The sequence below is a fragment of the Aethalodelphis obliquidens genome, unplaced genomic scaffold (genome assembly GCF_003676395.1).
Source record: "Aethalodelphis obliquidens isolate GAN/ISIS:26980383/991018 unplaced genomic scaffold, ASM367639v1 scaffold2, whole genome shotgun sequence".
NCBI lineage: Eukaryota > Metazoa > Chordata > Mammalia > Artiodactyla > Delphinidae > Aethalodelphis > Aethalodelphis obliquidens.
Window position 1 is genome coordinate 92,860,760 of NW_020837946.1, and position 136,188 is coordinate 92,996,947.

General features: G+C 37.8%; 2 protein-coding genes, 1 long non-coding RNA gene and 1 other non-coding gene across 6 annotated transcripts in view; 3 read left to right on the forward strand and 1 right to left on the reverse strand.

The window, feature by feature from the left end:
• The first annotated feature begins 10,766 nt into the window (after positions 1–10,766).
• Positions 10,767–78,177, forward strand: DARS1 (aspartyl-tRNA synthetase 1). 2 transcript variants are annotated; one of them, XM_027132090.1, is made up of 16 exons: positions 10,767–10,820; positions 13,017–13,074; positions 16,578–16,670; positions 28,198–28,300; positions 48,362–48,464; positions 51,925–52,005; positions 53,003–53,062; positions 54,578–54,689; positions 55,554–55,688; positions 57,806–57,953; positions 70,606–70,752; positions 72,285–72,327; positions 73,740–73,820; positions 75,221–75,332; positions 75,523–75,594; positions 77,515–78,177. In XM_027132090.1, the coding sequence occupies exons 2-16, from the start codon at positions 13,050–13,052 to the stop codon at positions 77,604–77,606; spliced, it is 1,407 nt and encodes a 468-aa protein (XP_026987891.1). In that variant the 5' UTR covers positions 10,767–10,820; positions 13,017–13,049; the 3' UTR covers positions 77,607–78,177. The 2 variants fall into 2 exon arrangements, with proteins under 2 accessions (XP_026987891.1, XP_026987880.1); XM_027132079.1 differs by having other exon boundaries at positions 10,792–11,010.
• A 15,910-nt stretch (positions 78,178–94,087) lies between these two features.
• TRNAG-UCC (transfer RNA glycine (anticodon UCC)) lies at positions 94,088–94,160 on the forward strand. Its single transcript has one exon. It is a non-coding gene; the product is annotated as a tRNA-Gly (tRNA).
• A 15,470-nt stretch (positions 94,161–109,630) lies between these two features.
• Positions 109,631–114,651, reverse strand: LOC113633706 (uncharacterized). 2 transcript variants are annotated; one of them, XR_003438304.1, is made up of 3 exons: positions 112,913–114,651; positions 112,423–112,532; positions 109,631–111,180 (listed from the first exon to the last, which is right to left on the reverse strand). It is a non-coding gene; the product is annotated as an uncharacterized LOC113633706 (long non-coding RNA). The 2 variants fall into 2 exon arrangements; XR_003438303.1 differs by having other exon boundaries at positions 109,631–111,185.
• A 428-nt stretch (positions 114,652–115,079) lies between these two features.
• Positions 115,080–136,188, forward strand: part of MCM6 (minichromosome maintenance complex component 6) — a 49,608-nt gene continuing 28,499 nt past the window's right edge. Inside the window, exons 1-8 of the mRNA XM_027078372.1 lie at positions 115,080–115,247; positions 124,966–125,112; positions 126,434–126,544; positions 127,438–127,687; positions 129,254–129,419; positions 129,706–129,851; positions 130,616–130,766; positions 135,259–135,400. Of these exons, the coding sequence (XP_026934173.1) occupies positions 115,141–115,247; positions 124,966–125,112; positions 126,434–126,544; positions 127,438–127,687; positions 129,254–129,419; positions 129,706–129,851; positions 130,616–130,766; positions 135,259–135,400 (1,220 nt within the window). The 5' untranslated portion in view covers positions 115,080–115,140. The remainder of the gene's footprint in view (positions 115,248–124,965; positions 125,113–126,433; positions 126,545–127,437; positions 127,688–129,253; positions 129,420–129,705; positions 129,852–130,615; positions 130,767–135,258; positions 135,401–136,188) is intronic.

The following is a 136,188-nucleotide window of genomic DNA, read 5'->3' on the forward strand; positions in this document are numbered from 1 at the left end:
AAAAAAGGGAGAAGACTCAAATCAATAGAATTAGAAATGAAAAAGAAGTAACAACTGACTGACACTTCAGAAATACAAAGGATCATGAGAGATTACTACAAGCAAATATATGCCAATAAAATGGACAACCTGGAAGAAATGGACAAATTCTTAGAAAAGCACAACCTTCCAGGACTGAACCAGGAAGAAATAGAAAATATGAACAGACCAATCACAAGCACTGAAATTGAAACTGTGATTAAAAATCTTCCAACAAACGAAAGCCCAGGACCAGATGGCCTCACAGGCGAATTCTATCAAACATTTACAGAAGAGCTAACACCTATCCTTCTCAAACTCTTCCAAAATATAGCAGAGGGAGGAACACTCCCAAACTCATTCTATAAGGCCACCATCACCCTGATGTCACCAAAACCAGACAAAGATGTCACAAAGAAAGAAAACTACAGGCCAATATCACTGATGAACATAGATGCAAAAATCCTCAACAAAATACTAGCAAACAGAATCCGACAGCACATTAAAAGGATCATACACCATGATCAAGTGGGGTTTACCCCAGGAATGCAAGGATTCTTCAATATATGCAAATCAATCAATGTGATACACCATATTAACAAATTGAAGGGTAAAAACCATATGATAATCTCAATAGATGCAGAAAAAGCTTTTGACAAAATTCAAAACCCATTTATGATAAAAGCTCTCCAGAAAGTAGGCATAGAGGGAACCTACCTCAACATAATAAAAGCCATATATGACAAACCCACAGCCAACATCGTTCTCAATGGTGAAAAACTGAAACCATTTCCTCTCAGATCAGGAACAAGACAAGGATGTCCACTCTCGCCACTATTATTCAACATAGCTTTGGAAGTCCTAGCCACGGCAATCAGAGAACAAAAAGAAATAAAAGGAATACAAATTGGAAAAGAAGAAGTAAAACCTCATGTGAGAGAAACACCATTATCCTCATTTTCTGGAGAAAACTGAGAATTAGAGATGTTAAATGACTTTCCTCAAATCACACAACTGGTGTAGTGGACACTATTGCCTGTACTATTACTACTATGATCTGTTCCTACTCACAACACTTCTGACACCAAATGTATAGGTTTGCCATACCAAGCAACTTCCTGAAGACATCAGTTGGGTGTCCTGCAATTCAATTCAATTCTGACACTATCTGGAGTTAGCACAAGTTAAGGGCTCAGTTCCACAAGGCTGCCCCCTACTTCAGATACCAGTTGTAAGTAGTGGGTTCCCAGGTTACCCACACTTCTGTCTCACGGCTACAAATCAGTGGTTCCTATGACCCCCTCTTCAGTTTTTGTTTTTGAAATTACCCTTCACATTTTATATATTTTTAAGTTTATTATTATTTTGGCTGCACTGGTCTTCGTTGCTGCATGCAGGCTTTTTTTTTTTTTACCTCTAGTTGCGGTGAGCAGGGGCTACTCTTCGTTGCGGTGCGTGGGCTTCTCACTGCGGTGGCTTCTCTTGTTGTGGAGCACGGGCTCTAGGCATGTGGGCTTCAGTAGTTGTGGCACGTGAGCTCAGTAGTTGTGCCTCTCGGGCTCTAGAGCGCAGGCTCAGTACCTGTGGTGCACAGGCTTAGCTGCTCTGCAGCATGTGGGATCTTCCCAGACCAGGGCTTGAACCCATGTCCCCTGCGCTGGCAGGCGAATTCCTAACCACTGCGCCACCAGGGAAGCCCACCTCCTCCCCAGTTCTGATAATTTGCTGTAATGGCTCACAGAACTCAGGGAAGCATTTTACTTACTATTACTGTTTTATTACAGAGGATATTATAAAGGATCCAATTGAACAGAACCGGATGAAGCAGTCCAGAGGGCAAGGTCCAGAAGGATCCTGAGCACAGGTGCTTCTGTCCCCATGGAGTTGGGTTGCACCACCCTCCTGGCACATGGATGTGTTCACCAACCCTGAAGCTATCCAGACCCCTTCATTTAGGATTTTTATGGAGGTTCCATTAGTAGGCATGATTGATTAAATCACTGGCAGTTTGTGATTAATTCAATCCCCAGACCCTCTCCCCTCCCCAGAGGTCCGGGATGGGGGGTGAAAGTGAGGCTGGAAGTTCCAACCCTCTAATCATCTTGTTGGTTCCCCTGGCAACCAGCCCCCATCCTGGAACTACCTAGGGGCTTTCAGCCACCAATCACCTCATTAACATACACTCAGGTGTGGTTGAAAGGGGCTTGCTATGAATAACAAAAGACACTCCTATCACCTCTATCACTCAGGAAATTCCAAGGATATTAGTAGTTCTGTGCCAGGAACCAAAAATGAAGATCAAATACATATTTCTTACTCTGTCACAATATGACAGCTGTCTACTCAGCATGCATTCTCCATTTCCTCCTTTCTAACAGAATCTGATTTTGTTTAGTATCCATCTCTCTCCCATCTATCCATGTGCTTCCACGGAGGCAACACTCCCAATCCAACCCAGTAACTGGTTCAGGCATGTAATCTAATTTTGGCCAATTAGATGTGAAGGAAAGTTTCATGCAGGGATTTTGAGGAAAGGTTTCCGTGTTTAAGAGAGTACGAAATCCGATGCTGTCATGACTGGATGTGATGCCTGAATTAGCTGCAGCCATCCTGCCACCAGGCTAAGGATGAGACCTGCAGAACTGAGAAAAAGAAAGAACTGCTCAGTCCTTGATGACATTGCTGAGTGGCTGGATCAACCAAACCTGAGCTCTCCCTTCCTCTAAACTCTGTACTATATGAGCAATATGTTCCTTACCGTTGGAAACAGCCTGAGTCAGGTTTCTCTTCCTTGCAGCTAAAGGCATCCTATCTGATTCAGGTGGGAAAGAGGGGTGCTAAGATTTGAATTACATGTAGTCATGAGAGAAGTAATAGCAGAAAGAAGGACAGCAAGGCTGGAGCCAGAATAAATTTGCAATACAAGAACTCAAAAAGCTTGGCAATTCACAAAAGGACAAATATTGCATGATTCCACTTATATGAAACACCTAAAATATTAATAGTTAAAATCATGAAAACAGAGACTAGCAAGATGGTTTCCAGGGAATTGGGGAAGGGGAAATGGTGAGTTGTTTGCTGATGAGCATAGAGTTTCAGTTTTACAAGATGAAAAAGTTCTACAGATCCATTATGCAACAATGTGAATATAGTTAACACTACTGAACAGTACACTTTCAAAAGGTTTAGAGGGTAAATTTTACATTATGTGGTTTTTTAATCACAATTTTTAAAAACAGCTTAGCAAACTGGAGTCATTTAGGCCACACTTCAGAGGCCCTGAAGACATTACTCTGTTGTATAGAACACTGGCATTGTTCCTCTTTCCTTAAATCCCACTGGCTGTTTCCATGCCTAGAATGCTCTTTCCCCAGATAATGTTCATGGCCACATCTCTCATTGCCTTCAAATCTTCAAATGTCACTTTCTCAATGAAGCCTACCATGACCACCATATTTAATATTGCAACCCACCGCATCCTCCCACCCCTCAGCACTCCCATTTCCCTTACCTTCTCTACTTTTTCTTTCTTTTTTAAAAAAAATTTATTATTTATTTATTTATTTTTGGCTGTGTTAGGTCTTCATTGCTGCACACAGGCTTTCTCTAGTTGCGGCGAGCGGGGGCTGCTCTTCGTTGTGGTGCGTGGGCTTCTCATTGCAGTGGCTTCTCATTGTGGAGTATGGGTTCTAGGTGCACGGGTTTCAGTAGTTGTGGCATGCAGGCTCAGTAGTTGTGGCTCGTGGGCTCTAGGCTCAGTAGTTGCGGCACACAGGCTTAGTTGCTCTGCAGCATGTGGTATCTTCCCGGGTCAGGGCTCAAACCCATGTTCACTGCATAGGCAGGGAGATTCTTAACCACTGTGCCACCAGGGAAGCTCCTCCTTCTTTCTTATTATCACTTTCTAACATGTTATAGAACTTACTTTTTATAATTATTTTTTATTGTCTGCCTCTCTCCTCTAAAAGGTAAGATCTACAAAACCTGGGATCTTTATATTACTTTGTTCCCTGATGTATTCCCAAATGCCTAGACTAATGCCTAGCACATAGTTGGCACTCAACAACTATTTGTTGAGAGAACGAATGAACATTAGTCATCGGCTAAAAGTGTTATATGCATTGAGTTTATAAAATAAAATGTGAAAAATGACTTCTGTGCTAAGATGGCAGATCCAGTTCTGCTCCTGCCCCTAGTCCTACAGAAACTAGAATCAAAAGGATAGGAAGACAGAAGGGGAAACCATGCCCCCAAAATTCAGGAAGCTGGAGAGCAGACAGAGCAGTGGTAACCAACTTTGCAGATGTGAAAAGCTGAATCCTAAGGTAGTAGTCAGGATAGCTGAGAATCAACCTAATTTATATCAAAGAAACCTCAGAAGACTCAGGACAAGCAGCACCAACTACCTCTGCAAATGTAGGTGGGGAGGAGAAGTTACAATAAGGAAAACTACATGAGAAGTATGATTCCTATATCCCTCCTAACTCCACTCTTTTGGCAACAGTTCTCTTCCACTCTGACATGATGTATTCTCTAGAGAGGGTGAAAGAGTAGGTCCTTGGACTTTAGGAACTGGGTGCTGCACCAAAACTAGGGGGATTCAGTGACCACATGCATGTCGAATGCTGAATATTCCCAGAACATTGGCAGACCTTTACTCTTCAGGCAGGAGATTAGAAGAGTTTTATCCTGAACAATCTGACCAGAGAGGGGGAAAGATCTAAAGATACTGACACCTAGGGTCACCGATTAAATGGCCCAACCAGATCATTACACAGTAAAACCTGAAAATGGCAAACCCCAGTCAAATGCTCAGAGCTTCTAATTAGCTTTTTAGTCCCCACTTTTAACATGAACTGACAATCAAAGATTCACCCATAAACAAATGAGTGAATGAATGGACGGATGTTACAACATCACAATATACAGGACATACAAATTAAAATAAATAAGGATTCACCAGACAGCTAACGTGGGTCTCTAACATGGAAGATAGAGACCAAAAACAAACAAAAAGCAATTTGTAAGACATGGGCTATGCAGAGAGAATACTTTAAAACTTACCCCCCAAAATCACCTTATTAATATGCTCAGAAAGATGAGATATTGCATTCAGGTAAAAAGATCAGGATTCTATTCTTTTAAAACAATTTCAGAGAACAAAATGGTACTTGGGGAAATTATATACATGATGGCAGAAATGAGAAAATCTCAACTGAAAGATTAGAAGATAAAGCTGAAGAAAGCTCCCCAAAAGCAGTTCAAAAAGGCAAGGAGATGGAAAATGGAGAAAAATGATAAGAAAATAAGATGACCAGCTCAAAAAGGTCAATATTTGAATAATAAGAAGTCAAGAAAGAGAGCAGAGAGGAAACGAAAGGGAGAGAATCATCAAAGAAAATTTTCAAGAAAATGCCCCAGAACTAAGTAAGTGACTGTTCAGATTGAAAAGCCTGCTGAGTGTCCAGCACAATGTTGAACTTAGACCCACAGGATGGTACACATTGTGAAATTCCAGAGAATTAGGAACAAAGCAAAGGACCAGTGGTAATTTACATAGCAGATATCCTGCAAACTTCTTTTTCCCAGGGGAAAAAGCATCACATACAAAGGATTAGGAATCACAGTGGTGCTTGAAACCTTTTAACAGCAACACCTAGAATGGGTCCATGGGTCCCATGGTCATTTTCCTGGTCCCTAAATGCATAGTTTGGAATGGACACATTTGGTAGCTGGCAGAAGCCCACACTGGTTCCTGACAACACAGGAACACACAAGACAAGCAAGGCCAAGTTCAAACCCTGACGGATTTGCTCAGTAAAGGTATGACAACCACTTTTATATTTAAACAGTTTGCTACTTACTTACAGTAAAAAGAATAGCCAAAGGTGCCACCCCAGCTTGGTCCTTGTCCTACACACCAAAAAAGGATAACACTGAAACAAAAGGGACCAGATGATTGCAACGTGACTCACGGGACACCCTGTTGCTGAGGAGGCTGGACTTCAGCTATGGAGTTTTACACTGTGTAGCTCTACTGGTGAGAGGCGGGTGGCTGAAAGTCCCATACTTGATCAGACAGCCTCCCAGAGGAGACAGGGAAGCCAGTGGGAGACGGCTTCTCATCCCCTTGTTATAGGAGGATCACAAGGTGTTTTTCCAAGACAGATTAGCTGCACTTCAAATCAGCCCTTGCCTATGTGGCTTATTTGGATACCTGCAAGGAGGTCAGGTGACAAGGCAGAACTGTTCCCTTACACCTCCTTGGCCTGTGGGTTAAGGGTATCATATTGCAGAAAGCTAATAGGAAAACTCTTCAGTCTGCTTCCCCTGTCCCCAGCCAGGACAGTAAATCATAGAGTATCACATCCCCAGGGGGAATGGCAGTCTCTGAGTGCAACCCTTGAAGACCTGATAGCTGATAGTCCCCATCATATTCCTGTTTTCACCAGTCTGGCTCTGGCAAAAAGCAGACCAATCCAGGAGGTTGACAGTTGACTACTGCAAATTCAACCAAGTCGCAGCTTTAGTTGCAGTTGTATCTTCACTAGAGCAGATTCACAAGACCTTATGATATGTGGCCACTGATCTGGCAAATTTTTTGCTCCCATCACTATCAGGAAGGAGAGCCAGAAGCAAGAGTATTGCCCCAGGGCTATGTCCTAAATAAGAATAATCTATCAAGGTAAGGGGATCAAGGTAAGGAAGAAATTCACATAGAGGCTTCACGGGCAATGGAAAGATGGAAAGTTAAGATTCCTACCCTAGCTAAGGGACACTATATGGGAGTTTTACTCAAATTTCTGACCATCAGTTCATATATTAGGACTATACCTAATGGAGGGAATAAAAGCTTTAAACAAAATCCTAAAATGGAACAGCTTCATAGACCTCCTTCTATGTTGGAATCTCATGAGTATGATAGAATGTTTCCTTGATCACAAAGGTTCAGCGCTGCTCCCTGAGGAGTGAGTAAATTATCCTGCCCTGTTGAACTCAAGAATGGCCATGTGACTTGTGTGGCCAATGAAATAGAAGTAGAATGTGAAATATGTCACCTTCAGGCAGCCACTTTAAGAGCTAGGTTCTCTTTCACCTGTCTCTGTGATCACGGAAGCATGTGTCAAGACGGAGCATCTATCAACCTAGATCCCTAAGTGACTACAGGAGCACAGCCCCTTTGCTAACCTACTACAGACATAACATGAGCAATAAATAGGTTTTGTTTTAAGTTGCTGAGATTTGGGCGTCAGTCTGTTAGTAACTAACACAGCATGTCTAAGCAATCCTGACCAGATAAGAGGAGGCTCTCCCTTAGAGTCTGCTTATCTGCCCAAAGCCCAGATCTTCTTGGCCTTTGCAGTGGACATTTGTAGTTGCCTTTCCAGGATCCATTTCCCTGTCCCATAGCTTCTGACAGTGGTTTCCACATGATTCCAGTAAAGCTAACTCTGTCCCAGGCTCCAGGGGAAATTCTACCTAGGCTAAACCAATCAGAACATTCCATTTCCCTGACCATAAGGATTAGGTCAGTAGTGGACACATGCCCTTAACTGGCCCATTCAAAGTGAGTCTTAGGGCTCTTTCTGGGAATGCACATACTTACCAATATTACAACGATTTTCACATTTCTTTATCATTAGTTACACACTGTCTAAGTGGAATATGTATTATTGAGAACCAGGATCCTAATTTATCTTTTTATTGCCAGAACCTGGCATAATGGTTGGCACAAAGTAGATGCTTATAAATAATCATTGATCAATTAAAAGGGGAATAAAATTTACTCCTTTTCTTTAAACTTCACTCCTCAAATTTCAGGGCCACCTATCTATCTGCATAGCCACATTCAACTATTTGCATCTCTGTCCTTTCCTCCATCCTGATTTAAGAATAAATGATATGCCCAATGTTGGTCTTTCAAAAACCTACAGGTAAAAATTTCCTTCTCATTTGCCTGGGATATGTATGGCATTTGTATGGCAGATCTCTTCTGGGCTCCCTTCTGCTGAGCAGTGTCAGCACCAAAATCCCCACACTGACTGAAGTAACTGTCTGCCTCTTTGTGACTGTACCATACCGGCCACGTGCTACTGCAGAAGTCTCAGTTCCATTACCAGTTCATGGGTTCTTCCTAAATGGGTCCTTAAAATGCCCAGAAATAATACCAAATACCAAACAACCTCCAGGACAATTCTAACCTTTCCCGTTCTCCTCAAATCACCGATCTTCCTTTTCTCCCTCCCCTCGAACCCCTAACCCCAACATTCATAACTTAGCCTCCTCCAGGGAAAACAGAAGTCATCACATGGGAGTTCTCTCATATTCCTAAAAACAAGTATCTACAATATCCTATCCTCACCTCCAGTTGTGATAGAGGAAGCGTCCCTCCTCCCCTTGTCCCAACTCCTGTTTTGAATCCTAACTCTCCCTTATAAAAAAAAACTTACACCATCTCTCAATCCTTCTCTCTCGCATATTCATCTACTTTTTCATGAATCCTTCCCATTAGTTTTTTTTTTTTAAGATTTTTTTGATGTGGACCATTTTTAAAGTCTTTATTGAATTTGTTACGATATTGCTTCTGTTTTACGTTTTGTTTTTTGTTTTTGTTTTTTTTTTTTTGGCCCCGAGGCATGTGGGATCCTAGCTCCCTGACCAGGGATTGAAGCCACACCCCCTGCATTGGAAGGAGAGGTCTTAACCACTGCACCTCCAGGGAAGTTCCCCCATTAGTTGTTTTGTTTTGTTTTGTTTTGTGCGGTACGCAGGCCTCTCACTGTTGTGGCCTCTCCCGTTGCGGAGCACAGGCTCCGGACGCGCAGGCTCAGTGGCCATGGCTCACGGGCCCAGCCGCTCCGCGGCATGTGGGATCTTCCCGGACCGGGACACGAAGCAGTGTCCCCTGATTTGGGAGGCGGACTCTCAACCACTGCGCCACCAGGGAAGCCCCGCCCCCCCCCCATTAATTTTAAATGCACTCAAGTCTTCTCTTACAAAAAGCTTCACTTGACTTATTCCCCATTAGCTACAACCTATATTATTCCTTCCCCTCTCATCCAATCTTCTCATTATCTCCTGAAGAGAGGAAAAGCATTGAGGTATAGTGGTTAAGAACATGGATCCTGGCACCACACTACCTGATCTGAAACACATTGTTTAATGGCTCTGCGACCATGGGCAAGTTACTTCACCTCCCTCTGCCTCAATTTCCCCATATGCAAAAAGATTATAATATCATCTCTCTGGTGTAAGCATTAAATGAGTTAGTATTGATATATGTGAAACACCGACAACAGTGCTTGGCACAGTAAGCACTATATAAAGGTTTGCTATATTCCTTTTACTTTTATTTCTTCACTTTCACTCACTTTTCAGCCCATTCTGATCCCATCACTTCACCATGAAGTGTTTACTAAGAACACCAATGACGTCTATGTTGCTAAATCCAACTATTTTTCAGTCATCATCTTACTTAAGGTCTAGGCAGCAGTTGACAATGTTAACACTCTCTTCTTAGAACATTCTCTTTCCTAGTCCAGGGCTTCAACTACCACCTACCCGCCAGTGTCTTGCCCATCTTTATCTGGAACCCAGACCTCTCTTCTATGCTCCAGATCCCACAAAGCCAGAGGTCACCTGGATATTCTCCCCTTGAAGGTCTCAAGGGCATCTCATATGCACTACATCCAAAACTGAGCCATGGCCTTTCTCTCCCTAACTCCCTCTGGCTTAAATATTCTTTAGGCCCCTCTTCATTTGGCTGACCCCTACTCCTACTTTAGGGTTTAGATGAAGCATCACTTCCTCAGAGAAGCCTGAGGTGAATGCCCTAAAAGAAACTTTCATAGCACTTGGTACCTCTACTTCATACCTGCAATTAGATGATAAGCTACACAAGTACAGGGACCATGCCTGTCTTCTCACTATTCTATCCCAGGACCTGAATGCAGTAGCCTCCAGAGCCCTTTCATTTGCACTAGGCTCTATCTGCACTCCTGAACAAGTATAAAGTGTGCCACTTTGTGCCAGGCTAAGACTACTAGTATAGTTAAAACTTGACAAAGTGCAAAGAAGCATAGCAGAGGAAATAGTATTTAACCAAGCCCCCAAATTACTTTTAGTTGCAATAAGAGGCTCATGGATGGCAATTTTTTTTTAAGCCTAACTTGGGGAGATTCATCCATTGGACAACCAACATTTTGCATCGCCTCTAACTGTGCAACAGGTCCAGGCAATCAGAGCAATTATGTGTGGGTTTCCGCCATTGTGTTTACACCTATCACTTGGGTACCAGTACCCAAACCTACCTTAGCAAGCCAACTGCCTATAACTCAGCACTCCTGTGTCCCAGTACATAGCAGCTTTTTGCGACGAGGTCTGCCATGAGTCCAGGCAGCTACACTGTCACTGGGGAGTCTTGAAGGCGGAGAAGTTCAAGGGAGGAAAAGTCGAGTTCTGAGCATGGGTGGATGTTTTAGTGAACAAGCCGCTCTTAAAGCACGGAGAAGTAAATAATAGGGCTGAAAGACAACACAGTAGACTTCGCAGGTATGACAGGGCTGAAAAGTGAAGGCTTACAAGGGCGCGCCTCCTGGTACCGTGGGACCCGTTGCCTCAGAGTCAATCCCGCGAGACTATAATTCCCGGGGATTCCCTCTTAACTCCAGGCAAACACCCGTAGGGGCGGGGAAAGAAGAGAGACGTCGGCGCGCAGCCGTCCGCTTTACAGCACTCCGGGATCTCGAGAGAACTGCGGTTCTCGCGATCTTTCCGGAGCCGACCCTCCACAAGGATTTCGAGTGCGTGTGCCGAAACGGGAGGGCAGGGAGGGTTCTGACTCTGCGGGAGGGAGAATCCCCTTTGGCCTGCTCTACGGAAGCCTGCGAGGGAGGGCGGCGTTCGCTGCGTAGTCCAGTTGCCCAGATGCCCAGCGCCAGCGCCTGCCGCAAGAGTCAGGAGAAGCCGCGGGAGATCATGGACGCGGCGGAAGTGGGTTTCCTCCTTCCTTGGGCCTGGGAGGACAGACCCCTGGGCCAGACCGCGCTGAGGGAGGGAGTATGGTGAGCGGGGCCCTAGCCTCTGGATCCCTGTCAGCACTTTGCGTGCAGGCCGCGAGCCTGGGATCCGGGCGCCCAGAGCCCTCACCGGGCCTCCAGGGCCCTTGTCCGAGCAGCGTGGCCAGACCCACTCCGGATCGCATTTCTCACTGGGGCCCCTGGGAGACCTGGCCTGCAGGAAGCGTGTCCCGGGACTGGGGGATGGCGGGGGGGCGCCGTAAAGTACCAACTGCCCCGGAAGTAGGAGCGGCGGGGTGACATTTAACCTCCCTGAGTTAGGCACGTCCTTCGAGTAATCCATCTCTTCCCCGGAAATTTTTAATGTCCACTAGTAATCGATTTTTGCTCTGCCCTCGTGTTGCTAATGTTTTTCAAGTAATGACAGTACTTCGTAAAACGATCTGCCAGCATGTTTTAATGACCATTTTCCATGTGACAGCTTTAAAGAACACTTGTCATTTTTATTTTCTTTCTTCCCCTAAGTAACCCAAGTAAGGTAGGTAGGAAAGTTTGCAGAGAATGCGTTTGAAGTCTTTGAGATGATGTGACCCAAAATCATCTATGTAATTCATAATACCCTGCGGTCCTTCAGTGCTTTTCGGAAGTGAAAGTTTGAAACCATTCTACAAGTTATGTGTGCTCTTAGTGAAATTGGGATCCCTACCTGGCTCCTTATTTTTCTTTTGAGGAAATAAGAATTTGTGATAAACTGCGTAAGGCCATTTTAAGAACATTAGATGGAATAAGGGATGCTGAAATGTGAACAGTACTAATAAGCGATCCCCTTTTTTCTGTTCACCTGCTGTAACCTATTTATGCTGCCCTCCTGCTACATTGTGTGACTGTATCTTTCTGTTAGGGCTGGAGTTATCTTCGTCTTTAAGGTGTATTTTTTTTATTTCGCAAAAAAATGAAAAAACTTCATTAAACACCTTAACATGTTGTCTGGTTTGTTTTGGTATAAACACAAAATCTAATATCTTCCAAATCTAAAGGAGAGGATTCCAACAAATAGCTGTAGTGACAGAAACTAATTGTTTCATCCACATCCTAAGTTACCTTGTAAATTTTAAGGAAACCATTTTTGTGTATTCTTGATCTGATTAGTTATATAAACCACCTTTGCAGATAGTGTAGGTCTATGTATAAGGTAGACATTGTGGCAGAGTTATATAACTTTATAGCTAGAAGGATCTTAAGAGATCATTTTCTAGATAAAGTAAGATTAAAATAAAAGGCCACTTACCAATTTAATAAGTATAGTTTGTTAATAACAATCTGGACTCTAGGTCTCCTTTCTCCTGTTCCTGACTTAAAATCTGTAACAAGAATTTTGGTGTCATACTGTCAGTGTTGAACCACTTAAACCTGAAATCATGAAGATGGTTTTTAGAAACAGGAAGCTGGTGAATTTTTTTGATGATGTTTTACAAAAGGAAAGTTGTAGTTAGCTTATATCCAGCATCTCTGATTTCTAAAAACTGGACATCTGGTACTCAGAAAGCCTACCCCTAAATGTTTGTTCTCTTTGAACATCTCTTCCTGTAATAGGAAGTTAATAAAACTGTGGTACCTCATCCTTCTCCCTTCACAGAGGAAATTTATAACTCTGCTTTGAAGTAGTTTATAATCTCCTTTTTGAAGAAAGTAGTTAAGATGTGTTGTACATGTGTGTAAATTTTATTTGAGAGTGCTATTTTGTATGGTATATCGATCCAGGAGTGGTGATCTCCAAAACAAATTAACCAGAAGCTGGGTCTGTGGAGTGCATATGTAAATGATATGACAGATTTCCACACTTTAAAACTACTACTCTGAATTGATAAAATGGTCCTGAAAGTTTAAATGAATTCATCTATTTCTGTTATTTGTATTTCTGTGTTTACTATGCTATTAGTGTTTAAATAAAAAGTCATAATGTAAAAATGTTTTTTGTAGGATTATGCAAAAGAAAGATATGGAGTATCTTCAATGATACAATCACAAGAAAAACCAGGTTAGTAGTTACATGATAAAAAAAGTTTTTTTTTCTTTTTAATTCCAGGAAAGTTCTTTATGAAGTTTTAAGTAAGGTTGACATAACTGAAGGCATAGTTCTGAAAAGCTTAAATGCCAAGCATATGCCATAACCCTGCACAGACATTGTCAATTTAGGGTCCCTAATCTCGATAAGGAAGAAAATATCTTAAATCAGTATATTTTATTTTATTTTATTTATTTATTTTTAGTATATTTTAAATGGTAAATTATATTACAAAGGTATTCCTAGGTAGTCATGTAAAAGATTTGACTCTGGCCTAGGAGATAAAAGATAGATAGTAGCTGCCTTCATATGCAACCTTTTTTGCACGCTTTGTGAAGCTACCTCCTTTACTTTCCTCCTTGACTTTATTATATTTCTTTGAAATTGACTTGTTAATTGTTTCTCTCAGACCTGTAGGTTTTCTATTTGTAAACATTTGTCTTCCTTTTGTTTCTATTTTATATATGCGATTTCAACAAAGTTATCCTACTCAACTATTTAACAATCATTTTTCTTTTGTTAGACACCCCAAATTATGTCTTTCAAACTTTGGTACAACTGCAGACCTTTAAGCTCTGGCCCATTGGAAGCACTAAGTACTTCTAATTTAGATGCCTGCCTGTGAATTTGATGCTTTGAAAATAATATACCCCAAGTCAAATTTAATTGTTATTTTTGGATTTAATTTATTGCGTGATCACAAAACCACTTTTCCTTCCCAACTTTGTTGGAAAAGTGTGCAGTGAAAGGGCAAAATAGGTTGCTAAGAATAAACCATTTCGAAAGATAAAGATAGTGAAGTAAAGTAATTGAGTATAAAATGGGATACAAGCAATATAGTATAGGAGAGGACTACCCCTGCCAGAACAAGCAGGAAGGGTCATATGAGACTCTTTTTCGGCTTAACTGTCTTCCTGAACTGGACTTCCTTGATCTCTAATGCAAAAAAATCTTATTGGAATTTGTCTCTTACATAAGCCCCAGTCACCCTTTGCCATGATTACTATTCCTATTTAGCTAGCAAATCCAGACTACTTAGAGTCTTCCAGTTACAAGCTCTCCCCACCAAAAGGAGGATATACTACCTACGTAATCTGATTACATTAACTAACAGTAAAATTCTGTGCTTAGTTTTACCTCTGTTAAAATCATAATACATTGTTCAACATAAAGTTTTCTTTCCTGTCTGCTTCCATTTCTCCACATTCTTTCATTCTAATACCAGTGACTTAACCATGGAGGAGGTAGTAGTTTTTCAAACTGAAACCCTACTGCCACTGATCTTTGCCTCGGCCAGTCATACTGGTGGGAGTGTGACATGCGCCTCAGGTATGTGTGGATATGTTAAAGATTGAGAACCCCTATGCTAATTAATTGGAATGACACATGAAAGAAGGGCCATTACTCTTTCTTTTCCAAAGTACTATTAAAATTACCATAATCATGCCACTTATTTATAAGTCTATTCTTTTAGACTTATGTTTTTCTGTTTTGTTTGGTTTTGAGTTTTGATTGCCTAGTAAGTCGTTTGCTTTTTCAATCTTGGCATTTTCAGATCTGTCTTTTAAAATTGCTTTGTCTGTCTTTTCTCTTTCACACTTGGTTTTGTCTGAGTTTACACAGCAGACATGGAAGTTGGCTTAACTCATAAGGTCCATGGACAGAGTTTTGCAGAAATCCTCTTGTGATGCCTAATGCTTCAAAATTTCTCATTCACTCTCTTTGCTTTTGGTGATGAAATCTATGGTATTCTCCTGTAAATCAGGGTCTCTCTAAGCTACATCTTTACTTCAAGAGACAAATTATAAATACATTTAGACAAAGTAGGTAAAATATATTTATAATTTGATTTCATTATAATATCCCCCACAAAGGTATTTTTAGTATTATAGTAACTAGGATTTACTACATGTCATACTGACAAATTTGGTTACAATTAGGCACCATAACCCTTGAGAATAGTGGTCTTTTATCATTCATGATGTTGTAGTATCATTTCTATTAAAATATTTAAAATTAATACTTATATCTTTTTCTTTAATATTCAAATTATTGCATATTTAGAACAATAATAGAATAATTTCTGGATCATTTTGGGATCATGATTGCCTTGTATCACTATCTTCACATCGTAGTTTTTCACAGTTTTCCTGTTTGAGGGATGCTAGATAGATGTAGTACTTTGTTATTAGCATTGGGGGGCATAATTGTTGGGGTTCACCGATAGCCAGAAGGGGAATTTATTGGTTCACATACCTGTAGGAAACAAAGTGTGAGATGGCATAAGGCATGATAGGATTTAGAGGTTTGAGCATTATCTGTGGGGCTTTCTGTCTACTTCTTGGCTTTGCATCCATTAGGCTGTTGACCTCATTCTCTCATCCTGCAAATTCAGGTAGTAGGAAAGATGGTGGCTGCAGCCCTGGGCTTACACCATCTCAGCTCAGCGACCCCAGGGAAGACAGGTTCATTCCCATTATCTGTATATTAAGTACCAGAGAAGGACTTTGATTAGCTCAGTTTGAGTAACATGCCCTTCTCTGGATGAGTCAGTGTGTCCTGGGGAATGAGGTACTATGACTGTCCAGGCCTGGCAGAGAATTCCCCCATGTGGCTAGCTGACTTACATACTATGGCAGGCAAGCAAAAATACCATGTCCACTTAGGCACAGGCAGTTCAACACAGGCTGTATTTGGCTTTATAAGTCATTGAAGTGTTCAGGAGATTTGCATTTTGAAATTATCTCTTTGACTCCAATGTAGACTGAATTAGGGGGTCAGGGGATTGCCAGTTAGAAGGCTTTTGCTAATTTGAAAATATATGTGCACCCTTATGTTCACTGCAGCATTATTTACAATAGCCAAAATATGAAAACAACCTAGGTGCCTATCAACAGATTAATAGATATAGAAGATGTGGTCTATATATTTAATGGGTACTACTCAGCCATAAAAAAAAAGATGAAATCTTGCCATTCGCAACAACATGGATGGACCTTAAGGGTATAATGCTAAGTGAAATAAGTCAGACAGAGAAAGACAAATACTGTATGATTTCACTCATATTTGGAATGTAAAAGTAAGTAAATAAATAAATGAACAAACTAAACCAAACAACAAACACATAGATAAAGAGCAGAGTAGTGGTTACCAGAGGGGAAGGAGCATGGGGGGAGGGTGAAATGGGTAACAGGGTCAACTGTATTGTAATGGATGGAAAGTAAACTTTTGGTGGTGAGCATGCTGTAATGTGTATAGATGTTGAAATACAATGTTATAAACATGAAACTTACGTGATGTTATAAACCAATGTTATAAACCAATTAAAAAAAAAGCAAAAGAAAAAAGTGTTGCTAGATATTGAGAATCATTTAAGATAATACCAAGTACTATGCTAGCTATCAAATCAAAATAATTTTGATCTTGATCTCTTTGTAAATTCTGAATTACAAGATTGTTTCATTTATTTGCTGCAGATCGAGTTTTGGTTCGAATTAGTGACTTGACAGTACAAAAAGCTGATGAAGTTGTTTGGGTGCGTGCAAGGGTTCATACAAGCAGAGCTAAAGGTAAGATTGATTAAATGATTACAGCTTTTTTGGTAATCATTGAATTTTTTGTTTTGCAGATTTCTCACAGATCAAAGTAAATCTTTAAAAACAAAACAAAAACACCTGTTTTCCTTCTTAAATCACTATAAACTATTAGTCCATGGTTAGTTAATTTTAGGTTCTTATAAGACATCCTTAAAAACAATTTAGCCTTAAAACTCAGATGAAATCTAAGACTCTAAGGTACTTTTCTAGCACCTCTCAAAAGTTTAATTTTTTGAAGTAAAGAGTGTTTTTTCAGAAGTTTTTCATTTGTTAATATTCTTACATTTGTAATATTTAGATAGGGAGAGAGTTAGGAGAAAGATAAGGCTAAGACTGGGTTGTCTAGTACTCACTGGCTACATTTAGCTATTTAAATTAAAATTAAAATTCTATATCTCAGTCACCAGCTGTATTTTGACTGCTGGTGGCTCCTGTATTGGACAGAAAGGACAAATACAACATTTTTTTTTTTTTTTTTTTTTTTTGGCAGTATGCGGGCCTCTCACTGCTGTGGCCTCTCCCATTGCGGAGGCTCCGGACGCGCAGGCCCAGCGGCCATGGCTTACAGGCCCAGCCGCTCCGCAGCATGTGGGATCCTCCCGGACCAGGGCACGAACCCATGTCCCCTGCATCAGCAGGCGGACCCTCAACCACTGCGCCACCAGGGAAGCCCACAAAATATTTTTATCATTGTAGAAAGTTCTCTTGGACAGTACTAAGAATTTAGCATTAACAACAAAGGAGAAATATTAGGGGAGTTTAGACAAACCTCAGTTCCTTATGGAAAATTGTCCTAGCCTAGTGTTCCAAATTGTCTGAAAGTATTAGTGACACTTATATTGGTTTATAACTTTATACTTTTCACACAGTTTTTCACACTCGATCACCCGCACAAATTTGTGAAGTAGGCAGAATAGGCACTGTTATTCCACTTTATAAATGAGGAGACTAAGGCTCAGAATGATAAAGCTCCTTGCCCAAACTCTCATAGTAATTGGTGGAATATGAAAAGAATTCAGAAGCTTTTTAGGACACCTTCTGTCTCCCTAGCAGAGTTAATTACTTCTGTACTATTTACTGCATTCTGTGGTACAGCATTTCTTACTCTGTGTTTTAAAATATTTATTATAGAATTAATACAGGCCCATTATTTTTTAAATTCCAACATTTTATACATATATATCTTACTCTCTCAGGATCACTACTATTAAGAGTTTATCGGGAATTCCCTGGCAGTCCAGTGGTTAGGACTCGGCACTTTCCTTTTTCTTCTTTCTTTTTCTTTTTCTTTTTCTTCTTCTTCCCTTCCTTCCTTCCTTCCTCCCTCCCTCCCTCCCTCCCTTCCTTCCTTTCTTTTCTTTCTTTCTTTCACGCATGCTATGCCAGTTCTTAGTTGCAGCACGTGGGATCTTTGTTGCTGTGCGGGATCTTTTAGTTGCAGCATGTGGGATCTAGTTCCCTGACCAGGGATTGAAACTGGGCCCTCTGCATTGGGAGTGCAGAGTCTTAACCACTGGACCACTGGGGAAGTCCCAGGACTCTGCACTTTCACTGCCAAGGGCCCAGGTTCAATCCCTGGTCAGGGAACTAAAATCCCACAAGCCACATGGGGTGGCAAAAAAAAAAAAAAAGAGTTTATCTATTCTTCCAGTATCCTCCCCCAAATAGATGAATACTGTTGGACTTTGAGAAGAATGCTAGTTGATTTGCCTTCCTGAAAGGTTGGGCCATTTATTTGACCAATAGATAATCACATTGTACTGTAATCCTTCATTTACTTGTCTTTCTCCCATTGGATTAGGAACCTTTGTTCTCCAAACTGGCACCTTGTTTCCTAAACATAGTTATTTAGCAAATTAAAAGATAGAATGCTCTCCAAACTGGCACCTTGTTTCCTAAACATAATTATTTAGCAAATTAAAAGATAGAATGCACGCTACATGTAAGCCTGAACCAAAAATACTTCCCTTCACACTCATCCAAAAAATGGAACAGTTTGAATATGAGTAAGGACAACTGCAGTGAGTTGAGACACAACAGATATGTTTAAATCCCTAAGTTTATAATAATGCTAAGGCAAACAAACAGAAAACCTAGTTGGTCATCAATGGAACAAGCTCATTATTTTCAAATCTGGTAAATACTAAAGTGGAAGTATCATTTCTGTATGAATTGTATATCACTGGCTAACCAAATGGTAGATACGGGGAAGTGTCTCTTTAGAGAAGTGTCCAGCTAATAAAATGAAGAATATTGGAACATCATCATTTTGCCCCCAGTGAATTATCTAGACATTGATCATCAGTGATTGCTAACGACATAATAGAGAGACAACCAGAAATATTTTATGTCTATTTATGAAAGAACACAATACCACCCAATGAAGTAGTCTTGCCCAAAGAATTGTTCCTGAATCTCATTAAGCCTTTAGCAATAACCAGCAATTTACAAGACAAAGGAACATGTTAAATGACAATGGAGGTGCAATCAGCACAGTCTAGTAGTAAACTACTAGGCAAAAACGACCTGGTCTCTTCAAGAAATAAATTGAAAGGGAAGGGGGTACCTATGGATTAAAACAGATTTAAGATGTCTCTCAACCAATCACTTATTTGGATCCTAATTTAAATCTACAGTAAAAAAAAAAAGACACTGAGACTTGGATATTTGAACATTGACTGGATATTTGGTGTTAAAAAATTTTTTTTTCAGTTGAAATAATAGTACTGTTGTAACATTATTTTTAAAAAGATCTTCTCTCTTAGGGATCCTTACTGAATTATGTATGGATGAAATAATAGAGGGTTTGCAGGGGTTTGCTTCAAAATAGTACAGGAATTGAGGGATAAGTGGATTGGGGCAGAAGTTGAGGAATGAGTGGATTGGAGCAAAGCTGAAACAAGAATGGCCATGAATTGATAACTGTTGAGGTACGTGAGGATTGTAGGTAGGTGTTGATATCATTTACAAATAACGATCATTTTGTCCTTTTCTTTCAAATGTTTATCTTATTTCTTGTTTCTCTGCAATAATCAGTGGATTCTCCAGTATTGCAGGGATTCTCACAATGAGGAATTTTTTAAACAGTGGAGATATAAATTCCTGCTGAGTTATTTCATGACTTTAGGTGTTCTGCATAAAATGTCATTACAAAACAATGCCAAAGTTTAAAAAGTAGGTCAAAAGAAGTTTTCTTCTAGTCCAAGTTTTCTGTTATCAGAAGCAGGTATTAAATTTTATCAGACCTTTTCCAGAAATTATTTCCCTCAAAATATCATGCTGGAAAAAAAAAATCATGCTGAATATATTTATACAGAGATTCATTATACGATTCTCTTTGCTTTTGTGTTTGTTTGAAATTTTCCACATAATAAAAAATTTAAAATACAGTTGATCTTCATTATTCACGGATTGTATATTTGCAAATTCACCTACTTGCTAACATGTATTTGTAACCCCAAAATCAGTACTTGCAGTGATTTCACTGTCATTCACAGACATGCCAGACATTCGCATGAGCAGAGTGGTAAGAAATTTGAGTCTCCCAGTGCACACATTTTCAGCTGAGATTAAAAACAGTGAAGCTCTGCCTTGTATCAGCTCTCATAAACAAGTGTCCTTTTCACAGTCTATTTAATGCCACGTTCTTCACAGCCTTGTGCTTTTTGTTGGTGATCTGACTGTTTAAAATGGCCCCCAAGCATAGTGCTGAAGTGTTTTCTAGTGTTCCTAAATGCAAGAGAGTCATAATATGCATTATGGAGAAAATACTAGTTGTTAGCTAAGTTTTGTCCAAGCATGAGTTATAGTGCTGTTGGCTGTGAGTTCTATGTTAATGAATCAACTATATATATTTTAAATAAGGTGTCTTTAAACAGAAATACATACAGAACAAATTTGTGTATTGATGGACTGATGAAAATATTATAACCAGACATTCACAGAAACCTCACCCTATATTTCCCCTAGGAGCAATGGCTCAATATTTGCTAATTTATTGTTCTGGTGACTTTATAAAACATAACTACCACAAATAGCAAGAATCAACTGTATGTAATTCTAGTGATTTACAATAATGGATTTCTTAACATTGAACCATTTTTGGATTCTTGGAATAAACTGAATTTGGTAAAGGTGTGGGTAGTATTCTTTTAGCTAAGTTTCAATAATATGTTTTTTTTGGAATTTTGCATTAATCTGGTTTTCATAATTTTTACTTGGAAAATTCTACTTTGTTTTTAAGTTTGTATGTATGTGTATGTGTGTTTAAGTTGTAAGTTACCCAAGTAATACAAAGTATTTTCACATGAATTTTTCAGAGTACAGAAATTATATTCCTTTTTCTTCTCTACTGCCTATCTTTGTCCCAGCCTTTTCTATTAATTCTTAATAATTTGTTCATTGTCTTTCCAAAAATCTTTCTTTTTAATGCACATATGTGCACGCACACACACACACACACACACACACACACACAAATACATAAAGGTTCTTTGTTTTGTGTGTGTTTTGTCTTATTTTATGTAGATGATACCGTATTTTTACATGTTACTCTGCAACTTTTTTTATTTTCAATTAGCAGTGTTTCTTGGAGATACTTCCATGATATTAGTTATAGATCTACATAAGGCAGTGTTTCTGTAGGATAGATATCTAGAAGTGAAATTGCTGGGTTGAAGGGTGGGCATATGCATATTAAAATTTTCCAGTACCAGATTACCCTCCAAAAAAGCTATACTCAATGATACTCCCACAAGTATGTGACAGTACCACTTTCTCCACATTCTTGCCAGTAATGATTGTCAATGTTTTTTATTTCTGCCAAAGAAGATTATCTGAAAAAATGAATAAAATCTTTGAGTTTGCAGAACACTGATTGCTGCTACTCCCTTCTTCCTTACATGGAAAAAATTATACCAATAAATATGACTTATTTGGAATCATTCATGTGTTCTAACTCCAGAAGTAGTATCACATTAAAATTGGACTTGGACAGACAACCTATGCTGGCAATTTCAAGTAAAGCAAAGTTCTGAAAAAACCATGAATAAGGAAATGAAAGTGTCAAAATCATAGTGTCAAAAGTATGACAACTAGAATCCTGTTAAGCAAAAAAAACAAAACCTAGTCTGTTTATATAACAAATATCTGTATATTTCTCCTCAAATTAAGGGCAGTGTTTTACACATTTTTAAAGATTAAAAATCAGATTTCTTACAATAGGTTTATGCTTCACACCCATAAAATCAAGAGTTTTATATAGGAGCAAGGAGAAATTTTTAACTCTTAATGATACCTTAACATTAGTTTCTTTCGATTGTGAAAGCTTATGAGCATATTGAAAAAGTAATTGAAATATCTACGGTTCCTTTCAAATTTTATACATACTACATGGAAGTCATTGGCACAAGATAATTCTATTTCAATACTATTCTTCCTAAAAACTTAACATATACTTCCAAAATAGCTACTTTATTTAGGTAGTCAGATAGTTTAGGATTTTTAATACCAAAGGTCAGAACATCAACTTATAGCCATACAAGAATATTTCAGGGAAAATAACAAATGGAAACTACTTTAAAACATTTAGGTCTTTGCTGTTTATTCCATAACTGATTAACATAAGCGATGAAGGAAAATGTTAATCTTGGTTATTAGGAAGTGAAGGTACATTATCTAAATAATAAATTCAGGAGCTTAGCAAGCTAAAAGACAGTAGGAAGAGATGAAAACATAAGATTGCCTCACATCTTTGATAACTAGTTCTCCCACCAAGGCTTACTTCCTTACTGAGCCATCACCAAAATGGAGATGAGAGTAAACTTTTTTGTTCTGGCAACCTACCATGTTTGTTCTTCAGCTTAGAAATAAAGATTGCACCTGGTGCTGTAAAGGAAGGTTTCTAACTTTACATTTTTCTAAAACAGACCTCTTGCGTAAATTTAAGAAATAAACTGCCTCTTTAAAAACGACTCAAAATGCAACACAAATTTTTAACTGCTAAGGATTTAAATTTAAGATACCTAAAAGCAGTGAATTCATTCAGCTGTTTTGAACATGGAGTTTCATTTCTTTTCTATAAACTCTCTCCTGATTGGGGAGTTCCATGAAGAAAGATGAATAATACGTAGCAGATGATTAACATGTCTTATAAAGTTCCTTTACTAACTTAAGCAGTGAGAACTCTTTGTTAAACTGAGAAATTACATAATTGCTTCTTAGAATAAAAAACAATATATGGCTATAGTAAAAATTAACTTCCTATATATAGAAAGATATAAAATGAAAAATAGAGCTACATTATGATCCAGCAATCCCACTCCTGGACATATATCCAGAAAAGATGAAAACTAATTCGCAAAGATACATGCACCCCGATGTTCATAGCAGTACTGTTTACAGTAGCCAAGACATGGAAGCAACGTAAGTGTCCATTAGCAGATGAATGGATAAAGAAGATGTGCCAATACATATATATATATCAATACATACACACACACACACACACACACACACACACACAATGAAATAGTACTCAGCCATAAAAAAAGAATAAAGTATTGCCATTTGCAGCAACATGGATGGGCCTAAAGATTATCATACTAAGTGAAGTCAGACAGAGAAAGGCAAATATTATATCACTTATATGTGGAATCTAAAAAAAAATACAAATGAATTTATTTACAAAACAGAAACAGACTCACAGACATAGAAAACAAACTTAACAGTTACTAAAGGGGAAATGAGAGGAGGGATAAATTAGGAGCATGGGATTAACAGATACACACTACTATATATAAAATAAACAACAACAATTTACTGTATAGCACAGGAAACAATAGTCAATATCTTATATATAACCTATAATGGAAAATAATCTGAAAATACATACATATAACTGAATCAGTTTGCTGTACACCTGAAATTAATACAGTGTTGTAAATCAACTATGCTTCAATTTAAAAAAAAGGACAAATGGAAGTCTCACAAATCTAGCTCCTCTGTCAGATCACAATCTGTTTCCCCCCAAAATAGCCACTGTTGTTTCTTGTGTATACTTTTAGGAAAAAGTGCATTTACAAATATGAGCATATCCTTTGTTTTTTAAATTTACATAAAAGGGATCTCTCTCTCTCTCTCTCTCTCTCTCTCTCTCTCTCTCTCTCTCACTCTCACACACACACACACACACACACATTGCCCCTTGTTATCACTCACCAATGTCTGTAAGAAAATGCCTTGCAAGACATTGAATTGCAGTGTATCACTGACCAGAGACAAAGAACAATTTTGTTTACTAACACCTTTCAGGAACTTGGTGTCAAAAATACTTGATAAGAGGTAGTCTGAGTGGACAGCTCTGTTTACCAGGAAACCAGTACTAATTTTTTAAGTCTTTTAAAAGTCTTTCTGAGTGTACCATCGAGGTTCTAGTATTTATTTATTTATTTATTCTTAATAAATTTATTTATTTTTGGCTGCGTTGGATCTTCATTGCTGCGCACAGGCTTTCTCTAGTTGTGGTGAGCGGGGGCTACTCACTGCGGTGGCTTCTCTTGTTACGGAGCACCGGCTCTAGGTGCACGGGCTCTAGAGCACAGGTTCAGTAGTTGTGGCATACGGGCTTAGTTGCTCCACGGTATTTTCCCGGACCAGGGCTCGAACCCATGTCCCCTGCATTGGCAGGCGGATTCTTAATCACTGTGCCACCAGGGAAATCTCAAGGTTCTAGTATTTAGAAGTGCTTTGAACACGGAAAACTTGGGACCATAGCACTAGAGTTCACATCTGTTGCAGTACTGAAGACTACATAAATAGAGAGTAATAATAGAACCTCAGTTCTTTTATTTAAATAGTTCTTTTGTGAACATCTTTGTCACTAAGACTTTCCATACTTAATTTCCTTAACATATATTCTAAGAAATGTATTTCTTGAATCAGAGAACATTTTAAGCCCATTTTTAATGCCCACTGCCAAATTGATCTCTGAAAGCATTGTACAAGTTTACCTTGTTATCAACAAGTTATGAAGGAACGGTTTTCACTTAATTCTTCCAAGCATTGTATGATATTGTATATTTTTAAATCTTTACTAGTATGAGCGGTATAATGTGTCATCATCATTGTTTGCTTCAACTTGCATTACTTTTGTTTCCAGTAATATTTTTCTCCTTATGTTTACTTACTAGGTTTTTTTCTTTTTCTTTTAGAGTATTTGTTCTAGTCCATTACGCATTTATCTATTGGGATCTCAGTGTTCTTTACTCATACATCTTTAAGATCTTTATGTATTAAAGATATTAACTCATATAGGTTATGTGTCATTCAGCAATTATATATATTTTTCCCAGAGTGGTTTTTTTGCTCTACTTAGAAAGTCCTCCCCTTTTCTATTGTACAGTTTGATATTCAGTTCCAGTTTTTACTCAGTTTTTTAGTTTATCTCCTGAATGCCATCTAGAATTAAAATCTCTTTGCTCTAATAGGGTCTGTTCTCACTTCTTATGCTGCATTAATCTGGCTGTTTCTGTACATTTTTACTTACTGTAGGTTTATAATATAATATGCTGAGGTCTCACCTCTCCACCCTTTTCCTCCCATCTATTGGCTTTTTTAAAAAATAAGGTTTAATTTTTAGAATTACATACAATAAACACATTAAACATTAAAAGAGAACAGTGAACATTCTTTACTTTACCCATAACCATTGATTTCATGATTTCTTTTCCCTAGCAGGCATGTCAGGTCTTAGGAGTGCATTTGCTTCTATGTTTAGCCTCTTGAACTTCCCAGGTTCTACTCACTGCTTGTGTTGAATCTGGAACATGGCCACGATTTTCCTTCAACCCTTACGTTTCTTTTGTACCTACCTCTTTGTATTGTTCTCTTAAAAAATAGTTTTTCTGATTTGGAAAGTAGTACATGGTTATTGTAGAATGTTCAGAAAATATGAAGAACAGAATAATTCCCTGTGATTTCCCCATCCATTAGTAGCCACATTTTGGTGTTTTTCTTCCTATACCATCAACTTCACATTTTGATGGTTTTTTCTTACACAGTCAATTTTAATATCTTTCTTATAAAAAGTTATGATTGTACTCTTTGTATGGCTTTATCACTATTTTCACATAATAGTCTATCATGAGTGTCACAAATATTTACTTTGTGTTCCCAGCACCCACCATAGTTTTTGGACATAGTAATTCAGCTGTGAAACAGAAATGGTCATCAGTCTTCAGATAAGTAGGTGGCAGTGGCAGTGGTCCTATTAGTAATAGTAATAACGATTAATATTAATTAATAACATTAATTCACAGTTAACATTAATTGGGTATCTGTCACAACTCTAAACTTATTACTTATATAATCTTCAAGATTATAAATGAAAACTCAAGAAAACTCCATGAGTAATATACTGTTATTTTCTCCCATTTTGCAGATGAAGAACTGAGACATAATTAGTTTAATATTTTCCAGTAGGCCCCTTCATAGGAAATGATAGGATATGATCCTATGTCTTTTGGTTAAAAAGATTTTACTCTTTACCAAACCCTTACACTAAATGTCACCGCTTAGTGCTGACCTAAAGATATTTTCCTGTGCTCACCCTTTATAAGTACTATAGAGCCCTCCATTCTCTCTCAAGTTCTTTGTGTAGCACTGGAGTTCATCACAAGATTGCTTTGTAGTGCAGCCAGGTCAGTGCTTCCTCTGTCTGCACTATTAGAGCAGCTAAAGTACTTACTAAATCATGCACGTTACCTTCCATTTCATGCTAACATTCTGTTCTAAGTGGGCTAATATCTGGCTGTGGTTTCAGTAGTTCTTGGGATAATGTCATTTGATTCATTTGCAGATTTCTCTATCCATTCAGCATCTTAAAATCCCTTTGAACTTGTTCAGTTCATGTAACTTTCTTTTTTAAGATTTTACTTAGCGACTGGATCATACTCCAAAGGAAAGGGAAAATAAAATCTATTTAGTGGTAAAAATATGTCAATCATATATGACTTGGAAGTCCATAGATTGTGTATGTCTTGGCACTCTGCAACCTTTTTTTAACCTCACAGTTGCTCTCAGATTTGCATTTCAAAACTGTATGTTGAAAGTATTAACTATAAGTTTGCTTACGTTTTTGCTTTTTTTTGGTGGGACCAGGGGAGGCAAAGCTAATTCTCAGTGTAAAAATAATTCTCAGTTTAAACAACAAAACCTTTTGACGTTTTGAAAGACAATCTGATGAAAAAAGTGGTCTGGAAAAGATTTAACGTGTTTTATGAGGAAGTAGTTTCCTAAAACTTGATCAGAGACTTTTAAAAAGGATATACTTTGGAGAAAAGACCTGTCACAAAGATGGTGAGTGACTGGATCTGTTATGAATATTATTTTTCAAAAGGTTAAGAATAAGGAATGACAGTTGCTTATGAAAGGAGGGGGAGTCAAGAGGCCCAGTATTATGTAGAAATTAAACTAGTTATAGGGCATAAAGAGAATGATCTTTTATAGACAAAGTAAACTACTTGGAGTAGGGCTTCCCTGGTGGTGCAGTGGTTAAGAATCCGCCTGCCAGTGCAGGGGACACGGGTTCGAGCCCTGATCTGGGAAGATCCCACATGCTGCGGAGCAGCTAAGCCTGTGTGCCACAACTACTGAGCCTGCGCTCTAGAGCCCACAAGCCACAACTACTGAGCCCGTGTGCCACAACTACTGAAGTCCGCGTGCCTAGAGCCCATGCTGCACAACAAGAGAAGCCACTAAAATGAGAAGCCCGCGCACCGCAACAAAGAGTAGTCCCCGCTTGCTGCAACTAGAGAAAGCCCCTGCGCAGCAACGAAGACCCAACACAGCCAAAAACATAAAAATTTTTTTAAAATTAAAAAAAAAAACCTACTTGGAGTAAAAAAAAAAAAGTGGAACTATTATAAAGGATGAAGAATTAGGAAGACGATAAAGGAAAAATGAGAAAAATAGAACAGGAAATAAGCTAGCCTGTTATTCTAAATGCTCTTTGAAATGTACTTTGATAGGAAATAAAATGAACCACCCCCGTAGAATGTTTATGTTCTTGTGACTAAGCACTTTATTACTACTTTTATGGTTGCATCATTGAGGCTCTTATGATGGTTAGCATAGTACCTTTGCCTGTAGAGTATACTAGCTATTGAATGAATGTTGAAAGTGATCTGAAGTTACTTGAAATTTGTTTAGTAAGTCCCTACAATGACAAAATAATTTTCTTGGTTGATAATATTTTTTGAAATTGGTGCTTTGCCTACACCCTCATAACAAGCATTTTAAAAGCGTAGGAGAAACTTGGGTTTCTTTAAAGCTTGTTAACTGAGTATGGGAATTTTGGCTGTCAAAGCCAGATACCTATGTGTATGTCCCTGTTGGGGATGTAGATTTGGGCCCAATTATAAAGTAGAGAAGCATTTTTCTTCTTTGTAAAACCTGAAGTAGCATGTCCTTAATACCCTTATGTACTTTCTGTCTTCTTCAGGGAAGCAGTGCTTCTTAGTCCTACGTCAGCAGCAGTTTAATGTCCAGGCTCTTGCAGCCGTGGGAGACCACGCAAGCAAGCAGATGGTTAAATTTGCTGCCAAGTAAGTAAGCAATTATATCCTGTTGTCAGAATAAACAGTGGTGGGAACCGGGGCTCCCAGGGCTTTGGACCATTTTCATGCATTAACATCAACGCTTCCTTTGTTTAAAAATGTAGTTATTTAAATTGTCAGTTCAGTGTTGCTGAATACATTAAAGTTATAAAAGAGAAAATATGGAGCACAGACTTGAAATTCATTTGGAACTGCTGAAGCAGCACTCTATACAGACAAGTCACATTTACTTTCAAGTAGAGTTACAAAAAGCCTGGCAGCGTCAACACTGCAAAGCAACTTTATTTTGTTGTGTGTGTTGAGCTTCATTTCCTCCCTCCCTCCCCTAGTTTGAGATTTGCATGTTAAGCAACAAGTTTTCTTACTAAATAATAGAAGTGTTTAAAATAAAAGAATGTGATTTTGCAAATGATTCCATCCTGAAGAAGTAAAACAAATGCGCTAACATGTTACAGCTTTTAACTTTGACACCAAAAAGGTTTAAAAAAAAAAAAAGTAAAGTTTGCTTTTTTCCCCCCATAAAAGTATTATTGTCTGGCTCAGGGTTCCTATAGAAGCTTATTGTTTTGTTCAATTTACAAGGGGCAGGATACAGAGATAGTGTAGTGGTTGTGCCTGCTGGAGCTCTAAAGTTATAAGAGTTGGTGATGTGGCTAGTTATATTTGCATGTTTTTCTCAATTTAATTGAAATTTTATTTCCATGATGATCAAAGAAGACTCAGAAAAATGGAAAATTTTAAGTAGTAGAGTACTTCATAGGCATAAATATTTTTTAAAAGAAATTCAGTTGAGTAAATGTTACATTTTTTCTATTGATTTTTTTTTAACATCTTTATTGGAGTATAATTGCTTTACAATGATGTGTTAGTTTCATGCTGTATCACAAAGTGAATCAGCTATACATATACATATATCCCTGTATCTCCTCCCTCTTGCATCTCCCTCCCACCCTCCCTATTTTCTATTGATTTTTATCTCTGTTATTTATATATATATATGCTTTCAAAGATGAGTTAATATAGATAGAATTATCAATTTTAGAACTAGAAGGAGAGTAAAAACTCATCTAATTTAATATCTTAATTTATGGTTGGGCCTTCCCTGACTCCCTCAGCACAGTGGTTTACATATAATGGATGCTTAGCAACTGGTTTTGGTTAACAGATTTATTTATCCAATTTAGTTTTATTGTATCATAGCAATACCTGCCCTCTGGTTTAAAGACTCCAGTGCCATGAATTACATCAATTTACTGATGTGCTCAGAGGTCTCAGTACCATTAGCCCTACCTCTCCCTATCTCCCAGTCCTGCTGCCCAGAGACTGTCACTTTCATTTCTTCTACCTGTATCATTTGGTGATTAGGTTTGCTGTTTTAATACCTAGTCCTTAAGGGTATATGCTTGTGGGGTGCATTTGTCACCTAGCCTTTTCAGGTCAATCTGTATCCTATGAAGTGGGACATAGTAAATGTGGTCCCTAGAAATAAACTTTGTCTACACAGAGAGCCCCTGAAAACCACAGACATATATGCTAAATTATATTCAATATACTGGAAAATACTGAGGAAAAGTCAACTTCGAGTCAACAAACTTTATGGCTTCTGTCTTTTATATATTAAATTGGTTCTGAAAACTAATATATGAAGCTGATAGTTCATATAGAATATATTTTTTTGTTCAACTGCATTATAACCTCCGTATTACATTCTTAAAGGATTATCGTCTGAAAGTCTTTTGGAAATCCCATTTACCCTTAATCACTAAGAGGCATTCTACTATCAAGAGAACAGTCAATTCATTTGATATCTCTAGAGGCAGACACGTTAAAGTAGTCCACAAATAGTTATTTCTTATTTTGGATCTTCTCAGAAACTCCTGGGACTTGACTGACAGCAGTTGACCATATCAGATGTCAACCAAAGCTTACCAGCTGGAAAAGATACTTGCGCACAGAACTTAGTTCACTAATGCCCTTATAATATATGTTAAAGAATGGCTTTTATCTAAAAGGGATAGTGTATGCATGATCTTTTTTTTAGAATAAGGGAAGAATTTAGATAATTTAACCTGGATTTCATAATCTTGAAGTGGATGCAACTCAATCAAGATCTAGATCTGATTTTAATCTCTTTGTTTTGTTTTTGTTTTGGCTGCGTTACTTGGCGTGTGGGATCTTAGCTCCCCAACGAGGGATTGAACCCAGGCCCCGGCAGTGAAAGAGCCAATTCCTAACCACTGGACTGCCAGGGGATTCCTGAGATCTGATTTTAATCTTAATTCAGGTTTAACAATTAAGTTGTGACTTTGATTTCTTTTTTAAAGCAAAGAACAATGTAGCTATTTTTAGTTCATTTAAAAAACTGGACTTTATATAATTAGTAATGTGTGGGAAAAGATGGTTTCATAATAGAGCTGTTGCATATTATAAAGCCTTTGACTGGTTATATACAGGCGAATGGACCCAGTGTGTGTGTGTGGCGGGTGGGGGGGGGTACGCGGGCCTCTCACTGTTGTGGCCTCTCCCGTTGCAGAGCACAGGCTCCGGACGCGCAGGCTCAGCGGCCATGGCTCACGGGCCCAGCTGCTCCGCGGCATGTGGGATCCTCCCGGACCGGGGCACAAACCCGTGTCCCCTGCATCGGCAGGCGGACTCTGAACCACTGCGCCACCAAGGAAGCCCCCAAAATGGACCCAATTTTATACAATAGGTTTAACATGTAGAACTTAAGTTACAATTATTTAACTTTTGGCACTACTCATATGTTAAGGTATCTGTCCTGAGTTATTAACAATAAATGTATAATAGTTTTTGCTACCTTGTGAAAAAGGAAAATTCTCATGACTCCCTATGGTGAAAAATGATGAGTTTTTAATTTTTGTGGCTGGTTGATAAGATAATTTTCTTAGGAACATGATTTGTTGCTCCTGGTATGTCAGTCAGCTTGTCTTTATGTGATTTTGCTCTACTTCTAGGTAGTTCAGAAATCCTGATCTTCCTTGGTAACAAGTCTAAAGCACATGTCCTTTCTGTTAGAAAGGCAGTAGTATGATCTTATATTCAAAGTACCAATTTTTAAAGAAGAAAATCAAGAGCAGAAAAATTTTACTTTGAAAATTACCTGCTCTATTTATAAATAATAATAAATCAAGTGAAATTGTAGTATAAATTCTAAAGAACTTTCAGAACTTTTAGGAAAAAGATGTGTTTGTTTTTTTCTTCATCCTTCAAAATCCTTTTCTTAAAAAGTCCATACTTGGGCTTCCCTGGTGGCGCAGTGGTTGAGAGTCCACCTGCCGATGCAGGGGACACAGGTTCGGGACACGGGTTCATACCCCGGTCTGGGAAGATCCCACATGCCGTGGAGCGGCTGGGCCCGTGAGCCATGGACGCTGAGCCTGTGCGTCCAGAGCCTGTGCTCTGCAATGGGAGAGGCCACAACAGTGAGAGGCCCGCGTACCGCAAAAAAAAAAAAAAAAAGTCCATACTTGCCAGAAGTTTCTTTCTAAGTGCTATTTTTATCTAAAATCTTTAATGGCTTCCTATTTCCAACCATGTTCAATATTAATTCTACCTGCTGGTTCCCCCTGTTATTTCCCACTATTTCTCAATATACATGCTTCAGATTGGACAATCTCTCCATGTCTACAATGACCTCTTTTCTAATTTTACTTCTTATTTTAAAGGCTTTAGTTTTACTCATTAAATCCTCATTCTTTGTCACTTAGCTTATTATTAAGCCCATGTTCTTCATGATCCTCACTGATTGGTTTCTCTTTTCATTTCTCTGGGGTCCACAAATGTGTTCTTGGGAGATTGGAAGTTTTCTATATTTTTTTAAATTTTAGTGTACATTTTGGTGATTATCTTAAAGTTCCATAAGGATACTATGCCATATCATTTTATAGGCTAACTTACAGCAGAGAACTGCTGTGTAAATTGTATTCATGCCAACTGAAGCCGATGATATCCATGTTCTGTACAAATGAAGATTTCACTGTAGTTTGAATAGTGACATGCTGACAAGTTGGGTTACTAGGTGGTACTTGGTAGTTAAGAAGTATTATGAACTTTAAAAGCCTGTGCCGCTCAAGCACATTTATTGAATCCTATTTTCATCTATATAGGGGCAGCATATAAATAATAGTACAATAGTTTCCATATAAGGAAAAATGTTTCTATTTCCAGTTCTAGTATTTATCAGATTAGATACCCATTTGATTCAAATTTCAATTAACAATACTACATTATTAACTTTCACTGGAATAAGATAGTTTTATAAAATTATCAGCTGGTATTTTATTTAAATTGTCATTCTTGGTTGCTCTTTGCAGAACTTTGGTTAATTATGAGGCCAAATTATCCTGAGTCAACTTCAAAGTTAATGTTTTATGGAATTATGAGCAAGCATTCTTCATATTGGTAGTATTAAAATAAAAATACAGAAAATTAAATCTAGAACTGGATATGAGACTACAGCTTTATACAGTAAACCAAATGTCAGCAATTTTGTTTTAACAAACCTTAAATTAATATTGTTAATTTGAATTTTGTTGTTTTTAATATTTGTTTCAATTTTCTTTAAAAATTCGCTTTGAGGAGAGTTCCCTGGCTGTCCATAGGTTAGGACTCCACACTTTTACTGCCGTGAGCCCGGGTTCTATCCCTGGTCTGGGAACTAAGATCCCACAAGGTGAGCAGCATGGCCCAGGAAAAAAAAAAAGACTGTAAAAATTCGCTTTGATTTCAAGTTAAGGGCTATAACCATAAGGCATTTATTTCTACTAGTTTTATACTTGTAGGTATTTAAGTAACATGATAAAACTAATTTAAGTGTTTACTGAGGGTCCCTGACATTGCCAAGAGAGGCCACTGATCTATGCCATATTTAGTTGTGCTTAATTCTTACCAAGCTTATTTTGAACTTAAAATTCTTGGGGTTTTGGTGAAGAAAACTGGGTTCACAAAATAAGTCATCATAGAACTACTAGGATGATTTAAACCTTTAACTTCTACAACGTGCCAATGGGCAATGGAATGTAAGAGTGGCCCAGAGACTCAGCTCCTCACTGACTAGGCACATGACTTCATAAATTGTTTACTGTATGTGAGTCTTTCTTCATTCTTTACAGCTAAGACCCTTCTTTGAACATTTTTATTTCTACTTGCCTGGGAAATATTAAAGCCTGAGATTAGGTGTGGCACTAATTCACTGTAATTGAAAGAAGTTACTTGACATATAAACCAAGTTTGTGCCTGTCTCGGAATTGGAATACAGATTTTTATTGTGAAAAGGTGGTTTATTATTTCAAAAAATATTTACACAATTGATGTTTTACGGGTGCTGTTTTGATTTAACTGGCAAATATATGGTTTCTCATGTTTGGGCATTTTGAGTTCTTTGCCTCAATGAATTGTTAGTTTATATCATCAAAGCATTTTATGTTGGTACGTTACTTGAAAAACTAGTATGTAGCAACTTTATAGCCTGTCCTCTTTTCAACTAATCTTTTATTATACCTTGCCCAGGATTTTAAAATTATTAATTTGAATATGGGTAGCTATGTAGATCTGTGGAGCTCATTTCTCATTGAGTACAGTAATATTCAACAGATTATTTCTGACAACCAGAAACCTAATAAATTTGTTGCCAGTTTTGCTGAAAACTTTTAATACTCAAGTTTCTGTGTTTAAATTTTAATAGTTTTTGTTGCTATTAGAATATGTAAATATGAGAAAGAAAAGCTTAGAATATGTCTTTTTCACCATTATTCATTTTTGAGGGGGAGAGGAGAAGGGGGTAAATAAGAGTCAAATGGAAATCATTTTGAAATATATGAGCTATTGACTGCCTAAAATTATAATTTTGGTCATCACCTAGCTTTCACCAACTCTCAAGTTTATCTGTACTATTAATAATAACAGTCAGCATATATCAATATAGAATAGGATTTCTTACATATTTTAGGCCTTTATTGTGACAATCTAGTATAAAAAAGCACTTTGAGGGGCTTAAAACTGTGGTGCCTAAAACAATGTAAAATAAAAGGTAAAAACACTATTCATACAAAGCGTATGCTGCTAACCTCCCATCATTATCTTGTGTATATTGAGTAGATTATATAAATTATGATGGGGTACTCTTCAGTGACCTTATATTTTTTAAATGAAAGGCCATGGAAAAAAGCTCCCCCATACACACCTACACTTGGACTTTTATTGCATGTGAAATAATTATTTTTAATATTTAAGAAACTTAATCTACAATTAAAATTTAGTATGATGATTGCCCTTACTTTATCTTGCCAAGCTTTCCAGTATCTACCATGAATTTTTATATTTATGGGGTGCACCCCAGTAAAGGTTCAGTGCAGTGGTCACCAGTAGCTTCCCTATCTCATGTACAGGGGAAATAACAGATTTGATTGTAACAGTAGCAGCAATAATAGCTAACTATTACTGTATACTAAGTATGGAGCTGCAGAGTGCCATACTTGCATTTTCCCCCTTGGTCCTCATAGCAGTACTGTGAGGTGTGGATACCATTTTGTCTTTTTTTTTTTTTCTTGTCTATTCATTTTTTACAGATAAGAACGTTGATACTTAAAATACTAAGGTCTCTTTGACTCTAGGCTCATGCTTCTGTGTCATCCTGCCTCTCTAAGATTACATAAGGATATTAGTTCAAAGCCCTCCACATTATATGTAGCTCACTTAGAATACAACCTTAATGTCATTGAAATACGTTGGTGACTGGAAAAGGGAAACCCTGTTGCTTTTTGCCTCAAAAATATCTTTTCTAGAGTGTGCAGTTTATTCTGGTATATATCCTCAAGGAGTAGATAGCTATTTTTTTTCTTGAGGGTGATAATGACTTTTAAATACTGTCCCCAAGTTTTTGAGAACGAAAACTGGTGAAAAATAATAATTTTGGTTTTAAAAAGTATAGCTGATAATAAAGTAATAAAAAAAGATTTTTGTGTTGTCATAAATTGATGCTAAAAACAGTTCCAAAGAAGGAATGAAATGTTTTTCTAACCATCAGTAATGCTAATGAGCTTGTCTCCTCTAGCATAAAGCAGTAGTTGCCTTCCTAAGGAATCACCCCATTGTTAAAAAGCATGCAATAAAAACAGTGGGGTGGGGGGAAGGTAGTTAGAAAGTAGAGTTTCATGTTTGCAAAGACAGTTATTTTTCTTGAATAATTTTAATATAAAAATATTTGATAGCTATAATTATAAATATGAAACCTAAAGCTCACTAGGCAAGTTTACATCTTCTTTTGCTTAATCTGTTGCCTTTTCCTTATCATCATCAGCACTGCCACACAGTGCATCTTATACATATTCTTATCGCTCTTGCTGTGAGAAGTAAAACACAAAGTCACTCAACAAAGCAGCTGTGTGGTGTATGCAAGTGATGTGGAAATAAGACCACACTCAGAATTTAAAATAGGAATTTATCCTTTACCAAGATTCTGGACTCAGGAAGGAAATGAAAGAGCTTGGCTGTATGGATAACTGATACTGTTCCTTAACATATCACGCTCTTTGTAACACTTGTACAAACTAAACTTCTGTCTGCTAGAATTGCTCTGTTGTCAGCAAAGGAGGAGATCTTAGACATTGAGGTATGGGTGTCCTTTTGGGTTAACTTTTTGTAGAGTGGTGCTAATATTCAGTCAGTTCTGTTATTGTAATAAATGCATTCCTAAAAAAATACTGTGCTATGCAAAAGTATGAAATAAAAACCTTAAGGTTTGTGCAGAAAATAGGTAAATAGCACAACAGTCAAAAAGTTCAGGGACTTAACTGGCGGTCCAGTGGTTAAGACTCTGCACTCCCAATTCAGGTGACATGGGTTTGATCCCTGGTCGGGGACCTAAGATCCCACGTGCCACACTGTGCAGCCAAAAATAAAAACAACCTTCATCAGTGACATAGTTTTATAAAAAGAACCTAATTTTATTAAAAACATAGAATAGTTTTATACATATTGAATGGTGGAGAAATACATGAATACAATAAATCTCTCACTTTATCTTTACAAAGACATACTGTTTCTGAGTGGAAGTGGGTATCAGAAGAGTTGCAGCTTGGAAATTATTATCAAGTGGTACAAGGAAGGCTGTCTGAAATTGGAAGGAAAGTTGGACCACCAGATGGGGATGGGTGTGGCTTGTAACGCAGGTAGATGTTTGAGGGGTGTGTGTTTTATGTATTCCTGTGTGGCTAAGTTCACCTGAGTACAGTTGTCTGCATTGGCCTAGTGTTTCTCACAGGTGAAATCTGGTATAGGCAAACACAAAATTCTCATTATGCTCAGATTGATACCTAATATATCAATTGTGTTGGAATTAATTCACATTTTCAGAACAAGTGTTAAAGCAAAACTATACTCTTAAAAGAGATAATAATGCTTGTGCAGTGAGTGGGTCCAAATATAGGAGTCTTATCTGTTTGCTGACTGCTTATGTGTGGAGGTGAGGAAAAGAAAGAGGTGGAAAATGACTTCAGAGTTTCTAGTTCGAGAAACTCTGTGGAAAAGACACCATCAATCTGGAGTAAATTCCCAGGATGGGCTGGGACTAAACACAATTCACTCTCTGGAGCTGGATGGGCTCAGCTTCCCTTAGAGCACTTGGCCAGGGAAAGTGTGGATACTGAACAGGGGTGGGGTTCTGTTAGCAATGAAGAAGGGGAGAGGGATTTGGATAGACAGCTGTAGTATCTCCTAAACTTGCTTACTATTTTGAGTAAATTGGAGAGAAGTTCCAACCTTTTGAGTTCATGAAAAGCCCAAAGATTGAAATACGTTGTTTTACTGAAACCATTTTATTTTTCTGGCTGATAGGATTCTGCTCCTCCTCTTCCGAGTCATCCTCTCATTCTAAATGTTCACAAGTGACTATATGGAACAAGTTGGCCTTAAAACTCCTTACTTTTCCTCCCCTGTCTTCACCATTGCTTCACTTTGACAGCTCACTCCTGTGGCCACAGCTTGGATTTTGCCCCTTAGAATTTCATTTTAAACTCCAGTAGCCATTCTCTCTAACCATAATTTCCACCTTTCTACCTCTAATGCCTCCTAATCTTCTGTTGGACCTCATCAAGGCTTGTATTTTTTTATCAATCTCCCCATTTTCTCCTTGTTTTGTCTGTCCCCTTTTGACCTCACACAACACCAGTTCCATTCCTACAACTACTCTCACTGAATCCTTATCCACTGTTCTCTGTCTCTTTGTTTCTTTTGCCCTGCAGATGCCCTACTAACTCCCTGCCCCATATACTCTTGATCCCATAATCTAACACCAAGCTTAAAGAGTGTATTGTGTATTTGTGGCAGCACAGTTGATTTTTATTCCTCAGCTGGGACCAGTAGAATATATTCCACTTTTGTAATGAAAATAGAGGTTTATAGGCCACCTCTTTTCATTGTTTCACTGAACTCTTCAGGATCTCATTCCTCTTTATCCCTTAGTTTCTGAGTATAATTATAATAAGAAAATAAAAATTTGGAAAATTCTGTGAGTTTCATTGCTTAATATATTATCAGCCTTCTATTATGATTAAAAGCAGCATATGGGGGCTTCCCTGGTGGCGCAGTGGTTGAGAGTCCGCCTGCTGTTGCAGGGGACACGGGTTCGTGCCCCGGTCCGGGAGGATCCCACATGCCGCGGAGCAGCTGGGCCTGTGAGCCATGGCCGCTGAGCCTGCGCGTCTGGAGCCTGTGCTCCGCAATGGGAGAGGCCACAACAGTGAGAGGCCCGCGTACAGCAAAAAAAAAAAAAAAAAAAAAAACCAGCATATGAACAGCAACATATAAATGCTAGTGGCTTCTATTACTTATTAAATAAAGCAAAAATTCTTACTTATAGATGTTTTTAGCTTACTTTAGAAATTTGAGGATCAGTGAAACATGAGATAATTCAAATGAATATTTAGTAACACATTCACTTTGGGAGGCTAGCAGTTTAGTTAGTAAGCCAACTAACCATTCTGCTAGAATCTTTGGTTTAGGAAACAGCATAGCTAGAAATACGTTCATGAGGAAAAGGCCATTTCTAATCCTCATTTAATTTTCATACTGTCTTAGATCTTTTTTTATATTAAATGCTTGTCATTATCTTTAGTGCTAGGGGAGTGCCTAAGGACTGTTTATTTATTCTCAAGGTATTTCCGTCTTGAAGGGCAACCCAAAGAGGCTGGACATTTAAAACATGTGAACTCCTACACAAAAAAGTGGGAGAAATAATGGTATTTATATGTTAATTCCATGAGGCCCTACATTTAACTCTATTCCCTCTGGCCATATACCAGGTGGAAAAAAGCAAGGACTCCACTATTAAAAATATCAAATCAGATAGTTCCAGCTGGGGTTTCCTAATCATTTAAGAGGCAAACTATGAGGTCACTTTTAATATCTTAAATAGATAACTATCTTAGCATTTACTTTAGATATTAAATCTGAGGTGTTTATCTTTCCCTTACTGACTAGATTGTACCACTAGCAGTTTCTAGCTTTTTAGTATTTTCCTTAAGAGCTACATTAAAGCTTAATATGGGGTCAGTTTTCCCAAAATTATCTTTCCTAGGAATATCCAATTCATCAAAATACTAATCCGAAAAGTTGACTCACTAATTGGATTTAAGTGCCACAGGACTCTTCAACACATTATTTTAATCAGTTTGTTGGAAAGATCAATTTTCTTATGGTTAAATGCATACAGAAATGAAACAACTAAATGAGTTACATGGGAAGGTTGGCACATCTCATTCCCTAGAGATCTTTAAGAACGGATTCTTAATTGTGTTCTCTGAAATGGTTTGACGTCTTTAAATGAAATTTGTCTGGAAGCAGGAAGATGGGATACCTATCCAGGCCAGTGTTTCTGAATCCCCATCTTATGTTGACATTAATGTTCTAATGTTTAGTAGCTGGTGTTTGAGCTGAGGCAAGAAGTCATCCCTTTTTTCCTTTTAAAATTATTGTTTATTTAGTGCCATTTAAAAATAATGAGCAGAGTAGTTTGTGTTAGTTATGGTTGAGCCTTGAAAAGACAAGTGTTTTTTTTTTTTTTTGCAGTACACGGGCCTCTAACTGTTGTGGCCTCTCCCATTATGGAGCACAGGCTCTGGACGCACAGGCTCAGCGTCCATGGCTCACGGGCCTACTCGCTCCACGGCATGTGGGATCTTCCCGGACCCGGGCACGAACCCATGTCCCCTGCATCGGCAGGTGGACATCTCAACCACTGCGCCACCAGGGAAGCCCAAGACAAGTTTTTTTAAAGGTGGCCCTGTAGGCCTTTTTGTATTGACTGCTATTAAGGACTATAGTGAATGTAAACTGTATTCACTATAGTGAATGTAAACGCAGGTTTTTAAGTTTAAAATTAAAGTGTTGTAAAAGGCTACAGTTCGTTTGAAGTGCAGGTGTTAAAAACTGAATTTTGCTATTTGTGCTTATGTAACATCTCCCACTCCTAGCATAGCGATGTTCGGATTCTGAATAAAAGGCTTACTCAGGCTGTAATATTTGTATATGTATGTATTTTATTTTGTTTTTCTTCATATTAGTCATTGTGGTTAGGTTATTTATTGGTCCTTGTGAGTCACAAGTATGTTTCTCATTCTCTAATGAGTCACCTAGCTACATACAAGTTTATTTTCTTTCCTTTCTAGATCTTTCACCTGAAAATAACTATTTTACTTACTTGGTAGGTTAAATTTTCAGTTTATACGTTAATTTTTAGAACTGTAAATATCAAAATAATACTCAGAAGAAGGTTCATTGATTTAGAAAACTTTTATTAGCACCTGCTCCAGTCTAGACACTCTGCTAGGCTCGGGTATTCAGTGACTCTGTATATCACATAAGGAACTTAATTTGGGGACAGGACAAAAATAAACAACTGCATGCAGAGGCATGTTACAGGTCCTATGATGGAAGTATATATATATATCATCCACAGTTGAGGCCCAGAGGGTGGTGGGCATTTGGGTACCCCTTGAGCATCATGTGGATAAGTTGGTGAACATAGGCAAGGTTATTATATTGTTCTGGATTGCAGCTCTTTGAACAACTGTACCTAGATAGTTTATACCTCTTTGTTGGAATGAGGTACTTATCTATTGGATCAGAAACAGAACTATATTGGCCCTGTCCAGTTCAACATTTGTATTGAAAACTTTGATAAATATGTGCTTTAAAAGTAGGTCTAGGGGGCTTCCCTGGTGACGCAGTGGTTGAGAGTCTGCCTGCCGATGCAGGGGACACGGGTTCGTGCCCCGGTCCGGGAAGATCCCACATGCCGCGGAGCAGCTAGGCCCGTGAGCCATGGCCGCTGAGCCTGCGCGTCCGGAGCCTGTGCTCCGCAACGGGAGAGGCCACAAGAGTGAGAGGCCCACGTACCGCAAAAAAAAAAAAAAAAGTAGGTCTAAAATCTGGTGTCGAAAGTTCCTAGTTTATGGGATTAATTCTTCTAAGCTAAATATAACTTTAAGTAATAACTTTATTCTCTTTTATACAAAGATTCTGATGTATATATGTTGAGGCTGGCAACAACAGAACATCAAGATACAGCAGCGTTACCGGAGAAGGCAGTATGATTCTTGGGCATTTTGAAAACTATTTGTGAAGGGCCTGTTATTTTCAGTTTCTTTCACATAAGCTATAAAGGAATCTGGCAGCTCATGAGCTTCTAAAAATGAGAATGCATTATTTCAAAGTGAGCTGATGTTGCATTCTGGAGTATTTAAAATTTGGTGCTAATTTGTGAGTCTGTAACAGAACTGTCGAGTGCAGTAATCAGTACATGATCTTACTAGCTGTGTGATCTTGGGCTAATTACTTGACCTTTCAGAGTCTCAGTTTTTTCAACTATAAATTGTTAGTAGCACCTACCTTCACACAGGAACTGGAACATAAAAGGAAATTGCCAAAGTGACATGGGAATAATAATACTTTAGGTATTGTATCTATTAAGATCAATTTCGTTTGAGCTGTAAAAATAAAACTGCTTCTTCAACCTTAAATACGGAGAACATGAACAAAACTAATGTAGTAGAATGACACAAAATTTATGATGCATTCCATATTTTTTGCAAATGAGAAAAAATGTGGAGGAGTATGGTAAACAGTGATTATAGGAAGAGGGGGTTGGGTATATGATGGGGAACTTAAAATTTTAAATTTACACGTTATTTAACATTGGAATTGTTAATAAAAAAGTATATTCTTTTACAATAAAAAATAAGTTTTTGAAATAATGTTTAGAAAACACTGTTTAAAAAATAACTTAAAAATATAAGAACAAACCTTGCCATTTTCCATCCCTCACTGGTGAGGGGTAGTGTGAATTGGGGGTGATTATTCTTTGTTCTCCAAGAGGACTTGTCAGAGTCAGAACCTCCCACTGGGACCCAGTGACAAAAAAATAGATGAAGTACTTCTTTCCCAGATCTGTTTCTCCACCATTTGTATGCAAGATGGTGACCTCTTTGACTAGAGTCCCATACTGTTAAATTCCTTTTCACCTATAAATCAGCTACCTGCACCAACGGCCTTTTCTCAGTCATTGTGATTCTTATGCCCTATCCCAGTGTTCTCCAAAGTGTGATTTGCTCAAGATTACCCACTGAAGGAAAGAAAATAATTAAACTTGTTTCTTTCCTTTCCTTCCTTTCTTTTTGATCTAAAAATGTAAGCAAAAATTTGAGTTTTTCTAATAGTTAATTTATAGATAAACACTGGGCCTATCACTTGGATTGCATCTCAGAAGGTCACATGTCACCTATAGCATGTGAGGCCTCTGAAGGAAGACTGCAGGATTCCAGTAACACAAAGGAGCTAACACTGGTACCCCAACTCTCTGGTTCACTTTCAGCATATTGTAGCCAATTGAAGTTTACTGTGCCTGGCTAACTGGTTTGGGGGGATTATATTTATTAAAATAACAGACTGACCCTCAGAAAATGGACAAAGGATTTCTATCAAGAGACTATAGAATGAAGATAAAACTTAAAACATACGCACAACAAGAAAATGTTAACACTGTCACTTACAGTGTGGGATCTTTGTATCAGCCATATTATGAAGTGGTGGTGGTGGTGGTGGTGGTGGTGGTGTTTTAATGATAATCCAATCAGATCTGACAAGATTTCAGTACTCCCCTAGCTAGATAGAAATTATAAGGAAAACTGTGTGAAGTATGGATTTGCTATTGCTAATTATGGATCATTATTGCTAATTATGAATCTCTCCCCAAGTTTATATTTGCCTAAAGCTAATATTTACATGTATATAATTTTAAAATAAATAAAATATATACATATTGAGGTGCATACTCCCCATTTTTTTTTACTGGTAAAGTAAATCAAATTATCAAAAATGTTTGTATGGCTTCCCTGGTGGCGCAGTGGTTGAGAGTCTGCCTGCCGATGCAGGGGACATGGGTTCGTGCCCCGGTCCAGGAAGATCCCACATGCCGCGGAGCGGCTGGGCCCGTGAGCCATGGCCGCTGAGCCTGTGCGTCCGGAGCCTGTGCTCCGCAACGGGAGAGGCCACAACAGTGAGAGGCCCGCGTACCGCAGAAAAAAAAGGTGATTAAATAAAAAAAAAAGAAAAAAAAATGTTTGTAGATAGCTGCTCAACCCTATAGTTGATATATTAACTGTCTATAGCTAAGCTGCTCAACCCTATAGTTGATACATTAACTATCTATAGCTGTCATTATTAAGTGTATATATGAGGTTAATGTCTGTCTATTAACCCTATAATTTATATATTTAAGTATTCTCTCCTTTTTGAAACATGTTACTTCCTTGGACCTCTAATGCCATTCATTTAGTTTTTTGGGTTTTTTTTTAAGTCTCTTCTTCTCTCCCACCTAGAGTTCTGTCATGATCTTCAGCATTTCTGAAGGATAGTAAACAATAGGTATAAGTGAGATTTGCCCCCCAAAAACTGATTTGTGTGACAAAACCAAGAAGTAATTCCAGATAAGTTGTTTTAAGATTGTTTTAGGCAGTGCTGATTTTGAAATGTGTTTATAACCCCTACGTCCTTACCTTGAGTAGTCAATTTGAAGAGGCCAGTATTGGATAAATTCTGCTGTATTTGATAAGAAATGGATAAATTCTGCTGTATTTGATGAGAAATCAACCCTAATGTTTCATAGTCAAATTTTGTGTATCTGTTTTTTTTAAATCTCTTTACAATGCATAATACCCACTGTAGGTTTGCAGTGTGTATGTGATGATATACCACATTAAAGAATAAGGCAGTACGCAGTAGTGCATTACTTTAGACTGTGAAGCTTACTTCCTTCAAGTACTGAAACTATTTTGACAACTTTAACAGAATCTTTGAAGCCTGTTTTTTTACATTCTTCCTTTTTCTTAATGGCACAAGGCCACTATTGTGAACGTCTGTTACTGTGCTAGATTATAATGTGTTGTTTGCCACTTTCATGTTTTTGTTTGTTTTGCTTTGTTTTTTAATATATATTCTTCAGCAGTCAGCTGTTACTTAATATAACAGTTGTGCCTACTTCTAATAGTTCCAACAAACTTTTGTTTAGTTTGTCGCTTCTTATGTAATATAGACATGAAAACTTACAATCAAGATTGATAGAACTACAGATAACAGAAGTATCCCTGTGGTCATTAGGGAGGCCCTAAATAGTAAACCGTATGGCACTCATGTTGGCAAGATGGTATTTTATTCCTTCAGATAACTGAGTACTGTTTGTTTTTTTCCCCAAGTGGCGTGGGGTTTTTTGTTGTTTTTTTTTAATTTATTTTATTTATTTTGGGCTGTGTTGGGTCTTCATTTCTGTGCGAGGGCTTTCTCTAGTTGCGGCGAGCGGGGGCCACTCTTCATTGCCATGCGCGGGCCTCTCACTGTCGCGGCCTCTCTTGTTATGGAGCACAGGCTCCAGACGGGCAGGCTCAGAGGTTGTGGCTCACGGGCCTAGTTGCTCCGCGGCATGTGGGATCTTCCCAGACCAGGGCTCGAACCCATGTCCCCTGCATTGGCAGGCATATTCTCAACCACTGCGCCACCAGGGAAGCCCCAAGTTGCGTGTTTTATAATTGCTTCAGTAATTCATACATTATATCATTTGTTTAAAAATTGAAAAAGCCCACAAACTTGATAGCCCACTCAAAATATTTTTATAATATACTTTATATAAAGAATGGTGATTTTTACATTTTTTTTCCTAAAGGCAGTTTACGTTCAAAGTAAACAAATGAAATTGAACGGTTGACAGTTCCTAATAGATGACATAAACTCTTTTGTGCTTATTAAGGCATTTTTAATATCAAGGCTCTACTAATTTTATTTGTAGAGTGGTTCCTTATATGCAGGGGGTAAAAGTGTGTTTGGAAAATGGAAGAGGTATTAAAAAAACGCTGTGACAGTGTGTTTTGGGAGGTGTTGGTAATAATAAAAATAGCTGACTCAGCTCTTGAAAAGCTATGTTTAATTTACTTCATCCATTTCTCCTACTATAAAGTAGTTCCCAGGAAGCTCCCAGGAGCTTCCACCATGGATTTTTTTTTTTCCTGCCATATGGTCTATAAAAACCGAAGGCTTTTAGTTGCCTGTTATACATAACAAGACATAGTGACATATTTGTTTCAAAATGTAAAACAGACTTTAATAGGATCTTTTTATGGCAGCAGTCAAGCTGTAGTCTATACACAATATAGTATTAAGCCATCTTAACACACAGTGTCAGTTAAAATCATGTTAGACTTTTTCTGCAACGTGGAATTTTATCCTTCTATTGGCAGTTAGCTTATTCAAGTATTCCAATACCTCTTGTATTGAGTCTAATTATACACACACGTATACACATAAAGACCGCATAATCTTTTACTGGTTTTAACTAACAAGTTCTAGTCTGACCCTTTTTCATAAATTTGACTCTTTTTAATTTTGTCTTAATGTTTTTTCTTCTGAATTCATTCACATCAACAATAGAGATAGATAGATATAGATGAGGATATAGAGATAGAGATATTAGAACTAAATTATTTTACCAAGATCTAAGTCTGCTATTCTATTAATAGTATATAGCTGCTAGAAATAATATGGAAAAATACTGAGATTGGAAGGGCAAAAAAATTAATTATAGGAATCTTCTATATCTAGTTAAAGCCTACCTTCTTTCTGATTTATGCAGTAGAGCAATTTGTGATAGCAGAAGTTTAGCTTTGGCCCTAGCTTAGAAATATGTCAGGTTTTCAGAAGTTCTTTTGTCAGTTGTTTAGTACTGGAAACAATGTTTAAACTAGTGGTAGTTTTCTAGTCTAGCTGATGAAGTATTTTAGCACATAATATTGAATTAATGAACTAAAGGTAGTCTTAGTTTCAAGTTTCAGGTTCTGGATAAAAGGCGTCATCTGGTTACTTTTGAGAGAGGAAGAAAAGAAAATTTTGTTTTCTTTGATTGGACTGTTAGCTAGCCTTGGGCAATGGATTTGACCACATTCCAGCTTCTTTTTGGAAGGACACTCGCTTAGTGCTCAATCCTTAAGAGTAGATGTGTTTAACGTGAAGTTGGCTTCAAGAAAACTTCCTGATAATGGAAGGCCTCTTACTAGCGAGTCCAAGGGGGTGAGATAAGAGAACCAAGTGAGTCAGGGACATAGCTGGACTGTCTCAGGGTGGGGCTCTAGTAGGGGCAGGTCAGATTACTCCATGAAGCAATACACTGATCAGTAAGGAAGAGAAAACCTTCCTCATAGAAACATGTGAGATAAGCAGCAGAATTCTCACAAGATCTGAATTATATACTCAGGTATTAAGCTTACCCATGCAAACAGATGAAGCAATGGTAGGTGGCAGTCATACTGAAGAAAGATTCCCAGTATTAGAAGGCCCTTTTATTAATAAACTGAAGCAATGGTAGGTGGCAGTCATACTGAAGAAAGATTCAGCGACCCCAGATTCCCAGTATTAGAAGGCCCTTTTATCAATAAACTGAAGCCTCTTGATCCCCTCATGTCTCAGAGGAGTCTTATTTTAGTTCACCAACCACCTCTTTTACCATAATAAATTTTGAGTTTCTACAGTACACAAGATTTTTAGCTAGATATTAGGTGATAGGTTTAGTGCAGAAGATTTATGAGTGCAAGAGGTATGTGTACTGATGATTTTTTTTTTTTAAGGTAGTTGGTAACAGACATTTTAGAACTCCAGGCAGTGTAGCAAAGTGAAAATTTTTCTGTCTTAGTTCACCATTTTTTCACCTATTATCTTCATTATGATCCTTTTCCAACCCAAATGTTTGTTGAAATGGATTGTAGTATTCTCCTGTGTAAAATAAGTATTGTTAGATTTCTGGAATCTTGTCAAATCGCACCACAACTACTAAGGACCCAGTTCCTTTTCAGAATGAATAGACTTTTTCTTTGGAAAGTTATATCTTGTTGTTGCTTTGCTTTGTTTAGATTCTGGTCATCCATCTTGCAGAATTTTAAGTAGGGACTTGAGCCATGAGACCATAACACAAAAGTTAACTGGGCCTTATGACAGCAGGTAAACAGGGAGTCCAGGACAGATTTTCCTAATCCATTTTTGCCCTTTCTGTTACGTCAGCTGCCGCAGGAAGTCCACTCTCTCCCAGTTGTCACTTTGGCATTTTTCTTCCTTCCTTCCCTTTTCAACTCACTTCTACAGCTCCAGTTACCACCTGAGAGGTTTTTTTTTAGTAAATTTATTTATTTATTTGTTTATTTATGGCTGCGTTGGGTCTTCGTTGTGGTGTGCGGGCTTCTCATTGCGGTGGCTTCTCTTGTTGCAGAGCCCAGGCTCTAGGCGCATGAGCTTCATTAGTCGTGGCACGCAGGCTCAGTATTTGTGGCACACGGGCTTAGTTGCTCTGTGGCATGTGGGACTTCCCGGACCAGGGCTCCAACCCGTGTCCCCTGCATTGGCAGGTGGATTCTTAACCACTGTGCCACCAGGGAAGCCCCTGCGAGTTTTAATTAATAGTTTTACATGGGGAATTGCCTTTGGCCTATTGAGCTGCCATCATACCGACATCACTCTCCAAGATCTGAAAGTTAAATCTTATCCTTTTCCACAAATGTACTATGACACAAATAATAAATTATCTCAGAATTTGAGTGTCTGGTGTTCAAAATTCAAGTTTGTTATAGAATTAAACTGGTCAGGAGATGCATTTATTTTATTCTTAGTATATATTAAGCTTCATATAGATATTCTTAACTAGAATTGCACAATCCAATAGGCTATCTGTCACAAATCCAATGACAGTGTGTACTCAGAAACTACAGGCAATGAGGATTTAATCGCAGCACCCTAATGTCCTCTTATTACCTTGAAATCTTTTCAGTTGACCTTCTGTTATTTAATTCCATTACATACCAGTAATTGCATTTACTGAAGCCAGTGTTTCTCCTTATAGGAAATGCTGATCTTAGTAAATTTCAACTATAGGCAGGGAAATGTTCTTTAATAAATAATTGAGGACTTCCCTGGTGGTCCAGCAGTTAAGACTCCAAGCTCCCAATGCAGGGGGCCTGGGCTCGTTCCCTGGTCAGGGAACTAGATCCCGCATGCATGCTGCAACTAAGAGTCTACATGCCACAACTAAGATCCCACACATGGCAACAAAGGTCCTGCGTGCTGCAACTAAGACCCGGCGCAGCCAAATAAAATAAATAAATATTAAAATTAAAATAAAATTAAAAAATAAATAAATAATAAAATAAAATAAATAATTGAAAGACTTTTTCACAGTTCAGTGCTGGTCCTGTTACCTCTGATGTCTAGAGTATTTTATACATGGTAACTAAATTATGGAATCTGGAAAATCATCTCCTCAAGAAATCTCACAAGGTGTGCTACATAGTAGCTTATTGTAAATAGGTTAAAGAGACTGGCTTTATCTCAAGTGGCTTACTATGTTAAAGAAGAGTTTAATATATTCAGCTTCACTGTTGCAACACCAAATGAATTCTGACACCTCTGATGAGATGATTAAAGTTGGACATTTTTTTCTTTCGACAGCATTAACAAAGAGAGCATCATAGATGTGGAAGGTGTTGTGAGAAAAGTGAATCAGAAAATTGGAAGCTGTACGCAGCAAGATGTAGAGTTACATGTTCAAAAGGTAATTTTTTTCAAAATATAAAATTGTATACAGAAATAGATGAACTAGTTCTTATCACTAGTCACATCAAGTCTATATGTTCTTTTTTTTAAATTAATTTTTGGCTGCATTGGGTCTTTGTTGCTGTGCGCAGGCTTTCTCTAGTTGCGGTGAGCAGGGGCTATTCTTCGTTGTGGTACACGGGCTTCTCATTGCGGGGGCTTCTCTTGTTGTGGAACACGGGCTCTAGTCTAGGCGTGCAGGCTTCAGTAGTTGTGGCACGTGGGCTCAGTAGTTGTGGTTTGCGGGCTCTAGAGCGCAGGCTCAGTAGTTGTGGCACACGGGCTTAGTTGCTCCGTGGCATGTGGGATCTTCTGGGATCAGGGCTCGAACCTGTGTCCCCTGCATTGGCAGGAGGATTCTTAATCACTGTACCACCAGGGAAATCCCTATATGTTCTTAATAATTAGAGTTGATGTAAAATATTGAGATTTATAAATTGATTACTGACTCAGTTAGCTTTTGTTATATAACAAACCACCTCAATTCTTAACGACTTAAAACAACAAAAACATTTATTTGCTCATGATTCTGTGCAGTTTGGGAATGAGGGTCAGCCTATCTGGGATGGCTCATCTGCACCACATGACATTGCCTGGGGTCACTGATATTTCTGGGACATCTCCCCGTGGCCTCTCCTCATCCAGCAGGCTTGCCCAGGCTTGTTGACATGGTACATCTACCATAGTCACATACAGAAAAGTATAAAACACATCTAAAAAGCTTTGTTCACTATTATGAACCTATTTTGCTGTGAACTTTCTTTTAATGATGTACTTCTGAAGGTTGATTAGTTATACTATTAATCATTATATTTCCTTATAATCATTGTATTTCTAATATTTTATAGTATAAAGAAGTCAAGAGACAATACTATATTGGACTTACATTCCAGCAATAACTTTTTCGTACAAGATTTATCCCACATCATTTTCTTAGACATAGAAACTAAAAATGCTCACCATCATTGACCTTTAAAATCTTATAAGTGAACTCACATGTATTTAATACTATTGAAATAATCCTGCAATTTTGAACCTGCAGTCTCAGATCCAGGTCTAGTTTATATCTACAATATTCATCATTGAATTTCTCTTACAGAGTAGTCCTTTCCCACCCTTACTCCTGTGTGTGTGTGTGTGTGTGTGTGTTTAGGCACGCGCGTGAGCGAGCACACATATATGGGATAGAACAAACAGACAGATGCAGAAAGACAGATTCATCCATACACAGTAATTTGGGAGTAAGGTTGTATTTAATTGAAATTGACTGTCTTGGAACTCTTCAAGACTTAGAAAATCTTGTATTTTTTACTAACCTAACTTGCCAAATTACTTTGTTCTCTTTGTGTAAGTCTTATTTCAAACTAACCCCACCATGAAGTCTGCAACGTAATAAAGGCAAACTGACCTAAAGGTGTGCTGACCAAAAAAACAAACCCTATCTTCGAATAACATGTTTTTCAACACTTGAATAAATAAGATTTTAGTGAGTAGAGCAAGTAAATGTATTTTTTTTTTTTTAGATGTTAGGGGTAGGAGTTTATTAATTAATTAATTTATTTTTGCTGTGTTGGGTCTTCAATTCTGTGCAAGGGCTTTCTCTAGTTGTGGCAAGCGGGGGCCACTCTTCATCGCGGTGCGTGGGCCTCTCACTATCGCGGCCTCTCTTGTTGTGGAGCACAGGCTCCAGACGCAAAGGCTCAGTAGTTGTGGCTCACGGGCCTAGTTGCTCCGCGGCATGTGGGGTCTTCCCAGACCAGGGCTCGAACCCGTGTCCCCTGCATTAGCAGGCAGATTCTCAACCACTGCGCCACCAGGGAAGCCCAAGTAAATGTATTTTTAAAATATTCTAATTATCTAGTCTTTGGTTCAACCTTAATAAATGTTAAATATAAAGCCTAAAGAGCTTACCCACAAATTTTGCCTGAATAAAAATAATTATAAAGTATCTCACAAAGCATAAAATATTGTATACTAAATAGAATTTTATAATAAGCAGTGACTCTTTTATCATTTATTCAGCCAGCAGTTACTGAGTGTATACTTTGTGCCAAGCACTATGTGAAGTTCTGGGGATGAAAGCGCTCACGACCTAATGAAGGAGATGATGAATTTCCAGTAGTTAGAAAAATGAAAGAGGTAGCTGTCCAGTTCTCCAACTTTTCATTGGAGATCAAGTTTCTGTTAACTCATCAAAGGGAAGCATGACAACTTAGGTATAGGGGGTGGTGACAAATAATTCTGTTTTAATGCTATGAAGAGGACTGGAGTATCCTTCTGACACCTTTTCTTCACGTGTCTGAGCTGAATGCTAAATGTGATTTACCAGCTGGAAGAATATAATTTCCTTTCTGGAATTAACTAAATAAGGTCTCTTTCCCTCTTGTGCTTTAGCAGGTTTTCCAGGCATAGTTGGGAATAACTAATAGGGTAACATGTTTTTTTAAGAGTGGCTAAAAAAACCCAAGCTCATTCTTTATGACCTAACTGCTTTTTTTTTTTTTTTTTTTTTTTTTTTGGTTCGCGGGCCTCTCACTGTTGTGGCCTCTCCCGTTGCGGAGCACAGGCTCCGGACGCGGAGGCTCAGCGGCCATGGCTCACGGGCCCAGCCGCTTCGCGGCATGTGGGATCCTCCCGAACCGGGGCACGAACCTGTGTCCCCTGCATCGGCAGGCGGACTCTCAACCACTGCGCCACCAGGAAAGCCCCCTAACTGCTTTTTAGCACTAAAATGTACAGTTAGTGTGAGTTAGGGATTTTAACACCATAAAGGAACACTTTCTACAGCAGCTCCCAGCCAGGAGAGCAGCAGGAAATGAGCTATAACATACTTGATGAAAGAAAGCATTGAGGGATATTTAGAAAACGAATGAGTAAAGGAAAGAGAGGTACAGCAGAATTGAGCTGACTTTGGTCCTAGTGGTAGAAATGGCCAGATGCTGTTAACAATTATAATAACTTATTTGTTAATGGCTCTTTCAAACGAGCAAAGTGTTTTTTTATTCATTATTCCATTTGATTCTTACCGCAGACCTTATTTTACAGAAGACTGTTGAAGCGCTAGGTAAAGTGATTTGCCTAACAGCAGCTTTTATGTGACAAAGAGAGGCCTTAAGCCAGACCCCTCGACTCCAGTTATTACTTATTTAAGACATTGGTGTGCACCTTAGAGTTTACAAAGTATTTGTACCTATGTTATCTCATTTGACTATTCCAGCAACCCAGGGATGTACACAAGAAATATTATCCCCATTTTATAGGTGAAAAAACATGTACCATCTTTGATTTTAGCAAGTAGTTTCAGTTAAAGATGTATGCAAACATTGTTTCTCATGTTAAGTCAACTGTAGATTTTTTTTAAACACAAGATAACAGGTTTTGTGTGTTTTTTGATATTTTTGGTAATCTCTCACTTTCAGATTTATGTGATCAGTTCAGCTGAACCCCGCCTGCCCCTGCAGCTGGACGATGCCGTTCGTCCTGAGGTGGAAGGAGAAGAGGTGAAAATTATACTTTTGAAATAATGTGTTTCCTCTGTATGTTTAGTTTGCAAAACATTGAAAACTTGATGTGCTACTTTTGTAGGAAGGGTACCTATGAATTGATTTGAGCTTCATTTTTATTTAAACGTACTCTTACATTAACAATTCTCAAACTTTTTGGTCTCAGGATTCCTTTACATTCTTAAAAATAATTGACCCCACAAGCTTTTGTTTTTATAGGTATACCTATCAATATTTACAGTATTAGAAGTTAAAACAAAATTTTTAATATTTATGACATTATTAAAAATAATATAATTAGATTATGTGTTTGTGTATTCCTATATAAATAATAAAAACAGCAGTAACATTTTATGAAAAGTATTTTCAAAAACAAAAAATAATTTAGTGTCAAGAGTGACATTGTGTCACATATCTACATTGTTGGTAATATCTGGCTCAATACACAACAATTAGATTTTCATATCTGCCTCTACATTCATTCTGTTGTGATAGCACACATCATGAAGCCTTTGGAAAATTTCTCAGTATAGTCAGGAAAAAATGAGAGTGAAAAGGTATTATTATGAAAAATAAGTGTGACTTAACAGACTCCCTGAAAGTGTATGGGGTACCTTCACTGGTGCCCTGAACATACTATGTCAGCTTTTATCTGTTCCTTCACTCTTCAACTAGCAGGCAAAATCCAGGGATCAATGAAGGTGCCGGTTGTTAATTATTCTGATATCCCAATAATGAGTCAAGGGGTTTGGGGGCAGGAGGTGGAAAAAAAGCATTAACCTCAATTCATTCTCATTTCTCTTCTTTCCAGCTCTTCCTTTTAACAATAACTTCTCTCTGGCTCCACTTCTTGTATCTTGGATCTTTGATTTGGGGGTATAACATGAACACACGTGAACACACCTATTCTTACTTAAAAATTAACGTGGCTTCTGCAAGTGTTGTTTGTGTCCTTAAAAAAATTAGTAAAATCTGTTTTTTCATCTTTTTTTAGGAAGGAAGAGCTACTGTTAACCAAGATACAAGATTAGACAACAGAGTCATTGATCTTAGGGTATGCCTTATTTGTTTATTTAGTGACATGATTGTGCTGACATGAAGGTGGGCAAGGATACCATACCTGACTCAGGTTTATAGAAAAAATCGGCATTTGCCTGTATGTAATATGATAATACAAGAAGTAATTTACCTTTCTGACTGACCCTTCCCCTAAAAAGAATTGTAGGCAACAAGGAGAGTTGAGTAATAGTTCACAAGATACTGACTTGCTTCATGTTAAAATGACAAAGGAACATGAAGCTAATAAATGATCTTGCTTCCAGGTAGTACCTGTTTCAAACAAGGTAGTCAGCAAGTGAAAACATAACCATTAATATCACTACAAAATTGTGAAAGAAGTTATGTGTACATTTTAGAACGACCAGGTGGAGATTAGTAGTTAATGCCTCAACTCTTTGAATTTGATCTGAGCACAGAGTTAATAATAATAACAAAGAAGTAGTTGGCCCTGGAGGTTTATATAGTAATCTCATAGGTCTTCTGTTTCCCTTTCTGGTTTGGTAACAAGTGAAAGAGTTCAGTGGTTTCATCATTGTAGTAAAACCAGTATCATCTCTCTTTCTTAATGTTTGACCATATCATCTCCTTTACTTAAATAATCTACCTAAAACTTAAATGCTTTGTCACATTGAGTTCTTTCCAACCTTTCTGCCCTTATTGTACGCTCAATGTTTCACCTGATTATTTGCTTTTTGTCTGCTTTTACCTTTTCCATTTTAATTTATAGTATATAGAAAAGGCTAGCAATAATCAAGTCCTTTTGGTACTGCCTAGAAACCTCAGGTTTTTCATAATTTTGGCCACAGTACTTAGACATCCTACTGTATTTGCTATTTGCTCACACAAGTTATTGGTTGTGCCTCTAGAATTTGGCCTGAAGAGTATTTTTCTTTGACCCACATTTTTTTTAAAATTTAAATTCATTGCCATCATTGAAAAACGGAGGGTTTTCGCATTAAATCTAGATGGCTTTTCTCAAAAAGTTGGAGGTGAACCCATCAATACTGGACCCATGTAGCAAAATTAGCTAGTACTCTATATTGAGCATTCTGTTCTCTACCGTGCCCTGCACCACCCAGGAAGTACCATTCATTCATTCCATTTGTTATTTGTCTGGCCCTTGTAAGCATTCACCTTTTTAACCCCTACTTTGACTTTACATTTTGGGAAGCCTTCTATACATAAGTAGCTTGAAATCTTTTACACACCTTAGATTATGTCTAAACTACTATCTAATTTAACTCCAAACCAGTTTTTTTAATAGACTCTCAGTTTAGCAAAGTCAAGAGTTGGAGAGGTTGGAAATAAAGGGCAAAATTTGCATTCTCCTTCTATAATATGAAAAATTCCAAGATATATCCTTATATTGATTGTCATGTAACCTAACTTTTCTCTCATATAGTGAATTGTTTTCTCTCTGAACTTTCCAGGCAGGTGACCTGATTAGAAAATGCTCCATCTCAGTTAATGTGTCAAATTGATTTAATTAGGTTTTTTTATTGTCTTATAGACATCAACTAGTCAGGCAGTCTTCCGTTTCCAGTCTGGCATCTGCCATCTTTTCCGAGAAACTTTAATTAACAAGGGTTTTGTGGAGATCCAAACTCCTAAAATCATCTCAGGTATGCTTTAAGATATTTCTCTTAGTTTTTTAAAATAAATTGCTTTCCCCCAAGTTGATTCATATTAGGTTTTGGTTTTGGTTTTTTAATTTGAGACTCCCAAGTGTCCCTTGAGGTTTATCGCCATGAGACTATTTTGAAGACTATGCTATATAGCAGCAATCACACATCACTAACACCAGTAATACTAAATCCCCTTATTTCAGGAGTCATTATGTGATAATGATTATAAAATGAGGCAATAACACATGAAGCAGTATTTTTATTAATGTAAGGTACACCAGAAACTACTTCCCTTATGTAGGTTTCTTTCTAATTGGTATTGCAGTTGTTTTTTGTATAAACTACATTGTAAAATTACTAAATACTACAGATGGGAAAATCTCATTAATTCTCATTCTTACATGAGAAACTTATATTAATCATTCTTAATCATTTAACCTTTTTAGAGTTACTTAAATAACAAGAAAAAGTATGTTATAATTTAATTATAAATTAAAAATTGAACATTGCATTATTGATAATTAGAAAATTATTAAGAATATCATATCTTTTTTTGTTTAAAAAAATTTTTTTACAACTCCAGATTAGCTTTAATAGATTTGAAATTGATGCAGAAAGAGAGCATATATATCCAAAGAAGTAAAATGGAGATATAGCCAAAGAAGTAAGTCTGTCCTAAATATAAACTGTTTAGAATCAGGTATAAGACATATATAGATTATGGTTTCTCTGCAATTCTTGATTTTCCAGTTTTTTTGTTTTGTTTTGTTTTAGTGAAGTACTTGAATCAGAAGTATAAACTTTTTACTGGAAGTTTGCGTTGATAAGCTTATGGTTAATTATAACGTGTTTGCATTTCAGCTGCCAGTGAAGGAGGAGCCAATGTATTTACTGTGTCATATTTTAAAAATAATGCATACCTGGCTCAGTCTCCACAGCTGTACAAGCAAATGTGTATTTGTGCTGATTTTGAGAAGGTTTTCTGTATTGGACCAGGTAAGGTTTTTGGCAGTTACGGTTTTCTCAAAATTCATTAATTGTACCATAGTAATGGTTTTAGAAACACATTTTACATAAAAACATTTTGAAAGCTTAAATCCTTTTATATGCTGACTACATAAACACTAGACTTTGAGGTAAAAATGACAAGGTACTTAGGTAGACATTCTAAATAATATATTTTGTTGTCCTTGATAGCTCCTTTACTACTGTTGTAAGTTTACAAATGTGCCACTGTTTATTTCACTACCAATTTTATTGCAAAGCTGTTCTGTTTTACTATTACTGTTTATACTGTTCTTAGTATTGATAATATGCTAAAGTCCATTAGAAATTACTACAAATGTCTGATATTTAATAGATTATATTAACATGTTTTTTAAGATATAGTTGTTACAAGTCAAACATGGACACATAATCATGTGGCAGATTCTTTTTTTTAATTAATTAATTTATTTATTGGCTGCATTGGGTCTTTGTTGCTACGTGCGGGCTTTCTCTAGTTGCGGCAAAGGGGGGCTACTCTTCATTGAAGTGCGTGGGCTTCTCATTGCGGTGGCTTCTTTTGTTGTAGAGCACAGGCTGTAGGTGTGTGGGCTTCAGTAGTTGTGGCTCGCGGGCTCTAGAACGCAGGCTCAGTAGTTGTGGCACATGGGCTTAGTTGCTCCGCGGCATGTGGGACTTTCCCAGACTAGGGCTTGAACTCGTGTCCCCTGTATTGGCAGGCAGATTCTTAACCACTGTGCCACCAGGGAAGTCCGGCAAACTCTTTTATGAAGCTAATTATAAGCAAAAACTAGCTTTACCTCATTCTTTAAAACTTACCAAATTACTTTATATATGTAAGTTTTTTGATAGCTTAATAAAAATTAAATACCTGCTAATAGAGAAACTGAGATCATTAAGTTTCTTAATTTTCTGAATTCATTAAACAATTATATGTTGAACACCTGCTGCATATACAGCCTTGCTCTAGGTTCCATGTACATAAGAGAAGAATCAACCAGCACTTCTCAAATGTTAATGTGCACATGAATCACCTGGGGACCTTGTTAAAATGCAGATTCTTACCAGTAGGTCTGTGGTGAGGCTTGAGATTCTGCATTTCTCACAAGCTTCCAGGTACTGCTGATGCTGATGATTTGCAGACAGACCATGCTTTGAGTGACAAGGGAATAAACATTGTCCCTGCTTCCAAGACAGAATGAGACATGCATGCATAGAGCACTCACAGGGAGTAATCAAGTGATTTTCACAGCAAAAAATCAGATTGTGCTGTACAATCAGCAGATTGGCGTTAATTATATAGTGTAGATAGTGTAAAAAAAGGGAGAAGATGGAATTTGCTAGAGTCACCGTAAAAGAGAATTCATACTGAAGTAGGTTCTAAGGACTGAGTGGGAGATATAGACAATGGAGATGACATTCTAGTCAGAGGAAGCAGGATGAGTAAAGTGCATGGGAGAAAATAAAAATAAGACTAGTTAATATTAAGAAATGGGAAATACAGGGTAGGACTAAATTATGAAAGCATAAAGGTTTTAGACATTTTGTCATTTTATGTCTTATTACAGTAGTCATTTGGGAACCATTTGTTAAGTTACTGAGGAAGGATGTGTTATAGGAATATCAGTCTTGCAGTGGTATGAAAAATGGAGCAGAGCTAGAGTCAGGAAGACTGGAAAGGAGGAAAGTGCAGTGAGGATAATAAGAACTGGACTGAGGTAATGGCTAGAGTGTGTATAATGTTACTTCATTTGCACAGATTTCATTTAGCTTGAGTCCAGTTTTAATAACATTGAGAACTCACTATATTGAATCTATTTTAATTATTGAGAAGGCACTTCAGGACCTTGCATTCCCTTGGGATTTTCACTAGCCTCATTTATTAATTTACATTTGTTACAGCTTTTACGTGACTGTAGGAATTTGTAATGATCTTGCCGTCCATGAGAATGCTGAAACAGATGTCTTATCAAAGATTTTTCCAACCCTATAATGATAATGAAAATAGTGCCATTGGAGTACTAGTAAATAGGATTTGATATTTGAATCCCAATTTCTCCAGAATTTTAAACAACATGTACTATGCATTTCTTTTATTAATGTTACAGTATTCAGAGCTGAAGACTCTAATACCCACAGACATCTAACTGAATTTGTTGGCTTGGATATTGAAATGGCTTTTAATTACCATTACCATGAAGTTGTGGAAGAAATTGCTGACACTTTAGTACAAATATTCAAAGGACTTCAAGAAAGGTAAAAAATATATATTTTATAACCTTAGATGGGTATAATTTTCAAATTAGTTTAAGTTCTTCAAAATAAAGCAATTCTGAAATATGTAAACTAAGTTTTTATTGGGAACAGGAAAAAAAAGACTTGCCAGTTGGTTGATCAGTTAATTAGTGGCAAAATCCACACTCGAAATAGTAACTTCTGAATCCTAGCCAATTGGGACTACAGCTAGTTAACCTAATCTTCGTGGAGAAGTTTACCAGATCGTGAATTGCCTAACTATATTTGTTTTTTCCTCTATATTGACATCCTGAATTTCTCAGAAATAGAGCATATGTTACTTTTATAGCAGTTTATTATTTGGGAGGTAGTGTGGGGTTCAGAGCTTGGATTCAGCTAGATCCAGGTTGTGGGATCAAATCCCAACTCTGCTATTATCTGTGTGGGCATTGTGCAAGTTAACTCTGTGCCTCAGTTTCCTCTGCTGTTTTAAGTGACGATAATATTACTACTTAACTCAGAGGCCAAGAGTCCCTTTAGTCTTTCAGTTTCTGATCTTTACTGAATCTGTGTAAATTAAGCCTGTGTCAGGAATGTTAATTCTTAGATGAATTAATATTTACAATGAGTGCTCAGTAGAGATTAGAAACTAGTATACTGAAGGGACTTTCAGCTTATTTGGGCCTGGTGAATTGACACATTTATAGAAAATTATTACGCATGTTCTGGGTGTTCAGAAAATTGAATTGTGTAAAACGTTCACTTCAGGTACACCCTCTAAACTGGCAGAATAGTTTCTCGCTCAAAAGGACATTGAAAGTTGTTTACTTGTGATGTTTACAATAGAGAAAATAAGAAAAGAAGATGGAAAGCAAGTTAACTGGGATCAAGAGAGTCTTTTCTTTTTTTTTTCTTTTTGCCATACTTGTGACAGTACTGCCAGTATTAAGTTGGATATAACAGATTTATCTAGCACTTTGATAGCTGACAAAGGACTATATTTGAAATTTCTATTTGAAGGCCATTGATTTAACTATTAGTTGATGTATTTGGATATGCTTCATTAATACTTAAAGAGTTCAAAAATATTTTGAAACTTTTTTACACCATTGCAAGTCTAATGAGTAATTTCAAGAACATAGAAATTAATCATTGATCTTATAAAAATACTGTAGCATAGCACCAGTATTTTCCAGGCATTCTATTCATTGCGTTGTACCTTTGATGAATAGTTAATTGTAGACAGCCTTTTTTTTTCCCTAATGACATTTATTGTTTTCTTCCTGATTTTATTAATACAAGCAATACATATTTATTGCAGACAGCTAGAAATAAAGGCATAAAGTAAAGATTAACAGTCACCCATAATCCCACCCCCCAGAGATAACCATCATTAACATTTTGATGCATTTTTAAAAATTGAGGTGTAATTGACCTACATCACTGTGTTAGTTCCAGTGCACAACACAGTGATTCCATATTTCTGTACATTACAAAATGATCACCATGATATGTCTAGTTACTATCTGTCACCATACAAAGCTTTTACAATATAATTGACTATATTCCTCATGCTGTAGATTTTATCCCCATGACTTTTTTTTGGGAACTGGAAGTTTATTCTTCTTAATCCCCCTTACCTATTCCAGTCATCCCCCAAACCCCCTTCTTCCACTGTGGTCTGCTAGTTCTCTGTGGTGTCTGTTTCTGTTTTGTTATGTTTCTTAATTTCTTTTGTTTTTTAGATTCCCCTTATAAATGAAATCATATGGTATTTGTCTTTGTCTGACTTACTTCGTTTAGCATAATACCCTCTAGATTCATCCACGTTGTCACAGATGACAAGATTTCATTCCTTTTATGGCTAAGTAATATCCCACTGTGTATATATACACTACATCTTCTTTATTCATCTGTCAGTGGACACTTAGGTTGCTTCCATATCTTGGCTATTGTAATCATAATGCTGGAGTAAACATAGGGGTGTATATATATTTTTGAATTGGTGTTTTTATTTCTTCAGAAAAATATCCAGAATTGGAACTGCTGGATCGTACCTATTTCTGATTTTTTGAGTAACCTCTGTACTGTTCTCTATAATGGCTGTATCAATTTACATTCCTACCAACAGTACACAAGGGTTCCCTTTCCTCGACATTCTCACCAAAACTTATTATTTGTTGTCTTTTTGATAATAGTCATTCTGACAGGTGTGAGGTGATATCTCGTTGCGGTTTCGATTTGTATTTCCCTGATGATTAGCAACATTGAGCATCTTTCCATGTGTCTGTTGCCCATCTGTGTGTCTTCTTTGGAAAAATGTCTACTCAGATACTCTGCCCATGTTTAAATTGGGTTTTTTGGTTTTTTGATGTTGAGTTGTATGAGTAATTTGTATATTTTGGATATCAACCCCTTATCAGATATATCATTTGCAAATATCTTCTCCCATTCAGTGGGCAGCATTTCCATTTTGTTAATAGTTTCCTTCACTGTGCAAAAGCTTTTTAGTTTTATGTAGTCCCATTTGTTTATTTTTGCTTTTGTTTCCCTTGCCTGAGGAGACAGATCCAAAAAAATATTGCTAAGGCCAATGTCATTGAACGTACTGCCTATGTTTTCTTCTAGGACTTTTATGGCTTCAGGTCTTACATTTAGGTCTTCAATGCATTTTGAGTTTATTTTTGTATATGGTGTGAGAAAGTCCAGTTTAATTCTTTGACAAGTAGGTATCCAGTTTTCCCACCACAATTTATTGAAGAGGCTGTCTTTTCCCCATTGTATATGCTTGCCTCCTTTGTTGTAGATTAATTGACCATATAAGTGTGGGTTAATTTCTGAGCTCTCTGTTGTCTTCCATTGGTCTGTCTGTTTTTGTACCAGTACCATACTGTTTTGATGATGGTAGCTTTGTAGTATAGTTTGAGTCAGGAAGCATGATACCTCCAGCTTTGTTCTTCATTCAAGGTTGTTTTGGCTGTTCAGGTCTTTTCAGTTTCCATGCAACTTTTAGAGTTATTTGTTCTAGTTCTGTGGAAAAAATGCCACTTTTATTTTGCTAGGGATTGCATTGAATCTGTAGATTGCCTAGAGTAGTATGGTCATTTTAACAATATCAATTCCTCCAATCCATGAACATGGTATATATTTCCATTTGTTTGTATCATCTTCACTTTCTCTCATCAGCGTCTTATAATGTTCTGAGTACAGGTCTTTTACCTCCTTGGTTAGATTTATTCCTAGATATTTTAATCTTTGTAATGCAATTGTAAATGGGATTGTTTTCTTAATTCCTCTTTCTGATAGTTAAATATTATTGTATAGAAACACAACAGATTTCTGTATATTAATTTTGTACCCTGCAACTTTACTGAATTCATTGGTGAGTTCTAATAGTTTTCTGGAGGCGTCTTTAGGATTTTCTATGTATAGTATCATGTCATCTGAACCGGTGGCAGTTTTACTTCTGTCTTTCCAATTTGGATTCCTTTTATACCTTTTTCTTGTCTGATTGCTGTGGCTAGGACTTCCAATTCTGTGTTGAATTAAAGTGGCGAGAGTGGGCACCTTTATCTTGTTCCTGATCTTGGAGAAAATACTTTTAGCTTTTCACCATTGAATATGATATTAGCTTTGGGCTTGTCATTATGGCCTTATGTTGAGGTATGTTCCCTCTGTACACACTTTGTTGAGAGTTTTTATCATAAATGGATATTGAATTTTGTCAGAAGGTTTTCTGTATCTGTTGAGATGATAATATGATTTTTATTCCTCAATTTGTTGGTGTGGTGTATCACATTGATTGATTTGTGGATGTTGAACCATCTTTGCATTCCTGGGATAAATCCCACTTGATCGTGATGTATGATCCTTTTCATGTATTGTTGGCTTCAGTTTGCTAGTTTTTAAGGATTTTTGCATCTATGTTTATCAGGGATATGGGCGTATGATTTTCTTTTTTTGTCTGGTTTTGGTGTCAGTGTGATGCTTGTCTTATATAATGAGTTCGGAAGTGTTTCTTCCTCTGGAATTTTTTATGAATAGGTTGAGAAATATATGTGTTAATTCTTCTTTAAATGTTTGATAGAATTCACCTGTGAAGCCATCTGGTCTTGGACTTTTGTTTGTTGGGAGTTTTTTTTATTACTGATTCAATATCATCATAGTCAGTTGGTCCATTCATGTTTTATGTTTCTTCCTGATTCAGTCTTGGGAGATTTTATAGGAGATTTTATAGGATCTCTAGGAGTTTGTCCATTTCTTCTAGGTTGTTCATTTTATTGGCATATAGCTATTCATAGTAATCTCTTACGATCCTTTGTATTTCTGTGGTGTCGATTGTAACTTCTTTTTCATTTCTGATGATATTGATTTGGGTTCTCTTTTTTTCTTGATGAGTCTGGCTAAAGTTTTAGCAATTTTATCTTTTCAAAGAACCGTCTCTTAATTTCATTGATCTTTCCTTTTTTTTTTAAGTCTCTAATTCATTTGTTTTTCACTCTGATCATTATTACTTTTTTCCATATAGTAACCTTGGGTTTTGCTTGTTTCTAATTTCTTCATGTGTAAGTTTAGCTTGTTTGAGATTTTTCTTATTTCCTGAGGTAGGCTTGTATCGCTATAAACTTCCCTCTTAGAACTACTTTGGCTGCATTCTGTAGATTTTGGATTGATGTGTTTTCATTTTCATTTGTCTCCAGGTATTTCTTTATTTCCTCCTTCATATCTTCTGTAACCCATTGGTTGTTGAGAACCATATTGTTTAGCCTCTATGTATTAGTGGGTTTTGCAGGTTTTTTTCTTGTAGTTGATTTCTAGTCTCATTGCATGTGATCGGAAAAAATGCTTGATAGGAATTTAATCTTAAATTTACTGAGACTTGTTTTGTGGCCTACCATGTGATCTATCCTGGAGAATGTTCCATGTGTACTTGAAAATAATGTGCATTCTGCTACTTTTGGATGGAATGTTCTATATATATATACATCTGTTATCAAGTCCATTTGGTCTAATGTGTCATTTTAAAGCCAGTGTTTCCTTACTGATTTTCTGTCTGGGTGATCTGTCTAGTGATGTAAGTGGGGTGTTAAAGTCCCCTACTGTTTTGTGTTATTGTCAATTTCTCCCTCATGTTTGTTAATACTTGCTTTATGTATTTAGGTGCTCCTATGTTGGATGCATATATATTTATAATTGTTAGATCTTCTTGTTGGATTGATCCCTTTATCATTATGTAATATTCTTCTCATTTCCATTTGCATGGAATACTTTTTTCCATCCCCTCACTTTCAGTCTGAGTGTATCTTTAGATGTGAAGTGAGTCTTGGAAGCAGCATATTTGTGGGTCTTGTTTTTTTATCCACTCAGCCACTCTGTGTCTTTCGATTGGAGCATTTAGTCCATTTACATTCAAAGTAATTATTGATAGGTATGTTCTTACTGCCTTTTTGTGACTTGCTTTCGGGTTGTTTTTGTATTTCTATTTTGTTCTTTCTTCTTTTTGCTTTCTTCTTCCCTGTGATTTGATGACTATCTTTAGTGTTAATATGAATTCCTTTCTCTTTTGTGTGTGTGTATCTGTTATGGATTTTTGGCTTATGGTTACCATGAGGTTTATATATAGCAACCTGTGTACATACATTATTATTTTAAGTTGATGATCTCTCAAGTTCAAATGCATTTCAACAACCCTGTGTTTTTACTCTCCTCCCCCACATTTAATGTTTTTGACATATTTTATGTCTTTTTATTTTGTGTATTTCTTAACTACTTATTGTGGATATAGATGATTTTACTACTTTTGTCTTTTAACCTTCCTGCTAGCCTTATATGTGGTTGATCTACTACCTCTACCATATATTTGCCTTTACCAATGAGAATTTTTCTTTGTAATTTTCCTATTTCTAGTTGTGGCCTTTTGATTGTTTGTTTTTGGCTGCTCTGCGCAGCTTGCAGTACCTTACTTCCGTGACCAGGGATTGAACCCGGGCCCCCACAGTGGAAGTGTGGAGTCTTAACCATTGGACCGCCAGAGAATTCCCTAGTTGTGGCCTTTCTTTCCCCATTTGAGAAGTCCCTTTAACATTTCTTACAAAGCCAGTTTCGTGGTGCTGAACTCTTAGCTTTTGCTTGTCTGTAAAACACTTTATCTTTCCTTTAAATTTGAATGATAGCCTCCCTTGCCAGATAGAGTATTCTTGATTGTAGGTTTATTAACTTCAATTACTTTAAATATATGGTTCCATTCCCTTCTGGCCTACAAAGTTTCTGCTGAAAAGTCAGCTGACAGTTTTATAGGAGTGCCTTTGTATGTATCTAGTTACTTTTCCCTTGATGCTTTTAATATTCTCTATCTTTAATTTTTGCCTAATTACACTGTGACTTGGTGTGGACCTCTTTGGGTTGATCTTATTTGGGACTCTCTGTACTTCGTGGACCTGGATATCTGTTTCCTTTCCAAGGTTACGGAAGTTTTCTGCTATTGTGTCTTCAAATGCATTCTCTGCCACTTTTTTCTCCTTCTGGGACCCCTATAATGTGAATGTTAGTCTGCTTGATGTTGTCCCAGAGGTCACTTAAACTGTCCTCATTTTTTTTTAATTCTTTCTTTTTTTCTGTTCAACTTGAGTGGTTTAGACTACTTTGTCTTCCAGTTCACTAAATTGTTCCTCTGTATCAACTAATCTACTGTTGATTCCTTCTAGTGTATTTATTTGTTACTATATTCTTCATCTCTGTTTGGTTCTTCTTTATATTTAATAACTGTTAAACTTCTCATTGTGTTTATCCATTCTTCTCTCAAGTGAATTGAGCATCTTTATGACCATTACCTTGATTTTTTTTTTTTTTTTTTGTCACGCTGCATGGCTTATGAGATCTTAGCTCCCCAACCAGGGATTGAACCCAGGCCCCCGCAGTCAAAGCACCAAGTCCTAACCATTGGACCACCACCAGGGAATTCCCTACCTTGAACTCTTTATTGGGTAAATTGCTTATCTCCACTTCACTTAGCTCTTCTTCTGGGGTTTTATCTTGTTCCTTTGTTTTGAAAATATTCCAGTGTCACCTTATTTTGCCTGATTCTCTGTTTTTATTTCTATGTATTAGGTAGGTCGATTATGTTTCCTGATCTTGGAGAAGTGGCCCTATGTAGGAGACATCGTATAGGGCCCAGCAACACACTCACCCCTGTTCACCAGAGCGATATGCTCTAGGGGGTGCCTGCGGTATGAGCTGTGTAGGCCCTTCTGTTATGGCAGGGCTGACTTCTGTGGGCATGCTGGTAGGCTTGGCTGGCCCCCAGCCCAGTTGGTTGCCAAGCGCTACCTAGTGCAGAGCCTGCTGGTTACTGGTGGGCAGCACAGGTCCCAGGACTGGTGCTGGCCCACTATTTGGCAGGGCCCAATCCTGGGCCCTCTTGTGGGCAGGGCCAGATCCTAGGGTGGCTGGGGGCTTGGGAGGAAAGGGGTCTACAGCTACTACTGGCCTGCTGGTAGATGGGGCTTTATCCTTGTGTGGTTGGCTGCTTGGCCTGGGGCTTCCCAGGACTAGTGCTGACTGGCTGGTGGCCGGGCCTGGTCCATGCGCTAACAGGCTAGAGGGAGGATTCCAAAATGGCGCTTGCCAGCACCAGTGTCCTCACGATAGAATGAGCTCCCAAAAAAGGCTGCTGCTAACATCTGTGTCCCCAGGGTGAGTCCCAGTTGCCTTCTGCTTGTTTAGGAGGCTCTCCAAGATCAGCAAGTGGGTCTGACCCTGTCTCCTTTCATATTACCACTTCTGCCCCAGGTCTCAGAGCATGTGAGATTTTACATGCACCCTTTAAGTGGATTTTCTGTTTCCCATGGGGGCTTCAGTTCTCCCAAATGCAAGCCTTCAAAGCCAGACATTCTAGCGGGCTTGTCTTCCTGGTGCAGGATCCCCAGCCTGGGGAGCCCGATATAGGACTCAGACCTCTCACTCCTTGGGGGGAATTTCTGCAGTTGTGATTATCCTCCTATTTGTTGGTTGCCTACATTGGGAGTATGGTTGTGGACTATGCCACATCTCTGCCCTTCCTACCCATCTCTTTGTGGTTCCTTCTTTATATCTTTGGTTGTAGAAGATCTCTTCTGCTAGTCTTCTGGTTGTTCTCATCAATAGTCACTCTGTAAATAGTTATTTTGGTGTGCCCATGGGAGGAGGTGAATTCAAGGTCTTCCTACTCTACGATCTTGGCCAGTCCTCCCAGCCTTTTCTTTTAACCTTTGTTCTCTGAAACATTTCAATAGAGTTTATTTTAAGCAACTTTTCATTCAGATAGTCAACAGAACAACAGATGTTTCCCTATAAAACAAAACATCTTTTGAAACTATAATGAAGGAATAGAGCTTTTCTCATTTTCTTTTTACATTTATAATTCAAGGAGGTTTGTGAAACTCATTTATTTTAGGTATTGACATCTTCGCTACTTAATATTGGAATATGAAATTTCCACTTTGGTTTTTGTAACAACAGACCAAGCATGAATTGGGCCCTTGGGATTAAAATCAAATCTCTACTTACAAATTAGAGATTCAGACACCATTATCACTGGGCTTTCTCAGTAGACTTAACATGGCAACTTGGAAATAAAAGTCTTCTTTCTGTCTTCTATATAGCATTTAGGAATTTTAAGTTTCTATGTCAGTTGTAAACTGGGTTATCTGGCTTTTGTCCTATCCCTCTCCTGTTTATCATTAGTACTTATCTCTCACAGAAGAATATACAAATGTATTTTAACACATCATTGACTCGGATTTTTGCAGAAACGAACGCCTGTGGCCAGCGATTTGTTATGTAAGTGAATATTGAAACACCCACGTTTGAGTAAATATCAACTTTTTTTGCACTTAATGTATTTTTTTAATAAATTTATTTATTTATTTGTTTATTTTTGGCTGAGTTGGATCTTTGTTGCTGCACGCGGGCTTCCTCTAGTTGCAGCAAGCAGGGGCTACTCCTCGTTGTGGTGCACAGGCTTCTCACTGCAGTGGCTTCTCTTGTTGCGGAACATAGGCTCTAGGCGTGCGGGCTTCAGTAGCTGTGGCTTGCAGGCTCAGTAGTTGTGGCACACGGGCTTAGTTGCTCCACAGCGTGTGGGATCTTCCCGGACCAGGGTTCAAACCCGTGTCCCCTGCATTGGTAGGCAGATTCTTAACCACTCTACCACCAGGGAAGCCCTGCACTTAATGTATTTATTTGAAACTTTGTACATGTCTTACTAAAGCATTCTAATATTTCATTAGAGTGTGATAGGCAGTATAGCAGTCAACTCTGTGCAGGGGAACAGAACATGTATTACAAATGTACTGTGTTTCACTGCACTTTCCCCTGGAAGAGCAGTCTCTACACTTTCTGGCGGCATTTTTTTTTTTAGTCCTGTGGGTATTATTTCCTCTAGAATATGTGCTTTTACCTGATAGTCAACAAGGTGGATTTTTGTGGGGGGCTCTTTTAGAAATGCCACAGAAAGACCAGGTACAGGACTGCCACTATATTCACCAGAATGGTCACTTACCCATTCTCTAGCTACTGCTAGCAAAAATTGCTTGTAAGTCATTTTATTCTGTGCATTAATGCTACAGTTAATTTTAAATGCATTGAATAAACCACAATTACTCAAATAGAAACCCACTTTCTTATACCATTTTTGAGTTTTCCAGAGGATATTGAAGTTTGCCAGATACTGACCAGATTGATCAACTCCTTTAATATATTTATTATACTCTAATATTCAGGTGGGCTTAGTTATCTAATGGCCAGTCCTCCTGTCTTCCTTTCCTGTAGATGCTGTGTAGGCATCATGAATAGTTGTCACTGTGTGGACTAGCCTCTTGTCTTTCCGTAAGAAGAATCACTTCTCCCGTCCGTAAGAATGTCATTTCTCCCCCTGTGGATTTTTAGATTTCTCCTTTAATTGGTGTGGTAGACCACGATTCTCTCTTACAATCCCACAAACTCTGGTTTTATTTTTCAACAATATTTCAGATGTGGACACACTGTTTTAATAATTGTCTTGGTAAACATGGTGCCATGAACCAAGGTGATTGTAGGACCGATAATAGTTTCTTGCAGTTTCTTTCCTTCACCCATGTAAATCGCAAGGTTGCATATATATCCAGTTTCACTTTTGCTAACCATCCTGACCAAAGTTCCATATTTTGTAAGTTTTCCGTGATTATAGGTTTTGAATCTGAGTCATCCTATCCACTTTATCATTGCCTCCTCAAGTGATAGCTCTTGTTTGGGTATATAGATCAATTGAAATTTTGGTAGAAAATGATCCAAAAAAGTTTTAACTTTTGAAATTCTGTCTGCAGGAAGTAGACTTTCTGAGTTACTGTTAAAGTGAAGAAATGTCATTATTTGTTCGAACCTTCTTCTTGTCATAATCTTTGGAAAGATAGGTGTTTCAAGTAAGGGATCAGTCGACCAATATTCTTTCCAGTGTGACTTTCTTATTTGTCCCATCAAAATTATTAATCCAAGAAACTTCATCATGTCACTATTGGTTACATGTGTCCATTTTAAAGCCTTATCATACTTTTTATATGATTTTTCATTCTGTGTACGATACAAGTTTGTTTGAGAAGCAACCAGCTTGAAAAAGTTACCAAAAATTAATTCTGTTATTTCATTAACACTTTGTGTGTTGTTACATTAATAGTTACATCTAACACATCTGTAAAATGTTACAATTTTCATGAAATGTTGTCTTCAATCCACTCTTCTGTAGAAGCAAAGGAGCATTCTCTAGCACCTTGAGTTTCATTTTCATTTTCCTTACTAGGATCAATCACTAAGGTTTTTTGTCTTTTTGTTGGTCTGATATTCACGTCTAAATCAGAACTACATTCTGAAGAACTGTCGTCTTCTGAGACACTAGTATATATGTCGCTCGGATAGTCAGAAAAAGTATCTGCATAAAATTCACTGAAAAATTCTTCTTCACTCAAAATTTTGTGATGTATCATTTTTGAAAATTTTATGGTAATAAACTTGCATTTATAATATACACAAGGTTGGAACAAAAACCTAATGGAGCAAAATGTGAATGATAATGACAATCATAAGCTGTCCTTGATCAATTTTAAGCTCTAACAACTTCTCACGGTGATGTTAATTGTATCACTCTCTAAAAACATATTGATACGTCTCTGGTCAATGACATATGGGTAACAAAAGACGTATTAATACATCTCCGGTCAATAATGTGTTAAAATATTGATATTCATATTTTTGTATTACCATTGATTAACATGAATAGGGGTTAATATCCAAAGCAAAGCAATTTAAAAATTAATTATTGGGGACATCTTAACCCTACTTATATCAAGATTTGAATAAATCAATGGCTAAAGTTTATTACTTCCATTAAAACTTTAAGACTAATCAGGAAGTAGTAGTGTTTTTATTTCTACTGTTTTCATAGAATGTAAACATACTTTTTTCAATTCTGTTAATCATGGAAAATTCTAGATCTCTTACAAAAGTAGATAGACTAGCCTAATGAAACCCCATATACTCATCACCCAATTCAACCATTGTCAGTCCATGGCCAATTTCGTTATACCCATTTCCCCCCTGCCCTCTTATTTTGAAGCAAACCTCAGCTATCATTTCATCCATAAATACTTTAGTAAAAATATACCTTTTCAATCTTAGCATCTTCCACAGCAGCAGTTTAGTGCAGTGAACATTTGTCTTGTGCCTCTTGTTTAGAAGGTAGACAATAAACATACTATAGTGATTATTAAAATGAGAAAGAAATAGGCACTCTCCTAAACAAACTTATGGTATAGTGGGAATGGGGGAAGATAAGTGTTCATTAATTTGGTCTTCCTTGATGATAACAAGTGTTATTAAAGTATTAAAAAGTCAGATTTTTTAATTCCTCATAAAATGGGTATTTTATGTTTCTAACAATGTGAGCTGATATGAATTATAAAAGTTTTTTATCCTTTAATGCCACTGTGATGACAAATGAGATTGAGAAATGGTGCTAAATATTTTTTAAGTATTTAAATTTCCTTATTTAACTTAATTTCTTGATAAGTTTTTTTCTGGTACATACACTGTTTCAAAGCATGATTTTATGTGACATGAACAGATATTCAATACCTATCAGATATTTTTTCTTAGCTGCTGTTTCTACTACTGAAGAGCCTAAAAGTCCCTGAGGCAATTTCTATACTGAGGCTGATTTTACATGAAAGAGCTTTGCTCTAAAAGCATTTCCTTTTGAGTTGTCTCTGAATTCAAAATTGTTATCAGTGGAACCGTGGAACTAATAGTATATAGGCTCTTGGGTCCATGTCACCTGCCCGCTTGACTACAGGCTCCCGGGACAGCTAGGAGATCTGTGGCAATGAGCAGGTTCAGCTGGAAAGGGCATGTTTCTACCCCAGAACCTGTTCAAGTTGTCCTTTCCTTATCACTGCACATATAATAACTCCAATGAAATGTTAAAAATGTTGCTTCTTTAAGAAAAAAATGTGTATTGAGTGTATGGAAGAAAAAAAGCTGTATGTTCCTTATTTCACCAGTATTGGTTAAAAAATTTTTTTACATTTATGTATTGCCACAGTGACCTCATGTGGGGAAAACATTTATTTCACACATTTTTATTAACTCTTAATCATTGTACAAATAGGTTTCAAACTGAAATTCAGACGGTGAATAAACAGTTCCCATGTGAGCCATTCAAATTTTTGGAGCCAACTTTAAGACTGGAGTATTGTGAAGCATTAGCTATGCTTAGGGAAGCTGGAATTGAAATGGGAGATGAAGAAGATCTAAGGTTTGTTTGTCTTTGTGATTTTTAAAACTTTAGTAATTAGATTTAAGATACAAAAGAATAAATATATTGATGAATGATGGTTTTTTCACCCAGTTGATAAACTTCAGTTTTATTAATTTTGATATATAGTATCATGCTTGTTTTGTTCAATGTGTGATCTGAAATAAAATGTTATGTTTAGGGCTTCCCTGGTGGCGTAGTGGTTGAGAGTCCACCTGCCGATGCAGGGGACACGGGTTCGTGCCCTGGTCTGGGAAGATCCCACATGCCGCGGAGCAGCTGGGCCCGTGACCCATGGCCACTGAGCCTGCGCGTCCGCAGCCTGTGCTCCGCAATGGGAGAGGCCACAACAGTGAGAGGCCCGCGTACAGCAAAAAAAAAAAAAAAAAAAAAAAAAAAAAGTTATGTTTAATGTGGTTTGCCTAAGCTTCAGTATTTTTGTTTATAAACACCATTTTTGTGCATTTTTCCCCCTGCTTCATATTTGTAATGCTTTAAAGAAAATATAGGGCCTTTTGCCTGTGATTTTATCATCTAATATGTGAACTCTCTTTCTAAATCAGTGGTGTTAGAAGGTATAGACAACAGCCTAAATCTGTCCCCATACAGGATTAGGGTATGAAACTTTTAAAGATCTCTAAAAGTTATACAAGTCCCTGATCTTTGATATAACTGTATTGTATTATCTAAATTCAGATCAAACAATTTATAATTTTGAAATTAATTATATAGTTTAATAAAGATTAGAGATTTCTGTCTACTTATGTTTTATTCAAGGGTTCTTAAGTTAAAATATATAAGCCAACACAATAATTCATATCAATACAGGAAGGGAGGGTTTTTTTAAAAACATATTTCACCCAAAACCCTTCATTTACCTTTATTTGTTTAACAAATATATATGTGTTTGTGTGTACACATATGTATATATATTGTTTTAATCATCCTGTACATTGCTAGATGACATTTTAAGGAAAACCATAAATCCTATAATTACTTTAAGTTGGATAATATTTTTGTAAGTATTTTGGAAATTTTTCTTAAATAGGATAGAACTTAAAGTAGCAAAGTCCTGGCTATAGAAATGTAATTGGTTTATATATATACGTTGTTACATTTTACTTGGAAATACTGATTTTTGTTTTGTAAATGTTTGATAAAGAGTAAAAAAGGAGAGACCATTTTGAAGTAGAACCATTTAATGGCAAGAGAAGCCTATGTTGGTATGGTAAACTTTCATTATCTGTAATTGTAGGAAACTACTTCATCCATGCTATTTGTGAATCAGTGAATTGCTAAATTCTATTTGTTTAAATATTATTGAGCAGCACCTACTAACTGTACCAGGTGCACTCATAACTGGTTTCCAGTAGTAGTTGCCTTTTTAAAAAGGAGCAGAATAGACAACTATGTATTTTGGCTAAATTTTTTATCCTTTGAGAACTTCAAATAGAAGGGGTTCCTTATTAACTTAAAACTCTTTTAAGTTGCTGTTTGATCTTCAAACATCTGATTTCCTGTTTCTTTTTCAGTACACCAAATGAAAAACTGTTGGGTCGTTTGGTAAAGGAAAAGGTAAGGACTCTTGTACATGCTGGATTTCTTTTTATAAATTTGAAACATACCCTGGAACTAGAGAACAGTTGCAAGGGGGGCTAATCTTCCTAGAATGGTAATATTCCAGAATAAATAAAAACCAAGGGGGATAATATATTTTTTTTAATTCTTAGGAAAATAAAAAGTACTCAGACAGGCTTTGCCCAAATGGTATGATTAGCTCAGTATTTGATTTTTGTATAAGTTGTACTGAGGTACCTCTAAAGTGATGTCTAGGTCTGATTGTCAGATTAGTTAGAGAGGACCTCAAGATGATTTTAAATTATTTAGAAATGGTCTTCCCTGACTACCCTTGCTAATTCATGGGACTAGAGGGTGAATGAATTTCCTTTATGCCTCTTACATGAAAGCTACTTTCCCATCTCATTTTCTAAAATTCCAAAGAAGAGAAAAACTAAACTTAGTGTGATATTTAAAGAAATTAAGAAAATTGTGTAATTGAATAAAAACAGTCCTTGAGCTCCTCCTGCTGGTTGCACTCAAAACTGTTCAACTGACTGGGGAACTAGCCTGTTTGTGAAACTGCATAGTACTGAGTTTATACCTTTAAAATGATGTTTCAGTAGGGCCATTTCTAACTTGTCAGCTCTGTTGACATTCTCTCTATGCTCCAGTTTTAGGAAAAATGTTTAACATCAAAACAGTTGAAACGTGACTGGTTTCTGTTTAACTAAATGTAGGTCACATATTCTTTCTAACAAAAGTATCATAATTTCATGTTAATGTTATTTATTTCAGTTGTAGTTTTCATCTAAGAAAACTACCAAATTAGTATCTAAAATATTAGATATCTAAGTGAAAATTTAAATTACTGGGGGGAATAATCAAGGTTTTTTTAAGATGAATATAGTAAAAGACGTCAGTTTTTTTTTTTTTTTTTAACATCTTTAAGACGTCAGTTTTTAATTTATAGATTTAATGTAGTTTTTGTAAAACCCAATGAGATTTGGGATAATATAACAAAAATAGTTATAAAATGCATCTGAAAAACTAAATGAGCTAGAATTGCAATGCAAAAAAATGAAAATCAAAGAAGTTTATCACAGCATAATTTTCAATGGAGGAGAAATTGTAAAGATACTACATGTCCAAAAAAAGAAAACGAAAAATACATATTTGAACTATAATCGAATAGTCAACAACTCCTAAAAATTAAGTATATTGGAAGAATTTATAACATGGCAAAATACTGTAGGATACAGGTGTTACTTGAAAGAAGCAGAATAGTTACTGTATATAGAGTGTAATTACAGTAATTTTGAAGAACAAAACATGTATAAAAAAAGACAGTTAATTGAAATGGTAGCCTTCTTTTTACTTTAATTAAACTTCTTAAAAATCTGTTTTAATCATATTTATTCTTTTTATAGTATGATACAGATTTTTATATTCTTGATAAATATCCATTGGCTGTAAGACCTTTCTATACCATGCCTGACCCAAGAAATCCTGTAAGTAATTGATTTTAAATAACCTGTTTGGGGGAAGAGGGAAAACTTTATTGTCACTGTGTCAAGTTGTACAATGGGGATAATGGTTTTCATTAGTAACTTACAGTTTTGATGGACACGTTTTTATATGTATTGCTACTAGTTTCTGTCAGTCAGGTCAAAATGATACTGTGAAATTTGAATATTCTAGAAAATTAGTCCACAGAACTGTATTAAAAATAATTTTCATGTGTTTCTTTTTTTAATTTATTATTATTATTTTTGTGGGGGGCTGTGTTGGGCCTTCTTTGCTGTGTGCAGGCTTTTCTCTAGTTGCAGCGAGCAGGGGTTACTCTTTGTGGCATTGCATGGGCTTCTCATTGTGGTGGCTTCTCTTGTTGCAGAACACGGGCTCTAGGCGTGTGGGCTTCAGTAGTTGTGGTGCAGGTGCTCAGTAGTTGTGGCACACAGGCTTAGTTGCTCTGCGGCATGTGGGATATTCCCGGACCAGGGCTCGAACCCGTGTCCCCTGCATTGACAGGCAGATTCTTAACCACTGTGCCACCAGGGAAGTTCCTCATGTCATTTTTAAAGATATATGAGGAAGTAACACTATATGAACAACAAATACTATTAATAGATTTGAAGACTTTACCAAATCATTTTATTATTGACCTTGAACTAAGAATTCACATTCTATCCTGGTAGTTAATCTAAATAATGTCTTTTGGCTTTTCATTGTTTTTCCTCTGCACTGGTTCCCCAACTTTAGTGGGCATCAGAACCACTTGGAGGGCTTTTAAACCACAGATTGGTGGGCCCCATCACCAGACTTTCTGATTAGTTGGTCTGGGGTGGAGCTTGATAATTGGTATTTCTGATAAGGTAATACTGAAGCTACCAGTCCAGGAATCACACTTTGAGAACCATTGGTTTATTGAAAGACAAGGAAAGAAGTTAAAACCTGATAAGGAATAGTTTGAGCTATGGTAAATTGATGTTCAATTTACTTTCCTTAAAATAATGGCGTTTTAAAAGTTAAAAAGACTAACACCTGTTGATAATTTGAAGTTCCAAAAGTGATCTCAAAATCATATCACACTTAAAAAATTTCAGATGATAAAGTGAAATAAGAATCAGCACTACTTCTTGAAAGAAGATATAATGTTCTGATTTGTTGTTGGAAGGTGTGGGAGAAGGGGAACATGAAATCTGATAGAGGCAAGGAAGAACTTATTATTCAACCCTCACTAGTTTAATCCTGTTTTAGAGAAACAAATCATGTTTATTGGAGCAGGTTCCATCATTAATTGTAGGAAAAAAATGGACTTGCTCTTCATGCAACAAAGGGTGTTTTTCCACATATGTGTGATAGGGTGATAGCCACTTGAGTGGTATTTTTTTATTTGTTTTTCCTGCAGAAACTGTCCAACTCTTATGATATGTTCATGAGAGGAGAAGAAATACTGTCAGGAGCTCAAAGAATACATGATCCTCAGCTGCTAACAGAGAGAGCCTTACATCATGGAATTGGTAAACAACTTAAATATATTGAGGAGGGCCATGTATATTCTGAAAACAATAAATTTTAAAACTCTTTAAAGAATTTTCAGAAACAGTCATTTGTTTTAATCTTCATTGTACAGTAATTGCTTTTGCAATTTTTTTAAGCTAAATAAGATGATAAATTATGTGGGTTTTTTTTTTTATGTTTGTTTTGTAGATTTGGAGAAAATTAAGGCATACATTGATTCCTTCCGCTTTGGAGCCCCTCCTCATGCTGGTGGAGGCATTGGTAATATTTCTTTGTATTATGACAATATTTCCAACCCAGATTTCATTTGTCAAAGTGTTCATTCAGTTCTAACGAAATTTCTTCAGCATTAGACTCCAAAAAGTAAATTCTGTATATTGTTATTGCTTACAAATAAGTTCACAAGTGCTAAGTGTAATACAAATTTGAATATAAGAATTTTTTAAGTGAGTTACGACTAAATGAAAATTTGATTTTGAGTATCCTCTTTTCTTTCTGTACCCATGAGTTCATTCAGGTTAGCCCAGATTAAAGCTCTCCCTCAGGTTAGTTCAGATTGCTGCTAAATGTTTTTGTTGAAATGTAACATTTCATTGGCTTTTAGAACCACTTCTAGAGTATATGTAAGATGCTGCTCTGTGATTGAAAATGAGTAAATATTTAACTTACTCAACTTTTGGATGTACGTATCAAAAACTCTTAAGTTTTCTATTGTTTGCTTTGGGGGTTTTGGTAAACAGGTAATATACTTACAAAAATTTCAAATTCAAAGCATATAGAAGAGTGTACATTCACCTCCCTACAGAAAACTATTGTTTCTAGTTTCCTCTTTGCCTTTGCAAAGATAATCTTTAATATGCAAAGCTACATGCACTTTTTAAAATACATTTTTTATACAAATTATAGTATACTATATAAACCATTCAATACCTTGCATTTTTCACTTACTATATTTTGTAAGTTGTTCCTTATCAATACTTGAGCTTTTTCATTCATTTTTAATCACTACATAGAATCCATTGAAAGGGTGCATGGTAATCTTGTTAACCAGCTTCCTATTGATAGAAATATAGGGTATTACCAGCCTTTTGTTATTACAAACAATGCTACATTGAATATATACATAGTTTAAATATCAATGGGAAATTTATGGCTATTTTCTCTTAGAATATTGAATGATGCGCATTTTGCATGATATTTTACAGACTTTTGTAACTGACTATGTAAATTTTCATCGTACTTGTGAAGAAAGACACTTGAATGGTTATCAAAATACTACCTATTTTTGTTAATTAATATTTGAGTGGAAGATGGGATATGGTGATTTCTTTTTTTTTTTTGATTAGTGTTAGGTTACTATAATACAAGTTTCAAATTTACGTCTGCAGATGTTTTTGAGTAAGGAATAGAAATATAAGTATTAATTCTTTTATTTATATTACCTTTAGATGTTAAATGTATTAAACTTAAAAGTTGTTGATATATAAAAGTATTCTTTGACCTTGCCTTCTTTGTGGGATGTATTAGCCTGCTACAATTCAGTGAACTAGATATATCATATTGCACACAAAAAGTTTCATTTGCTAGTTTTGCTGTGTTTCCCAGGTGATACTTGTTCTTAATTCTTGTCAGTAATATAGTATTTAAGTCACATGTCAAAATCAGACTCTTCTGCATTCAAAACATTTAGTACAATAATGTATTATAGAGTCTTTTATGCTAGGAACCATCATGTTTCATGTGTATTGAATTATAATAAATTTCTGGTAACTTCTGTTAAATTAAATTTCCGTGAACAAGTTTATGACTTTCGTCTTACAGTGATGGCCTGGACTACATAATTAAAATCTGGTCTCATTTGAAAACATAATAATAGGCTTATAAAATATTTTTTGTTTGTTTAGATCATAAATTTTGGATATTTACGTAGATTTTTGTAGTTCACATTTCACAGAATGCATACAGCTTAAGAATATCTCATTTAGTCCTTCCCACATACAGCATCTGTTTCTGAATCAGACCCAAAATATTCCATTTTAAACTCAAAATAATAGAAGTCATTTTTCTTCCTAAGAAGGAAAAGCATTTTGTTGATCAGTGATATTATTTTGGTAGTTTTCAATAGGTAAGACCCTGGGAGATTTTCAGAAAATGAATTAATGATTATTTTGTTTTCTCCAGGGTTGGAACGAGTGACTATGCTGTTTTTGGGCTTGCACAATGTTCGTCAGACCTCAATGTTTCCCCGTGACCCCAAACGACTTACTCCTTAAGGAAACTGTTGCTTTTTATTCTTTCCAGTACCTGCTATTAATCAGGCTGTACCTTAGGTACTTAAAATATGCAATAAAATAAATGTCTTATCCAAAGTGCCACAATTACTTTTGGACTAATTCAGTATAGGTTACTTTAAAAGAGAAGATTTTTATAACTTTGGACATGCTTCAGTAGGAAATGGTTGAACATTTTAATGAAAAATTCATATTGTTATGTTAAAGGTTCATATATTGCATTACTACAATAAATGTTAACAGCAATTTTAAGCAGTTAATATTGTGTAAATTTTCTTTTCTATATTGCAGTGGCTACAATATTAATGTCTTACATTTTCAATATTTGGTCTTATTTTTTTAAATTCTGACGTTGAGGTAAGAATTTTAGGGGAGTATCTGAGATTTTAATGAATGTATAATTGGCATATCATGGAAAATTAGGCAGAAAATATCAATTCTTAAAAATTGTGCTCAGAAATGTAAAGCAGGTGAGAATACTGGTTAGAAAATATACAATATAATACATTGTTAAATAATCTAAACCTGAATTTCAATAAAATTTTAAAGCTAATTATAGTTGTTTCTGTGTAACTTCATGGCAGTGTGATTTTATAACTGGTTCTTGGCATTTATAATTTGGGAGAAGAAAAAAAATAGACATCCCGTTTATGTAAATGATTAAAAGCAAATGAAAACTGATATATGCATAACATGTATTAATCAAGAGGTAAATTCAGATGGGTGTAAGGATACAGTTCTTAAAGCTGAAAGCTTGGGTTGCTTTAATAGTTTATTTCACATAGATTAAAAAATACTGCAGAGGGGCTTCCCTGGTGGCGCAGTGGTTGATAGTCCGCCTGCCAATGCAGGGGACACGGGTTCGTGCCCCGGTCTGGGAAGATCCCACATGCTGCGGAGCGGCTAGGCCCGTGAGCCATGGCCGCTGAGCCTGCGTGTCCGGAGCCTGTGCTCCGCAACGGGAGAGGCCACAACAGTGAGGGGCCTGCATACCGCAAAAAAAAAATTTTTTTTTTTAAATATTGCAGAATTTTGTTTTTGTTTTTAACTGGTACTGGCATTTCGTGAATGTCACTAAAATGCACTCCCACTTCCCTCCCCAAATGAAATTTCTGTTTAAGAATTACAGTTAGAAACACTTTTCCTCTAGAGTTTTAAATATGTTGATGCTGATGTTAATTTTATGGTGAACCACACATAATGGTGAGGAACAAAATAATGTAATGCAGATATTTCCTACAGGAAAAGGAAAAATAATACAGAAAAAAGTAAGAGGTTCAGAAAGGTAGAACATTACCCTTGGATCATAAATATCTGCCCATTATTTTTTTTATTTTTAAAATTTATTTATTTATTTATTTATTTATTTATGGCTGTGTTGGGTCTTCGTTTCTGTGCGAGGGCTTTCTCTAGTTGCGGCAAGCAGGGGCCACTCTTCATCGCAGTGCACGGGCCTCTCACTATCGCGGCCTTTCTTGTTGCGGAGCACAGGCTCCAGACGTGCAGGCTCAGTAATTGTGGCTCACGGGCCTAGTTGCTCTGCGGCATGTGGGATCTTCCCAGACCAGGGCTCGAACCCATGTCCCCTGCATTGGCAGGCAGACTGTCAACCACTGTGCCACCAGGGCAGCTGCCCATTATTTTTTAAAGTTAATTTATTTCACCATCTAGATTATGAGCTCTTTGAGAGTAGAGACTCAATTTTTATATCTTTCTTTCATAACCTACCAAAGTATCTTGAGTTTGGTAGGCACCCCAGAAGTGTTTAATACATTTAAGCTACACCAAGAATAAAATGAACTATACCTATTTTTTCTGTATTGCATAATCCCCAAGCCCCAAAATAGTATAATAATAACAGCCCTAGAGCTAGTCTTCTCAAGTTCATAGAATTATAGCTTCTTTCAAAATAAATGGTTTATAACATCTTAGAATGATGTAATCTTTGTATGTAATTTTTTTTTATAAAGCATTTCAAACATGTCAACCAGATTAGAGCATGATAAAAAGGACACCCCTATACTTGCCACCAGGCTTTATCAAATCTTAACATTGTCATATTTGCTTCAGATATTTTATTTTCTTTTTTAGAGAAAAAGTAGTGGATACAGTTAAGGTTTCCCATTTACCCACCCTGATCCTATTCCTTCCTACCTAGTGTAACTACTATATCAATTCAGTGGGTTTTTTAAAACTCTTTTCCATGTTTTTATATTTTAACTAAATATTTGTTTCTATAAACATTGTCTAGTATTTTGCAGATTTATTTGATATGTGTATTCTGGGATTTTGATGGAGTTACCTTGAATTTATAAATAATTTGAAAAGACTTGGAATTTTCATCTGTTCAGTCTACTAATGAGTGAACATGGTATATTCCTTCCTTTTTTGTTATTTTTTCTTTAATTGTGATATTCTTTAATATCTTTCAAAATTACTTTTTAATTGGGAATTCCCTGGCAGTCCAGTGGTTAGGACTCCATGCTCTCACTGCCCAGGGCCCAGATTCGATCCCTGGTCAGGGAAGTAAAATCCCACAAGCTGCGCTGCACAGCCAAAAATAAATTACTTAATTAAATTAAATAAATTACTTTTTAATTTTTCGTTTATGCTAGAAAACCTTACCCTTTTTTTTCTATTGGAAATGGGACCTTGTTTTTCTCTTTTTTAAATTGTTAGGCATAAGAACACTATCGGTTATCAGTTTTTATTTACTTTTTTTATGCAGCAACATTCCTGAACTCTTATTAGTTCTATAGTTTCTATTGAGTGTCTTGTATTTTCAAAGTAGACAACCAGATGCGAGGAAGGATAGCATAGTAGTAAAAAGTATGGATTCTGTGGCTATACTACTTGGATTAGGGTTAGGGTTAAGATCCTGATTTTGCTGTTCACTAGCTATGTAACCTTGGGTAACTTGCTTATCCTCAACTTTCCTTATTTTCATAATCCTATCTCATGGGACTACTGTGGGAATTAAAAAGCATGAAACTCTTAGAACAAAACCTGGCACATAGAATAGTGTCTGGCAAATAAAGACAGTTTTAGCTCTTCCTGTCTAATTCTTGTGTCGTATTTACTTATTGTATTAGTTAAGCCCTTCAGTAGAATGTTGAATAAAAGCAGTGATGTGGGTGTGCTTTTCTTGTTTCTGAATTTTTTTTTTTTTAAGTTGAAGCTGGGATCCATGTTCTTTTATTAATTTATTTTTTTTCTTTGGCTGTGTTGGGTCTTGTTGCTGCACATGGGCTTTCTCTAGTTGCAGCGAGTGGGGGCTACTCTTCATTGCAGTGTATGGTGCCCTTTATCAGGTTAATGAGTTTCTATTAAGAATGAGTCCTGAGGGCTTCCCTGGTGGCGCAGTGGTTGAGAGTCCGCCTGCCGATGCAGGGGATGCGGGTTCGTGCCCCAGTCCGGGAGGATCCCACATGCCGTGGAGTGGCTGGGCCCGTGAGCTGTGGCCGCTGGGCCTGCGCGTCTGGGGCCTGTGCTCCGCAACAGGACAGGCCACAGCAGTGAGAGGCCTGCATACCACAAAAAAAAAAAAAAAAAAGAATGAGTCTTGAGTTTGTCAAATACTTTTTCTGTATTTGCTGCAATTTTTTTCCTTTAGTTTTGAATATGACAGATGATAGTAATACAAATTCCTGATATTTTTCTGGAATAAATACTACTTGATTATGATGTCTTATTTTGTGTCTGTACTACTGAATTAGACTTGCTAATATATACAACAAAATTCATTCATCTTAAGTGTGTAGTTTGATGTATTTTGGTAATTTTATATAGTCAGGTAACCTCCACCTTAATCAAACTACAGAACATTTCCATTGCCCTAGAAAGCTCCACAGTGCATATTTATAGTTGCCACCTCTGGCAACAAAGATCTTTTCTAGAGTTTCATATAAATGGAACAATATATAGTCTTTTGTGTTTGACTTCTTTAAGCATGATGTTTTTGAGATTCATCCATGTTGTTGCATATATTAATAGTGTACTTCTTTTTATTGATCAGTAGTATTCCATAGGATGGATATGCCATAATTTGCTTATCTGTTTACCAGTTGATATACATATAAGTAGCATCCAGTTTTTAATCTGTAGTGAATAATGGTGGTATGAACATTTTCTTGCAAGTCTGTGCAGGCCTGTTTTCATTTCTATTAAGTAGATACCTAGGAGTGAAATTTCTGTGAACTATAAGAAGTTACATTTAGCTTTATAAGATACTGCCATACATTTTCCAAAGTAGCTGTAGCATCTTACATTTCTGCCAGTAGTGAATGAGAGTTTAAGCTGCTCCACATCATCACCAACACTTAGAAATGTCAGTCTTTTTTTTTTTTTTGGCTGCATTGGGTCTTCACTGCTGTGAGCGGGCTCTCTCTAGTTGTGGCGAGCAGGGGCTACTCTTTGTTGTGGTGTACAGTCTTCTCATTGTGGTGGCTTTTCTTGTTGTGCAGCACGGGCTCTAGGCACGCAGGCTTCAGTAGTTGCAGCACGTGGGCGCTAGATCACGCAAGCTTCAGTAGCGCCGTGCAGGCTCAGTAGTTGTGGCTCGCAGGCTCAGTAGTTGTGGCACAGGGACTTAGTTGCTCCGTGGCATGTGGGATCTTCCTGGACCAGGGATCAAACCCATGTCCCTGCATTGGCAGGTGGATTCTTAACGACTGCGTCATGAGGGAAGTCCCAGAAATGTCAGTCTTTTTAACTTAAGCTATTTTAGTGGTTGTATAGTAGTGTCTCATTGTGGCTTTAATTTTCATTTCCCTTGTGATTAATGATGTTGAGCATCTTTTCATGTCCTTATTGGCCATTTGTATATCTTCTTTGGTGAACTGTCTTCATATCTTTTGCTTGTTTCTTTTATTGGGTTGATTGTCTTCTACTTGATAAGGGCTCTTTATATATTCTGAATATAAGTGCTTTGTCAAATATGTTTGGCAACTAGCTTCTCCCAGTCTGAAGCTTGCCTTTTCTTTTTTTCCTTAGTTTCCTTTCAAAGAGCAGAAGTTTTTGATTTTATAGTTGTGCTCCTGTGGTCTATTTAAGAAATCTCTAACTAACCCAATGTCACGTGTATTTTTTGTTATGTTTTCTTCTGTAATTTTAGTAATTTGAGCTCTAACGTTTACATCTGTTTTCCATTTCGAGTTAATTTTTGTCTACGGTATTTGTAAGGGTTAAGGTTCTTCCCCCCACCCCTTCATGTAGATATTTAGTTGATCCAGACCATTTGTTGAAAAGACTATCCTTTCCCTGTTGAATTAACTTGGCACCTTTGTGGAAAAGAGTTAACCACATAAATATGGGTCTATTTCTAAACTCTGTTCTATTCCATTGATCTGTGTGTCTGTGCTTGCACCAAAACCACAGTGTCTTGATTTTTGCAGTTTTAAATAAATCTTGAAATCAGAGAGTTTAAGTCCACCAGCCTTGTTTCTTTTTCAGGATTATTTTAACTCTTCTAAGTCCTGTGCCTTTCCATTTATATTTTTATGTCATCAATTTCTTCAGAGAAGCCTGCTGAGGTTTTGATTTGGATGGCACTGACTGTATAGATCAGTTTGGGGAAAATTGCCATCTTAACAGTATTGAGTCTTCCAATCCATGAATATAAAACATTCCATTTTTTTTTAGGTCTTCTTTAATTTCCTTTTGTAATATTTTTTTTTAGTTTTCAGTGTACTAGTTCTGTGTACTAGTTCATCATACCTCTTTGTAAATCTAACCATGTGCTTTTGGAAAGAATGTGTATTCTGTCCTTGTTGAGTGTAGTGATAGAGTGTTTATAAAAAGTATTACTGAGTTTTTTGTCTAGTTCTTTCAATTGCTGAAATCAGACATGATTTTGGAATTGTCTTATTTCTCCCTGTAACTCTGTAAATGTTTGATTCATGTATTTTGAAGCTTTTTTATTAGGAATATACACTTATATGATTGTTATGTCTTCCTGATTAATTGGCCGTTTTATCTAATGAAATGCCACTTTATAACTCGAGTAATGCTCTCTCGTGAAATCTGTGTTATCTGATAGTAATATAGCCATTCCCATCTTCCTGTGGTTATTGTTTACATGGTACATCTTTTTCCATAATTTACCTTCAGCCCACCTCTGTCTTTATATTTAATGAGTTTCTTATAGACAACATATAGTTGGATCTTGTTTATCCATTCTAACAATCTACATTTTAATTGGAGAGTTTATCCCAAAAGGTTTAATGTAGTTATTTATATGGTTAGATTTGTATCTACCATTTTTTGTTTCCTCCTTGCCTCTTGTTTTTTTTTTTTTATCTATTTTTCCTTTCCTGTCTTTTTTTAAATGACTATTTCAATAGTTTTTAGAATTTCACTTTAGTTTTCCTGTTGGCATTTTAAGTAAACTTATTTCTATTTTTTTTTTAGTGACTGCTCTAATAATTATAATATACATTCTTAACATTTACAGTCCACTTAATAGTTGCTAATTTTATATTTAAAGATTTTATATCTATGTTTATATCTGTGTTCTTTTTCATGTTGTTCTCTTTCAATTTGGATATCTATGGCATATCAGTCTCTGATTTTTGAAATAGTTTGTTTAAGAGAGAGTTGTTTTTGTTTTGTTTTGTTTTTTGGCCAGGCCACACGGCTTGCAGGATCTTAGTTCTCCCAACCAGGAATCGAACCCAGGCCCCCTGCAGTGGAAGCACAGAGCCCTAACCACTTGACTGCCAGGGAATTCCCAAGAGAGAGTTTTATATTTAATGGAATAATGTTCATAGTATTCTCATGGTTTTTAAAAAAATTAATCTTATCTTTTTGTGCCTTTTCTCTCTAACTTTTTAAAATTATTGTCTTATTAGACATTTATCTATTGTTAAAATCTCTTCAGCTGACATTTTAAACTTTTGATTCTATTAATCCTCTCTATTTTTTGTATTTTAGTTCATTAATTTCTGCTCTTGTATCATTTTTCTTCTTTCTGCTTTCTTTAATTTTTTTTTTTTTACACCATTAAATCCTCTTGTTGCCTACAAACAGTTTGCTGTCAGTACCGTATAGTTGTTTTTCCTTTGTAGATAATCTGGCCTCTTTCCTTGGTAGCATCTAACTTGCCTCTTTATCTTTGATATTCTAATTCCTTATGATCTGTTTGACAGTTATTCATCTTGTTCAGTATTCAGTGTGCCTTTTGTCTAGGACCCATATCTGTTTTCAATTACGGAAAATTCTCAGCAAGTCTCTCTTCAAATACTGCTTCTTCACCACTTTCTCCATTTTTTTTTTTTTTTTTTGAAACTCTAAACAGCTAAATTTGGGCCTCTAACCATTCTGTTGTCTCGTATTTTTCATCTTTGTCTCTATTCTGTGTATGGATGAATTCCTTGGTCCTGTCTTCTGATGTATTTAATTATTCTTCAAATATGCCTTGTCTAAAATTAACCTCATTTGTTGTATTTATTTTTATTTCAATGACTATATTTTTCATGTCTAAAATTTCTAATTAGTTTTTATCTCATTTATGTCTATTTTTGTTCATACATTCTTTGGTGACAATTATGCCATCATTTGTGTCTTTCAGTTTTTTATTACATTGTACTACAAAATATTTTTGCCTGTGTCTAATTTTGTTTTTGTCTCTTCTTGACATGTGTTTACATAGAAGGGGTTATCACATGTAAACTCATTGGACCATCTTGAGGAAGGTGACTATAATATGAAAGAAGAAAATAATGCTTAAACAATGAGTAGATGCTATCTCCTAGCACAGTAGTTTTTGTACTAAGTTGTTACCAGTTGACATTTGCAGTGGCTGAGTGTAGCAGGCTCCACAGGAAGTTCTGTCCAGCTGTTGCATGGAGCACAAAGCATTCTGCTAGAGTAGAGTCAAATTTGTAATGAGGCTTTTGTCATAGACCCATCTCTTGTATTGCATGACTTCCTGCATTTCAGATTTCTTTTTCTCCTTAACTTATAGTAACAGTACTTTCTGAAGTCAGACTTTGTTAACTCAAGCTGAAACATGTTTAAGACTTTTAAAAAATATTTTTCCTTTAAGTGACTGTTATATACAGTACACTACTGTATAGATGGATCAGATAGGAATATATTTTTCAGCACAGAAGCTCCTGTAAGCTCTGGAAGGTTTGGGGTTTTTTGTTTGTTTTCATTTTTTACCAGCTTTATTGAGATATAATTGACATATCTGGAAGTATTTAGACCATTACAGTTGTCTTGCCCATGGGTCAGCCTTATTTATTATTTTTTTTTTTTGGCGGTACGTGGGCCTCTCACTGTTGTGGCCTCTCCCGTTGCGGAGCACAGGCTCCAGACACGCAGGCTCAGCAGCCATGGCCCACGGGCCCAGCTGCTCCGCGGCATGTGGGACCCTCCCGGACCGGGGCACGAACCTGTGTCCCCTGCATCGGCAGGCGGACTCTCAACCACTGCGCCACCAGGGAAGCCCCAGCCTTCTTTTTTAATTAAAATTTTAATTAACTTTTTAATTAATAATTGACTTATAATACTAGATTCAGGTGTACAATGTACTGATTTTATATTTTTATACATTACAAAATGATCACCAAGATAAGTCTAGTTACCGTCTGTCACCATAAGAAGTTATTATAATATTATTGACTATATCCCGATGCTGTACATTTCATCCCCATGACTTACTTTACAACTGGAAGTTTGTACCTCTTAATCTCCCTCACCTGTTTCACTCATCTCCCCACCCTCTTCCCTCTGGCAACCACCAGTTTGTTCTATATATGAGTCTGTTTCTGTTTTGTTTGTTCACTTGTTTTGCTTTTTAGATTCCACATATAAGTGAAATCATATGGTATTTGTCTTTCTCTCTTTCACTTATTTCACTTAGCATAATATCCTCTAGGTACTCATCACGAAGGGCAAGATTTTATTCCTTTTTCTGGCTGAGTATTCCATTTTGTATATATACTGGAGGATAAAGAGGTTATACATATATATAATGGATAAAGAGGATATATATATATCCTCTTTATCCATTCATCTATTGATGGATGCAGGTTGCTTCCATATCTTATTATAAATAATGCTGCAGTGAACAAAGAGGTGCATATATCTCTTCAAATTGGTGTTTTTATTTTCTTTGGAAAAATACTCAGGAGTAAAATTGTTGGATCATGTGGTAGTTCTATTTTTAATTTTTTAAGGAATTTCCATACTTTCCATAGTGGCTGTATTAGTTTACATTCCTACCAACAGTACACAAGGGTTCCCTTTCCTCCACATCCTCACCAACACTTGTTATTTGTTGTCTTTTTAATAGTAGTCATCTGACAGGTATGAGGTGATATCTCATTGTGGTTTTGATTTGTATTTCCCTGATGATTAGTGATGTTGAGCATCTTTCCATGTGTCTGTTGGCCATCTGTATATCTTTCTTAGAAAAATGTCTATTCAGATCCTCTGCCCATTTTTTAATTGTGTTTCTTTTTTTGATATTGAGTTGTATGAGTTCTTGGTATATTTTAGATATTAACCCCTTATCAGATAAATTGTTTGCAAATATCTTCTCCCATTCAGTAGATGGCAAACTAAAAAGTTTGATGTAGTCCCATCTGTTTATTTTTCTTTCCCTTGCCTGAGGAGACATATCAAAAAAATATTGCTAAGGTCAATGTAAAAGAGCAGACTGCCTATGTTTTCTTCTAGGAGTTATGGATTCAGGTCTTGCATTTAAGTCTCTAATCCATTTTGAGTTTATTTTTGCATATGGTGTGAGAAAGTAGTCCAGTTTGATTCTTCTGGATGTAGCTGTCTAGTTTTCCGACCACCATTTATTGAAGAGGCTGTCTTTTCCCCATTGTATGTTCTGGCCTCCTTTGTTATAAATTAATTGACCATGTAAGTGTGGATTTATTTCTGAATTCTCTGTTCATTCCATTGATCTACGTATCTGTTTTTGTGCCACTGCCATACTGTTTTGATGATGTAGCTTTGTAGTATAGTTTGAAATCAGGATTCATGATAACTCCACCTCTTAAGATTCTTTTGGCTATTCAGGTCTTTTGTGTTTCTATACACATTTTTAGAATTATTTGTTCTAGTTCTGTGAAAAATGCCATTGGTCTTTTGCTAGGGATTGCATTGATTCTGTGGATTTCCTTGAGAAGTATGGTCATTTTAACAATATTAATTCTTCCAATCCATGAGCACAGTATATTTTTCCGTTTGTGTAATCTTCAGTTTCTGTCATCAGTTTCTTATAGTGTTCTGAGTACAGGTCTTTTACCTCCTTGGTTAGATTTATTCCTGGGTATTCTATTCTTTTTTTATGCAATTATAGGTAGAATTGTTTTCTTAATTTCTCTTTCTGATAGTTAATTGTTAGCATGTAAAAATACAACAGATATCGGTATATTAATTTTGTATTCCGCAGCTTTACTGAATTCAATTCTAATAGTTTTTTTGGTGGTGTCTTTAGGATTTTCTGTATATAATATCGTGTCATCTGCACACAGTGACAGTTTTACTTCTGTCCTTCTAATTTGAATTCCTTTTATTTCTTTTTCTTATCTGATTGCTATGGCTAGGACTTCCAGTACTATGTTGAATAAAATTGGTGAAAGTGGGCAACCTTGGCTTGTTCCTGATCTTAGAGGAAATGCTTTTTTCACCATTGAATATAATGTTGGCTGTAAGTTTGTCATATATAGCATTATGTTGAGATATATTCCCTCTACCCACTTCATTAAGTGTTTTTATCATAAATGGATGTCGGATTTTGTCAAAATCTTTTTTTTTTTTTTTTTTTTTTGCTGTTGTAGTCCTGTTTTACCATGTTGTTGTTTCATTCATATTTTTTATTTTTTCTACTAAATCTTTAAAATTTCTCTAATTTTATTTTATTTTTTATTCTTAGTTATTGTTCTGCACGCCCCCCCCCCTTTTCTTTCCACGCCACATGGCTTGCAGGATATTCACTCCCAGGCCAGGAGTTGGGCCTGGGCTCCTATGGTGGGAGCGCCAAGTCCAAGCCACTGGACTCAGAGAACTTCAGGCCCCAGGGAATATTAATAGGAGTGAGTTCTCCCAGAGGTCCTCTTCTCAGCATCAAGACCTGGCTCCACCCAACTGCCTGCTAATTCCAGTGCTGGACATCTCAGGCCAAACAACCAGCAAGATAGAAGCCCAGCCCCACCCATCAAAAAAAAATGAGACAACAAAAAAATATGTTACAGATGACAGAGCAAGGTAAAAACCTACAAGACCAAATAAGTGAAGAGGAAATAGGCAACCTACCTGAAACAGAATTCAGAGTAATGAGAGTAAAGATGATCCAACATCTCAGAAATAGAATGGAGGCACGGATCAAGAAAATACAAGAAATGTTTAACAAGGACCTAGAAGAACTAAAGAACAAACAAATAGTGATGACCAACACAATATCTAAAATGAAAAATACACTAGAAGGAATCAATAGCAGAATAACTGAGAGAAGAAAGAATATGTGAGCTGGAAGATAGAATGGTAGAAATAACTGCCAAGGAACAGAATAAAGAAAAAAAGAAAGAAACAGTCTCAGAGACTTCTGGGACAACATTAAACACACCAACACTCGAATGATAGGATCCCAGAAGAAAAAGAGAAAGAGAAAGGGTCTGAGAAAATATTTGAAGAGATTATAGTCAAAACTTCCCTAACATGGGAAAGGAAATAGCCACCCAAGTCCAGGAAGCACAGAGTCCCATACAGGATAAACCCAAGAAGGAACACGCCAAGACATATTAATCAAAGTAACAAAAATTAAATTCAAAGAAAAAATATTAAAAGCAGCAAGGGAAAAGCAAAAAAACAACATACAAGGGAATCCACATGAGATTATCAGCTGATTTTTCAGCAGAAACTCTGCAGGCCAGAAGGGAGTGGAAGGATATATTTAAAGTGTTGAAAGGGAAAAACCTATAACCAAGATTAATCTACCCAGCAAGGATCTCATTCACATTCGACGGAGAAATCAAAAGCTTTACTGACAAGCAAAAGTTAAGAGAATTCAGCACCACCAAACCAGCTTTACAATAAATGCTAAGGAACTTCTCTAGGCGGGAAATGCAAGAGAAGAAAAAGACCTACAACAACAAGCCCAAAACAATTAAGAAAATGGTAACAGGAACATGCATATCAATAATTACCTTAAATGTGAATGGATTAAATGCTCCAACCAAAAAAACACCAACCAAAAATACACAGACTGGCTGAATGGATACAAAAACAAGATCCGTATATATGCTGTCTATAAGAGACCAACTTCAGACCTACAAAAACAAACCTAAAACAATTAAGAAAATGGTAACAGGAAAATGCATATCAATAATTACCTTAAATGTGAATGGATTAAATGCTCCAACCAAAAATACACAGACTGGCTGAATGGATACAAAAACAAGACCCATATATATGCTGTCTGTAAGAGACTCACTTCGGACCTAGGGACACATACAGACTGAAAGTGAGGGGATGGAAAAAGATATTCCATGCAAATGGAAATCAAAAGAAAGCTTGAGTAGCAATACTCATTATCAAATGAAATAGACTTTAAAATAAAGACTGTTATAATAGACAAGGAAGGACACTACATAATGATCAAGGGATCAATCCAAGAAGATATAACAATTATAAATATTTATGCATCCAACATAGGAACACTTCAATATATAAGGCAAATGCTAACAGCCATAAAAGGGGAAACCAACAGTAACACACTAATAGGGGACTTTTAACACCCCACTTACACCAAAGGACAGATCATCCAGACAGAAAATTAATAAGGAAACACAAGCTTTAAATGACACAATAGACCAGATAAACTTAATTGATACTTACAGGACATTCCATCCAAAAGCAGAAGAATACACTTTCTTCTCAAGTGCACACGGAACATTCTCCAAGATAGATCACATCTTGTGTCACAAATCAAGCCTCAGTAAATTTAAGAAAACTGAAATCTCATCAAGCATCTTTTCTGACCACAAAGCTATGAGATTAGAAATCAGTTACAGGAAAAAAACTGTAAAAAACACAAATACATGGAGGGTAAACAGTGCACTGCTAAATAACCAAGAGATCACTGAAGAAATCAAAGAGGAAATTAAAAAATACATAGAAACAAGTGACAATGAAATCATGACGACCCAAAACCTATGGGACACAGCAAAAGCAGTTCTAAGAGGGAAGTTTATAGCAATTCAGTCTCACCTCAAGAAAAAAGAAAAATCTCAAATAAACAATCTAACCTTACACCTAAAGCAACTAGATAAAGAAGAACAAAGAAAACCCAAATTTAGTAGAAGGAAAGAAATCATAAATATCAGAGCAGAAATAAATGAAAAAGAAATGAAAGAAACAATAGCAAAGATTAATAAAACTAAAAGTTGGTTCTTTGAGAACATAGACAAAATTGATAAACCATTAGCCAGACTCATCAAGAAAAAAAGGGAAAGAACTCAAATCAATACAATTAGAAATGAAAAAGGAGAAATTACAACTGACACGACAGAATTACAGAGGATGATGATAGACTACTACAAGCAACTCTATGCCAATAAAATGGACAACCTGGAAGAACAAATTCTTGGAAAGGTACAAACTTCCAAGACTGAACCAGGAAGGAAATACAAAATGTAAACAAATCGATCACAATAATGAAATTGAAACTGTAATTAAAAACCTTCCAACAAATGCCCAGGACCAGATGGCTTCACAGGTGAATTCTATCAAACATTTAGAGAGGGCTAACACCTATCTTTCTCAAACTCTTCCAAAAAATTGCAGACGGAGGAACTCTCCCAAACTCGCTCTACAAGACCACCATCACCCTGATACCAAAACCTGGCAAAGATATCACACAAAAAAGAAAATTACAGCCAATATCACTGATGAACATAGATGCAAAAATCCTCTATAAAATACTAGCAAACAGTACCCAACAGCACATTAAAAGGATCACACACCATGATCAAGTGGGATTTACCCCAGGGATGCAAGGATTCTTCAATATATGCAAATCAATCAATGTGATACACCATATTAACAAGATGAAGAATAAGCCACATGATCACCTCAATAGAGGCAGAAAAAGCTTTTGAAAATTCAACACCCATTTATGATTAAAAAACTCCAGAAAGTGGGCGTAGAGGGAAACTACCTCAACATAATAAAGGCCATATACAACAGACCCACAGCTAACATCATTCTCAGTAGTGAAAAACTGAAAGCATTTCCTCTAAGATCAGGAATAAGACAAGGATGTCCACTTTCGCCACTCTTATTCAACATAGTTTTGGAAGTCCTAGCCATGGCAATCGGAGAAGTAAAAGAAATAAAAGGAATACAAATTCGAAAAGAAGAAGTAAAACTGTCACTGTTTGCAGATGACATGATACTATACATAGAAAATCCTAAAGATGCCACCAGAAAATTACTGGAGCTAATCAATGAATTTGGTAAACTTGCAGGATACAAAATTAATGCACAGAAATCTCTTGCATTTCTATATACTAATAACAAAAGATCAGAAAGAGAAATTAAGGAAACAATCCCAATTACCATTCCAACAAAATGAATAAAATACCTAGGAATAAACCTACCTAAGGAGGCAAAAGACCTGTACTCAGAAAACTATAAGATACTGATGAAAGAAATCAAAGATGACACAAACAGATGGAGAGATATACCATGTTTTTGGATTGGAAGAATATTGTGAAAATGACTATACTACCCAAAGCAATCTACAGATTCAATGCAATCCCTGTCAAATTACCAATGGCATTTTTCACAGAATTAGAACAAAAAGTTTCACAATTTGTATGGAAACACAAAAGACTCCGAATAGCCAAAGCAAACTTGAGAAAGAAAAATGGAGCTGGAGGAATCAGGCTCCCTGACTTCAGATTATACTACAAAGCTACAGTAATCAAGACAGTATGGTACTGGCACAAAGACAGAAATATAGATCAATGGTACAGGATAGAAAGTCCAGAGATAAACCCATGCACCTATGGTCACCTAATCTATGACAAAGGAGGCAAGAATATACAATGGAGAAAAGACAGCCTCTTCGATAAATGGTACTGGAAAAAGTGGACAGCAACATGTAAAAGAATGAAATTAGAACACTCCCTAACCTCATACACAGAAATAAACTCAAAATGGATGAAAGACCTAAATGTAAGACCAGACACTATAAAACTCTTAGAGGAAAACATAGGCAGAACACTCTTTGACATAAATCACAGCAAGTTCTTTTTTGATCCACCTCCTAGAGTAATGAAAATAAAAACAAAAATAAACAAATGGGATCTAATTAAACTTAAAAGCTTCTGCACAGCAAAGGAAACCATAAACAAGAGGAAAAGACAACCCTCAGAATGGGAGAAAATATTTGCAAATGAAGCAACTGACAAAGGATTAATCTCCAAAATATACAAATATCTCATGTAGCTCAATATCAAAAAGCTAACCACCCAATCAAAAAATGGGCAGAAGACCTAAGTAGACATTTTTCCAAAGAAGACATACAAATGGCCAAGAGGCACATGAAAAGATGCTCAACATCACTAATTATTAGCAAATGCAAATCAAAACTACAATGAGGTATCACCTCACACGGGTCAGAGTGACCATCACCAAAAAATCTACAAACAATAAATGCTGGAGAGGGTGTGGAGAAAAGGGAACCCTCTTGCACTGTTGGTGGGAACGTAAATTGATACAGCCACTATGGAGAACAGTATGGAGGTTCCTTAAAAAACTAAAAATAGAACTACCATATGACCCAGCAATCCCACTACTGGGCATATACCCTGAGAAAACCATAATTCAAAAAGACCTGTACCCCAATTTTCATTGCAGCAGTATTTGCCATAGCCAGGAAATAGCAACAACCTAAATGTCCATCAACAGATGAATGGATAAAGAAGGTGTGGTACATATACACAATGGAATATTACTCAGCCGTAAAAAGGAACGAAATTGGGTCATTTGTAGAGACGTGGATGGACCTAGAGACTGTCATACAGAGTGAAGTAAGTCAGAAAGAGAAAAACAAATATATATTAACACACATATGTAGAATGCAGAAAAATGGTACAGATGAACCTATTTGCAAAGCAGAAATAGAGACAGACATAGAGAACAAACATATGGACACCAAGGGGGGAAAGGGGGGTGGGATGAATTGGGAGATTGGGATTGACATATATACACTACTGTGTATAAAATAGATAACTAATGAGAATCTGCTGTATAGCACAGAGAACTCTACTCAATGCTCTGTGGTGACCTAAATAGGAAGGAAATCCAAAAAAAGAAGGGATATATGTATACATGTAGCTGATTCACTACATTGTACAGCAGAAACTAATACAACATGGCAAAGCAACTATACCCCAATAAAAAATAATAATAATAATAAACATTGATCTATCAGGAATTCCCTGGTGGTCCAGTGGTTAGGACTCTACTCTTCCACTGCAGGGGTCACAGGTTCAATCCCTGGTCAGGGAACCAAGATCCAGCATGCTGTGTGGTTCGGCCAATAGATAGATAGATAGATAGATAGATAGATAGATGTTTCGGCCAATAAATAAATAAATAGGTAGGTAGATAAATAAATATTGATCTAGGCAATTGACTATACTGCAGGGTATTCAACCCAAAGAAAACTATATTTTCTTACTATCAAGACCACATGGATTTGCACTTAATTTTTCTCTAAAATTCCTGTTACTCTTCATTCCTGCTGTTTCTTCAACTGGATTTTTTAAACAATTTGGTGTAGCAATGTGGAGTCAAAAAATGGCTGGAAAATAATTCTCAGTCTCAGATCTCCTCATCTGAACAGTGGAGTTAATGCCTACCTTGCAGAATTGTGAGGATTAAATGAGACACATAGGTAAAAGTTCTTTTACAGGTCCAAGATATAAATTGTATTCACTAAACAGGTATTGTTAATACTAAGGGCAGGCACCTGGTCTTAACCTTTCTGTAGCCCCATATTCAGAGCTTGGTTCTTTGGGACACTAGTCCACCATCTTCTCCGTCTGCTGGCTTTCCAAATAAAATCGCTATTTCTTGCTAGAACAACTTGTCTCTCAATTTATTGGCCTGTCATGCAGTGAGCAGTGCAAGCTTGGACTCAGCTCCCAGGTCAGCCAGGAGGCTGGCTGCTCATTGCCAGCCAGCCCTGGCTGGGGAAATTTGGGGGTAAGGTGCTAGCAGCTGCCAGGACCACTTGTCCTGAGGATCTTTCCTTCAGAATTCCCCGAAGTGACACCAGTAGCCCCAGTGTTTAGTAGTTGGAGCAAGGAATAGACCAACAGGCTTATTACAGTATGGTCTGCCTATATCCAATTGAAGTAGCCTTACATCCTTTCCAACTCAGAGACCAAGTCCTCCTTAAAACCAGGAGAGAACAAGGGCCTGAACTTCAGCTGACTGAAAGAGGGACACATAATGTTACTTACCATGCACTCATCTGTCACGTTAGCTGGGCTCACAGGAAACATCCTGACCAGGCTCGTCTGTGAAAGGCTGCAGGAAGAAGGAATTAGCATATCCCCTCCAGGACTTTACCACCTCCCCTTTTAGTATAAAAGAAGCCTGAATTCTAACTCAGAGAAGATGGTTCTTTGAGACGCTAGTCCACCATCTTCTCAATCTGCTGAGAAGACTTTCCAAATAAAGTCACTATTCCTTGCCCTACCCCTGCCCCCCAAAATGACATGTGCCTGATATTAGTTATAAATTGGCTGGTTAATTTTGACAGTTCAGGAAAGAAGATGTTAATAATTAACCCAGGATAAAGAGGAGTTTTACACAGAAATTTTACTTTTATATTCACCTCTGACAGTGTATTGTATTCATTTAAATGTGAAAATGTATATTTATTTAAAACACCAAAGTGTGACCCAAAGGCCTTATTTAAAAATAAGCCATCTAAAACAGGGAGCAAGAAAATGGGGACCTTACTCCTATAACCACAAGGAAGTGATTTCTTCCAAAAACCTGGGGAAGCTTCAAGGTAGATGCCTCTCCAAGGGTTTTCAGAGAAGAGGCCAGCTTGGTTGGTATCTTGATTTCAGCCTTATGAGACACTAAGCAGAGCATCCATCCAAGCCCCCCAGATTTGTGATCTACAGAATGGTGAGCTAACAAGTGGATGTTGTTTTAAGTCCCTAAATTTGTCATAATTTGTTATGTAATAGAAGAAAACTAATACACTAGCTGACTTGGATTCAAATCTTAGCTTTGTCCTTTCTTCAATTTGTGATTGTGGACAAGTTACTTTATCTCTTTGTTTTCCCATCTGTAAATGGAGATAATAACGCACAGACCAGAAAGTTGGTGGGAGGACTGGATTAGCTGCACTCGTGCTGGCACCTAGAAGCTGACACCTGCTACTTGTGAGGAAGAATCAGAATAGCCGAAAGAGTCCCCCAAACTGGCCACCAGGTGGTGCCAAACAGGAACAGCTGAGTTTTCATTCTGAACGCCAAGCTGGACTAGGAAAGGGAAGCAGTGGGACAATGGGAGTGAGGCTGGCTCTTTATACCTATGACTGTTTACAACTCAGGTGTACAGAATCAAGAGAATTACAAAGGTAAACTGCAGAGAGATGCTATGCAATATGTGCAGAAGTTATAAAATGTAATGATTTACTTAAAACCTATGTCATTCCAAATGTATTTGAGGTAGTTTACAAAATAAAACCATATATCAAAATAATAATAAGTGAGAAAATTGGTGAAAAGAAAAGAAAGGAAAACCGGGGATATACAAACAGTGTGGTATTAAGATATTTTACCCATGCTAAGTATGGTTTTTGACGTTCCGAGTAATCACTGAAAACAAGGACACAGGGACAGTATACAATTCACAGAGAAATTTGCTCAGAAAAAGCAGAGACCTGGGAGAGAGTCCTCATGCGGATCCTTACAAACCAGACACCACATCATATTGGGAAAGATTTCTTGGAAAATACACCACAGACATTTATAGTTCCTTCTTGATGTTTCTTTGTGTGTCTTTTGCATATTTTAAATTCAAATTTTAGTATTTTTCTTCATGATTTTTATGGGTTTGTTATATGATACGAATAGCGTTTTGTCATATTTGTTGTCTATCATATTGCAACAAAAACACTGAAGAATTAATATCACAAGTGTATTTATTTAATTTTGTTTATATTTTGACATGAGTTTTAAATTTTTAGGTAGTCTAATATATAGATATATATTTTCTTGTATATATATATATGTGTGTAAGGAATATGTATACATATGTACACATATATTATACAATCTCCTATTACTTTTTAGCTAGAATGCATTTTTCCACCTAGAGACCAGTTAAATTGCCTTTATTTTCTTCCAGTTTGTAATGGCTTAATTTTAAAAATTTCTGTTGCCTAAAGACTACTGAATTTCAAAACGCATCTGAGGTTCAGGCCAGCGTTCATAAGAACTGGAATGGGTAGTATTCCTTAAGCAAATAAAAGGAAACCTTTTCTAAGAAAAAAAAATTTTAATAAAAAATAAATTAAAAAAAATTAAAACAAGCCATCTAGGTAAGAGTGGTAGCCACCAGTTTGTGAAGTCTTGCCATTTTTTTAACATACTCTCTCTTCAAATCATTGTTTGTTTGTACCTTGCTTAATTAAAGTGAGCCAGACTCTTAATTGCTGCCCAGAAAGTTGGACTAGTGGCTGCCTCTGTGTTTCATAGATTAAGATGTCATTATGGAGGGAAGAGATATGGGAACATATGTATAACTGATTCACTTTGTTATAAAACAGAAACTAACACACCACATTGTAAAGCAATTATACTCCAATAAAGATGTTAAAAAGTAAATAAATTAAAAAAAAAAGATGTCATTATGTCCCTAGAGGAAGTAAATGCTCTGTCTATTTTCAATGTAGTCTTTAGGGAACTCTTTTTCCAGATAACTTTTTAAAACCTTATCTCTTAAAGATGTTCAACTTCCCTGGCAATCAAATTGAAACACCAGTGAGATATCAAACTGGCAGTGATGATAAGACATGCTTATTGTTTGCAACAGGATGGAGAATTGGGAACTTTGAGGCATTGTTGGTGGAGTGTAAACTGGCCCTCAGCCTGCCTTTCCGGAAGGCAGTTCAGCCGTATGTATCAAAATGTGAATGTGCACTGCCTTTGACCCTGTAAACATTCACTCTTAGAATTTATCCTAAGAGTACAGGTACTCAAAAAAGATGTTATAGGAATACTTACTGCAGCATTGTTTATACCAGTGGGAAAAAAATTGTTATCAACCTAAATTTCCATTAATAGGTCATTAAATAATGTTTTATTCATATTATAGAATGTTAATCAGTCATTGAAAAGCACAATACAGGCAGTCCTTGCTTTGCATAGTTGTGCAGGACCCTAAAAATGAACATACAAACCCAAACTGTGCAAAGCAATGTCAAAAATCAAAGGGGGAAAATATGATTGTTCTGTGACCTTAAAAATCTGTCAAGTATTAAAAATTCTGTTAGTGTTAGTTACAAGTGTATAGGGAAATTTAAAAATAGTAAAATTAATATTTACTTAATTGTACATTATAATTTAAAATATTAGAAACATTAAGAATTAAAATTTTAGTCCTTTGTAAAAAAAATCTATTAAGAGTAATTTGGACAGTGTTTCCCGTCTTCTTGTTTAGTATGGAGTGGCCACCTCTCCTATGTTTTGGTGAATTTTCATACTACTTCTTAAATTCAGATAAGCTTCTGACACTTTACCCTTTGTACTTTCAATGTCATGAAATATCTCCAAGAGTTGTTTTACTGTGAAGTTTTTTGCTGTTATCACTTCATGTGAAATATCTTCATCCTCTCCATCACAGCCACGTTCTTTGTTTATGTCAAGAAGTTCATCTAGCTTCATATCTGGAGTTTCTCAAATGGTGGCAGTGTCAACACTCCCATGTTCTCATTTCCTCTATAAAGCCATTTATGTTTGATTCAAATTTTACTCTGTTTCTTTGCTACACTTTTATTTTTGTTAGACAATTCCCACTTTCAATTATCTATTTTTGCAAAATATCACATGGGTTCATCAGTAGGAGACAACATAACTACCATGCTTTGCTCTCTGTATGAACTGAATAACGTGCAGTGATCAGTCACTGGCAAGCTTTAAAGAAGTGACATGATTGGTCACAGATCATGACAAACATCTGTTATCTACGGAGTGATATGTGGACTAAAGAGCTAGTAATCATGTTTGTGTTTTAAGGTAACTGAAATTTGAACCATGTTGTTAGGGGACTGGTGTGATTTAACAAGACGGTTGAAACTGAAAATCGTACTTATCAGAAACATACAAAACTAGGACTACATATATGTGTATTCATTGTCATTGAAAACTCTTCTTGTGAGCTGGACATTATTTGCCCCTTCTCCTCTCTGCTGTGTGCCCAGGGAAGCCAACTTCTATGGACTACATCAACCAGGTAACCTTCCCAATGTCTTCTAATTGGGTTTGGTCATTGGAAGCCACCAACAGGAGATCAGGTGGAGGGAGAAGAGAAAGATCAGGATATTTATTTTTCTTCTCTGCTGGGCTACATTTTGGCCTTGGCTGTTCTCCTCTCCTGAAGGCTACAGCTTCCTTGGAGCAGAAGGTCACAGCTTCCTCCCTACAACCACAGCTTCTTCTCAGGTCCCATTGCTGCTCCCTCTCTTTGCCCCTTCAGGCCTAAAGTGGGTAATAGCTTCCTATGGTTGCTGGCTCTTGGGTGCTTCACTATCCCTTCCTGGTTTCCTTTAAAGCTTCCCAAACCTTTGTTTATGGCCTCTTCACAAAACGCTCTTCAAGCATACTCCTCCTGAGTGTGCCATGTTTCCCACCAGGACCCTAGCCTAGATACCACGTCACACTGTTTATGGAACACTATATGTACATATCCAAATATGTATATGCACTCCAAGAGAGGTCTGAAAGGATATAAACATAACATTGTTTTTAGCCCTTTGCCTTTTTCCTGTCTGCTTTTAAAAATAAGTGGATTACATGTATTAATGGATTATTTGAGCTTCAAAATAGTTATTCATTTCTCTAATTTAGTCAAATCTTTATACAAGTTTCCAAATTAACCACTTTACTTTTCTAACATACTCAGCCAGACATATCTTTGTATGAGTGTTCTTTAAAGCTGTTCTAACAAAGAAGAGCTGATCGTGCAGCAATTCATATTAAGAAATTGCTGAACAGAGACAAGTTTTAGGAATTAAATGAGATTAGTTGTCGGTTTTCTTAAATAGGGTAACTCAGAACATGCTTTATGCCCTTACAGACTCCTGCACCTGGGCTGTGACTGGATCTAATTTGGGATAGCTAACATGTTCCAATTTGCAGGAAAACCGTAGACATGCACACATAGATTTATTGCTGCTCTGACTGGTTATTAGCCACAGCCTCCATATATCCAACTTAATATTTCCTTCAGAACCAGACGTAATTGTATTTTCCACCTGTGAGAAGCATTAAAATGCTAATTCCAAAGTTCTTTTGTTTTCTTATTACTGTCACTCGAATATTTAAAAAGGCAAAGCAGACATGCTGGGGCTAAACATATACACAAAATGGATTTTGAAAATGCCTGTGTGACTTTATCATTCGAAATGCTGAAGGTTCTGTGTGTTTGGGTCTTTTTTTAATTTTTATTTTAGGCGATGAGAAAGTAAAACATTTCTTGAATGTTTTTAAAGAAACCTATCATAGGGACTTCCCTGGTGGTCCAGCGGTTAAGAATCTGCCTGCCAGTGCAAGGGACACAGGTTCGATCCCTGATCCAGGAAGATCCCACATGCCATGGAGCAACTAAGCCTGTGAGCCACAACTACTGAGCCCACGTACCACAACTACTGAAGCCCACACGCCTAGAGCCCGCACTCCGCAACAAGAGAAGCCACCACAATGAGAAGCCCCTGCACCGCAACGGAGAGTAGCCCCTGCTCACCACAACTAGAGAAAGTCCACGCGCAGCAACAAAGACCCAGTGCAGCAAAAAAAAAAAAAAAAAAAGAGAAAGAAAGAAACCTATCATAGAAGAGCATCCTAAAAGAAGATCTGTTCCCTGGAATTCCTTCCCTTTGCCCTGACAGTTTACACAGCAGTACTTGCAGAATGCACCGTGCTGGTTTTATGATTGTGGATTAAAGAGATATTTCCTCCATAACATTTTTATGTTTGCCCCATTTTTTATAAGACATTCAAAAAGTGTAATAATAACAATAATATCCTAATTTATTTTTACTTTCTAAGTCTAGTATACATGGAACTAATAACTGTTGAACAGAATACTTCACACTTCGCTCTGACCCATCTATATGGAATGCTATCAGGTTTGAGTGGTGCCTAGAACAGGAGAGGGCTCTTAAGCAGGTCCAGGCTGTGGTTCAAGTAGTAGAACCTGCAGTTGTAATAGTATCAGTGGTGAGAAAAGGTACCATGTGGAGTTTATAGGAGGCCTGAATAGGAGAATCACAACATAGACCCATTAGCTTTTGAAGCAAGGCTATGTCATCTTCAGCAGAGAACTATACACCATTCAGTAAACAGCCCCTGGCTTGCTACAGGGCCCTGGTGGAGATAGAGCATGTGACTATAGGACATCAGGTGATCATGCAGCTGGACCTTCCCATTATGTGTTCTATCAGATCCACCAAATTATAAGGGTCAAGGCAATCCATCATAAGATAGTGGTTGGTATGTCTGAGACTGGGCATGAATAGAAAAGGACCCAAGTAAGCCGGATAGGCAGGACTCCCAGAGTCCCTTGTCATCACCACTGTTGCTTCAGTGCTTCTCCTTGCTGAAACTTATGGCCGTGCATGGGGGACAAGGAGACTTCCTTAAGACCAGCTGGCAGAGGAGGAAAGGGGCCATGTTTGGCTCATGGCTGGGCTGACTCGGCAAGTAGCTGCTGCTGCTGCACTACTACCACTCAAGGGTGGCCTTGAAAGGCTTGAAACCTGCCCAGTACAGTGCCTCTGGCTGTCTGTTTTGTATGGAAAGAGAAGTGGTCCAATGTAAGACCATACATAACCTTTGTGGGCATCAGTGAATGGCTAGGCTGATTAGTCAGAGGCCAGGAAAAAGACTGGAAATTTGACAATAAGGAGGCTTATAGAAAAAGCATATGGATAGATCTATGGGCATAGGCACAAAATGTAAAGATCTTAGTAACACATGTTAATGCCCACTAGAGAATATCCACCACACAAGAGGCACTAGTAGACAGAATGTCTTGGCCAGTTGATGTCAGCCAGCCTCTGTCGTCAGCCATTGCAAGCCTGGCACAATAGCCTTGTGAAAGAGTAACCAGGTGGCAGAGAGAGGCTTTGAGCCCAGCATTAGTTTCCACTCACCAAGGCTGAGCTAATTACTCCCACTGCTAAATGTCCTTTAGGCCAGCACAGAAATCAATGCTGAGCCACAGTACGGCACCATATCTTGAGGAAACCAACCTTTTACTTTTAGTAAGTTGAATACATTTGGAACTTTCCACCCTGGAGAGAACAGCAATTCACCTTAAGTTGACTCAATGCATACATCAGGTTATGAGTTTTCCTTTCCTGCCCACATGGCATCTAGTAGCAGTCCAGGGGCTTACCAAATTTGATCCACCAACATGGAATCCCACACTAAAACTCAGACTGAGTCCCACTTTATAACAAAGCATTAGGCACCATACCATGGGATTTACTGATTGAGGAGTCTGGCTTCTGGTTAAAAACCTATGGGTGATTTTTCAGACCCAGTTACAAAAGCTCTACCTGACAGAGAAAGCTGCCCTCCCCGCACCAGAGTTGGTGCACGGTGAATGCACTGCAGTCTCTGAAGGGAGATGCAGTCAAGGATGCAGACCCCTTTGGCTGGTCATACTCCACATATTTACATCCCTAGCCCAGGCACCTTCATTCCTAAGTCTCTTTATCTGAGGCCTTGGGCAGAAGTCTTCTTTAGGCAGCTTTGCTGAGACCTCCTAATAGAAGATGGGTTGAGGGGGAAGTGGCAGGCTGGGGGTAAGGAGGGTGGACCTTGAAGATGTCTTTTCCCATTCCAACTCAGTACCCAGGACTTTTTCCCTCCGAGCCCTTCCCTCTGACCCCACCCTCCACCTCAGGATCCTAAAACTATCATAGCCTTTTGTTCAAGGCTTCCTCAACAATGAGATGACCCCCACATCTGCACGGATCCACCACTCATCATTCCGTGGGGAAAAAGGAACAGAGGAATCTGCTTTCTCTGGGTTTAGCCTCTTGCTTACACCATTACAATAAGCGCTTAAAAGTTTAGCTCTTTCATTTTTGGCTTATTTCATTATTCAGCTACTCAGACACTTGACAGTTTAGCTCTTTCCCAACTCAGCTGAGCTCCCAACACTGATCTATTACATACTGCACGCCCCCAGAAGCTTCAAGTCTTACAGAAGGACAGAGGGACCTTTTGAATGCTCGACCAAGGTGCCAGTGTGGAGATATTGTACAAGGAGGGGGTACCACCTCCAGCACATGTTATACACCTTAAGTCAACAACCACTGCAAGATGCACGGTGCCCATTAGGTAGAATACAAGGGTCCGGGATACAAGAGGTGAAAGGAGTGGCCCTGCTCACCATCTCTTCCAGTGGTCCACCTGGGAAATTAGTGCTCTCTTCCCCACAGAATGAGACTGTGTGGATCTAGAGGTCCTGGATTCCAGAGAGTTAGCACTTCCACCAGGAGACACAATAGAGCCCCATAAACTAGAAACTGTAACTGCTGTTTGGCCATTTCAGGTTCCTCATGCCAGAAAGCAGGAGACAAGGAAGAGACACGATATTGGCAGGTTTATTTGATCTGATTGGCAGGAGGAAGGGCAGCTGGGACAGAAGAAAATGTTTGACATCAGATAATCCAGTAGGGCTTCTCCTCGTACATCTGCTAACCAGTTTTAGCCATGACCTGAGAAAGGTATGGTGACCAAAAGCTTAGGTCCCTCAAGTACAAAGTTCTCTGTCACCGCACCAGGTAAGCCACCTACAGCAAAGGTGCTGGCTGAGAGTGAGGGGAATCAAGAATGAGTGGTAGGGCTTCCCTGGTGGTGCAGTGGTTGAGAGTCCGCCTGCCGATGCAGGGGACACGGGTTCGTGCCCCGGTCGGGAAGATCCCACATGCCGCGGAGCGGCTGTGCCCGTGAGTCATGGCCGCTGAGCCTGCGCGTCCGGAGCCTGTGCTCCGCAACGGGAGAGGCCACAACAGTGAGAGGCCCGCATACCGCAAAAAAAAAAAGATAAGAATGAGTGGTAGAGGAGGAGTCATGATGAGTATCAGTTGTAGCCTCAAGATCAGCTTCAGCTGCAAGGGCTGTCTTTCATCCTACTAACCTTCCTCTTGTAAGTTTCTCCAGGAAAAGAGCCAACCAGGATCCTGGAGATGCTGTTCCCAGATGCAGAGTTACTTACCATATGAAGCAAGTGGATCTGAGAGGTGCAAGCGTGGGCTGTAGTGGATTCTGTGACGTGCCACCCAGACACCCTCTTCAGGACCTCATTCACCACCAGCCACAGGAGTGCTGGCTGTTGAAAACTCACAGCCATATCCCTTTCTAGGAATTGCCCTTGACCGAAGGAAGGTGCTCCACCTAAAGTTACACTTCCTCCCCAAGGGCAGCCTGCATCCAATGATTGCTTGATGCTGGGGTCAAAGGCCCAGTCCCCTGCCTCTATTTGGGACAGCTCTGAGGGGCCATCTGACCTCCAGGGCTATCTGTGGGATCAGCTGAGGTCTCTGTTGCAACTGCATCGCAGTTCAATTTCTCCCTCTACCCGGTTGTGCTTTCCCTAACTCCACTAGGTATTGATGCCAAGAGCACTCCCCCATAAATCTCCTGCACAGAAATCTCTGTCTCAGAATCCATTTCTAAGGACTAAGACAATGAGGAAGATGTAGTCTCAGAGTTTCACCCTCTGTGTGAAATGCAACAGGAGAGCATACCCTTGTATAAGCCACAATGGAACAATCAAAGAAATCCGGATTTAGTGCAATCCATTGAACTGTATTTATTGAAAGCTGGTGAGGTTCCCCAGAAAATCGTTAGAATACATGTAAAAACTAAATGTGGTCTCATTTTTTCTTTTTAAATTGGCAAGGAGGGAAAAAATGGCAATGGTACTACCACAGTGCTGGAGAGAGTGTATCATTTTTCTGGAGGACAGTTTGAAAACACATATCAAGAGTATTAAAATGCTTTCCCCTTTGACTCATTAATTCCTCAAAAAATCTAAAGATTTAAATTAAATTTGTAAAAATATACTACAGGGGTGGACTTTATAGTAATCTAGATAGCCATTAAAATAATACTGAAATATATTGGGTTGGCCAAAAAGTGCCTTCGGTTTTTAAGTAAAAATAAAAGACACATTTTTCATTTTCACCAAGAACTTTATTGAACAATGTATTCACCCTTTTGTTCCACTACCTTCTGCCATTTTTCAGGCAACTTCATAATTCCATCTTCCCAAAACTTTTTATCTTTTTGAGCAAAGAACTGTTCCAGGTGCCTTTTACAGTCTTCTACAGAATTGAAATTTTTTCCATTAATAGAATTTTGTAAAGACCTAAATAAATGGAAATCCGAAGGTGCAATGTCTGGTGAATACGGTGGATGAAGCAGAATTTCCCAGCTAAGCTGTAACGGTTTTTGCCTGGTCATCAAAGAAACATGCGGTCTTGCATTATCCTGATGGAAGATTATGTGTTTTCTGTTAACTAATTCTGGATGCTTTTAGTCGAGTGCTGCTTTCAGTTGGTCTAATTGGGAGCAGAACTTGTTGGAATTAATCGTTTTGTTTTCCAGAAGGAGCTCATAATAGAGGACTCCCTTCCAATCCCATCATATACACAACATCTCCTTCTTTGGATGAAGACCGGCCTTTGGCGTGGTTGGTGGTGGTTCATTGTACTTGCCCCACGATCTCTTCCATTCCACATTGTTGTACAGTATCCACTTTTCATAGCTCGTCACAATTTGTTTTAAAAATGGAAATTTTTCATTACATTTAAGTAGAGAATCGCATGCAGAAATACAGACAAGAAGGTTTTTTTCGCTTAACTTGAATGGAACCCAAACATCAAAGCGATTCACATAACCAAGCTGGTGCAAATGATTTTCAACACTTGATTTGCATATTCTGAGTATGTCAGCTATCTCCCGAGTGGTATAACATAAATTGTTCTCAATTAATGTCTCGATTTGAGCGCTATCAACTTCAACTGGTCTACCCGACCGTGGCGCATCGTCCAGCGAGAAATCTCCAGCAAGAAACTTCGCAAACTACTTTTGACATGTTCGATCAGTCACAACACCTTCTCCATATACTGTACAAATCTTTTTTTTGCGTTTCAGTTGCGTTTTTACCTTTCTTGAAATAATAAAGCATAATATGCCAAAAATGTTGCTTTTTTTCTTCCATCTTCAATATTAAAATGGCTACACAAAAATTCACCAATTGTGAGGACTTCTCTGGTAGCGCAGTGGTTAAGAATCCGCCTGCCAATGCAGGGGACACAGGTTTGAGCCCTGGTCCAGGAAGATCCCACATGCCGCGGAGCAACTAAGCCCATGCACCACAACTACTGAGCCTGTGCTCTAGAGCCCGTGCTCCGCAACAAGAGAAGCCACCACAATGAGAAGCCCACGCACCGCAATGAAGAGTAGCCCCAGCTTGCTGCAACTAGAGAAAGCCCGTGCACAGCAACGAAGACCCAACGTAGCCAAAAAAAAAAAAAAATTCACCAATTCTGATGTCTTTTTTTAAATGCACGCTGATATGACAGCTGTCACATACAATCTAACAAAAGTGTTTCGAATGAAGTTAAAGACACCTAAGTGCTACTAGAGCCATCTCACAGAAAAAAACGAATGAACCTTTGGGCCCACCCAATATTTATCAAAATATTAACCAATAATATTTCTGTGTGATACAATTTGGGGTGGCTTTTATTGTCTTTTCATTTATCTGTATCTCTCTGCCTTTATTTATCTGTATCCCTCTGAATATGTATTACTTGCAATTGTTAAAATTATAATTTACTATAAAATAAGGAATGAAAGATTTTTCTTTGCCTCCCCATAGGTTATCTCAATTTACAGAAAATATCCTAATTAGAATCCTCCATTTCAACTTTCTACTTTCATATCACTTTATATTTTATGTATTTTGGTATACTTGCATTTTTCTGCAATTTTTAGTTGTATTCATATCCTGCCTCCATCATTAGGTTGTAAATTTCTAAGAGCCCTATCTACAGAAATGTCTGCCCATTGAAGGATACCCCAACACACTGATGACTGAAGGACAGGATTCATACACTGAGCTGTAGCACAGAAAGAACAAGTAGCAGCACGAAGCACTACAGCCCTTTGTTCCTGTTAATTAAAAATATAACAACAAAACACACACATGCCACACAGTCTCAGATATTCTAGTTGAAGCCATGCTAGGAATCAGACTAGCTGTCCTTATTGCCTCCCACATAACTGTGCAATGCAATGCTTTCTAAACATCGCTATCAGTCATACAATCCTCTATAACCGCTGAAAGGAGCACGGGTTCTTTTTGGTTTTGTGTTTCTTTTTTGTTTTCTTTCACTTAATTATTCACAATAACCTGGTGGACTTGCATTCAGATCAGAAAAATGTTTCATTTGGTTGTATGTGAGCTGCTTGTAAGTGCCTCTTTTTCTGAGCTGCCTGTCAACCCACCAGTCTTATAGGCCCAGAATGAGTCTCCTGGGGCTGATAAAAGATGGACGATTAGCCCCTGATGCCGGCACAGCCTGCCACAACTGGACGTGAAAAGTACGAATCTCTTTTTGTCTTGAAGAATGGGTTGTAAAATTTCCTTTTTCAATTTCAAGCCAAGAAGATGGGTTTTATCTCTTTATAAAACACTGGGTCATTATTGGGCTAACTGTAACAGAAACAATTTACCTGGTTGAGGTTCAACAGCAAGAAGGAATGAATTCTATCCAAGTTTTCAGTGTGCTCCACTTCAGCCTGGCCCCCTAGAATATAAGCTACACAACAGACAGGCACGGCAGTATCAGTAGTACCTTGGTACTGATGCACAGTAGGTACTCATTAAATATTTGTTGCATGATTGAATAAATGAATGAATGGAGCAAAGTTTGGGGATTGCTGAGACTTTGGGGTACGAGGTAGCTTCTATTACCCAAATAATCATTTCTCATGGACAGACCGCAACCTGTCATTCTAAGCTCAGAATTTAACCCATTTGGCTTAAGGTTCTTATTTCACTTAAAATGAAAATGCCCTGTGCATTGGTAAGAGAATAAATTGGTACAACCTTATTGAAAACCAATTTGGCAGTTTAGGCAAATCGAAAATATTAATTCCCTTTCACCTAGGACCAGCCCTTCCAGAAATTTATCCTCCAGAAATACGCACATACAAAGAGGTTTATTGCACTGTTGTTTCTAATGGGGGGCAAGGGGAAGAAGGGAGGGGGAAAAACCCTAACCTAACCTACATACCCATATGTAAGGGATTGGTTAGGGGAAAGCAATTTAACCACTGACTCTCCTCTCCCACTGATTAAAGATTCTGTGTGACCTTGACTCCCTCTCTCCTCCAGGGTGCTTCTAAGAGGCATGAGCCAGTTCCTCTGTGGTGACAACAGGGAAACCTGAGAGGCACAGAGGGCAGGAGATACCATCAAGCGGCTCAGAGCCCTCATGGAACTGGAACAAGAGACAGGTGAGGACCTGAAGGGGTACATGAGAGCATCTGATATAGTGGCTGTATGCTTTTTTACAGGAATGCTTGTCTTTTAGAGATTCATACTGGACTGTTTACAAAAGAAATTATACAACGTCAGAAATTTCCCAAATAATTTAATGTCAGGAGAAGATGGTGGGGTTATAGATCCAAAAAGATTGAACTAGGTGATGGATACATAGGGGTGCATAATTCTATTCTACTTTTTAATATATTTGAAATTTTCTATAATAAAAGTTTTTCTTAAGAAAATGTGCCCTTTGGTTTCTTAGAGATGTTAAGTCTTCCCAAGTTCCCAGTTTTAATCAGTCAATAAAAATGTTTGATATCAAGCCAAAAGATAACAGCCTGAAAAGAAAACCAACCTAATCACGCAGAAAATTATGTGTGCCAACTGGGAGATGGAATGTTTCCAGAGTTCAGAGAAAGGAGAGAGAACTGTAGGCTGGGAGGTCAGAAAGTCTCACGGTGGAGGTGACACAGTAAGGAGACAGGTCTAATCATAATGGACACATATCCCATGTTGCCAAGGGGTTTCTGGGTCCCTGCAAATGGGAATGCCAGCCATATCAGCCCTACTTGGGTCCTCATAGCACAGTCCTTAGGGAAATGCATTCCTGGAACCCTGGCATTTGCTCTTGGATCTCCTCAATAACTCTGAAGTTAAGACATGCCTTGGGCCAAAGTTTCTCCCAGGCACATGTCATATCATTCTTGGTCTTTCCTCCCAAGTGGCAGTGATGTTTATGAAGCCCTTCATAACATCCATCTTCCACCCATCTCCAGCTGGTAGTCCTAATACGGTGAGTTGCAGAACACACTCACTTTGGCAGATGGCGATGTGCAGTTCTGCGGTGTGGTGGGCTAACCAACCTTTACTGGTACAGAGTACACAGTACACAGAGTACACAGTTCTCTTTGGCTGAGCACTCATAGGAGCACTCAAAGGAAGGTTACACACACCACACACACGCACACACGCGCACACACACACACACACACAGCACACACATGCTATACCGTAGTGTATTTATGTCATCAAGTATATATATATATATATATATATATATATATATATATGTTTTTTTTTTTTGGTCTGGCCACACCACGTGGCATGCGGGATCTTAGTTCCCCAACTAGGGATCGAACCCATGCCCCCTGCAGTGCAAGCACGGAATCTTAACCACTGGACCACCAGGGAATTCCCCTACAAATATATTTTTATGGGAAATATTTCAGAGATAAATAGCATTATAATGAATCAGTACTGAGGAAGGCTAAATAGAATATGAGTATGATATCTAATATGTGCCAGGCATATTTGCACATATTATGAAGCACTTTATACATATTATCTCTTTTAATCCTTACAATGACAGCCCTATTAGCAGGTTCTATTATTACCCCTCAGATAAAAACTCATTATACATATTATCTTATTTACTCTTTATAACGATAGTGCTGTTAATGGTTTCTATTATTGTCCCACAGATAGAAAACCTATTGCACAGAGAGGTTAAGTAACTTACCCAAGATCACTTAAGTAGTGGAGCCAGGACTCAAATCCAGAGCCCATGTGCTTAACTGTTGAAGCTATGCCAATTACTCCACATACAAAACGTCCTTCCAGGTACAACTGGATTCTGGTGCAAGGTTCTGAGTGAGTACTCCTTTATTGTACATACTTTTGCAGAGTAAAAGACTTCCCCATATTTGCCTTTTGGGGATGACAAGTAGGATTAGCTAAGGCTAATTTTCTTGGAGAAGGGCTATATGCAGGGAAACTGCTAGCCCATCTAGTAACTCTGTGCAATCTGGAACAAAGCTCTCTACCAGGGCGATTGGCTAGGCTGGTAGAGTTTGACTGGGTTTCAGCAGCCTTGCTACCATAGGTGGTAACCCTGGCTGTACGAGTGGAAGAGGGTGTAACAGGAGGCCTCTGTGGAGTGAGATAACCCCTTCCATCGCAAATGGTAGGGGCCATGTAGTCTCCCCTCTTCTCCTCAGTTGCCAGAGGGAGAGAGTAACTGCTGACTGGCTCTCTCTCCCTGCACCTGTGCTCCAACAGCCAACTGTTTCAAAAGCACCAAAGCCTGTGTCAAGGGCCTCTCAACCCAGACAGAGCAGAGCACGTCCCTTACAATCCACTCTGTCTTTGTAGCCCAACTTAGTAAGGAGTGGTCGCCACTCACTCTGCTTCCTCTGCTCTCTTCACTCCCTTGCAATCTAACTTCCACCCCTCCACATCACTGAAGCTCCTTCTGCCATGTTTAGTCTCTGTCCTCCTTGACCACTCTGCAGCCTTTACCACTGACAATGACTAGTTCCAGAGTCTTCTCTTTTGGCTTTTCAGATTCTCCTCCTATTTCTTTGGCTGTTCTTTCCCAGTCTCTCCCATGGCATTTTCCTCTTCAACCTCCTTTTTTTTTTTTGGCCACGCCCTGCAGCATGTGGGATCCTAGTTCCCTGACCACGGATTGAACCCAGGCCACCTGCATTGGAAGTGTGAAGTCTTAACCACTGGACCACCAGGGAAGTCCTAGGATGCCCCTCAGCCTCCTTTTAAATGCTGGTATTCCCCAGGGTCTCATGCTTGGACCTACCTTCTTCTCTTTCTTCAAATGCTCTCTGGGTGATCACATCTATTCCTAAGGCTGCCCTACCATCTCTTCTGAGGATTCCTCACTCTGTTTCTGCTGTCCAAATCTTTCCTAAACTTGAGAAGAAAAAAAAAGTTAATTTCAACAAACCTTTGCTTATACAATTTTTGAAAATAAACTTCTTTCATTTTATAATGTTCTTTAGATAAATGTTGGCCAGAACCTCAGAGCTCAAGATTTAGGTCATTCAATGTCCAGAAATATCCACCCCATAACACTTAGCGAAGCCTGTCCTCATTGTAAATGAATTGGCTAAATCACACTTACTGTTCTGTTAGAAAAAATCCAACTTCGTTTTTCAATGCAAACAAAAATATTAATATTGTTTCAAGAAATAGTCTTAAAAAACACTGGGAGAGAAAATCTGGAAGACATTTTGTAAAACTAATGATTAAAAGCAGTCAAATTGATATTAAAATAATACCAATATAATTAAATTATCCATTTTCATAATAGCTATAAAAACAAGAATAAATTTATATGCTGCTCCTCTTTTCTTGAAGTATAATAATGTAATATAAGTATGGTCAAAATGATGTTATAATAAATTGAGAAATATAATGAAAGTTTTAAATATTTTTGCAGTAACTGTGTGTGTGTGTAATTATGGCACTCACCTTTGGAAAAAATTAAATAAGTATTATATAAAAACAGGTAGAAACTGCCATCATTACCACTGCCCTCACCACTACTTTTGCTACACATTATGACCAAACTTCTCATATGTAACTAAAGTGGAAGGCAAATGACTAAAAAGGCATTTAATCATGTACTGCTAAAAACAAATTGATCAGCAGCTAACATCTAATTCTCTTGTTTAGTTAATAAGAGGTAATATATATTACATATTTTATAAGATGAGGATTGACTTTATTTGGAAGAAAATATTTCATATGATTTGATAAATATATTATTGAATATTGTACACCACCTAAACCATGTAAAAATTTAATCTGCTGGTTTTATTCAAAATATATTGAAGTGTTGGTAATCAAGGAAAATATTACAATTAGCTTTAAAAGAATCAGCATCATCAACCTGTACTGCTACAGCCCGGCCAAAGATATGTCTCAGGAAAAAGAGCCCTTATCTTATAGAGATGCCTTCTGACATATCTACAGATAAAATGATATGATATCTAGGATGTGCTTCAAAATCATAAGGGAGTGATGAGAACTGTACTTTACCTCTATGGTCTTCCTCCCAAACCCCCTAACTACAGTCTAAACATGAGAAAAAATATCAGACAAATCCCAACTGAGGAATATTTTGCAAAATACCCGAGCTGTATACCTGAAAACTGTCAATGTCATCAAAACCAAGAAAATTCTGAGAAACTGCAAGACCAGAGGAGACTAAAGAGATAGGACAACTCAGTGTAATGTGGTATCCTGGGTGGGATCCTGGAAGAGAAAAGGGACATTAGGGGAAAACTACTGAAATCGAAATAAAGTATGGAGTTTAGTTAATAATACTGAAGTTCCTTCTTTAATTGTGACAAATGTACTGTGGTAATGTAAGATGTTAACAATAGGGAAAAATGGGCATAGAGTATATGACAACTCTATCCTACCTTTTGCAAGACTATTTTAAAAGACGATTCTAAAATAAAAAGTTTAAGATAATCACTATGGAGAGGGAAAAGCAGATGGGGTGTGTGGTTGGGACAGGATTGGCCACGTGTTAGTGCTTATCGGGGTTACATAATGAAAGTTCATTATACTATTCTGTCTACATTTATGTGTGTTTGAAATTCTCTATTATAAGGTTAAAAAATACATACATTGCGTTGGGGGTTCCTCAAAGCCATCCTCAGGTTCAATGATTTGCTAGGAGGACTCCAGGACTCAGCATATAATCATACTCATGGCTATGATTTATTACAGTGAAAGGATAGAAAGTAAAATCAGCAAAGGGAAAAGGCACAGGAGGCAAAATCCTGAGGAGACCAAGCACAAGCTTCCTAGAGTCCTTCCCCTCTGGAGTCATACAGAATGCACTTAATTCCGTCCCAGCATCAAACTGTAATAACACACACATGTCTACCAGGGAAGCTCATTTGAGAAGCCTGTGTTGTTACTGGGGGCTGGTCACATAAGCACCGTCTACCGAGCACATGTCAAGATTCCAAACTGTCAGAAGATATTCAGTATCAACCACGTTGTTTGTAAAAAGCATTTCAGGCACAGTGAGCCATCCTTACCATTTAGGGAAAGTGTAATATCAGTGTAGGGAACTGTTTACCAGTCAAGTTCCCAAGTGCCAGCCAAAGGCCAACCTTGCAAGCAGGCCTTTCTAAGGATAGCAGTCTCAGGCTTACACACACACAGAGGCATACTACTCTCTGGGATACAGCTCAGATATGTTTCATAACTCACATCCTCCTCTTCTATGGAAGGTAGCTCCACTACCCTCACTAGGAGACCTCATCTCCTATTCTGGTCCAGAGGTGCATGTCTGAAGGGGAAAGGGAGGGCCTGTGAGGTGTAGAGAGTTGAGAAGAGCAAGTTCCAAGTTTCTCAGTGGGCACAGCTGTAAATTAGCCTGGAACTCTGCACTCCTGTTCTTTGATTTTTTCCTTCTGTACACGGTGCTTTAGTTCTGGGAAATCTACCTTGAGGACAGAAGAGGAAGAGAAGGGGGAAAAAGAAAAATGGGAAAGAAAAGAAGGAGGACTTTTGAGAGAATGAGACAGAATCTGGTCAGCAATCTGCTCCTAGATAGCTCCTGGATCCATTCTTGTGCCAGTGCAGAAAGGCTGTGAATATCATGAAACAGGTGAGTCTGAGGTTCTTAAAGTATATACAAGTGGTGATGTCTTGTAGGCAGGCAGATCTGGAGCTGGTGAAGGGCTGAAGGGTACAGGCCTGCAAGGGCTCCCATCCCCTTCAAATGAAGCAATATACACACTAATACACTACAGCACACAAGTAATGAGTTTTTGGTTAAACCTTGTAAATATCTTGTGAATAGTGTCTTTCTCTATGTGTGTGTGTTAAAAGAATTACTGTAGCTTCATGTCATCCTGTTCGGCATTTAAAAAAATATATTTTTTTAATGTGCTTGGAAGCCTCAAAAAATGGAATTGATCCAGGCTTCTTGTAATTTCTTGGAGCCCCAGGAAACAGAACTGGTTGGTGATACAGATTCAGAAGTCATCAGCACCAAGGCCTTGGTAAATTGAAAACAAGTGAGTGAAGGGGATCGCCCAAGAGAGCTCCTTTATGGAAAAAGAGGGCTCTGGGACGAGAACATTTAAGGCACTCCCTAAAGAGGCGCCTACAAAGGAGGCTAACCAGGAATGGCCAAAGAGATAAGAGAAAAATCAAGTGAAACGAAGTCGGGAAAATATGGCAAAAGAGAGGGGAAGTCAAGAGGACACAAACCAAGAGTGCGTTTGAGAGGGGAAGTATTCAACAGCGTCAAATATTCGCTGATTTTTCCCGGTCAGCACCAACCAGAGTAATTCTGCCAACTCCCCTCTCTCCCCTCCCCCTGGTACTGTTACTACGTCACTTTTGACTCTTACAGGGTTTCAGCCGGTGGTTTACAGTTTATATCCTCCAATTAGATGGCTCAAGCAGGAGGTCGGAATCTTACTCATTTTCTTCTTCCATAAGGCATTACGCCTCTTGCTCAATTAATATAAGTGAAACTATTTGAAGAACATTTGAAAAACCACCCCCGGGCAAAGATCTTACGTTTTAACTCGCTCCAGCAGCCAAATTCCCCCGGACACGAACAACTGCGCAGGCGCAGAGGCCGATCACCCGGCTTTCTCTGGTCTTTGCATTTGGCGCGAAATCTCCGTTTCGTGGGAGGGGCTGAGAGAGACGCCGCGCTCATTGGACAGGTTTGGCGCGAAATCCCCGAGCTCCTGCGCCACGATTGGCTCCGGCCTTCCGGCGAAGGGGCGGGGCAGAGGAGGTGCGCGCCGAGCGGCAGCGTCCGGGGAGAAGCAACTCTCTGCGGTCCAGTGAGGCGCCGGCGGCCCCTCAGCATTAAGCAGCGATGGACCTCGCGGCGGCAGCGGAGCCTGGCGCCGGCAGCCAGCACCTGGAAGTCCGCGACGAGGTGGCCGAGAAGTGCCAGAAACTATTCGTGGACTTCTTGGAGGAGTAAGTCGGAGGGCGCCCCTTACCCGCGGAACTTCCCCTCCCGCCCCTCGCGGCTTCCGGAGCCCGGGGGCGCCGTGGGCCCCGCGCGTGTTCGGGAACTGAGGGGTCGCGCGCCTCGGAGAGCGGGCCGCGGAGAGGAGGCTGGGCCGGCTGGGCTGGTTTCCGGGGGTGAAATCCATCTGGAGCTCTTCCGCAAACTCCTGCCGTGCGCAGTGCCCTGGGCCGAGCGCTTTAGGCCCGTCGTTCAGTCCTCACAGCCTGTAAGGCCGGTGGTCGCGTAGCCCCCGGTTCCTTGTTCGGACCCTGAGGCTGGGTGGGGATGAGTAACTCGTCCAGTTAGGCCGCGCGTCCTCAGGGTCGCGGGGGAGGCCGAACTGGCGTATGAATCCTGGCGGGGGCCTGACTGGGGTCCACCGAGGGCCTGGCAGCCCTGGAGCCCGTGGAGTTGAAAGGGCCGGAGTGAACCCCGTGGTTGACAGATGCTCGGGCGAGGGCCCGACCTGCTTATGGCGCTGAACGCACTTCCTCCGTCTCTTCCTTTCCTTCCAACCCTCCAAACCCCACTTTTCTTTTTTTTCTGTTGCCTTTTTTTAGGCTCCAGGGATCTCAAACCCCCTCTCCCTGGCTTTCAGCCACTGCCACCAGTTACTTTTCTTAGATTGTGCAGATATAGCTCTGCTTTCCCTGAGTGGGACTCTACCGCCTCCAGGAAGAAGTGGAAGCACTGCGGAATGTCTTAGGAAATTCTCTCTTTTTTTTTTTTAAGAGCTCAGTTTTTTAATTTGATCATTTCTTGCATTTGAAGTTCTCCTCGATGACATCTTGGCCTGAGACTCTTTGCCATAGTCCTAAAAAAAAAAAAGTCATATGCGGTTTTACTAATATTTAGAAACTCCACTAAGTTGTTAGCGCTAGTTATAGTGAAGCTTTTAAAAATTAGCACATGTCTTACGAAAATGCTTCCCATCCTTAAAATTTCTTTTAGCTATTCTCAAGGGCCTTAATGACTTCCACGTCTTTAAGGCTCATAACATGGCAGGAAATTCTTTTTTTTTTATTGTGGTAAAACCTTTACCATTTTAACCTTTTTTTTTTTTCTTGGCCGTGCCCTGTGGTACATGGGATCTTAGTTCCCCAACCAGGGATCGAACCCATGCCCCCTGTTTTGGGAAGAGAGTCTCAACCACGGGACCACCAGGGAAGTCCCCATTTTAACCTTTTTTAAACACAGAGTTCACTGGCGTTAAGTACATTTACCTTGTTATACAGCCATCACCAACATCCATCTCCAGACCACTTTTCTTCTTCCCAAACTGAAACTCTGCACCCACTAAACAATGATTCACCATTCCCCCCCGACCCTCCTGCCCCTGACAACCACCATTCTATTTTCTGTCTATGAACTTGACTACTCTAGGTACCTCAGACTTGGAGTCATACAATATTTGTCCTTTTGTGACCAGCTTACTTCACTTAGCATAGTGTGTCTTTGAGGTTTTCCATGCTGTAGCATGCACCAGAATTTCCTTTTGAAGGGTGAATAGTATATCATTGTATGTCTATACCACATTTCGTTTGTCTCTTCATCCATCCGTGGATGTGTAGGTTGTTTCCACACTTTTACCACTGTGAATAATTCTGCTGTCTTGTGAAATTCTGATAGAGTTAAAACCATAGTTTAACTTATATTACCCTACTTTTGGCAATGTTACTCTCTGCCTGACAGCTCTTCATCCTTCAAAGCCTAGCTAAAGAATCATACCTCATTTGTTAAACCCTAGAAACCTTTCAGGCAGCACCAATCCTTTCTTCCCTTATGTTCCCAAGCTGCCATTTTCTGTCATCTCTGGTAATATATTTACCTGTCAGCCGTTTCATCTGAATGTAAATCCCATCCTTAATCCCCCCTAGCCACCACACCACATTACACAGGTCCTCAGTTATGTTTGATTTTAACAAATAATGTAATTACCTTTGCTTCCTTGAAGTTTGCCATGCAGCTGACTCCTGGGCACAATGATGAACAAGACAAATAATCCCTGTATTTGTTGGGGAAAAAATGTTAACGCCCTCTCAAAATACCAACTTTGATTGCCATTGCTTATGGAATAAGATCCAAATTCTTCACAGCTGCCTTTTCCAGTTTGATCTTCCACAGCCATTCTGTCATTATCCACATTCCTCCCATACCCTTCCTGACTTTGCTACATACTTGCAAACATCTGTAGCCAATCTATCCACCACTCATTTTTTTTTTCTTTCAAATTTTGAAAGTCTTTCAACGCCGAATTCCAGTGTTACCTTTTATATGCATGAAGCCTTTGTAGATGTTCCTGTTAGGCAAAATTAGTTTATATTCCCCTGTTACATTCTTTTACCTCCTCCTTTTTCTTTTTCCTTTTTATTTTATTGTGGAAAGAACACTTAACATGAAATCTACCTTCTTAACAAAATTTTAACTACTGTGTTATTGTTGTACAGTAGATCTGTTAGAGCTTATTCATCTTGCTTGACTGAAACTTTATGCCTGTAGTACCTCCACATTCTCCTCTTCCTCCTACCACCATACCACTCTTTGATTCTATGAATTTGACTTTTGGGGGGTTTTTTTGGCCTCTCCCAATGGCTTGTGAGATCTTAGTTCCCTGGCCAGGGATCGAACCCCGGGCCCACGGCAGTGAAAGCGTGGAGTCCTAACCACTGCATCACCAGGGAATTCCTGAATTTGACTTTTAGATACCTCATATTAGTAGAATCATGCAATATTTGTCTTTCTGTAATTGGCTTATTTCACTTAGCACCATGTCCTCAAGATTCATCCATATTGAGACATTGCAGAATATCCTGTTTTAAGGTTGAATAACATTCTGTTGTATGTGTATACTACATTTTGTTCGTTCATTTGTCATGAACATTTAGATGTCTTGTCCCTCTTTTTAGTAGAAATGTCTCCTATGAGAGTGTCAACCCCAGCAGAGGGACGATACTGTCATTTCCAGCCTGTGGTACCTCTGGCATAGTGCTTTGCAGATAGATATTTAGGTATTTAACAGTTAGAACATGCTGTATTTGAAGGAGGAATTGATTTTTTCTCAAAACTAATCTGCATGGTTATGTTAGAAGAACAAAAATCAAATATGTTCGTATGATACGCTTTTGGAAAAAACACACCAGCTTTACTTTGTGTGTGTGTATGTTTCCTTTTTCCTGAAGGTCTTAGGCGCTGAAGCACCTCATTTCTGTGTATTTATTTGTATTCTGGTTCATAAATCAACAGCTAATCTGTCAGTTTTCTCTTTAGAAATTAAATCTTTGGATTTTAACCTGTATTTCTTTCTTTTTTTTTTATATCATTAATAGAGTTAGGTTTTTTTGAGTTTTTTTATTACTTATCACTTTTTTTAATATATGGCACATTCTTATTAGTTATCTATTTTATACATATTAGTGTATATATGTCAGTCCTAATCTCCCAATTCATCTCACCATCACCAACAACAACAACAGCCCCCCGCTTTCCCCCCTTGGTGTCCATACATTTGTTCTCTACATCTGTGTCTCTATTTCTGCCTTGCAAATGGTTCATCTGTACCATTTTTCTAGATTCCACATATATATGTTAATATACGATATTTGTTTTTCTCTTTCCAACTTAACTTCACTCTGTATGGCAGTCTCTAGGTCCATCCACGTCTCTACAAATGACCCAGTTTCATTCCTTTTTATGGCTGAGTAATAGTCCATTGTATATATGTACCACATCTTCTTTATCCATTTGTCTGTCAATGGGCATTTAGGTTGCTTCCATGACCTGGCTGTTGCAAATAGTGCTGCAGTGAACATTGCGACGCATGTGTCTTTTTGAATTATGGTTTTCTCTGGGTATATGCCCAGTGGTGGGATTGTTGGGTCCTATGGTAATTCTATTTTTAGTTTTTTAAGGAACCTCCATAGTGGCTGTATCAGTTTACATTCCCACCAACAGTGCAAGAGGGTTCCCTTATCTCCACACCCTCTCCAGTATTTGTTATTTGTAGATTTTCTGATGATGCCCATTCTGACCAGTGTGTGAAACCTCATTATAGTTTTGATTTGTATTTCTCTAATAATTAGTGATGTTGAGCATCTTTTCATGTGCGTCTTGGCCATCTGTATGTCTTCTTTGGAGAAATGTCTATTTAGGTCTTCTGCCCATTTTTTGATTGGCTTGTTTGTTTTTTTAATATTGAGCTGCATGAGCTGTTTATATATTTTGGAGAGTAATCCTTTGTCCGTTGATTCATTTGCAAATATTTTCTCCCATTCTGAGGGTTGTCTTTTCATCTTGTTTATACTTTCCTTTGCTGTGCAGAAGTTTTTAAGTTTCATTAGGTCCCACTTGTTTATTTTTGTTTTTATTTTCATTACTTCAGGAGGTGGGTCAAAAAGGATCTTGCTGTGATGTATGTCATAGAGTGTTCTGACTATGTTTTCCTCTAAGAGTTTTATAGTGTCTGGCCTTACATTTAAGTATTTAATCCATTTTGAGTTTATTTTTGTGTATGGTGTTAGGGAATGTGCTAATTTCATTCTTTTACATGTAGCTGTCCAGTTTTCCCAGCACCATTTATTGAAGAGATTGTCTTTTCTCCATTGTATATCCTTGCTTCCTTTGTCATAGATTAGTTGACCATAGGTGCGTGGGTTTATCTCTGGGCTTTCTATCCTGTTCCATTGATCTATATTTCTGTTTTTATGCCAGTACCATGTTGCCTTCGTTACTGTAGCTTTGTAGTATAGTCTGAAGTCAGGGACTTCCAGCTGTGGTTCCTCCAGCTCCGTTTTTTCCCCTCAAGATTGCTTTGGCTATTCGTTTTTTCCCCTCAAGATTGCTTTGGCTATTCGGGGTCTTTTGTGTCTCTATACAAATTTTAAGATTTTTTGTTCTAGTTCTGGAAAAAATGCCATTGGTCATTTGATAGGGATTGCATTGAATCTATAGATTGCTTTGGGTGGTATAGTCATTTTCACAATATTGATTCTTCCAATACAAGAACATGATATATCTCTATCTGCTTGTGTCATCTTTGATTTCTTTCATCAGTGTCTTATGGTTTTCTGAGTACAGGTTTTCTGTCTCCTTAGGTTTATTCCTAGGTATTCTTTTTGTTGCAGTGGTGAATGGGACTGTGTCCTTAATTTCTCTTTCTGATCCTTCATTGTTAGTGTATAGGAATGCAAGAGATTTCTATGCATTAATTTTGTATTCTGCAAGTTTACCAAATTCATTGATTAGCTCTAGTAGTTTTCTGCTGGCATCTTTAGGATTATCTATGTACAGTATCATCTGCAGATGGTGACAGTTTTACTTCTTCTTTTCCAATTCGGATTCCTTTTATTTTTCTTCTGTAATTGCCATGGCTAGGACTTGCAAAACTGTTGAATAAGAGTGGCGAAAGTGGACATCCTTGTCTTGTTCCTGATCTTACAGGGAATGGTTTCAGTTTTTCACCATTGAGAATGATGTTTGCTGTGGGTTTGTCATATATGGCCTTTATTATGTTGAGGTAGGATCCCTCTATGCCCACTTTCTGGAGAGTTTTTATCATAAATGGGTGTTGAAATTTGTCAAAAGCTTTTTATGCATCTTTTGAGAGTTGAATATTGTCAGAAGCTTTTTATGCATCTTTTGAGATTATCATATGGTTTTTATCCTTCAGTTTGTTAATATGGTGTATCACATTGGTTGATTTGCATATGTTGAATCCTTGCATCCCTGGGATAAATCCCACTTCATCATGGTATATGATCCTTTTAATGTGTTGTTGGATTCTGTTTGCTAGTATTTTGTTGACGATTTTTGCATCTATATTCATCAGTGATATTGGTCTGTAATTTTTTTTTTTGTAGTATCTTTGTCTGGTTTTGATATCAGGGTGATGTCCTCATAAAATGAGTTTGGGAGTGTTCCTTTGTCTGTAATTTTTTGGAAGAGTGTTAGCCTTCTCTAAACCTTTGGTAGAATTCACCTGTGAAGCTGTCTGGTCCTGGACTTTTGTTTGTTGGAAGATTTTTAATCACAGTTTCAATTTCATTACTTGTGATTGGTCTGTTCATATTTTCTGCCTCTTCCCAGTTCAGTCTTGGAAGGTTATACCTTTCTAAGAATTTGTCCATTTCTTCCAAGTTGTCCATTTTATTGGCATAGAGTTGATCTTTGCTGTTGTTTTCTTTGTTTCTATTTCATTTATTTTTGCTCTCAGCTGTATGATTTCTATCCTTGTACTAACTTTGGGTTTTGTTTGTTGTTTCTCTAGTTCCTTTAGGTGTGAGGTTAGATTGTTTATTTGAGATTTTTCTTGTTTCTTGAGGTAGGATTGTATTGTTATAAACTTCCCTCTTAGAACTGCTTTTGCTGCATCCCATAGGTTTTGGATTGTCATGTTTTCATTGTTATTTGTCTCTATGTATTTTCTGATGTCCTCTTTGATTTCTTCAGTGATCTCTTAGTTATTTAGTAACGTATTGTTTAGCCTCCATGTGTTTGTGTTTTTTACGTTTTTTTTTTCCCTGTAATTGATTTCTAATCTCATAGCGTTGTGGTTGGAAAAGATGCTTGATATGATTTCAGTTTTCTTAAATTTACCAAGGTTTGATTTGTGACCCAAGATGTGATCTATCCTGGAGAATGTTCTGTGTGCACTTGAGAAGAAAGTGTAATCTGCTGTTTTCGGATGGAATGTCCTATAAATATCAATTAAATCTATCTGGTCTATTGTGTCATTTAAAGCTTGTGTTTCCTTATTAATTTTCTGTCTGGATAATTTGTCTATTGGTGTAGGTGAGGCGTTATAAAGTCCCCCACTATTATTGTGTTACTATTGATATCCTCTTTAATAGCTGTTAGCATTTGCCTTGTGTATTGAGGTGTTCCTATTTTGGGTGCCTATAAGTTTATAATTGTTTTATCTTCTTCTTGGATTGATCCCTTGATCATTATGTAGTGTCCTTGTCTCTTGTAATATTCTTTATTTTGTTTGTTTGTTTGTTTTGCGGTACACGGGCCTCTCACTGTTGTGGCCTCTTCCATTGCGGAGCACAGGCTCCGGATGCGCAGGCTCAGCGGCCATGGCTCACGGGCCTAGCTGCTCCGCGGCATGTGGGATCTTCCCGGATCGGGGCACGAACCCGTGTCCCCTGCATCGGCAGGCGGACTCTGTACCACTGCGCCACCAGGGAAGCCCTATTCTTTATTTTAAAGTCTATTTTACCTGATATAAGTATTGCTACTCCAGCTTTCTTTTGATGTCCATTTGCATGGAATAACTTTTTCCATCCCCTCACTTTCAGTCTGTATGTATCTCTTATAGACAGCATATATACGGGTCTTGTTTTTGTATCCATTCAGCAAGCCTGTGTCTTTTGGTTGGAGCATTTAATTCAATCACATTCAAGGTAATTATCGATATGTATTTTCCTATTACCATTTTCTTAATTGTTTTACGTTTGTTTTTGTAGGTTCTTTTCTTTTGGGTTTCCCACTTAGAGAAGTTCCTTTAGCATTTGCTGTAGAGCTAGTTTGGTGGTGTGGAATTCTCTTAGCTTTTGTGTGTCTATAAAGCTTTTGATTTCTCCATCGAATCTGAATGAGATCCTTGCCGGGTAGAGTAATCTTGGTTGTAGGTTCTTCCCTTTCATCACTTTAAATATATCGTGCCACTCCCTTCTGGCTTGTGGAGTTTCTGCTGAGAAATCAGTTGTTAACCTTATGGGAGTTCCCTTGTATGTTATTTGTCGTTTTTCCCTTGTTGCCTTTAATAATTTTTCTTTGTCTTTAATTTTTGTCAGTTTGATTACTGTGTGTCTTGGCGTGTTTCTCTTTGGGTTTATCCTGCCTGGGACTCTCTGTGCTTCCTGGACTTGGGTGACTATTTCCTTTCCCATGTTAGGGAAGTTTTCAACTATAATCTCTTCAGATATTTTCTCAGGTCGATTCTCTCTCTCTTCTCCTTCTGGGACCCCTATAATGCAAATGTTGGTGCATTTAATGTTGTCCCAGAGGTCTCTTAGGCTGTCTTCATTTCTTTTCATTCTTTTTTCTTTATTCTGTTCCTCAGCAGTGAATTCCACCATTCTGTCTTCCAGGTCACTTATCCATTCTTCTGTCTCAGTTATTCTACTGATTGCTTCTAGTGTATTTTTCATTTCAGTTATTGTATTATTCATCTCTGTTTGTTTTTTACTTCTTCTAGGTCTTTGTTAAACATTTCTTGCATTTTCTCAATCTTTGCCTCCATTCTTTTTCCGAGGTCCTGGATCGTCTTCACTATCATTATTCTGAATTCTTTTTCTGGAAGGTTACCTATCTCCCCTTCATTTAATTGTTTTTCTGCGGTCTTACCTTGTTCCTTCACCTGGTATAGTCCTCTGCCTTTTTATTTTGTCTGTCTCTCTGTGAATGTGGTTTTCGTTCCATAGGCTGCAGGATTGTAGCTCTTCTTGCTTCTGCTGTCTGCCCTCTGGTGGTTGAGGCTATCTAAGAGGCTTGTGCAAGCTTCCTGATGGGGTGGGTAGAGCTGGCTGTTGCTCTGGTGGGCAGAGCTTAGTAACACTTTAATCCACTTGTCTGCTGATGGGTGAGGCTGAGTGTCCTCCCTGTTGGTTGTTTGGACTGAGGTGACCCAGCACTGGAGCCTACAGGCTCTTTGGTGGGCGACACCAGGAGGTGTCTACTTCCCAGAACTTCTGCTGCCAGTGTCCTTGTCCTCGCAGTGAACCATAGCCACCCCCTGCCTCTGCCAGAGACCCTCCAACACTAGCAGGTAGGTCTGGTTCAGTCTCCTATGGGGTCGCTGCTCCTTCCCCTGGGTCCCGATGTGCACACTACTTTGTGTGTGCCCTCCAGGAGTGGAGTCTCTGTTTCCCCCAGTCCTGTCGAAGTCCTGCAGTCAAATCCCGCTAGCCTTTAAAGTCTGATTCTCTGGGAATTCCTCCTCCCGTTGCCGGACCCCCAGGTTGGGAAGACTGACGGGGGGCTCAGAACCTTCACTCCAGTGGGTGGATTTCCATGGTAAAATTGTTCTCCAGTTTGTGAGTCACCCACCCAGCGGTTATGGGATTTGATTTTATTGTGATTGCGCACCTCCTACCGCCTCATTGCAGCTTCTCCTTTGTCTTTGGATGTGGGATATGTTTTTTGGTGAGTTCCAGTGTCTTCCTGTTGATGATTGTCCAGCAGCTAGTTGTGATTCCGGTGCTCTCACAAGAGGGAGTGAGCACACGTCCTTCTACTCCGCCATCTTGAACCAATCTCCTAACCTGGATATCTTGATTTAATATTTTCTAATCAACAAATACTAACTATTCTTTTATTGTTGGTGTGTACAGTTAAGATTGGAAAGTGTTAAATCAAGAAATTCAGATTTAAATCTGAAGACGTAGTTTTGCTATGTTCCCAGCTTTGTACAAAACATTTTAAAGGCATTTTCTCATTTAATCTTCACAGTGATCTTAAGAGATAAGATGATGTTCTAATCTTTTTTATTATTTTTTTTTCAAACAGAAGAGGGACAGGTTTAGAATAGGTAAGTAACTTGCCCCAAGTTATACAACTACTAAAATGGGCCTGTCTGACCCTAAAACTGATGGTCTTTAACCAATATGCTGAATTATCAGGCATTCACATTCTTCTTTTTGCTGCCTAATTCTTAGGTTTAATCTGACTTGCATGTATCTACAGGTTCCAGAACAGCGATGGAGAAATTAAGTACTTGCAGTTAGCTGAGGAGTTAATTCGTCCCGAGAGAAACACATTGGTTGTGAGTTTTTTGGACCTGGAGCAATTTAACCAGCAACTTTCCACCACCATTCAAGAGGAATTCTATAGGTTTGGTGTATTAATCTTCACTTTAAATAGACATGTAGCCTGGGAAGCCAGCTATTCTTAGAATGAAAGTGTTCATTTGTGAGGCAAAAGGGCAGCTGTCACAGAGGCCCTTCGATACAGCCAGTGGTCATTTTAGTGCTGCTCTGAACTAATTTAAGCCTTTGTGGAGTTGACTGTTTTTCACATGCGAATGTTGAAAACCTTTGTTTTCTATGTAGTTTTTCCAGGTGTTAAGAGGATTGCTTTGTTTCAGGCTTCAGTGCTATTGCTATGTCATTCATTTAATCCACTCTCCCTCCCCATATCATATAAAATCCCTTGAAACATTTTAAAAGCTGAATGGTATTTTTTTGGCAGAAATTAGACATTAGGCTTTTGTTTTGCTTTCAATTGCTATATAAAGCCAGAAATATCTTTCTACACAAAACTTAGTTTAAATAAAATCAGGTTAAAATAAACACTGTGGACTGTTATGAAAGAGAAATGAAGACCCAGGAGTAAGGAGTCACAGTCCTGTTCTTTTACCTGGTGTACTGGGAGATGGAGAATTTGTCTCGGTGTTTCTAGTCATATATGGCTATCAAGAACGGTTAGAGGGATAAGCAGCAGAGTTTATTGTGATAGTATGTAGCAGGAAAAGTTGTACTGACAAGTGAGAGGGAAATAGAAAATCAGGGCTGATGGTGGAAACACCTGTGCCTGTACCTCATGCACAGACCGTGCCGCAGTTCTGTCTCCTGAAAGTAGCTGATTTTTCAGAGGACTTCCAGATCCTACCACTTAAACCAAGCTGCCTCAGCTATTTAAAAGTTAAGAGAACATGCACACTTCCATCTAACCAGTCAAGTGAAACGTTTCTGCCAACTTGCTCTCAAATCAGTACACAAATTCCTTCCCTGCCCTTATCCACTTCCTATCAATCAAGAATAAAACCTGGAAGAAAATAGTAGGCCTTGACAAGTGGGAGGCTGCCTTGCTAGGTAGTATACTGCCCAGGTGGTTCAAGTAGAGTCATCTTGGACAGAGGAGTGACCTGCTGTGTGCATGCTAAATGATTATTTAAAAATAATAGGTTTTCAGGAACAGCATTTTATCTTTGGTGTTTCTATTGTCTTAGATATATTTATGGTGGAATAGGAGAGGATTGAAGATGCTCTAAACCTGGATCAGATGATAGAAGTGTCCCGCAGAGTTAAATTCTAAAGCTTGGTTGTAACCAGATGAAATTCCTTACTTTCAGCTGTTGGGAAGCATAAGGGGAAGGAGCCCTTGGTAAGCCTCTTGAAGTTGTCAGTTGATTTACTTTTTGTTTGTTTTTCAGAGTTTACCCTTACCTGTGTCGGGCCTTGAAAACCTTTGTCAAAGACCGTAAAGAGATCCCTCTTGCCAAGGATTTTTATGTTGCATTCCAAGATCTTCCTACCAGACACAAGTAAGAAACCCTTCTTTGAAAAAAAAAAATTCCCCAAATAGTATAGGCATCACTTAATTGTCAGAAAGCTCAGAAGGTTGTAGTCTTAGGTCTATAAAGAGTTATATCCAGGTCTATAAAGAGTTATATCCAGTTATCCAGAAGATTTAGTTTTGGAAAATATGTATTTCCAGGAAAATGGGATGGGAAGCATGTTAAGTGAAGCAATTTCTGGGGATTATAGTATTTTAGGAGACCTTTTAAGGGATGTTGAGGTGAAAAATTAGTGAGAAAATATGAAAACTGAGAACAGTCACAAAAATTAATGAATTGTCAAGAGCTTAAATAGCATAGCTTTTAAACTGTTTTCCTCTTTAGCAGTTATTTAAAGAATAAATTTGTTGGAGGAAATTGAAGTGATATTTTGAAAACTTAAACTACTAAAATTACTTATAAAATTACCAAGTTATTTAATATAAAATGGGTTTGTGAAATACAGTGTTTTCTAAACCTTCAAGTTCAGAAAAAAAAATTTTCCTATGATAATTTTTCCCAAGGATAACTTTACTGTGAAAATGCTTATTTAGAAATGTAGGTAAGAAAAAAATGTATTTGCATATAAAACAAAAATGGGATCATTGTGTTTTATAATTGTAATTGCATTTCTTTCATGTCCTTTACTTAGTTTTTCTTATTTATTCATTTATGTATTTTGTTGTGGATGCATGTACATTATACTTCAGGAATGGGCATGTTGACTAAATTATTCTTGTAGGAGAGTCCAAAGAATACCTTGTCTCTTATTTTGTTGTTGTTATTTTAAGCATAAATTATCATTGAATATCCTCTCATTAAAAGTGAAAATTTTTAGTTTGAAATGAATATTTAGTAATACAATATCTGTCTTTAAACAGAATTCGAGAACTCAACTCATCCAGAATTGGTTTGCTCACTCGCATCAGTGGGCAGGTGGTACGGACTCACCCAGTTCATCCAGAGCTTGTGAGCGGAACTTTCCTGTGCTTGGACTGTCAGACAGTGATCAAGGATGTAGAACAACAATTCAGATACACACAGCCAAACATTTGCCGAAATCCAGTTTGTGCCAACAGAAGGAGATTCCTGCTGGATACAAATAAATCGAGATTTGTTGATTTTCAAAAGGTGCTTATTAATTTCTTTTTAGATCAGATTCAGCCTATGCTAATAATTCACTTCTAGGCACTTGTAATTATTATAAGCTTACTTAGGCAATGTTAAACTCAGTTTTTATGTAAGTCAAGGTTCATCAAGTGTGACTACAGATTTAAGCTAAAAATTTGTAATGCAAATTTCAATTATCAGTATATAAATGTGTTCTAACCATTAATAACTTGGATTGGAAGCTCCTTCAGGCAAATAAAATGTATTTGTCAAAGAATAAACAGTAATCATTATTATTACTGTTATTATTACAAGCTAGAGTTAGGAAAATTTTTGCAGAAGTAGAGACTTGTTGGTGTAAGACTTGGAGTTGGTGGTTAGGAGGGAGGAAGGCATAAATAAAAGGACAGGTGAAAATGGACATGCTTGTCAATAGCAATGAGGATTATCATGATTAAAGTAGAGGAACCAAATTGGAGATCATCTGAGAGATGATTTGGTATGAAGCATGGAAGTACTTGGAGCCTTAAATCTCAGATTGAGAAGCTTGGACCTATCTTGATAAGCAAGGGGATAAGTTTTCAGATGATGTGAATTTTAAAGGAAGATTAATGAGACAACTGTGTGTGGTATTTAACAAGAGACTAATAGGCAGTTGTAGTCACTGGGCAAGAGTTGGATGGTAGCAGTAAGAATGAAGGGGCTAAAGCTCTTCAGGGCTTAGTAACTCTGATATATGCAAAGAGAAAAGCTGCAGCAGCTCAAGCACTGGAGAATGAGTACCAGACTAAAATAAATAATTTATATTAAATTCAGTTTTTAGTCCTTACTTAGTTTTCTTGTTTTATTCTGATACTTGGTTTATAGGAAACATGTGTTCTTACCAAGAACTTTGGGTAAAAGATGCTTTATATTTGATAAAGAACATGATATAACAACCAAATACAAAATACGAATTTAGGTTGGGTCTTGGTTTGGGGGGGAAAAAAACAGCTGTAATAAAGGACATTCTTGACAACTGGGGAAATTTGAAGATGGACTAGATAAAGAAGTCATTATGGAATTAAATATTTAAATCTCTTGGTGTGATTGATGGTATTGTGGTTACATAGGAGACTGTCTTTATTCTTAAGAGGTGAGTGCTAAAATATTTAGGGGTGAAGTATCTTGATTTTTGCAACTTCTTTCAAATAATACAGTAAAAATATGTGTGTCTTAAGTAATGTTAACAGTTGTGTTGAGGTGGAGGGTATAAAAGATGTGAAATTTTTCATAAAATTTCCCTGACAATTTAGAGGAAGATGGAACACAGAACAATTATTTAAAGTCAGTTTGAACAAAGAAAAAAATACATGTTGTTTAATGACAGTAAAAGTGAACTTGAAGTTTTTAAGTAGATGTAATCTTTTACCAAATTGTAAGTTTTATGGTAGAGAATTTTTAAGATGAATGTTGGCACATGTCAGAAGTCTGCAAACTAGTAAGATAATTTAGGATATGTCGATATTTGTGGCATTTAATTTAGATTGCATGGCATTTGAAATAGATCTCGTCTCATCCTTGGCAATTTATTTGTCTTTGTTACAGGTTCGTATTCAAGAGACTCAAGCTGAGCTTCCTCGAGGGAGTATCCCTCGCAGTTTAGAAGTGATCTTGAGGGCTGAAGCTGTGGAGTCAGCTCAAGCTGGTGACAAGTGTGACTTTACAGGGACGCTGATTGTTGTGCCTGACGTGTCTAAGCTTAGCATACCAGGTCAGTAATCTGTGGCTCAAATTTAACAAATTCTCAGTTACCCGAACTGCAGAGTATCTAGCTTCTTGCGTCTTCCTTGTCTTATTTTTGGCTACCAATCAGAGGGTGAGCAAGGAACTATGATGAGAGTAAAAACAAATTAGTTTGCTATAAAAGCTACTGTTCTGAAAAATTTCAAAGCCTAAATGAAATATTTGCATTTATAGGTTTCATTTATCTGAGCAGTTTTGATTCTCAGCACCTTCAGTATTTGAGCTGTGAAACAGTCTATCATTCATTGTTTCAGGAGCACGTGCAGAAACTAATTACCGTGTCAGTGGTGTTGATGGATATGAGACAGAAGGCATTCGAGGGCTCCGGGCACTTGGTGTTAGGGATCTTTCATACAGGCTGGTCTTTCTTGCCTGTTGTGTTGCACCAACCAACCCGAGGGTGAGTCTTCTTAGTAGAATGGCAGAGCTTAAGAAAGGCATCCCCTGAGGCTGCCGCAAACTCAGTGTTAAAAACAGGGTTGGGTTGAGATTTGTTCTTTAGTTTTAAAACCAGATTTTTTCATGTCTGTCTTCCCGATCTTAAGGAAAAGTCTTATTTATTTTTGTACATAAGAGCTCAATGCTTTAAGAGCATTGGTACTATTATTATTCATAGTGGTTTTTCTGTTTTTGTTTTTCTGTTTTTAATTGTTAAAGTTCCTCTGTCACGTTCCTCGAGAAAGTACAAGTAGAAAAATTTAGTATCTGGGAAGTACAGTATACTGCTCTTTCTGAGAGTGATCGACCCCAGGTATTGTAGTTCTTCAGAGCTTGATTTTGTTCCAGGAGGGGAAAGCAGTGAGGAAAAGTTTGGAAAATGAGTGGTGAACATAATATACTGTTTCTTCATTTTCATCTTCATATCAGTGATTAACATTTTATTATGGCTCATCTCATGAGCATCTAGATTCATTTAGATAGCAATACAAAACGATAGTGGTAGCTTTTTTTGTTTTTTTTAAATCACTGGACAAATGACAAGCTCTTCAGTATCTTAACTTAGGCCATACTGGTTAGGAGATTTTTTTTAAAAACCTTTACAGTCAGCAGATTCTGAAGTTGACCTCCCAGGCTATATTTCGTTTGTGGTGATGTTTCTTCTCTTTCACATTATTTTGACTGTTTCTATACTACTATTTTTTTCCTTTCTTCTCCACCCCTCAGTTCGGAGGAAAAGAGCTCCGAGATGAGGAACAGACAGCTGAGAGCATTAAGAACCAAATGACTGTGAAGGAGTGGGAGAAAGTGTTTGAAATGAGTCAAGATAAAAATCTATACCACAATCTTTGTACAAGCCTGTTCCCTACTATACATGGTAAGAGTTCTATCCATTTGTGGCATAAACTTGAAATCAAAATAATGATTATAAAACAGCAACATGTGACTTCTTAAAACACAAAAGTCAGGTTATGAAAGTTTTTTAGTGGGTTTAGAAGGGGTTTTAAAAAGTCATTTATAAAAGGACAGATATTATACAATTCCACTTAAAATGAGGTACTTAAAACAGGTAAATTCACAGAGAAAGAAAGTAGAAAGAGGTTACCTGGTGAGGAGGGAAATAGGGAATTGTTGTTTAATGGATAGAGTTTCTGTTTGGGATGATGAAAAGTTCTAGAAATGGATAGGGGTGATGGTTATAAAAGATAATGAATGTACTTAATTCCACTGGACCACTTAAAAGTTGTGTATATTTTACTACAATTTTTTTTTCCTGAAGGTTACTATTTTATTTACACAGATAGTTAAGGACTGGAAGAGAATAATGTTTGGTTTTTTTAATTGAAGTATAGTTGATTTACAATGTTGTGTTAGTTTCAGGTATACAGCACAGTGATTCAGTTATATACATATCTATATTCTTGTTCAGATTGTTTTCCTTTATAGGTTATTACAAAATATTGAGTATAGTTTCCCGTGCTATCCACTAGGTCATTGTTGGTTATCTATTTTATATATAGTACTGTGTATATATTAATCCCAACTTCCTAATTTATCCCCCCCACCTTCCCCCTTTGGTAACCATAAATTTGTTAGAGAATAATGTTAACTTAAACATCATTGGAAATAGATTATTCTTGACATGACTCTTACTAGGAAATGAACCTAGCAGAATTCTTAAATTATATTAAATTTACAAAAAAGTTCGGACTGCCCGCAGCAAATTCTATACATGAAAACATTTTTTTTTTTTCTTTTTTTTGTGGTACGCGGGCCTCTCACTGCTGTGGCCTCTCCCGTTTTGGAGCACAGGCTCCGGACGCGCAGGCTCAGCGGCCATGGCTTATAGGCCCAGCCGCTCCGCGGCATGTGGGATCTTCCCCGACCGGGGCATGAACCTGTGTCCCCTGCATTGGGAGGCGGACTCTCAACCACTGCGCCACCAGGGAAGCCCATGAAAACATTTTTATAAGTGTCTAACAACTGTAATCTACTTTTAACAAGTATCACTACCACAGGCAGGTAGTCAAATAAGTGCTCACTTACATTTTCTTTGGCTTGTTGATGCCCCTCTCCCATATTTCTTAAACTTGCCAAATACAGTTTTTCCAAGTTCTTTATTTTCTGAGTTTGTGATTCCTCCCATTCTGTCCTTAGTTCTTCTGCCAAACGAGTGAGTTGCTGATTTCTTCTCTGTTTTATATCTTCTCTTATTTGTAAAGCAATATCTCTTTCTTGTTCTCAAACCTGTAGCAATCTTAGTTTTCATCTTCTTTCATAATCTTCCTTTAAAATGAAGGCTTCCTCATTAGCACCCAATCTCAGCCTGCTGGCAGCATACACCACCTTTCTTTTCATTTTCATGTAGTACTTTAAATCTGAAGGTTCTGGGAAACGGGACCCCGGACTCAGGAACTGTGGCTCAGACAGAGAAGGTCTCAGCGGCCGCCACACAGCAGCCTCCCGACAGCCGTTTGTGCGCCTGCAGGGCGGCCATCGCCAAGCCCTCGTCACTCTACCAGTTTTTTTAAATTTTTATTATTTATTTTTCGCTGCATTGGGTCTTCATTGCTATGCGCAGGCTTTCTCTAGTTGTGGCACGGAGGCTTCTCATTGCGGTGGCTTCTCTTGTTGCGGAGCACGGGCTCTAGGCACACGCGCTTCAGTAGTTGTGGCACACAGGCTCAGTAGTTGTGGCTTGCGGGCTCCAGAGTGCAGGCTCAGCAGTTGTGGCACACAGTCTTGGTTGCTCCACAGCATGTGGGATCTTCCTGGACCAGGGCTCAAACCCGTGTCCCCTGCATTGGCAGGCGGATTCTTAACCACTGCGCCACCAGGGAAGCCCTCTACCATAGTTGTTTTTTTTTTTAAAAAAAAAAGGTCATTTAGTCTTTTTTTCTGGCTTTAGGATAGAACTGCACTTAAGTATACTCTAATATGCCAGATTAATATCCTGATCTCATTTTTCTTTTTAGTTTTCATGGTGGAGAGAGATTTCTTGATGTTTTTTGGCTATATTACTATGCCTATAGCTTGTGGTTTCTTCTTTCATATTTTCTTAGCTCTTGGTTACTAGCTGCTCACTTCATTAAATCCCCTTGTGTGTTGAGGATTTGACTAAATTTTCAGGCCTCATGCTTTACCCTTGTTTTTTCCATCCTTATCTTCCACATTCAGTTGGAGTTATGGCAAGAATTCATAAGATTATGGGTACTTGGGGCTTCCCTGGTGGCGCAGTGGTTGAGAATCTGCCTGCTAATGCAGGGGACACGGGTTCGAGCCCTGGTCTGGGAGGATCCCACATGCCGCGGAGCAATTAGGCCCGTGAGCCACAACTACTGAGCCTGCGCGTCTGGAGCCTGTGCTCTGCAACAAGAGAGGCCGCCATAGTGAGAGGCCCGCGCACCGCGATGAAGAGTGGCCCCTGCTTGCCACAACTAGAGAAAGCCCTCGCACAGAAACGAAGATGCAACACAGCAAAAATAAATAAATTAATTAATAAACTCCTACCCCCAACATCTTTTTAAAAAAAAAAAGATTATGGGTATTTCTCTTAGGTATATACATATATTTTTAAGCTATTGGGATTTTTACAAATATTTATTTGTTTATTTATTTGCCTGTATTGGGTCTTAGTTGCGGCACGCGGGATCTTTCATTGTGGTGTGTGGGCTCTTCATTGCAGTGCACGGGCTTCTCTCTAGTTGTGGTGTGTGTGGGTTCTCTAGTTGTGGCACACGGGCTCTAGAGCATGCAGGCTCAGTAGTTGTGGTATCCAGGCTCTCTAGTTGTGGTGCACGGGCTTAGTTGCACTGTGGCACGTGGGATCTTAGTTCCCTGACCAGGGATTGAACCCGCGTCCCCTGCATTGGATGGCAGATTCTTAAGCATTGGACCACCAGGGAAGTCCCTAGGTATATATTTTTAATCATTGAAAATTAACCTTTTTTTCTACTTAAATATTTGGTCAATGAAATTGAACTGAAATTCTTTTATGTTAATAATCTTTTGTGGATTTTAGAGTGTCCTCCCTTATAATGAGTAGGTGTCAAATTTTATGTTGCTCCATTCCCCTGTAAACTAAACTGTTGCTACATAACAAATTATACCAAAACTTCATGGCTTGAAACAACAAACATTATCTCATAAAGTCTATAGGTCAGAAATTTGAGAGAGACTTAGCTAGGTGGTTCCGGCTCAGTCTTTGATGAGTTTGTAGCCAAGACGTCATCTGGGGCTGCAGTCATCTGAAGGCTTGACTTGGGCTGGAGAATCCACTGACGAGGGAGCTTACTCACTGCTTAGTAGTTAGTTAGTGCTAGTTGTCAGCTGGAAGCCTCAGTTCCTTGCCACATGAGTCTCTTCCATTGAGCTGGTTCAGTGTCCTCACAACACAGCAGCTGGCTTCCCCCAGAGCCTGCAATCCAAGAGAGCAGAGCAAGGAGGAAGCAAAGTGCTTCTCAGGACCTAGTGTCAGAAGTTAAGACACCTTCACTTCTACCACAGGCTATTTGTGGGAAGCAAGTTGCTAAGCCCAGCCACACTTAAGGAGAGGAGAATTAAGCTCCATCTAGAAAAGCGGATTATCAAATAATTTGTGGGCCATTTTAAAACTACCACACCTCCAACACATTTGTTTCATATAGGTTATGAGTCAGAGAAATTTTGTTTTTGGATTGGATTTTTAATTTTTTGCTTTTAAGGAGTGTTTTGTATAAATGTACCTAGCACTTTGTTGATGGATTTCACAGAAAGTCATAATAACTAAAACGGAAAAATGTTTCTTCTGGTATCACATTTCTAAAAATCTGGTGTTGTCTTTTTTTTTTTAATTGTGCATTTCCTTCTTATATTGCATTTATAAACAGTTCTCAGAAGCAGCTGTAAATCACATTCAGCATCTTATCTAATCCATATCAGTTCAATTAGCTTGTATTTATATTCAGCATGGGTCACTGTACCTGATACAAAAGAAGTAAGTCATGGACCATTTCCTCAAACTCTTGGTAGAGCTGTAAGACTTGCCTGTAGAAAGAACTAGCAAATGTGGTAGGCTGTAGTGGACATAGTTTATTTATGGGGAGAGATATTTGAGGACTGTGACATGGGGAAAGGCTTTGTTTAGGAAGTAGGACTTACGGACAAGGAGAGGCTCTTAGAATGGTGAGCATTGCCATCTATGATTAGGTGAAGACATTAGGACAGTGACTGGGTGACTTTACATTCACAGGACAAGAACCATATATTTTTACTCTAGTCTTAGCTTTTCTTCAGTGGTCTCTGCTCTTTTGGTTGGTAAATATGCCTTTGTAGTTTCCTGTGAAATTGTTTAACCTCATGTTGAAAAATACCTTGGATTTTCATTTCAGGCAATGACGAAGTAAAACGGGGTATCTTGCTGATGCTCTTTGGTGGTGTTCCAAAGACAACAGGGGAAGGAACCTCTCTTCGAGGGGACATAAATGTTTGCATTGTTGGTGACCCAAGTACAGCTAAGAGCCAGTTTCTCAAGTAAGTGTTTGCCTGAGATAGTACAGCAGAGAAAACAATATGCGTAGTTCCAGGCTTTCTGTGCTACCAAGAATGCAGTCAGTGTGCCCTTACCGGAGCAGGAGTATAAATTATGACTGTTGAATATATAACTCTCTTAGGTTAAGTACACCTTAATTTGTTAAGTAGAATGTAAGAACATTTTACAATTTTGGGGAATAGGGAAAAATTGTCTGTAATTCCAGTCCCACATAGAATTTTTTTAATCTTTGTGTAAAAGTCTTTGAATATATGAATATATATTCTCATGGTTGTAAGTCACAGCATGCATAATTTTAATTTACCCTAAATATTTTTCCATGTTTCTTTATTTTCATGATTGTTGTTTTTTGTTGGTATAACTTACAAAATCATTCCCCTAGCCTGATATTAGACAATTTAACAGTAATTTATTTTAATAGTCAAATACAGTGAACATCATAATGTGTATAAGTTTTTATTTTATTATTTTCCTTTGGGTAAATTCCTAGGCATAGGATTGCTGAGATTAAGAATACAAACATCCTTAAGGTTCTTAAAGAGGACACTCTTTCCAAAAACAGTGTGATAAAGATGAGACATTTTATGCTAAACCTATCAGTATGAGTACTACTTTAGCAATTTTTGCTTATTTTTAAAAGCTATAATAAAACACTTGCTTACTTTCAAACTTTTAAGAAACTTAGAGGTCAAGATAAGAGCAACCAGTTTTTGAGCACTTGCTGTGTGTGTGTGTGTGTGTGTGTGTGTGTGTGTGTGTGTGTGTGTGT

What these genes read in the sequence shown, in the direction of transcription:
- DARS1 (XM_027132079.1), top strand. Translation starts at nt 10,945, where the DNA reads ATGCCCAGCGCCAGCGCCTGCCGCAAGAGTCAGGAGAAGCCGCGGGAG. An exon ending in ACAGAGTCATTGATCTTAGG is followed by an intron (nt 53,063 to 54,577) that starts GTATGCCTTATT and finishes ATTGTCTTATAG; the next exon opens with ACATCAACTAGTCAGGCAGT. An exon ending in TTCAAAGGACTTCAAGAAAG is followed by an intron (nt 57,954 to 70,605) that starts GTAAAAAATATA and finishes TTGTACAAATAG; the next exon opens with GTTTCAAACTGAAATTCAGA.